The 122,369-nt window shown below is 41.7% G+C and overlaps 2 protein-coding genes and 1 long non-coding RNA gene across 4 annotated transcripts; all 3 read left to right on the forward strand.

The window, feature by feature from the left end:
• Positions 1-26,283: 26,283 nt before the first annotated feature.
• LOC133383296 (uncharacterized) lies at positions 26,284-82,510 on the forward strand. The gene is made up of 3 exons (XR_009762234.1): positions 26,284-26,719; positions 81,629-81,751; positions 82,400-82,510. It is a non-coding gene; the product is annotated as an uncharacterized LOC133383296 (long non-coding RNA).
• Positions 82,511-87,181: 4,671 nt separating this feature from the next.
• PKIB (cAMP-dependent protein kinase inhibitor beta) lies at positions 87,182-92,278 on the forward strand. The gene is made up of 3 exons (XM_061626083.1): positions 87,182-87,185; positions 89,922-90,083; positions 90,481-92,278. Exons 1-3 carry the CDS (start codon positions 87,182-87,184, stop codon positions 90,558-90,560), a joined length of 246 nt encoding a protein of 81 aa, XP_061482067.1. The 3' UTR covers positions 90,561-92,278.
• An 18,915-nt stretch (positions 92,279-111,193) lies between these two features.
• On the forward strand, positions 111,194-116,122 carry FABP7 (fatty acid binding protein 7). 2 transcript variants are annotated; one of them, XM_061626310.1, is made up of 5 exons: positions 111,194-111,229; positions 111,369-111,446; positions 112,943-113,115; positions 114,184-114,285; positions 115,983-116,122. In XM_061626310.1, exons 2-5 carry the CDS (start codon positions 111,374-111,376, stop codon positions 116,031-116,033), a joined length of 399 nt encoding a protein of 132 aa, XP_061482294.1. In that variant the 5' UTR covers positions 111,194-111,229; positions 111,369-111,373; the 3' UTR covers positions 116,034-116,122. The 2 variants fall into 2 exon arrangements, with proteins under 2 accessions (XP_061482294.1, XP_061482293.1); XM_061626309.1 differs by lacking the exon at positions 111,194-111,229 and having other exon boundaries at positions 111,285-111,446.
• The last annotated feature ends 6,247 nt before the right edge of the window (positions 116,123-122,369 follow it).

Raw genomic sequence — 122,369 nt, forward strand, 5'->3', positions numbered from 1 at the left:
CTTCGTCTGCCCACTTTATTCTGTGGAAAGGAACCAATTTATCTTACTTTTTATCCAAGAGTACGCTAACAGCTCTTTAGAGCACTGGACGTCTAAGCTTTTGTCTGGTAATAACAGCTTACATCTGATATCAGTCGCTAAGTTCTTATATATAAGTCAGTGTAAACGCTCAGTACTTGGCCATCATCATTCTCCCTAATTGTTTGTATTAGCTTTTTAATAGTTTTAGTGTATAATTTTAGTAGTTTTACTGTAAATTGATACAAGTGACTAGATTTGTTTGTATCTACTTTATTTTACTCTTCTTTGACGGGTCGTTGACTGTAATAAAGATCTATGGTATGCTTTCACTTTTCAAGGATATATAGCTATCCAGCTCTGTACAGCTGCAGTCTGTGTCCTTGGACTGCCTGCACAGTTTTAACCCATAACTGACCTTTTCTGCCCTCTGTGTTTGTGGAAAACTCTACACACACATCTTTGCAGCCTACATAATGCGCATGTGCTTGAACGTAAGAGCGCGAAAGTTTGAATTTCCTGTGGCTGTAATGGAGTTCCTTGCCAGTGACCACTCTGGAGCAGGGCCGGCGGGGTGTGTGTGTCTCCAGGTGCTTATATGCCAATAATTCCTGTATTTTTGTTTGCTTGTATTTGCAATATTACGCAAAAATGTATGTATGTGTTTTTGCCTTTATGCATAGTAAACATACCAGAGATACACAGCTGGCAATTCTACTTATTTCTCCAGAACTGCGTGTCATGTCTAGGAAGGAAGCGGGCAGCGCTGTGGGTGGATCCCCATCACTTCTGATTGTAAATGCTCCTTCTAGGGATGGGGGAAGAGAGGGGGTGAGGGAGCCACTTGCTGCGATTCAGCCCCCTCGTGCAGCAAATGGCAAAAATGGCAGAAGAGCCTCTCCCCCCTCTCCTCTCTGTCTGAGCAACCCCCCCCCCGGAGCGTTGTTTGGAGGCAGCCGCAGCTGCAGCCAACCAGCAAAGCCAGCTGGTCGGCGGTGAAATTGACAAGATCACGGAGGAGCCTATGGAGGAAAGGGAAGCCTCCATGTGGCAGTATTTGAGGGGCGTGGGGGTGCCGAGGATTATGGGGGAAGCCACCCAAGGCAAGGGGGTGCCAAAGGGGAGCTGCTTGTGAAAGCAGGGTGCTCCAAAGAGCAAAAAAGGCTGCTGAACCCCCCGTTTGCGGCTGTTACCCGCATTGAGTTGGTCCAGGGAGAGACGGAGAAGGGGGGAGGCCCCCTTCCCGAGCCTTCCTGAAGTGACCTGCTGGGGGGGAGCCCTTGGAGAGGTGGCAGGAGAGAAAGGGGAGCCCTGCGGTGCACAAGGAGCAGCCTGTTGCTCCGTCTCCTCAAGCCGCTGGCAGTAGGTCAATTTCAGAAGGTCTGCTAGGGAGGGAGCCCCTTTGCAACAAAGCACAATTACGCCCCTGGGTCATGCTGTATTTGCAATATTTTGCAAAACCGACGGTGTGCTTTTCTACTTTATGCATATTAATGTTTCTGGAGATACACACAGCTGGCAATTCCACTTATTTCTCCAGAAACGCAGGTAACGTGTCATGTCTAGGAGCTTTTCTAGAGCGCAGTGCTCGGCGGCGGCTCCCAGCTCCTCCACATTCTCTCTCTTGCTCTGCCTGCCTCTGTCTCTCCGGTTAGGTGGCAGAGGCTTCTCAGCAGCTTCCCAACCATTTTGGGCAAAACTTGATGCTCCGTTGCCTTCACTCACCTCTCCTTCTCCCTTTCCTTCCTGTGGCCCTTTGCAAAGCGCCAGACTCTCCTTTTGTCCCCTGTGTGTGTGCCTGTGCGTGTCTTTCTGTGTCCGAGTGAGGCGGAAAGAGCAAAGCGAGCTCCCTGCACCAACCAGCCGCACTTGAGTTAGAGCAGCCAGGAAAAGGGGGGCTTTACACACAACCACAATTGCAGATCTCATCCAGAGCAGCCGCCCAGTTTGCAGGCTGGCTAAAAATAAACTGCTTTTGCTGCTTCTGCGCAACTGCAGATTTTTGCATCTGTGCAGTAGAAGTTGCAACACCACACCATTGTTCTGATTGGTTCCGTTTTCCCAGGCTTTCCCCGGACATTCGTGCACATGCGCAAAAGTGGAAGTACGTGATTGGCTGAGAATGAGGGAAGGGGTATGGGGAAACGCCCAAGAACCGCCCATCACACGCCCACAGCTTTTAAGTCTGCAGTATTCCATCCGAGTGCCTGAAGGCACAGTGGATGATTCCCAATCTAAAAAAGGGGGAGATGTTCTTTTCTCAGCTTCCCCTTCTCCCTCCCTGCCCCACATATTTACAAAACGGGGTGTGTGTGTGTGTGTGGTTCCTCCCCCTGCAGCTTTGTTCTGCCCTTTTGGTCTGTTTGGTATAATTATCCCCATTTTGCAGCCTGGAGCTGAGGCTGAAGGAGAGGAAGCCAGCTAAGGCTATCTGCCGAGGCCATGGGACAGCTGCATTTTATTTATTTATTATTTGATTTATATCCCGCTCTTCCTCCCAGCAGAAGCCCAGGGTGGCAAACAAAAGCAGTAAAAACACTTTATAACATCATAAAAAGAGACTTTAAAATACATTAAAACAAAACAACTTTAAAAACGTTTTTAGAAAAGCTTTGAAGACATCTTAAAAAAAAGGTTAAAAACATTTTTTTAAAAAGGTTTAAAAACATGTTAAAAAGCAATTCCAACACAGAAGCAGAAAGGTTATTTTATCCACAGATTTTGGTACCAACCTTATACAATCCATATACATCAGGGGTAGTGAACCTCTAGCCGTGCAGATGTTAGATTCCAACTCCCATCAGCCTCAGCAAACACAGCCAAGGGTCAAGGATGATGGGAGTCCAACAACATCTGCAGAACCACACGTTCTCCATCCCTGCTATAAACAGCTGGGCAGTTCTAGCAGAGAAAAATGTTTGGCATTCCTTTTTACTTTGTGCACAGTGGCTTCAACACCTTTTCTTTGTTACTGTGAATTGAAACTGGAGGGAAACACTTTTTTGTCGGTACTAATTCTGTCTGTCGTTATTAGAAGCTAGGAATACAGGTGACAGTTTCTGTGTATTGGTTTATGCAATAATGGAATCCTGATTCTGCAGCTGTATTTCAGTTTGGAGGCATTTACAACACAATGGCATGCATACCTTTTCAGAAGTAAGTCCCATCAGAAGGAAATCCCATCCCTCTGAACAGGGTTATGTGCATTCGGTGAAGGCTCTAGGTTTAGTCACTGTAGACATTATGGAAGTTGGAGTTAGGATATAAATCAAATAATAAATAAATAGGCTGAGAGAAGGTGACTGGCCTGAGGCCACTCTAGGAGGTTCATGGCTGATTGGAGAGTTGAACCCGGCCTTACTCCAGCACTCTATAACCTTTACACCACACTGGCTCTCTTTAATCACCTTCCTCTCATGTCACCAACAAACCCTGAGGAGCAAAATCATCTTTCTTGTTCTTCCAGCTACATTCTTATCCAACTGTAGTCTTCTCTTAAAGGGTAGTTGCTCTTGCACTTAAACCAGAGCTGAGAGCGTCTGCAGAAATATTGGGGGGTGGATTTGTAGTCATGGGGGGTCCCTAATGTGTATTAAAATATCATATTTGCGCAACAGCAATGATACACAACAGGAATAATGTGATTTCATTATGTTACAGATAATGGACAGTTGTGTGGCCATGGGATTCCCCCAGGTTGTTGGGGTTGTAGATGGATGTCACATTCCGATAATGGCTCACACCTGACAGGGCGAGGAATTCTTAAACCGCAAGGGTTTTTATTCAATATTATTGCAAGGGACTTGTGACCATACTGGGCGTTTCATAAACATTGAGGTTGGTTGGAGTGGGAGAAATCATTACTCCTTTGTCTTTCGGAATTCAGCAATCTATCAAGCAATGGATGCTGGGGTCTTCGTACCTGGGAACCCCACAATAACAATCAGGGGGTTCAGGTGGCTATAATCCTTGCTGATGCGCCTACCCAATGCACAGGTGGCTGATGAAGCCCTATGGTGGACAGCTGGACAACTGCAAGATGGGTTTTAATACAGTGTTTAACCACTGCAGAAATGTGGTGGAAAGAAGTTTTGGACTTTTAAAATCTAGGTGGAGACGTCGAGCTCTTTGCCTTCCTGTTGCTGAGGAAAAACTTTGTTAGTGTGGTAAATTCCTGTGTGGTATTACACAACATTTGTGAGAGCAGAGGACATATTCTGCCGGAAGTATTTGATGTGTCTGAAGAAGCCGAACCGCCAGCATACCAGGAGCAGTTCCGCAGAAATGACAACCGGAGTGCATGCTGAGGGAATGAGGAATGAGGTTAGAGCTGCTATAGCCCAGTTTATAATGGACAACCATTTTTAATTCGGGAAACAGCTCTACAATTAACACCTGTGTAATATGTTCAATGTTATTATATATTTTGTTTTAGCACTATGAGTTCCTTCTTTATAGTTAATTCCAAATTTTTACCCCAAATCCTTTCTTGTATCCCCAGTTTACATCTCTCCCTCTGATAAAAGGACAATTCAAAGGACTTCTATGCCAAGAATCCCTCCACTTATGTTTGCTTGTATTGCTGCTTTTTTGCTAAATCAAATGTATGGGTCTTTAGTGCATATTAAATTTTCTTAGATATACACACAGCTTCAGTGTTGACATCAACTTTCTGGGAACAGTGATATATGCAGGTCCATTAAAATGCTTTGTAGGGAATTAGTGAAACCTTTAGTTGTGGACCCCTCCCATGGGAGGAAAGAGGACAATGACTCCGGTATGCCCTTTTTTTCTGCTTGGAAAAAAAACCCTGAAACACAGAACATCTGGATAAGCAGCGTCCCTCAATCATCCTCACAAAAAAAGGTTTCTCTTTATTTATAAATTGAAGCAACAAACAATTGCAACATTAAGCAGCATGTGTGTAGCGCAGTTGGGAGGACAGAATGGCTTGAAGGACATTCTATGCCTTCTAACCCCTGTGCAGGTCTCCCTGCTTGCAGGGCCAGCCTAAAGTTAACCAGTGCAATAAGTGTCTATATGGTTGCGTGCCCTGCCACAAGTTCAGGCCTGGGCAAGAAGCCTAGTGCAAAGGAGCATTGTTGCCCACCAGCTGCCAGTGTTGCACAAGGAAGCTTGTGATTGTGCAACTGTGGCAAACTGAGCAGGCCCTACACAGCTGCTGCGGACTGTCCTCAGTACAAGGAAATGTCCAACCAATATTGACATTAGGAGTATCTCTGAACGTGCTCCTTTTGGCTTCTTTCATCTCAGTTCAGCCAGACGAGCTGCTGGTGACAGGGTGGCTGTAGGGTTGTGCACTGCCGGGTCTGTGGAGTGTACAAGATTACATGTTAGAGGTATTATTCACAGTGATGGCACGCATTGATCCATGACATAAATCTGAGCATGGATAAATAGTCTTTTATTTCATGAGTAACTATCATTCACAGTTCAAAACATCCCCCCAAAAGACAACTTGCTGAAAGTTCTCCATGGTTCTTCAGCAGCCTCATGTTCAGGTGCACTCAAATGTGGTTGCCAACCTTCTGGAGACATGGTGAGAGAATAAGGAAAATACATTAAACCGGTTTGTAAACCTTGGGCCAATCACTGTCTGAGCCTACCCTACCTTCCAGTGATATTATGAAGATAAAAAGGGGTAACCCACACCTATGTGTGCCTCCGAATCCTCCATGGAGGAAGGATGAGGGGATACAACATTGAACCATGTCAACGTACCATGTTGCACACAGGCCCTGCCATTTCTCATGGTAGTCAGGCTCATTTTTAATTGTTTATAAACAGATCGAAGGACAAGTGAGCAACTTTTCCAACATATATTTACTGCAAAAAGCAGAACACCGGAATGTCTTTTAAAAACATTGGAGTGAAGCTTCCGACATTCCTGCTCCACTACACCACTGACAACAAAACAATGAAATAAGGGTACTATTCAGGGGGATGACATCAGGTGTCAATACCACTAGGAATCTGCCAAGATCCACACCCAAGTAAGGGGCCCACTGCTGCCCCTCCTCCTCCTTGCAGTTGTGCCTTGTTCACCGGATTTCTCAAAGCTTGCAAAGAGTGACAAGCACTTGTCTTGGCATCATCTTGTGGATAGCCATGCAGGCCCCAAACTTAGGGGGGGCTTCTCAGAACAGCTTACATATGTCAGTGATAAGTCCATCCCTTCCCTCCAGCTTGCAGTCTAGAAGATACAGCACAAAAGGAAAGGGGACAGAGAGGGAGGAGGAAAAAAGAAAACCAGGCACTATTCCTTAGTTACAGAGTTCTTAAAAAGACCCACTGGAACTGAGTGCTCACAGTTCGAAAGCAAATGGGCAGTAGTGACAGTGCCAAGGAAGTTGGCCCACCCAAGGAGGAGGGGCCACAAACAAACCCAAGGCACACAAACGCCATATATGGAGCCAACACTGACTATTTGGGTAGATCTTAGGGGGGCCATTACAAGCATTGGTGGTAGGTTTCACTTCCTGAGAAAAAGATACAAGATGTCCAGGGAGCCTGCAGTTCTGAAAAGCAGCCTAGAAGAAATAATTGGACAACACCACAGGGGGTTGTACTTCATGGTGTTATAGGCCACTTCCAACTCTGCTATTGTATGCATCACCCTGGATAGAAGCAATCCAACACTACACATGGAAGGAAACTGTGGGTACTTCCAGGCAGCTGCTATTTTCAAGTGGGATTCAATCGCATACCATCCAATTCAGGTTGTGCTTAAGTTAAAAATGCCTTGGAGGTCTTGCACAGCCTTTTTTATATTTGATTCAAAACAGCATTATAGCACTTGACATTTCAAGTGATATCTCACTGAGTACTCGGCCCCTTGTTCAGCAAAAAGTCCGAGGAGTGGTATCAACAAGCTACTTTCCTAGACTTTAGGTATTCTAAGAGAGGAGTGTGTTGAAAATAAATCTACATTTAATAACAAAAATTATAAGAGTCTGGTTTCCAGACTATGCTTTCTCTGAAGAAGTATTACAAATATTGCTAAGTAGTCTTTCCCAGGAGAGAAAGTGTGGCATAGTGGTTAGAGTGTTTCACTATGACCTGGGAGACCAGGGTTTGAATCCCCACATAGCCATCTGTAGGGATGGCTTCAGCCTGTTCATTGTAAACTGTTTCTCTCCCTGCAAGATAGAAGTCATAACAAAAGTATGTAAAGCAATGCATGACAATAACAAAATGTTCCAAACTAATTTTTCTCAGTGCACTCCAAAGAAAAGATGTAAGTTGCAACATTGTTTAAAGTGGTTATGGCAGTACAGAATGACACTCTGTTACTAATCTCCACAGTTGGGTTGGGAAACGTAGTGTGACACAATAACAAATGAAAAACATGATACATTTTGAAGTTAATCGCTACTTAGGGAGAAGTGGAAAAAACACTTATGGCAATGGTAAACCCCCTCTGAATACCGCTTACCACGAAAACCCTATTCGTAGGGTCGCCATAAGTCCAGATCGACTTGAAGGCATTCCATTTCCATTGCTTTGCCTGTCTGGGATATGTCCCTGAACTGGGATAATGACTCCTGTTTGCCAGGATAGAGCAAGGGAAGAGGTGAGGGTATGTGCGTGCAGAAACCTGCACTGAGCAGTGGGTTCGACTTGTTGGCCTTTTTGGCACCTTCCAACTCTATGATTCCATGGCCTCTGACTGTTGTGTGGCTGGCATATACAAAGCTACGTGTTTCCCCAATTTTCCCTCTCCCCCCACCCCATTTTTGCTTCATCTAATTTTGGCTCTGGTCTCACCCGCCACTGGTGGGTGGCCCCAGAAGGTTCTCTACTAGGGAATAAGGCCCTTTGACAAAAAAAGGATCCCCACCCTTGCTGAAAAAGGCTGCTGCCAGGAAGCGCCTGGATCTAGCACAGACCTCTAAGAAATGGGCTGGGTAAGGTTGGCATTTTCCGATTGAGGAAGAAATGAGGGTAACTCAAAGAGGGGCTGTGCTTGCCCTGGTGCCTCCTTGTCTCCTGTTGCTGGTCAGGCTGGGAGGGAATTCTTAAGAAGTTTACAGGTTGAGTTCTCTCACTCCTTTTGCCCGCAGATCAGGCCAAACATCAAGATTTTGCGAGGGGCCCAATGTAAGGCAACACTACTTGGACCTAAACCTTGTGCCTGTCATATACAAGGCACGCACAACTCCTGCAGCAGGCAGGCAGGTGGGGGCTGGCTGAGGGTAGACTGAGGCAGGTGGGACAGTGCCTCATTTGCCCTAAGGGATCAGCCTTGATTGGTGGCTGTGTGCTGACCCTGTACGTACATACAGAGCTGTAGCAGAGAAGCAGATGGGAAAGCTGAGTCAGGAATGACTCAAGGTCCACAGGCTGCTCTCCCTCTGCCACCTCCTACCGCATCTTTGCTTAGCTTCCCCTAATATCTTTGCTCTGCCCTGCTGGCTGTCATGAGGTCATCTCTGTTTGTTGCAGGCAGAGCAGTGATATCATGGGGCAGGGCTGTTGGCCTACATTGCCAGGCTGAGACACTTTGCAGTTTGTTTGTGGAGCCGAAAGGGAGGCAGAGCCAAGCATTCAGCGCAAATGATGGATTTCACACGCATCTCATCATTCCTCCTCCTCCGAGCCTTCTTTGAAGTTTTGCAGACTTTTGGCATTCAGAGCTAGGAGGAATGCTAGCAAGCGGCCCTGTCCAGGTGCCCGTTGGGCTCTGACTGTCCTTGTGGGGCAGGCTGCTCTCTGGAGCAGTGGGTGCAGCGCCCAGCCAAGGAGTTCCCCAGCACAGAGGGTGCCTCCAGGGCTAGCCTATTGGTGCTCTCCCAAGTCCGCTTACCTTAGGGGGAGCCACACAACACTCCCCGCGGGGATCTAGCCTCCACTATCACCACAGCCTCATGATGATGATGGCGGAAGAGAAACCATTTAATTTTTGCGGACTTCCCACACACACACATTCACGCACATGTGCAGAAATAGAAAGATGCAATTGGCTGGGAATGACAGAGGGACTGCTCATGGACTGCCTACACCAGTAAAATCCGCAGGATTGCATCTGAGCACTAATGAGAATGCTTCCTGCTTTCCTAAAGCAAATCTCATTTTTCCTGTAACTGCAAATGTGGATTTTAGGGAGATAACATCCGTGAAAATGACCAACGTCATATGGACCATGGAAAAATAATGAATACACAAAGCGATCCTTTCGCACATTAAACAGTCATTTGGATGAGCCCTTATTTGTATCTTCCTCAGGTAGTGCAAGGGGCCAGGTTCAGAAATCATTAAAGCAGACCCTTCACCTGCACCACCTTTTCCCAACCCACCATTTCATGGAGAATTGGGGGCTGCTTGAGTTTATCCTCTGTGGAATCTTTTGGGATTTGAACTAGATCCAAGCGCTCCTTGGACTGCTCCGGATCCAGCCCACTCCTTAGTTATGTTCCATATCTGTACAGTTCTGGGGAAGAGAGGTGTTGATTGGTGAGTGAAGAAACAGGCACCCAGATGAACGTGGGGGAGAAAGGGAGGAATAGGAGAGGCTTCTGAACTAGCAACAGACCTGCAGGGTCTATACTTGCAGGCATAGATACTCCGAGGGGAAAGGAACTTGAGTCACAGTGCAAAGCCTGACTATTCAGAAGTAATTCCAATTGCATTCAATTAGCCTGACTCTCTACCAGTGCTCCTGTAACCTCCATGAACTGCTCAGTTTAGCCCTGCAGGGATGAAGTCATTCAGTGGAGGGCCAGAGGGCATTGTATAAGTTTGCCATTTGCAGCTGTTGTCCTGTCAGCTAATGCTATTTACAGAGAAACATCTCTGAACAGTCCAGCACATTGGTGGCTTAAGAGGAATGTGTTTTGACAGACTGACAACAACATTTGCAAGTAAGGTTGCCAGGTTCAGGGCCTGAGACTGATCCTGTATCTTTAGGAGAAGAGAAAGTCAGCCAAGTGCAGGTGTTGTGGCAACACTGTAATGGGAAAAACCACAAGGTGGAGTTCTCCCTTCCCCCTGCACAACTTTTAAAGATACAGAAGGCCTCTTGGAGGCTGGGCCTGGCAGTTGCTTGGAGCATACCACTCAAACAAACAAAAAATTATCTGACTGGAAATTAAGATAGAAATCTTAGCTAAATGAGTCAGTCAGTCAGTCTTTATTGCGGTCATTGACCAAAAATAAATAAATACAAAATATATCCATAAGAACAAAAGATACAGTATTTAAAAGCTTATTGGGCGATATTAATTTTCTGAAGTTTGTAATTTCCTTAGATTAATAGCTATGGCACAATATTTAGCAACCATTTCGGTTATGTGTGGTGACTTGTCCGCAAGCAGGTAATTTACATAGAAAGCTTCGCTTCTCCCCGGTAAGTGGCTGATTAAAGGTGTAATTAACTGATGCCTAGATTCACAATAGTATGAACAATGGAAAAGGACGTGAGTTAGTGTCTCTATCTCACCATCACCACAAGGGCACTTTCTAGCAGAGTAAGGTGTTTTATTGAATCTGCCTTCTAAAATTGCAGATGGTAGACAGTTGAATCTTGCCATTGTAAATGCCTTACGATGTTTCGGTAAGGATAAATTTGTTAAATATGGCATGGCAAGTTGAGGGTTGGCATTGTAGATGTGTTTTTTAACAAGCATCCAATGATGCTGTAAATCTATATCATTAATACATAGTAAAATATGCTCCTTGGCTTTTATATATCCCATTTTCAGAATTTCAGAGATTGAAAGGCCTAGGTGAGTCAGTTTGCTGGTAATCATCTTATTCCATGGGGAGTGAAATTTGTCTTGTAATATCTGGGGTGCTAGGCCAATCGGGTTGAACGTCAATTTAAGCCATGTATTTATCCTGAGTATCCATACACGTGACTCTATAGAGGGGAGACCAGCTTCTAGTCTCAACATGAAGCTGGGAACACAGGTGGGTACTGCTAGAATGGACCTAAGAAAGATATTTTGAACTACTTCTAAAGACGTAAGTTTATCAGTAGTTAATACCTGGGAGCCATACAATAGTTGGGAAATTATTTTTGCTTTGAAATTTTTTATGGCTGCAATAGGGATTTGGCCTCCTTTATTATAATAAAAAGATAATAAAGCCTTCATGGTTCTTTTGGCATTTAAAACTACTTGTTTTACATGAAGAGACCACGAACCTGAGGCTTGGAAGGTCATTCCAAGATATTTATATGCATTTACTTGCTCAGTTTGATGGTCATTTATACGCCAGGTATGTTTTATTCTTTTATTAGTGAAAATCAAAGCCTTTGATTTTTCGTAGTTAATCGATAGGGCTTCTTGTTTGCAAAATAGGGCTACTGAAGACAGCAAACGCCTGAGACCAACCTGGGTTCTTGAAATTAGGACGATGTCGTCAGCATATAACAAAATAGGTCTAGCAGTCTCCATTAAGATGGGCGAATGGGATGGTATTTGCGATAGTCTTTGGACTATTGGATTAATATATATATTAAATAGTAATGGAGCAAGGATACATCCTTGTTTAACCCCTTTATAGGTGGGAATGGGGTTTGTTAGTTGTCCATTATTACTGCATCTGACTCTAAGAGATGTATTTTTATATAAAGCTCGTATAAGGGACAATAAACGAGGGTCGATGTTAGACTTAGCAAGCTTATTCCAAAGCCTCTCTCTAGAGATTGAGTCAAATGCTGTTTTTAGATCTATGAAGGCAGTATACAGCTCTCTCCTAGAATCACTTTTGTATTTATTAACAAAGTGTTGGAGAGTCAGTGCATGATCTATAACTGAGCGGCCTGTCCTAAAACCAGCTTGTTCTGGGGCCAGTATTTCATTTTGCTCCGTCCATAAAATTAGTCTATCATAAAGGTGTGCCGAATATAATTTAGTGATGATGTTTAGAAGGCTGATAGGACAAAAATTTGCTGGTTCATGCCTCGAGCCTTTTTTATGGATTGGCACAATTATTGCAGTGCCCCAATCGCTAGGTATGTTCATTGAATCATCAATTCTCTCCTAGAATCACTTTTGTATTTATTAACAAAGTGTTGGAGAGTCAGTGCATGATCTATAACTGAGCGGCCTGTCCTAAAACCAGCTTGTTCTGGGGCCAGTATTTCATTTTGCTCCGTCCATAAAATTAGTCTATCATAAAGGTGTGCCGAATATAATTTAGTGATGATGTTTAGAAGGCTGATAGGACAAAAATTTGCTGGTTCATGCCTCGAGCCTTTTTTATGGATTGGCACAATTATTGCAGTGCCCCAATCGCTAGGTATGTTCATTGAATCATCAATGTGCGTAAATAGAGCAGCAAGTAAGGGGGTCCACCAATCTAAATTTGATTTGAATAGTTCGGCTGGGGTGTTATCCGAACCAGGGGCTTTGTTTACTTTTAGTTTGTTAATAAGTTCAACTATTTCGTTTACACTAACTGGATCACATTTAGGGATGTCACTTATGGATACGTCGATCTCTCTGCAGTTACTGTCTTGTTTATAGATTTTAGAAAAGTAATTTTCCCATTCCTGTGGAGGAACATAACAACCCATATTGGAGCAAGATCTTGGCCAATTACATGTCACCATTTTCCAGAACAGATTTGAATTTTTTAGTTGGGAAGCATACAGAAGACGTTGCCAGGTTTGGTGAAGTCCTAATTTCTTTTTTTCTTTTATTAAATATTTAAATTGCTTTCGTTCTTCACAATAAACTTGTAGCGCCTCTAGATCTTGATTCTCTTTATACTCCTTATATTTTGAAATCAATAGTGTGTTTTTTGGACACAATCTTTATCAAACCATGTTTTGGAATTTGATATTACATTATTTGCTTTAGATTTAGATTTAGCAATTGTTAATATTAATGTTTTTAAAGAGGTCATTACTTGGTGGAAGGATTTTAGGACTGTTAGAGATTGAGTGGAGTTTTGTATTACATCCTTTAAAGCAAGTAAATCTGGGGCAGTCAGTCTTTCCTTCATCTCACTCGCAATTTTAGGAACCCACTTGATTCTGCTTTTAGAAATCTCATAAGAATCCCTAGAGAATGTTTGAGAATGGATTTGAGTTGGAGAGCAATCGTGATTTATTGTCACCATGATAGGGGAATGGTCGCTTTCAGGTCTATCAATACATTTAAAAATATTTATTAGATGATACAGTTCCTGTGAAACAATTGCTAGATCTATGACTGAAGCCCCTCTGGTTGATAGAAATGTAAATTCCCCTTCTCTATCATCGTTGGTACGGCCATTTAATAAGATTAAATTTAGTTCTGCGATCAATTGGGTGAGACAAAGGCCTGTATAAGATATGCCTTGGTCTTTAGATTGTCTGATAGATATGGTGTTTAAACCATCTAGAGAGGGGGGCACCAGCCGGAATTTAGCAAATAGAGCCTCATCTGATGAGCCTATTCTGGCATTGAAATCTCCTAGTAAGATGAGCTTTGCTTCCGGATATTGTGATGATAAATCTATTAGGTAATTTTTTAACTTAGTAATGTTACTGCCACCCGAATGTTTGTCTTTCACTGGGGGTAAATATATATTGATCAATAACAGATGGTGAGGCTTCAATTTTAAACGAACAGCAAGAGCCAAATCCTCTAGAGGGTCAACAGGAGCCCCAATGATTTACAGCACAATCCTAACTGTGTCCACTCAAAAGTAAGTCCTATTGAATTCTATGGGGTTTGTTCCTGGAATGTGGGATTAACATTGCACCTTTACTGTCAGAAAAGTGACTACAGGATTAAAAGTTTTCAAAACAGACTATGAATTAGACAAAAAAAACCCTGCCCCCTTCAACAGCTAAGGAAAATTTAAACTTGTTTGACTCCTAATAATTAGAAAAGCATAACACATTGTAAGGACATTTAGATCTCCTGCACACAAGAGAAAAAGAAACTTTAACTTGCTCCATTTATGAGATCTTCAAACAAGTAAGAAAAAACAACCATTTTCTGGACTTGCAATGAGCTCTAGCTATTACTTGGAAGTCAACAAATCCCTTGTCAATGACAACCCTGATTTCATTTATTGGCTACAAACCTGAAAGGGTGGGGTTAGAGCAGCCAACCACAAGCTCACTTAACAGAAGTTGAGGGGGGAGTGGCTGCTGTTTTGGTGTATGTCTCTTGAACCAGACCACCTAGGAACTTAATTTTTTTTTTAATGAAAACTGAGAGTCCGGAGATTGAGGTGACTCACCGGGAGACCTGGAGAGGACACCAAAAATCCAGAGTCTCTGGGTGAAAACCAGACACCTGGCAACCCTAAATGACACCCAAAATATACCAGAAAAAAAGGAGGAAGCAGTATCTTGCGAAATCTGGTGACAATGATTTATTAGATTTACATCCCACCCTTCCTCCCAGTAGGACCCCAGGGCAGCAAAACACTCTAAAACATCATAAAAACAGACTTTAAAATATATTAAAACAAAACATCCTTAAAACATATTAAAACAAAACATCTTTAAAAATATCTTGTAAAAACAAGAGCTTTAAAACAGTTTTTAAAAAAGCTTTAAAAAAATATTAAAAAGCAATTCTAACACAGATACAATCTGGGATAAGGTCTCTATTTAAAAGGCTTGTTGAAAGAGGAAGGTCTTCAGTAGGCACCAAAAAGATAACAGACATGGCACCTGTCTAATATTTAAGGGGAGGGAATTCCAAAGGGTAGGTGCCACTACACTAAAGGTCTGCTTCCTATGTTGTGCGGAACGGATCTCCTGATGGTATCTGCAGGAAGCCCTCACCTGCAGAGCGTAGTGAATGACTGGGTATATAAGGGATAAGATGGTCTTTCAGGTATCTTGGTCCCATGCTGTATAGGGCTTTGTACATCAAAACCAGTACTTTGAACTTAGCCTGGTAGCTAATAGGCAGCCAGTGCAATTTATTCAGCAGCAGGGTGACATGTGCTCCAGTGAGCAGTCTCGCCGCTGCATTTTGCACCAGCTGCAGCTTCGGGACCAATCTCAAGGGCATTACTGTAATCCAGCCTGGAGGTTCCCAGTTCGGGGACAACAGTGGTCAAGCTATCCAGGTCCAGAAACAGCCGTGGCTGTCTTACCAGCAGAAGCTGGTAAAAGGCACTCCTAGCCACTGAGGTCACCTGGGCCTCTAGCAACAAAGATGGATCCACGAGCACCCCCAGACTATGGACCTGCTCTTTCAGAGGAAGTATAACCCCATCCAAAGCAAGCAACTGACCAATTATCCGAACTTGGGAACCACCAACCCACAGTGCCTCTGTCTTGCTAGGATTCAGACTCAGTTTATTGGCCCTCATCCAGCCCACCACCGAGTCCAGGCAGCGGTCCAGGGCTTACATGGCCTCTCCCAATTCAGATGTTACAGAGAAATAGCACTGGGTATCATCAGCGTACTGCTGACACCTCACCCCAAATCTCCTGATGACCACTCGCAAGGGCTTCACATAGATGTTAAACAGCATGAGGGACAAGAACATAAGAACATAAGAAGAGCCTGCTGGATCAGGCCAGTGGCCCATCTAGTTCAGCATCCTGTTCTCACAGTGGCCAACCAGGTGCCTGGGGGAAGCCCGCAAGCAGGACCCGAATGCAAGAACACTCTCCCCTCCTGAGGCTTCCAGCAACTGGTTTTCAGAAGCATGCTGCCTCTGACTAGGGTGGCAGAGCACAGCCATCATGGCTAGTAGCCATTGATAGCCCTGTCCGCCATGAATTTGTCTAATCTTCTTTTAAAGCCATCTAAGCTTGTACAAGATGGTACCATGCGGCACCCCATAGCACAACTGCCAGAGGGCCGAAAGACAATCACCTAATGCTATTCTCTGAAAAAAAAACCCTGGAGATAGGATCGGAACCACAGTAAAACAGTGAGTGCTTCTTATACCCATCACATCAAGTTGGCCCAGAAGGATACCATGGTAAATGGTATCAAAAGCTGCCGAGAGATCAAGTAAGAACAACTGGGTCGCACTTCCCTGCCTGTCCTTCTCCCAATATAAATCATCCATCAGGGCTACCAAGGCTAATTCAATCCCCAAACCAGGCCTGAACCCAGACTGAAATTGGTCAAAAAAATCTGTTTCATCCAAGCGTACTTGCAATTGCTGTGCCACAACCCTCTCAATCACCTTCCCGCAATCACCTTCCCACCAGGTGGTAGTTTTCACAAACCAATGGGTCCAGGGTGGGTTTTTTCAGGTGCAGTCAGATCACTGCCTATTTCAGGGCTGCTGGAACTACTCCCTCCTGCAATGACACATTGACCATACCCTGGATCCTCTCAGTCAAACCCCCTCAGCAAGATTTAATAAGCCAAGATGGGCAAGGGTCAAGAGGACTTGTTGCTGGCCACATTGTTGCAAGCACCTTGTTCATGTCATCAAGCTGCATCAACTGAAACTGACCCCAAAAAGTTGCAGCAGACGTTGCACTGGCCACCTCACTGAGTACCACAAGAGATGTAGATGGGGCATCAAGATTGCTATGGAGGCAAGCAACTTTACCCTCAAAGTGCCTTGCAAACAATTCATAGTGGGCTTCCAAAGGGTCTAAAACTCCATTTGCTGGAGTTGATGTCAATAGACCCCTGACAATATGGAAAAGCTGCATTGGACAGCTGCTTGAGGATGCAATGGTGGCAGAGAAGTGGGCCTTCTTCGCTGCCCTCACCACCACATAAGGCACAGTTATGATGTTTTATTCATGTCCAGTCAACCTCACAGCATATCTTTTGCCACTTGCGCTCTAGCCGTCGTCCAGCCTGTTTTATTGCCCTTAGGTCACTGGTGTACCAAAGTGTAAACTGGGCTCCAAATGCTGAAGAGGGTGCTTGGGGGCAACCGTGTCAAGAGCCTGACGTGCCTTGCTGTTCCACAGTGTGACAAGGGCTTCAACAGAGTTACCTGCTCTATCTACTGGGAACTCCCCCAGGGCATTCAGGAATCCTGTGGATTACATTAGTCTCCTGGGGAGGAGCATCTTAATCTCTCCACCATTCCTGCAGGGGAGGATCGGAGCCATAAGTCTAAACTTAACCAGGAAGTGTCTCACCATGACAATGGGGTGACATTCACCCCCCATCTCCAGGCCACCCCCTCCTCCATCTGGAGCAAAAACTGTCAAAGGTGTGTCCTGCTCTATGCTTCAGGCTGGTGACAACTTGAGACAGCCCCATGGTCATCATGGAGGCCATGAAGTCCCAAGGCAGTGTTGTGTAAATTTGTATAAATGTTAGCAGAGTTTGTAAACAGTCTGAGATGCGTGTGTGCCAGTGCTTGCATTGACCTAAGTGGCAGGCTTTCATCCTGCATTAGGATCACTGAGACTGAAGACTTAGAAAAGCTACCTTATTTATAGAAATACATAGTAGGTAGGAAAGGCATACCTAGTTCTAACTACCTAACTAAGTTGGAGGTGCAATGCCCAGACATAGGAGTTGCCGTCACGGCTCAGGAGGGAGAGAGCAGAGACAAAGGTGTCTCCTCTCTCTCGGACAGTTGAAGAAGAGAGGAATGAAAGGGCAGAAGGAGGAGGGGCAGATAAGCTTCCTTAAGATGTATCAGTCTAACGACGGAAGGTAGTCAGTCACATCACAGGTATCACAGGTATCACAGGTAAAGGTAGTCAAGCCTAGCCATCTGGAGGACCCTAACTCTATTTCCCTTCTGGAACATAAACAAAAGAACAAAACAGGAGTTGTTCTTGCCCCACTTCTAACAGCCAGAACACTACAGGCAGCCTCAGCATGGACATTGAAATCACCCAGGACTATCGTTCCGGGCTCCTCCAAATACCACAGCAGAGACAGCCTCTGCCAGCTCAGTCAGAGAAGCTGCCAGGCAGCTGAGTAGATGGTACACCAGCAGCAACCCTAGTTTCCTGTCTCCTTGGCCCAACACCAGGTGCAAGCCCTCATGGCCAGCTCCAAGACAGAGTGGTTTCCTGGTGGCAGAGGTGGATGTTCTGTAGACCACAGCAACTCCTCCCCCCCCGTCCCTGCAGCCTGTGCTGGTATTGCACCAAGTATCCAGGTGGGCAAAGCTGGATCTGATCGACTTCTCCCACCTCACCCACCCAGGTCTTGGTGATGCACTCCAAATCGGCATCTTCATCCATGATCAGATCATGGATTAGGGTGGTCTTATTGTGCACCAATCTGCACAGCACACACAAGCCAGAGGGTACAGAAGACAGGCAACGAGAAACCCATCCATGAGGGAAGTGGGAAAGAGGAACAAGGCATAGATAGCCCATGGCCATACCTCCCTCTACCCATGATCACTGAAACTGGGATGGCATCACCCATGTTTCTCCTTACTAAGACTCCTCTTAGACACCTGATATAGACACAAGAGCCCACCAATAAGACCTACCTGAACCAGTTATCCCAGTAGGCCACTGAGAGAATTGGGAACAGTCAGACCCACTCAATAACTTTCACACAGGGCACATCTACGCCCCCCCTGGTCTCACAGGGAGGGCCAGCCTTCTGCCAGTTGCAGACTCTCACTCTGACGGCATCTGGTGACTTTCTGCGATCGTTCAGTTCACTGCACAGGCTGTCACCCTGCACTGGAACTATACATGTGCCATACACACTCCCTGCTACCAATCTCCTCTAGATTGGTTTTAAAAAAATAAAAGGGGATAGCGCCCTTACTCTCGGGACTCCCTAAAGGGCTCCCCAGGACAGCCAGTCTTTTATGCCCCTTTACCCAGCATAACACTGATCACATCTTGCTTCAAATTCTGATGCAAAAATACTAATAATTCCAGATAAAGTAAAGAAAATGTCACTAAAACTACTTTGGCAACAGTCCTTTCTTGCTATTCTTGTTTCTGTTATTTAGGAAAAATCCTTAGGATTCCAGGCATGCAGCAAAATCTTATGCCTTTTTACTCCTACAATTTATTGTGTCAGTGGAGATTACTCCCTAGGATATGCATGTTTAGGATTGCAGCCTTAACTTTGCTCAAATTGGGCCTGTCACCAGTTCTATATTTGTTTCCATCGTGTACTTTTGAGAATTCTTTGATATGCTCCCCAATCATTAGTTATCAAGCATCAGATCACCACCACTTAGATAAGCAGATATGCTGCTTTCCAGCTGCAGTCTGTACGATTATATGATTATCTTTGGACCAATATATTGATATCTGCAACGCTCAGAGCAGATTGTGCACTTCATTTCCTAAAAGTATGTTGTCAGTATCAGTGAGGAACCTGTTAAATCAATGCAGAGATAGTAAATTGGTTTAAAGGGTCTGAAATAGAAACTGTGATTGTTTATTCATTTGAGACAAGTCTTCAGGAAAGCCTTGGCTGTAGCTAGTTGTGAAAGGGGCATAAAGAAACTTGAAAAGCAAAAATCTGTTCTTGATCTAAAATTGGATATTTTCCTCTCCCTCAGCCCTCAACCTACTTTAGTACATCAGCCCAGGTAAGTTCTTACAGTTGTTTCCCTGGAAATACATTACTCTTAAATAAACCAAGCCCTAGTGGTCTGTAGAACATGTCCTTACAACAGCCTAAATGGCGATTGTTTTCCCAGCTGGTATCTATATTGAATTTGAATTGATTTTATGCATGTATTGTTGCTGGTGTGTGTATGCCATGTGTATGCATTTATTTTAACTGTTTTTATATATGTAATTGTTTTATATATGTTTTTATTATATTGTAAATATTGGGATATCTCAAGGGAAGCAATTCATAAAATAAATAAATAAATATCTGCAGTTAATATTTCCATTGCATTTTCAACATCAGCCACTTACACCCGGTGCCAAAATGGAAGATCACTCAGATTTCAGATTTTCACACTTCTGAAAAGATTAAAATGGAAGGTATGCAGATTGTGGACATTTCACAGTAAATTTCACATTTTGAAGTGACAAATTCAAACTCTGTTCCCATTCTGTACTGACTTGCCACATTCAGATCATCAAATGTAGAATATCCAACTAGTTTGCCTGTGTCTGTTCCAGCGCTTGTTATAGCTCTACAGTTTTCATCATCATACTTTAATTTGCATTTAAAAGGTGGGGATGGAACTTTTGTTTTGCTTTTTCATTCTTGCTAGTTTTATTTTTTGCCTTTTATAATGCTCAGATGTTTCAGCCATGTAATAGTCAGTTGAACAATGGTAACAATTTAGCATATCATGTTGTCTTTTGTCTCACACATACTACCAGATACCCAGGAGATGCATGTCTGGCAGTCGTGCACATTTATTTAATTGACTCTGATTTTTAATAAACTTTTACCTAGTAGATAAGAGGTTCATGAATGTGTTTAAATACATTTACCTCCAACTATTTGATCCCTTTCTTATTATCAAGAAGAATCAAGTAATATGCAGTCATTTTTAACAGTATATCCAACTTGCAGATTACACTTCTGACTAATCCCAGTTGGTTTTACCTTCATCAGAATTCAATAGAATAGAAATAATAAGGGCAACCTCACACACACACCTTATGATATCCTTACTTTGTCGGTATGATTGAGCTGAGCTGATTATTATATTATCAAAGGATCTGTTTGTCTCTTTATCACAGTAATCATTTAAAATGCATGTCTTTATCTCTAATTGTACTTCCAAATGACATTGTAATCTTGTTCGCTGTTGGGAGCATGCTTGCGTGTGGATGCAAGCACTCTGGGGAAATGATTACTACTGCTGCCACATGGCCCCTGATCATCCAATTCAGGGCCATATTCATGCCATACATATTCTCTAATAGCAAAGCCTTGCTCTAGCTAAAATTAAGAATCACTAAGCCCCATTGAAAGTGATAGACGTGTTACAATTGTTTCCATGGGACATGCAGAGTAATCTTTTGCATATTTATTCCAATAGAAATCTTACTGCTTTCATTGTAGCTTACTCCCAGGTAGATGCACATAGAAGTGTAACTTAACTTTAGTTGAAATGGGGCCTGAGATGTTTACGGTGGTAGATGGCACCAATTTTCATGGACTAACTGCTTTCACTTTTGAAAATACAGTTGGTTCCTCTTTCCTATATCTAAAGTGATATAGACCACTGAGCTCTAGCCCTTCCTTCTGCTTTAGGTAGGGTGCAGCTTTTTTCCACTCAAGCTGTGTCTTGCATGTTCATCTGATCAAATATTTGTTCTATCCTTTTTTTTAAAAAAGTATAATGCTTTTTGTACAATCTTTTACTTTTAAAAATGCTCCAAAAAAAGGAGAGGTGGCTTTGTCATTGATTCAATGACCAGCCAATCAGCACTATGCAAATCCACTTTCTGTTGTAAATTAGAGTAAGAGGTTCCCTTAGAGGAAGAGATTACATGTGTACCCCAGACACAGTGTTGCCATGCTTTTATACTGGGATCATCACTAAAATAATGTCCATCTGTATGTACTTCCAAGCATAGAGCAATCAAGTGATACATACATGACTGACCTGTGCCTCTGAATGCAAGTATTCATGTGTCTGGATCATTGCATAAATAATTCCAAGGTCATGCCATTAGAATATTGAGAGGAAGAATAATCACCAGCAGAGAAGGCATGGGATTGTATCTTAGTATTTAAACTATACTCCTAACATTCATACTAGGAATAAGTTCATTGTGCTCAATGAGGCCTACATCAGAGTTTAACCAGTCCCAATGTTAGCATGCAGCTGCTGCTCGGTTCATAGTACCCTGGCAGGCCTACCACTGAAGCCTGCCTTGCCTCTCCCTTTGACCAGAGTTCTGATCTGATGAGGGCTGCACTGCTGGGTCAGGAAGCCCTCATTTAAAATGTCCACAATGCCACCCAGGACATTGTTGAAAACTGCCTCCTCCATCGCAGCATTGGCTAAGCTAGAGTGGGAGGCCCTGGTGTAAGAAAGGACACATCAGAGATCACTTTGCATAGCACCACTCTCAAACCTAGAACTAGCCCTAGGTTTATTACTATGTACAAAAAAATAAAGCACTGAAAAATGTGCTAGATGAGGTGGAAACAAAAATGAAGGCAGGCATACAGCCACGCTCTGAATGGGGAGGCAGGACAGGGGTGACAAGCGTGTTATGATGACTAGTTATTTGCAGCTCGTCAGAACTTTCAAAAACTTTCCTTCCTGTCTTGTCCTTGTTGACATATATTCTGCTTTTTTTAAGCAGCTGGTGATAACACTGCTTCTTTCTGGATAGGGTTCTTCTTATAAAGCTGATTTCTGACTGCTCCTATATTTCTTTGCAAAAACTGCACATCAGACACAAGCTGGGATGAGTGAATTTATGGAAATTAGCTAGTCAAGGAAAATCTTGGCAAGGGCATTAATGAGTCAGAAGAAAGGGGGGAAATCAAGGAGGGGGAAAGATTATCTGCAGTAGCTTGCTGAATTTTTTCTTTTTAAAAAATATCATTTTGCAAATGAATCATTTATTAGAATGAGATAAACCAGGCAAGAGATGAGGTGTTTCAGTAAGTAAAGTGAAGTAGTATAATTTTAGTGATGTTTTAAAGTTTACAATTACTTATTTCAGCCAATTTCAGAATACCAGTATATCCACCTTGTAATGCACAGCTGTATTGTGAATGAAGCTCCATTCTCACTCCCCCCAAAAAGTTGTTTTCCAGCTCAGCTTGATCAGTATTCTCAAGGGCATGTGCAAAAGGGTTTTTTTTATGTTAAAGCCCATACTGCTGGTGAAATGCTAACTGATTACTGTGAACTACATGGCCAGGTCCCACAACCAAGAAACTTTTTGTTTGGTGAGCATCTTCTCTGTTCTGGTCAATGCTTTTGATTGTTTCTTGCAAACACTGTATATAACTGTCCCCCCTCCCCCCTGCCTTCCATCCCGGTCTACAAGCTACTTTGGTTCCCTGGTGTGTTTGGCTGAATTTCTCTGGCCAGGTGCTGCTGCAAACTACAATTCCCGGGGGCATTACAGTAAAGTACATGCCTATGGCACTCTTAATATGCATATGTCAACAATATGAACACGGAAAGAACTCTTGCAAGTTTCCCCAAACATTTACTAAGAAAGCTTGTAATTACTAAACGGATTCAGAAATGAGCCGGGGGGGGGGGTTCACCCGTTCTTTTTTTCCTTTTTTCTTTCGTGTCCTTGTTTCTTTATAGCGTTATAATGCTGGTCTTTTTTGTACTCTGATCCTTCCATAAATATGTACAGAGGCGTGGAAGGAGGAAAGAACTAATTTTGGGATTGTATATTTGAACAGATGCTTGAATAAAAGAAATGTAATCTCTTCCTCTTATAGCTGTCAACTTTGTTTAACTGGCTCTGCTCTTCTCCCTGCTACTGTTAGTCTGACACTCAGAGCCTTAGATCAAAGCAGAACTCCTTACAAGATCCTGGCTTCTTTGCAAATTAAGGCTGTGATCCTCATGCATTCAGTGAGGCTTACTTTTCAAACAGAAAAAGATGAGACTTGGCTGAAGGCGAAGCACTTTAGAGTGCAGGGTCTCTGCCTGGGGATCTGATGCACAGCAGCACGTAATCTGTTTTATAGGAGTGCTTATTAGAGAGCCAGTGTGGTGTAGTGGTTAAGATGTTCGACTACGACCTGGGAGACCAGGGTTTGAATCCCCACACAGCCATTAAGCTCACTGGGTGATCTTGGGCCAGTCACTGCCTCTCAGCCTCAGAGGAAGGCAATGGTAAACCTCCTCTGAGTGCCATGAAAACCCTATACATAGGGCTGCCATAAATCATAATCAACTTGAAGGCAGTACATTTTCATTTTTCTTTTGCCTTCACTTATGCTCTGCTTGCATATCTGTACATAAAGCAAATATTACAAAGACGCTATAGCCTCCAAATCTCTCTCCTCCAAATCATGCTAAGGGTGCAATCTTGTACCCAACTGCTGGGTCTGCCTTCAAGTTGATCCTGACTTACGGCTACCCTATGAATAGGGTTTTCATGGTAAGCGGTATTCAGAGAGGGTTTACCATTGCCTCCCTCTGAGACTAGTCCTTCCCAGCTGGCTAGGGCCTGCTCAGCTTGCCACAGCTGCACAAGCCAGCCCCTTCCTTGTCCGCAACTGCCAGCTGGGGGGCAATTGGTCTCCTTGGGACTATGCAGCTTGCCCACGGCTGCACAGGTGGCAGGGCACATAACCCCCGAGCCACTCACTGTGGGGGTGATTTTTAGCTGGCCCTTGACACCCAGGAGACATGAGCGTGGATTTGAACTCACAGACTCTGGATTTCCAGCCAGGCTCTCCTCCCCACTGTGCTATACCAGCTACCTGGGAATAAACCCTACTGAACTCAATGGCACTTACTTCTAAGAAGATATGTATAGGAGTGCACTGTAAATCCAGTAGTGAAGTTCCTTGGGCATCTTATTGTGAGGAAGTAGGGAGCTCCTAACAATATAATGCTAAAAATCGAGGAAAAACCACCACCACCCACTCTCACAGCATGTGCTTAGTTTCCTAAAAGAGGATCTAGGGTTGCTCAGTGGTGCCTGGAAGTCGCACCTTTTATGTAAGAAGAGACCATGGCTGTGCAGGATTTTTTCCAGGAGCAACCAAGCAAAACACTGAAAGCAGGGAGCAGGCTAGTTTGGTACCAAAAAAATGAGAACTGTGCCTGTACATTTTACGTCTTATCTCTGGTTCTACAAATGCTAGAAAATTACTCTGTTTTAGAAAATGAAAGGTAGAAATCTGGAGATTAGGGTTCATCCCTGCCTTACCCACCCACCCACAGACGCACACAAAAGAGTCCTGCTGGATCAGACCAAAGGCTCATCTAGTCCAGCATTCTGTTCCCAGTGGTCAACCAGATGCCTTTGGGAAGCCCACAAGCAGATCCTGAGTGCCACAGCACTCTCTCCACTTGTGATTCCCAGCGATAGATATTGCCTCTGACAGACAGGCTTATCCATGAATTTGTCTAATCTTATAAAGTCATCAAATTATTATTAAAATTATCATCATCATTATTATTACATAGACTTATTAGTTGCTTGTTACCCGAAGGTGTCCAAGCGACTTACAACATTGTCAAAAACAAAAACATCATAGGATTAAGAAAAGAATAAGAATAACAGTAACACCATCTCCATACAGCCACAGGAAGCTTTGGCAGCATACTAATAACAGACATCATCTCAGTCTATCAAATGCTTGGGGAAAAAAGGTAAGTCTTTATCTGGAGCCAAAAAGGATGTCAATGAAGGCACCAGGCAGACCTCACTGGGGAGCGTATTCTACAAAGTTGGCATCTGACCTCGAATCTGAACCTGAACCTGCCTGCTTCCTATTTGGGCTGGCGTGGTGCGGGAGGTGTTCAGCATTAGTCTCGTGAAAGAAAAGGCTTTTTGTTCCAATGAGTGGTTCTATGATTATTAGGGCTGCAATTTTTAATCAATAAATCAGATAGATGAATCAGTTAAAACACTTTCAGTCAACTAAAAAGGGAAGCCAGTTATTTTTTTTTTAGAAAAATGTAGTTTTAATACAATGTAGTATTTTATTGTGTAGCATTTTTAATACAAGTCCTTGAAGGTGGCAAGTCATATCTTAAAAGAAATGTTCTTCAATCCCACTCATACAAACGGGAATGCTTCATCTAAGATGATGCCTGCTACACATACACAGTGTGGTTTTTTGCCTCATAGCTGTTGTTCTACTTACATGCAAACTTAAACCAGGAGAACAGACCTAACCCTATGCCAGTCAAGACTATGTTGCCATGTGTGTGTAGTCAGATGCAAGTCCTATTGCGTTCAGGTAGACTTACTCCCTGGTATAGGGTTCCAGCCTAATTGATTAGGCCTTCTCAATGGAGTGAAAGGCCTTATGATCAGGACATAGGAAACTGCCTTCTAATGAGTCAGATCACTGATCCATCTAGTTCAGTATTGTTTACACTGACTGGCAGCGGCTTTTCAGGAATTCAGGAAGGGAGTCTCTCCCAGGGCTACCTGGACTTGATGGCCTTATAGACCCTTTCCAACTCTACTATTCTTTGATTCTATGAGATGCTGTGGATTGAACACCAGATTTTCTGCTATAGATGCTCTACCACTGAGCTATGGCCTGCCTCATCACCTTCCCTAGTGTTCCTGCTACTGAGAACAAGTTCCATAGCTGGCTTGACCGATTTTGTCTGACGTGCAGTTGATTCTCTCCCATTATCATAACGCTAATACTTCAAGGTGTGACTGGAGTGCATTTTAAATTTCTTCAGTGAGTCTCCAATCCCGCCTACTAACCAAATAGGATTTACTTATGGGGGGGGGGAGAGCAAATTCGGATCAAAACAGAACGGTTCTACTATACAAATAGTGCAAGGAAACTCTGGGTCTCTCTTCACTTTGCCTAGTCTTTCAGGAGATCCAGATTTCGTAGCATATGGATTTTACAGCGGCTGGGTTTAAACTGGGAACGTCAAGCGAAGGCAGGGCTGTAATCCCTTCCCCTCTGGGGGCCGCCCGGAAGGATTTCATAGGATCTCTTCAAGAAGCCACAGAGAGCCAGCCCGAGTTCCCGCCTCCTGCCCTTCACCATTCATTCCCGTCGCCAGCAGCTGGTACATTTTGAGCGGCTCCTTCCTGGTTCTTAGCTGCAAGATTATCTACTTGGACGAGAAGCTTAGGACTCTTTCAGCTCAGCGAAGAGGGACAAAGGCCGCGGTGTCTTCTCCTGCTGCGAGCGTCCCTCGTTGCTCCTGCGCCACTTAAATAAATAAATTAAAGTGACTGGTAAGTACAAGGCGAGAGGTTGCCAATCTGGGCTGAGGCGAGTCAAAGTTTTCTGCCGCGGCTAGGCGATTTGGATATGGCGGAGGCGAACGAGGGCGCCACGGGGAAAAGTGTATTTTTGTCTCCCCTTTTGTCTCCGGGTTGCGCTTATGCAATATAGCCCATCTCCTCCTGGTAGAATATGCAAGTTCCTTTGAAGAATGCTTCGTGATTCATCGTCCTTTTGGCACCCTGGCGCCTTGCTCGTTGCTCGGGAACTTCTGGCTGAGGCTTTTCTCCGTGCCAGTCCCATTCTTGGGCTTCCCCCGGTTCAATGGGGGCGGTGGCGGGGGACGACGAATCGAGATTTTTTTTCTTCTCAAACGAATGGGAGTTTGGTACAGAAGCAAACCACTCAGGGGGAAAGTGTGCCCCCACTTTCATTTCAAGCAAGACCGGGGGGAGGAGGGGTTAGTGTTCAGTCACGATGCGTCTTTTTCTTTAAACAAGTCTCCTTTGTACAAGTTCTGCGCACGTGTGAATGTTATTGATTCAGGATAGGAAGCGGAAGGGAGTCCAGCTTTGTTTTTTGACCGAATGCACATTATCTCTCGTGGAGATATTATAACTGCAGGCAAATTATCGACAAGCTTTCGTCAGAATATTCCCTATGGGTAAAGGCGGCAGGTAGGTAATTCAAGGCTGCAACCCTCTATACACCCTTACGTGAGAGCAAGTCCCATTCAACTGGCGAGAAGGGATTGCTTTCTGAATTTTGCCATCATGCATTGGATTTTTCTGTCAGCAGATTTCTTCCAGTGAGCTGCTCCTGGATAATTATCTATTGCTGTAGCCCCTTGTAGGGTTTTCAAAAAAGTTGCTTTACAACGTTTCCTCTAACACACCTGTGATGTTGCCTGGACTGAGAGAGTGACTTGCCCAGGACTACCCCATGAGCCTTGTAGTTTCATTTCTAGAATTACAAGCATGCTTTTAATTCTTGTGAATGATTACAGTTACAACCTTTGATCTGGCAACCTGTATCAGCGATGGTTTGTTAGTAGTAAAGGGAAAGGGCCCTGCACACTCTCAGAGACACATTCTTTGATTACTGCACTGAAAATGGATTTCATAGTTGAGCACCAGTTCATAAGGGCTGATGTGTAATAGATTAAGAGGTAAGAATGGTAGTCTGAAATCTCTTTTCTGCCATTAGCTCACTAGGCAAACCACTCCGTCTCTTAGCAATCTCTCGCTTTCTTTCTTCCCCCACCCCACTTATCTACAATATGGGAATAACGATAGAGTTGTTCCTTGCACAGTTGTGGTGAGGTTTCCTGAGTAGGCTACCAGGATGTGGGGCTCTTGGGACCTATGGCAGAATGCTCCTAGGCTGCTTTTTGTATCGGCTGCATGCAGTCAATCCTATCCTGAGTCCTGCTTGGACAGGCTTGTGCTTTGGGGGAGGTACTGGCACCCCTACATCCCAGTTAGAGGGTCAAGGCCCTCCCTGATCCCTGCCTTTTTAAAGGCATGGCCCATCCCGTTTGTGTTGTTTCTAGTTTTCATAGTTGCACTGACAAGGGGAGCTTCCAGGTGGCTTTTCGTATGTGTCAGACAAAATGATGTATTTTCAAGGGATAGTCTTCTGGCTCTCTGTGGAGATGCTATTTCTGGTCCAACAGGCACTGAGATGCTGCTGACACAGCCTACCTTAGCCCAAAAGGTAAGTAGGTAACTAGTAGGAAGAAGTCGGAGAGAACATAATTATTTTGACATGTTGAGTTGTCACCAGATTGTGCAGCTGGGCAGAAAGAAGTGTTACTGTTTAGTATTGCACTTTCTTCTTACTTTGCCATAGTTCACTTGTTTTGTTCCAAGATCTGGCGCTGAAATGCCCTCAGCTAATCATTGTGTTTACTACCAGTGAACCCCAAAGTAACACACTGAGATTTGAGCATGCTTAGTGGCCATGTAATGCTGACTGACCGTTGGGGAGGGAGAGAGGAAAAAAAATCATGTGGGGAGTGGACTGCAGTGTCTTTGATGAAGGCGTAGTTGAGACCCTGAACAGTTAACATTCCACACTGCCACATTTTGTTGCAGGTGCCATTTGTATGTGCAGGTGTTTTTGAGTATGTATTCTTTAGGTAATTCAGGAATGGCAAAATATGAAATTTAATCTGACCATTTCAATCTGGTTTTGCTGTTGTTGATTTAAATTGTGCAAGTCGAAAAACAAATCTACTCTGATGTGTGTGCGTGCACACAGAGAGATAAGCATGCTTCTGCTCACAGGCCTTCCTTGCTGAGTTTGGCAAATACTCCTTTCAAAAGCAATTTGTGACAGAAAGAGCTGTTTGCCCAGCAATAAGTTGATCATAATGAGTGTTTCTCCTGTAAAAGTTGTAACAATATCATAACTAGATGCTTTATCCAGCTGAAATTCATCTAGGTTCTATGTTCAGTAAAGACAAAGGAAGTACATAATCTCCAGTGCTTTGCTTAAATACAGCAATAAAATAACACAGTGGGTTTGATCAAGCACACCGTGGGTGTAGCTTCATTGGGTAGATCTCCACAGGGCATAATAGAACTCTGTTTCCTGCTTTTCTCCACTTGTGGGCACTCATTGTACCAAGCCATTACAGGAAACGGGAGGCTTCAAGGTTGTGTGGCAGGAGGAGGACTGAATGGTGGTATGGGAGGTGTACATAGGCTTCCCATGCCCTCTGGAGACCTGGCACAGTGCCTGTGTACACACTGGGAAGGTAAGGGTGGTGGGAGGATGTGGGGCTCTGTTATTTGCTAAAAGGAACCTTTGCACTTGGAGTATAGTAGGTCAAGTCCAATGTACTCCTCAAAAAAGGATTTTATTGCGGCAATTCAAAACTATTGTGGTTGAGACAGTGGGATTATTGAGTTGAAATCTTCAAAGTACAATATTTTGAAGACCTGAAGCTTATCTCTCTCTTCTGGTTTAATAAGTATCTCCACATAGCAACTATGTTTGACATGTTTTTTTTTTTACTGCCGCATGACCAAGCAGCAATGCAAGAGGTACAGCTTCTCTTGTTTTTAGTTACAGTGATGGGGAAATGATGTGTCTCTTGAATTCCTGCTTGTTGTACAGGTGTGAGATGTATGTTATTTTTTACCAGCTCCTGGTACATTACATTGGCACAAGCTTGCTTCGACTGATTTAGGATTGGCTCACCCCTGAAAAATGTTAATACATTTTTTCTTTGCTTAAGACACTTCAGATTAATGAAAAAGTATTAATTCCTTTTTAACTGTGCTGTAGAAAATGATGTCTTCTGTATAGCAACTTTAATAACGTACACTCAATTTTCCTTTTTCATACGTAGTTATTGATGTTGGTCCTTTACAGAGCAGATTTTAATCCATAGTTTGCACTTCAGTCTCATTACAAAATAAACAGTATTTTGGATTTAGTAATTTCATGACAAATATTTTGAGTATGAAGATTCCATATCAATATGTATGTGTATTCTGGTCCACACAGATGCCTTAGAGATCAAGCTTTCCCTGATTTTGTTTTTGTTTGCGTTGCTAATATTCCTTTTGAAATGTGGCAAAGCAGATCTCTTGAGTATCTGTATATGTTCTGACATTAATGAAAAGCAGGATTGTGACAGATACAAACTCTTTAAAAATGTAAAGAATCTCCCCCCAAAATCTCACCAACCAAACATTTTTCTTAATGCTATATAAAAACAAGCATCTATCTTATGAACTGAAACAAATTATAGATTTTAGTCTTGCGTGTGTTTTGAGATTTCACACCAATTTAATCTTAAAAGCAAACTCCATGCAAAATACACTGTTTTTCTAAAATACAATGTTAAAAATAAACGAGCATTAGAAATTCTGTTTTAGGATATTTGCAGTTGTGATGCTTCTAGCCAGTAGTCCCCAGTCTAGCAAGGAACAGCTGCAGGGATCTATCCACTGCATTAAGCCACTGGCATTGCTTCCCTGTGCCTGAAGTGTGGCATATGTTGCTCAAGCAGTGCTTTCTCTAGGCATCCCCTCTTCTCACCTTGGTGCCTTGGGCAAACTCGGTAAACACACCCTAATTCATAAGAAATAAGAAGAGCCTTGCTAGGTCAGACCAAAGGTCTCTATAGTCCAGCATTTTGTTTTTTTGCAGTGGCCAGCCAGATGCCTTCAGGAAACCCACAAACAGAGCATGAAGGTGATTGCCCTTCCCCATTATGGCTCCCCAGGAACTGGTATTCCATGACATTGATTTATTTAAAACATTTGTATCCCAGCCTTCCTTGAAATGTCCAAGACAGCCAGCTATGTGAACAATAAATGTTATATATATATAATATAATGTTATATATATATATATATAATGTTATATAGATAGATAGATAGATAGATAGATATAGATATAGATATATAGATATATATAACATTACTTAAAAGCCAATATGAGGCAAGTTTTAAAAAATGACAATAATAAAAAGCACCAAGCAAAAACAATAGCCAGACAGAGATGGCATCAAAATTAAACATAATTTATAATCCCACAGCAGTGTAAAAGCTATGAGCAGACCTGTCAGATTTTACGACTGAATTTTTGTATTTTATTGTTTCGTTTTATATTGTAGTTCTTGGGTTTTTATGTAGTTTGTATGTTGTATTTTACTTTATCTTGTACGCCGCCTAGAGTGGCCGCTTGTGCGGCCAGATAGGCGGCCTAGAAATACAATTTATTATTATTATTATTATTTTAAAAAAAGGAAAGGTTTTGCCATATGGTAGAAGACCATCATGTTCATGTGTGGAAATTCCATGTAGCCATCATGGTTATGAAGTTCCCATAAATTATTCCAATACATTGCAGAGCTCTTAGTCATTTTGAACCCTCTGGGGCTCATACTGAGAGAAAGAAACTTATATATTCAGACTCTTACCTTGTCAGGTACAAAAACTGATTTTAGAGCTATTCCTTTCAATGTGTCCTAGCGTGCCCTCACCCTAAAAAATGCCAGAAATTTTGAAGAGAGGACTGGGAAGTTACTGCCTGCTAAAAAGTGCAGAGGCTACACAATTATTACCTACCAAGAAGTGCAGAGGTTGTGGTTGACTCATTGTCCATGCACTTTCTTCCAAACTGCCGTGCAGGCTATGTGAACTATTTAATATAACACTGTTGTTTTTAAAATGAAAAGCACTGGAGCCTCACACGTTCTGATTTGAGCATTAGCTACAGAATAAAAATAAGACTTGAGTATCTTCCTATCTGCTGCTAGGTTGCCAATCCCTAGAGCTTCCTGAAAAACCAAAAGTAGTCTGGATTACTAGTGAAATGTACATTCTACACCTGAAGAAAATGTCACTACAGCCATTGTTTCAAGACTTTTAGTGACAGTTTGGCTGTTTTATATGAAAATCATAACCTCTGTCTTGACAAAATATTATAATGATGTTTTGATAGTCTTCCAAGGTTCACCTATAGCGAATCACTGAAACACAATCTCTTCTGTTCTCTAGAATCCTCACACTGAGGTCTGACTGAAACATGATGCAGTTGCATCAAAAGCGTTTACCTGTCTAGGCATTCCATGCCTCTGCTGTCTCACTTACTGGGCCATTCGCATGCAGCAGCACTGTAATTATTAGATTTCTTTCCTGAGCCTCATATTATTGGTATGATAATTTGTTATAAAAATGGCCCCAGTACATGCTGCAAGTATCTGTTAAATGAGATTACTGTTAAATGAGATTTCTGCATGAAACACCTTAATGTGCAAGTGGTTTTTGCATGGCCTTGTTGCATTTAAATTTGGCCCTAGTTCACCACTGTGATACAGTTAAATGCATTGCAGCTCTTGAACTCCTTACTTGTGATACTCCCTTTTGGGGTGTGGATTAATACTTTTGCCACATGTTTACATTTTGGTTTTCATTTATTGGTAGGAAAAAATATTGAACCTGATTACCAATGATCAGGTGCATATCGTGTTAAAAGTAGTATTATCTGTAAATAATATATAAAACTCTTCATAATATACAAGGAACACAAAATAAGATGGTTTAAAGAAAGGGTCTTGCAAAGATACAGTATCTTTAAGCCTAGAATTATCAATCAGCCCTTGTAACGTGTTGGTATTTGACGCAATTACATAACTAGCTATACAGTACATGTATCTCTTTAATTATTATCTGTCTTCTTAAAAACCTAAGGAATGCAATTTTAACCAATCTTGGTCAACTTGCCCACCAGGAAGCTTACAGTTTGAAACATTTTGAGTTGTTGTTGAACATAACTTCCTTGCAATTTAAACCAAGTACAGAATGATTAAATTATCAAACACAATTGGCTGTGTTTAGCTAGGGCCTGACCGCTAGGCAAAGGAATATGGTGATAGTATCCTTCCTGCACCCTAATGATTCCTTTGCACTCCTGAAACTTCCATAAGCAAGTTCACCTTGCTTTCTTCCTGGGAATTGGAAACAATGGCCTTTTACCCTCCATAAGATGGTCTTCTTAGGCTACCATTACCCGTCCTTTAGTTTGTGTTTCAGCAGGGAATAGGGTTGCCAGGTCCATGGCCTGAGACTGATCCTGTATCTTTAGGAGAAGAGAAACTCAGCCAAGTGCAGGTGTTCTTGCAACTCTGTAATGAGAAAAACCACAAGGTGGAATTCTCCCTTCCCCCTGCGCAACTTTTAAAGATACAGAAGACCTCTGGAGGCCTGGCCTGGCAACCAGTCTCAGGCCAAGAACCTGGCAACCCTAGCAGGGAATGTACTCGGAACCACACACCCTAGGCCTAGGAGATCAGCAAAGTATTACAGGGATTTGTTATAGGGATTTATTGACCCCCAAAGAGCTGGGCACCCAATTTGTCTTTGCTTGATGCCCCATAAAAGAAGGTTTATGTGACAACTTTAAACCTGTTTTTAAACCTGATTTACTGTCATGGTCTCAACCAAGACATTTTGAGATTTTCAGATTTATGAGGGGTGGGGGAACTCAAAAGTTCCCTCAGATCTTTCTGAGTAGTTTCAAAGCTGAAATTCTCAGAGTTCTTTGGGGGACATCTGTTATGCTCCATTCAAAATGATGTCATAAAAAAACAGAAATACCTTACGGAAACCCTACTACAATAATATATGAGAAGAGTTTTATTTTGGAAGATGTGAGAAGGTGGGGTAGTGGAAGAACATAAAAATTAAGAAAAAGAGTTGTAAGGGAAAAATGCATTGAAATTCCTACCTCAAAATGACACATAATGTTTCATTTCATATAAAGGGTAGTGATATATCAGTTTACAGAGATTCAAGTTAACGATTCAGAATTCCCAATTGCCTGCTCGCTATAGAAGTGCATCATCCCCTTGTTCTTACCAGAGCTGGCTGTCATGGTGTGTCTCCCGAATACTGAGGGAAACTCCTCTAACTAGAAAACTTTATTAACACTACAGATAAATATGGAAATGATATCAGCAATTTTTCCTAATCTCTCTCTAGGAATTTTAATTGTAGTAGTTACATGTAGGATTGCTTTCAGGAATTTATGAATGCCAGAGAGCCATGGCACTCAAGTAGTAAGTTTGCCTCAGCTTGATAATTTCATAAAAGAATGCTTTCAAATGGCCAATGAGTCTAAAGTACATTGTATTGCCTTTTGAACTTCCACTTTTCTAATTTCAGTATTTATGTCAGGGAATGTATTTTTCCTAGTGGTAAAACTCTAAAGCTTTTAATTCTGAAAGCTGTATCTCTTATGACAACATCCTGCCTCCTGTAAATTCAATGTTATTTGCAAATTTCCTGTTTTTGTCCTACTTCGGGAATGAATAAAGACAGGAGTCTTTATTCAACCTTGAGAGTGATCACGGCCCTTTGTTTATGGCACATTGCCCATGTGACAGCAGTTGTAGCCAAGCTGATTAGAACTGGCTTTGGAGAATGGCTTTTATAAGGCATTGAATCAAAAGCTTAACTGAAAATATAATACAACTACCATGTCCCCAGTTTCTACTGATTTGATTTTCTTGGGGGAAATGTGTCAGATTTGTTAGGGCGAAACTATCTTATGTCAGTCCATATTGCTTATCTCTGATGGTTTTGAAATCTCCTGGAGATTTGGTGATATTTCTTCCTTTGTGCTGGTGGAGGAGTGTTAGGATGTCAGGGTTGTCAAGGGCTGCTTTTTTTGTCTTCTGTTTTCTATAAACCTGTTACAATGATGCTCTTACCTAGTTTTGTTGTAAGTTGCTGACACGCCATCCCCAGTCTCTCTCTCAGTTGCAGTCGAGGGGCGAAATAAGACACAGAGACGTCAGCTTGGGTTGAACAAGGGCCACTTTATTTAAATTATAGCAAACAAAAACCCAATTTAAAGTGACCTGCAGAGGGAAACCTAGGTGCAGGAACTATCTATAAGCAAGTAGCTTGCCACACAGCTCTTGGGCGACCAGCCCCTGCTGGGGCAAGGGCAAGTCCATCTGCTTACCCTTTACCCCGGCCACACCTTGTAGGTGAGTAGGGGGGCCTTCCCACATCATCCCCACCCGGGGCCATATAACCCCTGGGTAGATGAGATAAGTTGGCCCCAGAAGCAGCCCATATTCTGCCCTCGAGCCGTAAAGCCCTGACAGACAGGCCTCTGGAACCGCCAATCACCTCCAAAGGTGCCTAAGGGGGCCACCTAGCTGTCCTTACCTATTTCCCTTCCCGCACCAGTGCAAGATGCATAGCCCGGTAGGTCATTGACCTGTCAATACATTCAAGTTAGCCAAATAAGCCAAAACCACCTATTAATCACAACGCCCCCTAACCCGATTCCGTCCCACTCCCATGGTGTGGAGCAGGCAAAAAACCTGCCTGCCAACGAGGGTGGGCAGGGTAAAAAATTCCTACTCGGCTCCGAAGCAACCCCTAGGCACACCATAAAAGAGGGCGGGCGAGGTGGGCGTCGCGCTGGCAAAGAGGAAGGTAGGAGGGGTGGCTGGACTTAAATAAGGCCAGAAGCCCCGCCCTTCTATGCTGCACGTCGCATGCACACAATAGGTGTGACTCACGACGTTCCCCCAAACAAAGATGGAGGCGGCAGCTTTGCCCCCATCTGCAACTAGGCCCCACTCGTCAGCTGCGCGTCGAGTGGGGCATCATTTCTCCTCTAGGCAAGCCAGACATTTTGGTGGTGGCTATCTCTCCCACACACACACACACACACACTAGTTACACAGTTCTTGTAAGAACAATGGGTTGGAATGGAAAGAGTTTAAGGAGGAGCCCAAAGTTGTTGGACTCTCAGCTGAGCCACTGGACAGTCCCATTTCTCCCTCTGTTATAGCCTGACAGAGTAGCTGTTTATTTTATTTATTTATAAATATATTTGTATACCACTATTTCGTTAAAAACATCAAAGAGGTTTACAAGTAGTTAAAACAAATAACCATCTAATAAAAAAACATTTAAAAATACACTACTACTGGGAGGAAGGGCATATATAAATCTAATAAATAAATAATAAAAACAAAGGGAAGCTGTTGCAAAAAGGCATTTTAATTGCCTGCATAAGCCTGGCAGAACAGGAAGGTTTTCAGCAGGCATTTAAAAGTTAATTCAGTCACCTCATTCCAGCTAGTTTTAATAAGCCAGGATGGACAAGGATCTAATGGGTAGGTGGTTGGGCACATCACTGCAAGCATCTTGTCCACATCATCAGGCTACATTAGCTGGAACTGATCCCACAACATTAGGTTCGACGTTGCATTGGATACCTCGGTTGGAAGTGCTGCAGTAGCAATGCCTAAATCACTATGGAACCGAGCAACTTTGTCCTCACAGTGTTTAGCCAGCTGGTTACAGCTGGACACAGGGTTGATATATGACAATTGAGGGGAGGAGCCTTATAGAGCTGATCCATCTGTTGAGCCAACAGAGAGCCCTGCAATCCCATCTTAACATCTACTTACTTCCTTTTTCACTAAAATAACACAGTGCTTACTGATCTTTGTGACCTGATTTTCCTCCTACTGAGGATCCAGCTGGGAAGCAGACCTGCATTGGAGAGCAGGGGTGGACAGAAGGTAAATCAGGATCAACTAGTAGGTCTCTGAGTGGTTTGCACGTGGTTTGCAGTAAATCGATGAGTTTCTGACTCCTAGGTGTTTAAAAAGGTGGACTTCCTCAGTTTAGATTAGCTGAATTTAAGAAAGCTAACCAGAGTGAACACGGTGTGAAAAGGCTGTGAAGTCATTTCAGTTATGGTACTAAAGCAAATATCTAGGCTAGGAGGCACCTTTGTTCTTGAATTCTAACAGTAGGTCTTTTGCCTCTAGTTCAGACAGGCAGATCTTGGGATTTTACTAAAAATACCAAGTAGATCTGACAAGCCTGAAGTCTGCCCACCCCTATTATACAGCACAGGATGCTAATGATGAAACAGGTTTAAAGGGGCTCTGACATCTCCCACAGCTATCTCTCCCTCCTATCTTCCCACAGTTACTTTTTTTTGTCCTGGCTGGATTTTGAGAGCAAGAGCATTCCTACCCACCCCAACAATGGAAGAAAAGCAGTTCAGGGTAGTTTTGGGGTGTGTGTGTAAATGTGGGCCATGAAAGGATTCTGCTTCTTCTGCTTCTTATCTGCTTCTTATCTGCTTCTTATCTGCTTCTTATCTTTAAATAGTTTCAGTCCCTTGCATTACAATGCTTAGCCCCACTCACAGGGTTTATTATTACATTACATTTGTTGCCCACATTTCCTCCAAGGAGCTCAAAGTATGTACATGGTTCTCCCCCCTCTCCATTTTATCCTCCCAACAACCCTGTGGAGTAGGTTAGGCTGAGAGGCTGTGACTGGCCCAAGGTCACCCAGCAAGCTTCATGGCTGAATCAAGATTTGAACTCTGGTCTCCCAGATCCTACTGTGACACTCTAACCACTTCACCACACTGGGGTGGGTTGTGCCACTAGCATGTCTCATTAGACTCTACTTTTATACTAGTCTAAGGGAAGAAAACAGTGCAAGGCTATTTCTCCCCCTGAAATGCCCCATGAATGGACCAGTAGCAGCTTGTTGTCCAAACTGGTAACTTTCACCATTATTTTTGACTTGTATGCATTGGTTCCAGTTATCCTAAACATGAAAGGAGAGAGAGCAAGGTTTATTCTAACATGCAGCTAGACATATTTTATGCAATGTCAAAAAATCTGTGCAGTATGAAGTAAGTTTTTAGGCAGTTGAGCATATGGGATTGAATAAGGAACAAGGTAGTTTCTGAAAAAGAAATAGATGAGAAAAGATAAAAAGAAACAGAGAATGAATAATATTGGTTCCTTTCAAATCTTCATAACCTTATACTACTAGTCAGTGCTTTTTTGGCAAAAATAAATAAGGTGCCAGTACTTATAGCTTGATAAAAGTACTGTGGGTGCCAGTGCAAAATGGGTGGCATGGATATAAAAAAAGGGGTGTTGGCTGGTACTCCATACTAGTGAGTACTGTCCCCCCAAAAAGACCTGCTAAAAGTATATTATGGGACTTATTACTTGGAATAGTTTAGGGGGCAAGCAGTATGCCGTCTGCTTGTTCAGTAGGAAAAAAGTTTAGAATAAACCTGGGGGGGGCACAGAAATAATCACCTGCAAAAACTACTCTCAGCCTTTCAGGTGCCGAGTGGAGGAAATCATTTGATGGAAATTGTTTGTTGACTTGATGATCTCAATCAGCAGGTAGATTTTGGGAGAGGCTGTGCTATAAGGACACAGTCTGAATTCAGTACAGTCGTTAGACTGTGTTGTAAATGGGAAAGTACACTTGCAAAGCTGGGGACATGGGCTGAGGTTTCACCAGTATGCTGATGGCACCAAGCTCTGTCTCACATTTTTATCAAATCCAGGAGAGCCAATGGGTGTTCTGAATCAGTGCTTGGAAAACATAATGGACTGGATGAGGGACAATAAACTGAGATTCAGTCCAGACAAGATGGGAGATACTGTTGTTGGATGATTCATTGGTGCAGTCAAGATGCTGCACATCCCTAAATCTCCTAGAGGTTTTTGTTGATTAAGTGGGTATATTAATCTTTTCAAATACATAAAGGATTATGTTGATCAATTAGGGATATTAATTGATCCAAACTTGTCACTGGAAGCACGGGTGGCCTCTGTCTCTTGGAGTGCCTTTTACCAGCTTAGGTTGATGAATCAACTGTGACCCTATCTGGACAGAAATATCTAAGGTATATTATCCATGCTCTGGTAACCTCCTATTGAGATTACAGCAATGGGTTGTAAGTGGGACTACCTCTGAAAACCGTCTTGAAACTCAGCCCATAAGAACAGCCCACTGGATCAGGCCAGTGGCTCATCTAGTCCAACATCCTGTTCTCACAGTGACCAGCCAGATGCCCATGGGAAGCCTGCAAGCAGGACATGAGTTCAGGAGCACTGTTTCCTCCTGTCATTTCCAGCAACTAGTATTCAGAAGCATACTGCCTCTGACTATGGAGGAAGAGCATAGCCATCATGGCTAGTAGCTACTGATAGCCTTAGCCTCCATGAATTTATCTAATCCACTTTTAAATAGGGTTGCCATATTGCCCGGTTAGCCGGGTTTTGCCTGGATTCTATGCATGCCACCTGGCACCCGGCTAGCCCCTTAGGTGGCCCGGATTCTCAGCTTTAATTAAAAAAAAAAAAAGTTTCTAGGTCCGGTTCTCGAGATACTCATAAAAACGTCAGCCGCCCCCCCCGACTGTTAAATCTTTCTTTAAACAGTACTGTATGCACTTCCTAGCTTTAACCCCGCCCGTTCAGGATTGCAGCCAATCAGGGATTGTGTTTCAGTTTCATTGATCTGAGGCAGTGTCTAGAAAACAAAATGGTGGTTTCAAGCCCTGTTTATCTGAAAATCTCATAAATTGGGTAAGTATATACATTTCAGTTTTTTTTCCTCTTGTGTGCAGGAGTCAGATCTTGGGCAGTGTTTTGAAAACCTTCCCAGTGCTTGCTTTTTGTAAGAGCAATGCTAATCCCATATGCCCAGAGTAAATCCCATTGAATTCAATGGGACTTACTTTTGAGTAGACATGGTTATGAATGTGCTCAAAATCAATGGGACTTTGGAGTGAATGTAAAAAAGAATTGTGTTTGTGTTCTAACTCTTTCTGCCCCCTTCTCCAGTCCTATTTTAAAGCAAGTAGGCAGGGCCTACTTAGGTATTACAGTTTTTATTCTGTAGGAAACTAATACTGATTTTTCTGCAATGACCAACTGGTTTGACAATAAACTATTATATGGGCTGTATGTATTTATACATCTGCAGTGTGTGCGTGTGTGTGTATGGAGTCTTTCCAACACCCCTGTGAGGTAGGGTTGGAAACCAAGGCAGCTCACAACAAGAAATAAAGCCATTTAAAATCCAATAACCATAAAAACAAGTATAAACAGTTGCAAAACAGCGTAAAGTGGCATGATTCAGAATTTTGGGTTGTGTGAATGAAGTTGCTTATCACTTGAGGTTGCATTTCTGTCCCTGTTTGAGTAAGCCCCACTGAATACACTGGGACTTGCTTCTGAATAAATAAACCTAGGATTGCACTATAAATATCTTTACAGTTTGTGTAAATAATAAATATATTTGATAGTCATGCTTATATAAATACTTCTTCATTTATCATATTTTTGGTTTTTGGTTAGGAATCCTGACTGGTTGTGAGATGCTTAGTTTTTTGCCTTACTCATAGGAATCTTGTTGTGGTTGGTATGGCATTACATTTAGGAAAGTGTTACTGCCTTCTGTGTTTTTTTTTCCTGTTTGCATTTCACTTATCTTTAACCTCACTCCGTTACAGCCATAGAAGCAACAGCAGCATATGCAAGATAATTAACTCCCATTAGTGATAAGAACAAGAATTTATAATTATTATTTCAATTAAAACAAGAGGCTTCTCAATACTTTGAAGAGGACCAGATATTTATTTTGTTTCTGAGCCCAGGGCTGGGTCTTTCATGATGCCCAGGGGGGGGGGAGCAGGAGAGTAGTCGATAAGACAGACATCCTGGCATTGATAATCGAATTAGCAAGGTATGTGTGGGGTTGTTGCACACTTCCAGGCCCAGTTTCATTTTGAGTATGGAGGTGGAACCTGTGTAGATGTGGTTGATCAAAGGGAGAAGAAATTTTGAGTTAAGCAAAGCTCTGCTTTTATAAAACCTAAGAAACATACAGATACTTTGAATGTCTGAGTGCCTGCACCAGTGGAATACTGGAGGAACTTGTAAAACTTGCTGCAACAGTATTTAGAACTGAGCATGTGGTGTGAAAGACTCCTTTTCCTAACATTTTGGCTTCTTGTTTTTCTCCACCCACCGCATCTTTAAAATATATTGTATATGGTTAACCGTACTGCTGCCCTGACTTACTTTATGTTTGTTGCTATTTTGTGTTTTTATTATGTTTTTATATTGATTGTGTATTTTTATTGTTTTTATTATATTTGTAAGCTGTGCTGAGCTCTGTTTTTAATAGCAAAAGGGCAGAATATAAATTCTCTTAATCAATCAATAAATACTCCCTAGTGTTAGAAACTAGAGTCTAGGCATTTAAGGCTGAAAATGTTGCTTTTTAAAAAAAGATTTCTCACATCTTTCCCCAGCTTTTGGTGGTAATTCCTAGGCACAAAAACAAAACAACTGGACAATCCAAATATTAATATGCAGATATTTTGCATAATATGCAAATAATATGCAGATATTTGCATAATATGCAAATACTTTACATAATATGCAAATTAACCTGCCCGGATTTGTGGAACTGGAATATGGCAACCCTACTTTTAAAGCCATCCAAATTGGTGGCCATCACTGCCTCTTGTGGGAGCAAATTCCATAGTTACTATGTGCTGTGTGAACAAGTACTTTCTTATGCCTGTCCTGAATCTTCCAGCATTCAGCTTCATTCATTCAAGTTAGTTCAGGCACAAGGATCTGCCCTATAACTTCCACTGTGAAGGCAGATGCAAAGATAGATGCAGCTTCTCTGCAATCTCCTTATCCTGCTTTAACACACCTTTGACTCCCTTGTCATCCAAGGGTCCAACCACCTCGCTAGATGGTCTCCTGCTCTGAATGTATTTAAATACTTTTTTGTTGTGGGCCATTATGTTTTTAGCAGTGTGCTCCTGAAATTTTTTTAGCATCCTTTATTGTCTGCTTGCATTTCTTTTGACAAAATGTGTGTTCTTGTCCTCATTCAGACAAGACTTCAATTGTTTTGAAGGAAGACTTCTTGCCTCTAACAGCATCTTTGTCTCTGCTTATTTACCATGCTGACATCCCCTTGGCCCTGGTGGTACCTTTCCTGATCTGTGGTATACACTCCAGTTGAGCTTCTGTTACTGTGTTTTAAAACAACTCCAAAGCATTTTTGAGTTATTTGACCCTCTTGACTTTGCCTTTCAACGTCAGCGTTCAAAACACTGTGATTGTGAAGCGGTGATTCAATCCTATTATGCCAATATTTTCTCATGTGCCCTGGCTTCCCGTCAGTTTATGGGCCCAACTCAAAGTGCTGGTTTTAACCTTTAAAACCCTAAGTAACTTAGGGCCTGGTTAGTTGAGGATCGTTTCCTCCTGCATATTCCTTCTTAGCTGTTATCTTCAGAGACCTCCTTTGCATGCTCCTGAGAAGCAAAGTGTGTTGGGTGAGTATGAGGGAAAGGCCCTCTTGGTGATAGCACTGTGGTTATGGAATGCCCTTCATATAGTTCACCTGCTGTCCACTCTTGTGTTCTTCTCCATGACATGAAAAGATTGTCACCATTGCTGTTGTCGCCATTTCAGTGTTTTGTGGGCTTTTAAAGTTCTTAAGATCTGCTGTTTATGAATTTCTGCTGTTGTTCATTTTATTGACTTATTCTCTGTTGCTTGACTTTATGCTATTTTTGTTTTTAACATTTTTATTATACGTCACCCAGAGAACTCTGGCATGTAAATGTCATTAATAAATTTGTTAAAAATCATATACCTCCAAAATGTTGATTTCAGGAAATGACTCTGAAATACTCCTTCCTTGGCTTCCTCTGTTCCCGATTAACACTTATTAAGGCTCATTTTTAAACCCCTGTGAGCCTCCTAAGAGCCTGTACCAGGTGCAGAAAATGGCTGGTAATAGAACTGGTATAACCAGTTTGGCTAATGGAGCAAAAGTCACAAATATAGCCTAAGCTAGCCACTCTTTCACATGGATTAACCTGGGCAAGAAACACTAATATCCTTAAGAGGCTAGTTAGCAAATCAGTGAAAGATAAGAACCTACCAGTACTGTTCTTTGTGCATTTGTTAATCCCCACCAAAGTGCTTTCTAGTGTTTAAGCCATTAAGCAATTAAAGCTATGAAGTCTTGAATTTTGTAGGCTTAAGAGTTTGTGAACTTGAAGCAATTCAAATCATTGTATGAGACGCTGAGTTGTTAACAATGTTCACTGCTCGGACCCAGTTTGCAATTTTTTTTATTATGCTTCGTGAAACAGGAAACTTTAAGAGAAACTTGCAACAAAGTTTCAGTGGTCTAATGAGTGGAATTAATAATAATAAATTAATAATAATGTTGAAATGGTTTGGATTTCCCCTTCAACCTTTTCTTTTAAATTTTTATCAGTTTTTTATGATGACATATAGTGTAATTATGTTGCTTGCTGTTGTACCTTGATGGTTTTTACATGATTTGTTTTTGTGGTTCTTAGTTGTTTTTCTTATGTACATTGTTCAGAGACCTAATTAGAGATGTCTAATTATGTTATTTAAAATGTGGAATTAATAGTAATAGTAGTAGTGGTTGGTTTTGTATTATATTTTTTACAGTGATTCCTTTTGTTGGGGTATGTAAACCACTTAGAGATTTCTGTTGAAATATAAGTGGTATATAAATTAAATAAATAGGAAAATGAGGCTAGAATTTGACATGGGAGAGGGAATAGAAATTTTAACAACATTGACCTTTCTCTCTTGTATATGGGAAAGGGCCATAGCTCAGCGGTAGAGAATCTGCTTTGCATGCAGAAAATCCCAGATTCAATCCTCAGCATCTCCAGATAGGCCTGGGAGACCCCCATCTGAAATCCCGGTGAGCTGCTGCCAGTCAGTGTAGACAGTACTGAGCTAGATGTACCAATGGTCTGACTACCACAAGTCAGCTTCCTGTGTTCCATATTCTTACCCCAAGTCCTTGAAAATAAAAACTGCAAGTGAAGGCCATAATCTAGAGCAGCGTTACCCAGACTTTTTTGACCCAACGCCCCTTTGCAAAATCTTTTTGTGCCCAATGCCCCCCTCAGATTAAGTATATGCCAATGCTTCCTATTATACTTAATATACTTAACAACAAACTTATTCAGTTTACCTGCATTGTTTCATTAAACAAGTTCATTTAAACATCACAGAAACAACGGGTAGCGAGTGTGTCCCATTCCTGAAGAAAACCACCGAATAACTGACTGTCTGCGTCACCCGTTTGCACACGGCACTCATCCGTTGGAAGAATGCGCCCTCCACCGATACACCCAGCTTATCAAACACTCTCTCGTGATTGGTTCCAACATCCCTCAAGACAGCATCAGAACATTATCTAGTGCCGGGGCGTGGCTAATATCCCCATTCCTTGATATGACACTGGCCGCTATTCAGAATTTCTTTACTAAAGAGCACACACTATTTAAAGTGTTATTTCCATGAATTGAGACTATTAAATACATTCTAACTGGGGACAAAACAGTATAAAATTAATGATTTGTGTATTAAATAAAATTAAACTTAAATGCTTCAACTGTCGCATCAGACAGCCAAATGTCAACGCCCCCCTAATGAACCCAAACGCCCCCCTAAAGTTTGTAGTCATGCCAACACCCCCCTGAAAGGCTGTAATGCCCCCCAGGGGGGCGCTACCACCCACATTGGGAATCGCTGATCTAGAGAGTTCCTTTAGATGCTCCTAAAGGCTTGGGTAGACTTCAGTTTTTTCACAGTCTTGGAATTCTGCCCTGTGGTACATACAAGGGATTGCTCCTGTACGTGTTTACTTAGGAGTAAATTCCTCTGGATTGAACTATGTAGGACTGAAACATAAGAGAGCAAACTTGGAGTAAACATTAAGTTCCTCTGTGTGCAATGCATATGCAGACTTACAGGGAGTAAGCCCCATTGAACCAGTTTGTATATACACACTTACCTAGAGTAAGACTTATCGGACACAATGGGCCTTCCTTTTTAAATGTTTCTTTTTATTTATTTAACTAAAAACATAATTCAGTAACTTACAAAAATAAGAAAATAAAGGGGGAAAGTACAAAATTAAAATTAAACATACACATAAACAAAGTTACATATATAGGTCATTGCATTCACAATCCCTGGGAAGAATAATATTTAATATTTGGGAGTAGTAAAAAAAGATTTGTTGTATTTGTAAGTATCAGGATGTTGACCTTGGAGTCCTAAGGCTCCAATCCAGATATCTGGCAGATTGACTCCGAAATCCTATACAGAATTTACTGTAGAGTAAACTTGTATAGGATTTTGCAGTTGGTCTTGCAGTTCTTTGGATTGGACCTTAATTCAAATCTGGAATTTAATTCATACAGAGGGAGCATTTATAGCTAAGATTACCAGACAGAGGTCCTGTGTGCAGTGCATACTGTACAACATATGAACCTGGCTTCCCAAATCTGTTCTGATGCCATCTGTACCTTTTGTATATGATTTTCAATTATTCTGCTCTTTGACGCTTGTGTGTTAAAACCCAAGTTGCTTTAATTAAAAGTCTTGCCTTTTCTTTGTCTCTCCCCCTGCCCCCCATGTGACAAATGAGGAAATTACATGAGATTCATGAGCTGAAAGATCTAATTTAGCACTGTGGGCTATCATGAGTCATAATTAGGAAGATCGCAAGCAATTTGAACACACTTTATGCATACTTTATTGTCATCAGTTGAAACTTTTTCCATAGAAATGTACTTAACTACACAAAATAGTGATTTGTTCTCTGTGTGTTTCATAATTGGTTTTCCTTTTTATGTTTGCACAGCAGAGTTTGTCCTTCTAGTTTAAGTGATATTTGTTCAAAGTTGAGAATCAGTGGCTTCCATGTAATTACTTCCATGTTTTAAACTGTGTCAAAGTACACTCCCACCTGTTACGTCCCCTCCAGGATGGGAGAACGCAGAGTTCTAGTTTTATGATCAATGTTTGAAATTAATGGATCAGCCTCTTAAGTCATGAGCTGAGTTAGAAATAATGAGATTTATAATATGTTTGGGATATCCGCCTTTCGGTTCCTGAGCTTTCTGGAAAATTATATTCTCATTTTTATAATAATGAGGGAAAGTTTTTAAAATATATATATATTTGAAATAAATAGAAGCTGTGATTGTCAAGGTTCTAGCCTAACTTGTCTTCTTGTCCCTGGCTTTTGCAATCCTATTGTCTAAAGTTTATCTGTCAGACTGGGAAGGGGCAATGGGGAAGGTCAGTAACTATATGGTAGAGCACGCAGAAGTGCCCAGGTTCGCGGACTTCCGGGAAGGGTGACCGCTTGTGCCTGCTTTTGGGACGGTCTCCCGCCTCAAAAGAAGCTTATTCAGATATAAATCAGTCAGAACATTTTTTTTTTGACTGATGAAATTTCTCCCGGGCAGGGAGAAATGTAGAGATCAACCTCAAAAGCCTGTTTTTGTTGGGAGGACTGGATTTCATTAATTTATGAGATAAGGTCCAGCCAACAATGCCGGACGGACTTCCTAACAAGCTCTATCTTTTAAGCGATACGTTTATCTTTTCTTTAAAGAGAGAACGGACTAACAGGCAAGCACCCTTCTTTCTATTATTTTTTTTACTTGGTTTAAATTGTTGCAGCAAAAGGAGATTTGTCAGATTGATCGGCTTTGGACAACTTCTGGGTGAGCTATAACTCTTCTCTGTTATTCACGAAATTAACAGCTTATCTCTGTTTCTGTCGCAAAAAGCTGTCCTGGAAGTGCATTCTAAAGATAATAAACAGAAGAGGGATTTCTATTCCTGATTTCTATTCCGAGGAATATTATATTGTCTGGGACTATTCTCTTTTTGGTCTATTTTATTTTGACGAATCTGCTTCTTCACGACGCCACTAACTGTTTTGATGCTGGGAACTAAATTTGTTTTGCATTCTTGAACATAGAGAGATAAGGCAGGTTGCTCTGTTTATACTGTGATGTCATCAAGCCTGGAATATTAACCCAATTGTTGCTGAAATAAGAAGTGGTTCTTCTTTATTTTTGTTTTGTTTTGTTTTCGTGGTTTTAAAAATGGCAATCAAGAAAGTGGCTGAGAATCTGGAAGTAATTATGTTTCAGAAAATAATGGATGAGATTGAGATAACGAAACAAACCCTGCGACAGGGCAGTAAGGAGCTGAAAATTGAACTGAGCAAAATGACGCAGGAGCTTAAAGAAATAGGGGATCCTGTGAGAGAGGAGAATGAGATCAGAGATGAGAAAAGAAAAAATAAAGGGAAGATACAAGCCCTGGAGATTGGAACAAATGTGGAATTGGAAAAAGATCTGGAGTTTATGGATTTTAGAAATAAAATCTACTGTTTGGAATTTAACGTTATCTCTGAAGAAATTAATGAAGATATTAGAGATAAAGTTATCAATGACTTGGATAATCTTCTGGACTGGAATGATGTGATGGAGCTTGATATAGAGAAAATCTATGGAATTAACTGCAGCCATGTGACAATGGAAAAACTCTCAAGAGATGAGCCAGTGCATTTTGTAAAAAAGAAGAACACAGATATGACTTTACAACAGTATTTCAGCAACTTATTCAGAATGGATGGCAAGAAAATATTTGGGATAGAGGAAATTCCCATCAGACTCTTATTATATGACTATGGCTACAACAGCAAGATTATTATGGAATACTGATAATGGAAGATTGGACACTGAAATTACTGGACTTAACAGGACTATTGAAGATGGAAGATGGAACTAATAGGGATAATGGAATAATGGCTATTGAAATTATTGGACCTAACAGATTCTGATGAGATGGATTAATCGAAATGTTTATTTGGACTATGGTTATGACAATAAGATTATTATAATTATTAACGAGATGGATTAATTGACATGTTTATTTGGAGAAAAATTGATAGATATATTTCTTAAAGAATTGAAACCTCTCTTTGACTTTTTGTGGAAAGAATAAAGTAATGTTTATGAGATTTGATGATTAATTAAGATAACTACTGGAGGAAAGTGATTTTATAATATGATTTAAGAGACAGGATTGTTATATATTGTAGACCTATAACTGATTTGATATGTGACAAATGGGAAGTCAACATTTTATTTTTTTTGTTTAATCATTTTTGTTTTGTTTTGTTTTTTGTCTTTGAATGTTTTATGATTTTGTTTTCTATGTTTTATGAAAATTTGAATAAAAATTATTGTAAAAAAAAAAGAAGAAGTGCCCAGGTTCAAACCCTGGTATTTCCAGGTAGGCTTGGGAGAGAAACCCCAGAGAACTGCTGCCAGTCAGTGTAGACAATACTGAGCTATGACTCTGTATAAGGCAGCTTCCTATGTTCCTAGCGTTCCTCAAAAGTAAAACCCAGTATGCAAAGGGTTTGTTTCCTCTGTAGTTGCTTGCTTCTGTGTAGGCACAGTCAACCATTTGTCCTTTGATTCAGAGAAAACCAAAACAAACCTGAATTGGCTTTGAATAATATAACTCATAAGGTTTAATGGCATCTTATTTGTATATTCTGAATAGCCGTGTCTTTTCTGAGATTAGGGCTTCTTTAAAATATCAGCCAGCTGTTTTTGTACTCTGAGAAGAGCAAATATAAAAAATTCAGCAGCACTAGCATTCTTGTTCTTTGCTGTCAACATACAGTCTTTTAAATGGCTTCTCTGGAGTGGGAGAAATTCAGTGAAAGCTCATTCTTACAAGTCTCCAGAGGAGATGGGTGTTGTTTGCTAATCCGCTGTTAGGATTTATTTAAGGCTGCCTGAAAGATAGATTGTGTCTCTTCCTGACCTGGCCACACTTATGTAAATAGGTGGAAAGCTCTGTTCTTTAAACTGTATCAAGGAATATTTGCATATGTTGTGGCTGTGGATAGGATGTCTTTAAGGAGAAACTGATGGCCTCTTTTTACTCTCTTTTTTTTAAAGTTACATTCACATCTAATCCTGGAATAATGGACTGATCCAAATTCTATTTTCAGTGTAGATTAATGGTTTTCTGAATTCTTGCGACAAAAGGCATAAGCAATCATTCTGAATATGACACATTGGGAGACTGGGCAATTTTAGAGTGACCAGAAGAATGTTGGGATATAGCGTCAAGAATTACAGCATAATATGTATATTTTTGAATGGTGTTAATTTTTTTCTGCACTAAAGATTAGCCATTTGAGTTAAGGTATATAAAAAAGGATGACTGAGATTGTTCTACAAAGCGGACGGGTGGGGTGAGAGATGTGCAACTCCTTCATACTTCCTCTACCTCTCTCTTTTCATATCCAAAGGACCTATGAAACCTACTGGCCAGAACAGCAGAATATGAGGTGTGTGTGGTATAGTCTATAAATAGCTGAAGTGAAGAAATATTGCTCCCATCACTTAGCTACATCATTATTTATATTTAGTGAAATGGAGGTGTTGATATGCAGGTACGCCAGGATCATAAATGTGGTATAAGAAAGGATAGGAGAGTGGTGGGACCCTGCTGTTGGTGGAAACTATCCTACATGCCTCAAATTCCAAAAACACCTGTAGAAAAACCTACAGCATGTGAGCTTTCCTCAAGCGATGGTGACTCCTGCTAGCTGAGAGCCATGAGCAGTTGTTGAGCTGTGAGGGAGATTGACATCTAAAGGGAGCAAGTGGCCTATAGGCAAATACAAGGCCTTGCAGTTCAGTCCAAGGGCTGCCAGGGCTTTAGCTGAGCTGGTGAACAGAAGTCTGTGCATCCTCTGACTGACACAAAACCATCCACCCTCCCTTGCTCTCTCCCTATAACTGCTACATTCCTTCTCAGTAGCTTGGCAGCCTGATCTCATCCCTTGCTATATTCTTCGGGGATGGGCTCTTCCAAAGTTTACAGTAGCGGTTCAGTTTGAACTCCCACTCCTCATCTCAGCAACTTGAAGAGACACCAAGAAAAAAAGTATACTGAGCTGGCAGGTGGCTGTGCACATCTGCTGCAGGCCCTCCCATCAACTGAAAAGCACTGAGCACACTTTGAGGTGACTTTGCTAATAATGTATGCAGTGGGAAATAATCATTATTTGCCAATGTTGGCAGAGGAGTGGGAGGGTCCTCATTCTTACAACCAGCTGTTCAAAAGGTACCCGATTATTGGACTGCCCAGTCCTGTAATATAAATTCATTGCTTTCTGTTGGCATACTAGGTGAGAGATTTCCTTTATATCTGATTTGTATTCTGAGGCTCCATCTGCACGATACATTGAAAGCAATATGATATCCCTTTTACTGTAATGGCTTCATCCAAATAATCCTGAGAGCTGTAGTTTCTTATGGGTAATGAGAGTTGTTAGGGAATCCCTATTCTGCTCCGAGAACTACAGTTCTTAGAGTTCTCTGGGAAGAGGGATTGACTGTTAAACTACTGTGAGAATTGTAGCTCTGTGAGAGGGGAACAGGGGTCTCCTAAGAACTCTCAGCACCCTTCAACTCCAGTTCCTAGGAGTCTTTGGCATGCTACTGCTTTAAATGTACAGTGCAGTTGACACCTTACTCCATCCATTGAATCTATGCTGAAGATATTTGGAGGCCTGGTTCAATGTCCATTGTTGTTGACACAGGCTTATTGCAGTGGCTCTTGGGTCAGTTCCATTAATGAAGAGCAAAAAGAATAGCAAAGAGACCTTCAGGACTTTAACTCCCTTTAGTCTCTGACTCTGGACATGATCCAGACAAAGTTAAGCACAGTTACACCTAATTAATTTTAATGGGAGAGATAAATGGGTGTTAAACTTTTTCCATTGAAATGGATGGGTGTTAAATGATAATTCACTTGAATTGACTGTACTGTGTGGAATATTTTGCACAGTTTCTTATCTTATGATTTTACTTCCTTGCTCTGATTGCAGTTTTAGGCAGAAGTACAGGTTCTCTTTGAAACTTGTTCTGAGCTGCTCTTTTTCTCATTTTCTTTGTCTTTTTCCCCGACATAGTTGTCTCTAGTAGAAAGATTTATATAGAATGATACATTTAGGAATTGAGTGACAGCATCCATCTTTCTTAAATCACAGTAGAAATAGTAAGATAGTTGTGGGATGGATGATAAATCTGTCAATTACGTATCTAGATCATGGTTGATTGATGGTTGTTTGAGACCTTTCCCATTAAGTAGTTTAATAGTAAAAAGCTAAAGAAAAATATGTATAGTGAAGACTTTAATGCTGTGACAGGAGAATCACCTTTCTAGCCATATACCTGAGTGGCTGACTCTTCATGTACAAGTCTTTTTTTTTTAACAGTGGGTATAAAAATCAAGCATCCTTACAAATTAGGCTTCAAAATCATGAGCTTTAGATAAGACATAATAAACACTTGAACAAAAACATCTCCCAAGGAGAGAAGCTGGATCTCAGGTTTTCAAGAACTATTGTAATAAGTGGAGAGCCTGTCAACAACAGTAAGCAGGTCAAGAACTTTATGGCAAGTTAATGAATAAATCTCTGTCTTTCTGTTGTACACCAAAGTCTGTACCATCACATTTTCCATTTCTTTCGTTGTCTGGATTATAAATAGTTTTATCTTTTGTTAAAAAAAAACTTGTACACCATGTTAGGTGTTTATAATTTTCTTTTAAAAAGTCTTCGTTGAAATGCAGATATTACCTGGGTCAGTTCTTATGATTCCTAAGCTTGATTAACTAAACTTGAATTTAATGTCAGTATCTGAAACCTATTTTAATAAAGAGGTTCTGCTGTGGGGAAGACAAAGGCCACCAATGTCCATTTATGAAATAGAAATAATTCAATAAACCTAATCTAAAAAGATTTGGCACTACATTAGGGAGGTGAGCCCACCCAAAAGAATCGGAGGTAGGTGGCTGGCAGTGCTAACTCGCCTACTCGGTGACTCTGCAGACAGTTTTTGTGTGTTTGTTGTTTGCAGGCACATACTGCAAAATATCAGTGATGCAATAATAGTGTCTTAGTGGTGGATTTATACTGGGTCATTCTGTTTTATTAGTTGTTCTGGGATGCTTCTCCAAAGTTGTTGCATTATTGCTGTCTGGAGGGGACTCTCGAACCACAGCGCAACAAAAGCAGGACAAAAAATAAACTGGAACATTTGTGGTATAAAAAAAATTACAGAATTTCAGCAGGAAGTTACAGGACATGTGCTGATTGCAAATGAAGCAGTATGACTGCACCAAAACTTTTGCAGGTGCAAACAGTATTGAAAGTGGGACCGAGTATACCATCATGAGCACAAAACATCATGAATACACAATAAAAAGGATATCTGGAGGGACCCTCTGTTTGGGAGCAGGGGCATTGGAGAAGCCTGAATGGAGCTGCGTCATGTAAATATTGGACAAGGCTTAAGCTCTGTTTTTAAATTTTAACCTTCAGTAGAGCAGCCTTGGGAAACAAAATGCTTCCAGATATAGCGGATTGCCCCACTCTGGCAGTCAACAGAAACATTGGGTGTATATGCTGTTCTTTATTGCATATATTAAGTTGATAGCTATCCCAGTCTGTGTTTGTGTCAGAATTGCTTAATATGTTTTTAAAATGTTTTTAACCCTTTTTAAAAAAGTTTTAAAAATGTTTTTAACGCTGTTTTGTCTTAATGTATTTTAAGATTTGTTTTTATGATGTTTTAAAGTGTTTTTAGTGCCTTGTTTGCCTCCCTGGGCTCCTGCTGGAAGGGCGGGATACAAATTAAATAAACAAACAAACAAACAAACAAACAAATAAATAAATAAATAAATAAATAACAATAATAATAATAATAATATATTTGGATGGGTTCTCATTTCTTGGCCTAACCATGGCAGAAACAGGAGATCTGAGCCGGCAGGTCAAAATCTCTGATTGCAGCAGACTATGGGCTGGTTCACGTGGTCATTGAACATGAGATGGGTTCTACTTGCATGCCCATTTAATTCGCAGTGATCACATGACTTAGGAGGCAAAAGGAAATCATCCTGGTGCTTTCAGCTTTTAATCTGCAGCAAATAAATCCAAGTTTAATCCGAAAAGGGAAGGAAAAACTGTGTGACTTCATATCTCGAGTCTAGGGGCTTGTAGACACTTAGCTCCGATGCTGTTGTCAGTCCACGCCCACTCCCTCCTCCTCCCTTTGTTGTGTGCTATATTCCCAATGAAAATATCTCTTGCGCACAACCCTGCTATTTTCCCCAATGGGCAAAATATCCAGGCAGGTACCCACATGTTTTTTTCACTCATAGGACCAATCTCTCTGCATGGAGGGGGCAGTTTTTGATTGACGAAAACAGTGCAGGGAAAGGCTTCACCTCCTTCATCAGTGCTGCAGTCTCAGTTGATTTCTCTCCTCCCTGCAGCTGTTTAAACAACTATACATATACATAGAGACCATATATTGCAAGCGTGAATAGAACAGGTCCTGTCTCTCGCAGAAGGAGCCGGGCAGGTGTTTGTCAGGTGAAGCCTTTCCTCGCCCCAGGCAGAATTGCTCTCCGGATGAACGCCCTGGCTAATACCAATGGAAATGCTGACCCTTTTAGAAGAAGGTTCCCTTAGACCGACATGGAAGGTCCTTTGAAGGTTCCTTTGTGTGTTACTGGGAAAAGCCAAAAGGATATATATTACAGAACTGCAGGAGGCGGGTGTGGTGGCGGCAGTGGCAGCAGGAGACTCGCTTCTCTGGACACTGCCGAAAGCCATGTACAGGAGCAGCTGCACAACACACCGATGCTGCGCTGCAGCATCGAGGCCGACAAGGAGCTCTCATACTGGCAGCAGGCAGCCAACCTTATCCAGGACATGGGCCAGCGTCTCACCGTCTTTTGTAATGGCCACCGCCATTACTACTACCATGGGCTTGGAGGCATGCGGGTCCAGCCTTTGAGCGCTGACTTTCCAGGACGCGGAGGAGGCCAAGTTGCTGGGTGCTGACACCCAGGGCTCTGAGTCCGAGGTCCGAGTTCGAGTTTACCGACTTCACCCTGCCCAGCTAGACTCAGATGCCACCCAAAGCGGGGGGCGATGTGAGTGACAGCGGCATCAGCAAAGGAGGAGGAGAAAGTTCCATGCAAGGCACCCGTGGAGGCACCCCTGGAGTCCCTGGAGGGGCAGTGGGGTTGCCCTCTGTTGCTTCGCCGAGGCAGCTGGATGCCCAAGAAAATCAGGACATTCCCCTCCCAACAACAAGCATATGAAACTATAGACCTGGTTGCAAATGCAATTCAGCTGGCTTTGAAGAGACTGGAATTTAACACAGAAAATGCAGTTACTTGTACCACGGATAAAGACACCATTAAAAGCTATTATGTGTATTGTTATTTAATTTTTGCAGATTGTATTTTGTATTTTTTTATTGATGCATTTTTATATTGTATTTTATATTTGTGTTTTTTGTAAGCCGCCTTGAGGGCCTTTGGCCAAAAGGCGGGGTATAAATAAACAACAACAAAACAACAACAAAACAACAACGCAACAACAACGCAACAATGCAACAACGCAACAACACTACTGCAACAGCAACAACAACACTACTGCAACAGCAACAACAACACTACTACAACAACAACAACAACACAACAACAACAACAATATAACAAATGTCCTGGTGGCATATCTACTTGTGCCCTCAGCCTAATCGCTCATCAGACAGGAATGCGTCTTTATTTAGCTGCACCTCCTACTAAATAGAGCACACAGCTTCTTCTGTCCTTATATTAGGGGTAGCAAGAGTGGTGTCCTCCAGATGTTGTTGGACTACAGCTCCCATCACCCCTGACCACTGGCCATGCTGGCTGGGCCTGATGAGGGTTGGAGTCCAGGAACATCTGGAGGGCACTGTTTTGGATATCCTTACATCCCAGTTCATGTTGGACTCTCATGCTTTGGTGTGTGAAAAAAGCCCAAGGCCAGTAGAACACTACTCATTAGGTGGCAAGTGTCAACAGAAGTAGAGCAAAAATGGAGCCACCAAGAAACAAGATGGAATTATTGATGTGCTCAGGAGCCCTGAAGTCTGCAGAAGTAAAAATAAATGCTTAAGATACAAGGTGCAACCCATCAAAAAACAGCCCAGTGAAGACTGCACATGCTCAGTACCGACAGAATGTTAAGTGCTAGTTGGAAAAGAAAAAGGGAAATGGGAGGGTAAATGGAAAGTTCTGCGTCAGCCCCTTATAGTTTACGGTATCCTGGGGAAAGCAGGCTGGCTGCCATCTTGAATATGAGTGTTCCTGTTACAGGTGGTGATACACTGCAGCATTTTGTTGCAAATCCCAGTTGTTGAACTGCTATGTTGCTATGTTGTTGAACAGTGGCAAACCAAAGGTGGTTTGAAGCACAGCTTGGGAAACACTGAAGACTATTATGAAATGGGCAGCCAATAAGGCATAGTTTAAAAATCAAAGGTTCTGGTGAGTTGAATGTAGGTGGATGGGTTTACTTCCACCCAACCATTTTCTTGGGATGTTTTGTGCAGGTGAGAGGTAGTGAGCCAGAGCAGAAGGTGACCTTGTAATTCAGGTGAATTAAGCACTCTTACAATTGACTGCTTGCAAATGGAAACTGCAGAGACCCTGCTACAAGGATAAATATAGCTTTCTTAATTTTGCATCAAGTGGAAGACTGTCACTCTACAGGCAGCCCATACTTATAGACGGACTTTTAAAATCAAGAACTTTAAACAAAACGCATCACAGTGCGTTACGTGAAGTGTGGCTGGTAAGAAACTATGCTTCAAGGGGGAAAAGTGTTAATTGCAGCAAGCAGAGACAATTATTCAGCAGTAAACAAGGTCCTCATTTATTATATAATCTGGGAGCAAAACAAATGAGCAAATAAAATACATTATCACTACTTGAAACACTCCCCCAAAAATATTGGCTTAACAAAGTCAGTAATATTATGAATAAGTATCATATTCATAATTACAGTCTTGCCACAGTAATAGCACCCAGACTGAATTACTGTAATGTACTACAGAAAGGGGATGGAATAACTCTTATGAGGAAAAGTTACAATATTTGGGAATTTTTAGTTTAAAGAAAAGCCAAGTAAGAGACAGCATGATAGAGGTGTATAAAATTATGCATGGTGTGGAGAAAGTGGATGGAGAGAAGTTTTTCTCCCTCTCACATAACACTAGAACTCATGGACATCCAATGACGCCGAATGTTTGAAGATTTAGGATGGATACAAGAAAGTACTTCACATAGCACGTAGTTAAACTATAAAATTCATTTCCACAAGATGGAGTGATAGCCATCAACTTGGATGGCTTTACAAGAGGATTAGACAGATTCATGGAGGATAAAGTTATCAGTGGTACTAGCTATAATGGCTATATTCTACCTCCAGTGTTGGAGGCAGTATGCCTTTGAGTGAAACAGCAGCAACACTCTGGCCGGCAACAGAGATGTGAAGGCCCAGAAAAAAACCCAGAAAAATTGGGGGAAATCCAGTTTTCTCCCATTTTTCTGAAACTTTTTTGATTTTGTCTTTTTTTTTCAAAACTGGGGAAAAAATGGAAAAAATATTAAGTAGTTGCCACAAGTCTAGTTCAAAAAGGTTTTCATAAGATAAAAATGTTTCTGCTGTGGTGTCTTTGGCTGAGGAAAATGGTTTGACAATAGGCTGCTTATATAATAGAAAAGACATGAAGCAAAAGGTCATGCTAATGGAGACTCTGAAAGCGTTCTGTGATAGGCACTCTGTAGACTTGACTTGTCAGGACGCCACTACAGGTGCTGTTGTGGTAAAATCCTACAAATGCAACTCGTAAGCAGAAATAATGAAGAGAAATCTGGAGCTAATTTTAGCTCCCAGTGGTGCATGCACACAGGGCTGGTTTTCACATCACTGTAAGCCTGGAATGGGGAGCCTGTGGCCCTCCAGATGTTGCTGGGCTACAACTCTGATCAGCCTCAACCTATACGGCCATTGGTCTGATATGATGGGAGTTGTGGTCTGATCCAGTGACATCTGTAGGGCCACAGATTCCCCACCCCTGCTGTAAGCAATAAGTCATGGCTTACTGTTAGCAGCATGCACTAGCACACTCTTGTTCAGTAGCTCCTGCTTCACCCCATTTTGTCTGGAGCCAGGAAAAAGCAAGCCCTGAACAAACCTTGCTTTCCACTTATGGTTTTTTTTTGAAAGAAACCAACCAACCAGGCAGGCAGGGAGACAAACAAATCAGTTCTAGGTAGGGCAGAGCAAAGTGGGAGCAATTGAGCAGCATGTAGTAGCACACTGATCGTTCACAGTAAGCTACAAACCCTGTGTTGTTGTGATCTGTGAACCAGCACATTGTGTTAACAACTCTGCTCCCCCACATTTTGTATTTTACTTGCTAATTAAAATGAGAAGTTGCACTGAATCTTCCTGGGTTTTTTTTTTGGGGGGGGAGGGAAGGCACACATCCACTGCAAGTGTGTATGTGTGTGCATATTTCATAATATACTGTGATCCTCCTACAGAGTACTTCATATACTTATGCCTTGCAAGTGGCAGTGTGGCTGTAGCACACATGCACTTCCTGCTTTGTGCATTATTGCACGTTAGTGTGTAGTGTTGATGAATGTATGTAAACACATGAGTGAATCACAGGAACCGTATGAATAAGCAGCCATTTATGTGGCATAATGTATTCATAGTGTCAGGCTTTTGAAATACTCTCCAAGCCTCATTACCAACTCATTTGCCTCTCTCCCACACTTCTCTAACAAGGCTGAAGAACTAGTTTTGTGTGATTCTTCACACCAACAACCCCCAAGTCATTCCAGAGTTCTCTATTTAGTGAGATCATGTTCTTAAATAACAGTGGAATGATTACATGTCTGTGGGTTTATATACGGATTAAGTAGATTTGTATTGAATAATACCATAATCTGGGAATTAGTACTATCACTGTCTGTTAGCCAGTTTAAGTGCTGACATGGATGATTTGTACTAACGCTTGCAAAGTTGATCTGGAACTATGGTAGAGCCATTGCATGTCTTATTTGCTTTGACAAACAGCAAACCAAGCTCAATAAAGTGGTAGCAATGTTCCCATCACTCATATGTGTTAACCATATGGCAGAATTTGTATCTTACGTCTGGAACATATTTACTCTTGACAATCCATGCAATCCTCTACCTGGATTCTAAAGTGGTAACACTCCAAAAGAATTGTTATCATGTGCCTCCCCCCCCCCAATGTAGTGATGGTCTCTCTTTGATCCAAGAGATCTCTACACAGAGCTCAATTTACTGAATTACCCCCAAATAGGTATTTTCATGCTGCCGACTGAAGACTGTTCTACAAGGAAATGCCACATGTAAAAACAAGCCATGGTTTTGTTTTGTTTGGTCAGTTATAGCAGAAACAGAAGTGGGAACAGCAGCAAAATGATATCTTCCAGGGGCTATTCCCCCATCCTCTTAACCAGCCTGGACAACGAGCCTTGGAAAGCTATTGAGGAGGGGGCGGGCAGGGGGTTTCAGAAGGGAAAATGGGAAAAGGAGTGAGTTTGGGTCAGGCCTCCCCCCTGTTATGCTTTATGTGTCTCTTGAGGACTCAGGTTAGGACCCCAGACCTGAATATTGTATTGCTATTTAGCATGGGTGGTAGTGGTGATAGAAAACGGAGGTTCTTGAGAGAGGGAAAGAGAAAATGTGTCCTTTTTATCTTCCCTGCATCCTTTAAGCCTTCCTATATATCTTCTACGAATCTGATTGTTAGTTAGGGCTTGATTTGAGGAAGCCTGCATCCTCTTATTTTCCTTCATTGCCCCATGGATCCTGTTACTTTTTATGTGTGGACTGCCCTGAACTATAGACTTAAAATGATACTTAGGCTACTTCCAGGTGGGTGTTTATTGTGGGATCAGGTCTCCTCATGCATGCAAATTTTTTGCAGCATCCAGGCAACATTGTTGGAATCAAAATACCAGCCCAGATTTTTCTCCATTTAATCCAGATTTACCCTTTTCAGGGAAAATCTGTTAAGTAAAAAAAAACCCTGTTGCCAGCTACCCACTGCAGAATCTCAACAGTTTGCAAATTAAGGCCCTGTCCGGAAGACTGTCTTCTAATTTCTTTGCCTCTCCCTGCCTTCAAGTGGGAGCTACCCATAGAAAACAATGAAGAAATCCAGGATTTTAGCACAGTTACAATTGGGAAACACAGGTTCTTTCTCCCACTCCCATCTCCAGACACCAAAGTGAGTTATTGTATTCCTATCTGTCTAGGTGCAACCACCATCAAAGTCCTGGAAGCTCACTGGTCCTTGTTGAGCCATTTTTGGGGAGATCTTAAATGTGTGAACTTAGATGCTTTGTATATCTAGGAACCCCTAAGTGTGTAGAAGCCTCTTCTTTAGAAACCACTGTTACTTATTCTGTGTGCATGCATGCTGTTTTGCTTCCAAGCTGGAAAAGGACGATTGATTCTAGTTTGATAAAGAGTGCTTTGCCATTCTTTGTACAACAAAGGTGATTTATATGCAGTAGATTTAAATTCAATGTCCTTTGTTCAAATATGGAATACATTTTTAGGGAAAGGGACGTATTGCCAGTTTTCAGGGTATATCATGATGCTTCAACAGCTCAGCTAGATATGTCTTCCGCTGCAGCCACACTGCGTACCTTTAAATGGGATGAATGCAGGCCCTTAGTAATGTCCCTTAGTTGGAGGCAGGGCAGGGTCCGGGAGGTAGTTAAGTGAGAGAGATTATGCTTGCTGGCTGAGGGGGGGAGGGAGGTTGCACTTGGTTTGATGTGCAAAGATCTGAGTAGTGGCCTCCGCCTCCCTCCCCACCTCACTTAGCAGAGGAGAGACCACCATGGCTATCTTATGGATAAAAAGAATTATTCTACTACCTCTGGATGTGTTTGTTTATTTTTAATGTTGTTTTAGGCTACTTAGATGTGCAGCAGCCAAGGCCAGCACCTTGTAGGTGTTTTTTTAAAAAGCAACTGAAATGTAATTGTAGTGATTACTTCTGAGAAAAAGTAATCAGTTACTTTCAGAGCAATTGCAATTGTAGCGGTAATTCCTACTTTTTGGGGCCATGTAATTGTAACTGTAATTTATTACTTTTTAAAAGTAATCTTCCAAGCTCTGCTCTCCACCCTGGAAGACATGCATCCTGTCTTCAACCAAATTTGCCTAGGGCCTGTTTCACCTGATCAGTTGTAGTAACCTTTGCTTGCTACTAGTCCCAGCAAAGAGTATTGCTTGACAGGCTTGTTTCTGTTGATAGGTAGTAAGTCTACGTAATAAGAACATTCCTCAAATATGATAGCTGTTTCTAAAAATCAAATAATTGTATAATTGTTGCAATTATCGAAGCATAGCATATTTCTCTCCCATAACTTGATTTATAATTTTTGATTATTCCCCATGTCAGTAGAATTATACGTTAAAAAAGTAAAATAAATGTAAAATGTTCTGAATATCACATTAAATAATATGATCAGCTGATCCTTACTATAAATTTCGCAATTGGTACATTTTAAAATGACACACATTAGTAGTTCATAAATGATCCCCTCTATTTAATACATGAAAAATGGAATAGACTGCCTTCCAGTCGATCCCAACTTATGGCGACCCTATGAATAGGGTTTTCATGGTAAGCGGTATTCAGAGGTGGTTTTACCATTGCCTTCCTCTGAGGCTGAGAGGCAGTGACTGGCCCAAGGTCACCCAACGAGCTTCATGGTTGTGTGGGGATTCGAACCCTGGTCTCCCAGGTCGTAGTCCAACACTCTAACCACTACACCACACTGTCTGTCCTATTTAATACAACAACAGTATAATCTTATACATGTCTTCTCAGAAATAAGTCTTATTGAATGCAGTAGGACTTTACTCCCAGGAATGATACCAGCCGGGCAGAGCAATCCTCCGCAGGATCCTTCTCCCTCTTAGGACCTGCCAGCCCAGCTGAACGCGGGCTCCATTGGGAACTGCACGCATGAGCTGGCTGGGAAGCACTGGCTCCAGCAAACAGGCCTCCAGGGAATAAGCGTTCCCTGTAGGTCACAATTTGGCCCCATAGGCCAAATTTTAAGAATTTTTTTTTTACTGTGCTGGCCTTTTGGCCAGTGGACTTTGCAGGGGGATTAGGACCCAGGGGAGGGGTCTGGAGATGAAGAGGATCTCGTGTAAGTCCCCCACAGCATCTCTGCCCCCACAGCTATGCCCTCCCACCCCTCCAAACCCCATGTTTCGGGGCTTTTGCCTGCGTCCATTGGGCTGGCTGTCCCCAGCAGACCCCCAGCAGAGCCGGCAGGCTCCTAGCGGAGCCACACCTCTGCCACAGTGGAGGGCTGCTGCTGGCACAGCACAGGGCTCCACAGTATCCAACCCCAGCCTGGCAGAAAGGTGAGTTGGATTGTGCCCTAAATTAATTTCAGTGAATCAAGTTATTGACCAGGGCATGTGTAACTATTGATGAACAATGCATCTTTGGACTTTCATCAGTAGATGAAAATGAGCTCAACTTTGTCCTCTGATTTCTTGCAAATGACCCTACATTGCGATTATATATCAACTGTATAAAGCATTTGAGATAAGACATAACACAGGGCCTTTTCACTATAGTTGTGGAATGCCCCAGTACTATTCGTCTGTTGGTGAGCCATGAAGACAGGGTTCTTTGAGTAGGTGAAAATTGATTATCGTATAGTTCTAGCTAATATTTTTTGTGCCATTTTTACTTATGTTTTGCTGCTGTGATTTCATTCTCTTTTGGCTGGGATTTTTAAAAATTGTTTTATGATGTTTTATAATTGCTCTTATTAACTGCTTTGAGAGATATTTCCAATGGAATGGTGGGGTGTAAATATTTTAAATGAAATCTGTCTCATTTGAAAAGAACAATACTGATTTGCATGGAATTATTTGTAAACTTAGTTTTCTACCACTGCAAATGGTGAAGAAAGTCTTAATTAGGTTTCCTGAGATTTATGCTTGCAAAGCATTGATGATTAAAGAAGGTATCAACTTTTTAGCTTTTCAGAAATATGACTTCTTTGATTCAAGAGGTTGTGAGATACTGCTTTGTCCATTCATCTCAGCTTGATTTCTGCAGCAGATAATACAGATGACATATAAGTTGTCAATTATATTCAGTAGAATAGTAGTAGATACTAGCTCTGTACAAGCAAAACCACTCACACAATTGTCTGTGCATAGTGTTGAATGTCAGCAAGATTCCTGTGGATGCATGCGTAGATACAAGGGGATGCGACTAGTTAATAGGAATTATAAGTGGTTTCAGGCATTGATAGGATGTGTGAATGGTTTCATCTACATACGTCTTATCTGGTTGATTAGCTGGTTAAGATATGTTGGTAGTAATCAGTGGTTTGTGCAATCAGATTGTACCAGAGTCATCTGCAGCCTGGCCCATTCAAATCACGCTATTTTTAACATAGGAACCAGAGATTTGAGGATAGTATGTTGAATGACAGACTGAAACAAATAGTGGCTTGTTAGCGTCAGCATAGTGCAGCGGCTGGTGTTAGATTTACCAGTGAGACTCTAGTTCAAAATTGCCACCCTCATTAAGCTAGTTTTTAGCCTAATCTATTACACAGGATTGCTGTGAAGGTAAAGGAGAAGCCTATGTATGCTATTCTGAGCTTCTTGGGGAAAGAGGTGGGTATAATTAACTGCTAAGCTTCCAATAACGGCTTGCATTCCTACAAGCTAAAGGAAATTCTATTCCTTCTTTTGCATGAGAGGATACATAACACAAATGCCAAGTTCACACACATAGACAGTGCTGAACTGTGGTGGATACTGAAGATAAGTTTTCATTTATTTTGTTTTCAGTGATAGTGACGCGTGCCTGGATAATTTCTATAGAGTTGACCTTGTGCATTTCTATAGAATAAATGGATATGCTGATGTGAAGCAGGTGGTGTTTGTTTATATTCAGGATGGACTTGATACAGGGATTCATAAGTTTAATTGCATCACCATTGGAATAGTACATTAGCCTAGGCATTGGGATTGGAAATGATTTATTACCTTTTGATTCACAGGGGACTAGAAATACTAAATGTGGTGGTTCACGCATGGAACAGGATGCTGAGCAAGTAACTCTGCAGGTGTGGTTATTTGCAGAAGAGTTCATTTTGAGACAGAGGCTCCCACAAAGGGAGAGCATATTTGTGGGGTTTGAGCTTCTAAAGGAGGCAGAATCTCCCCATTGCTTCTGAGTTTGCTGACACATTATCTGGTTGTGTCATAATGTTCTGAACTATCAGCATCCTGAAGTGGCACGAAAGGAGAACGGGGAATTGTTACTTTAATGTTTGTTCAAGTTAACAAAGAGGCTTGAAGACCTTGGATCTATAAGCCTGAAATAAGAATGTGTTGGCACTCGCATCCGACAGCAACTTTAATAAATATTTTTTACCAATGGAAACTACAGGCCAAAACATGATAGGCATGACATTTTATCATCGGGAAACACCATATTGAAAAATATAGGGTGGAATTCAGTGTAGTGCCAAGTCTCTCATTCTATCAGTGCAAGGGTTTTTCCTTGTGCAATGGTACATTCTCCCCCCCCCAATGTGTGCCACCTAAATCTGTTCTAGTGTTTCCCTCAAGCCTCTGGAGCAGATTTGGGGAAGGCACAGGTTACATACGGGGAAAGGGTCCTGTTGCGTAAACACCAATCCTTACACTGACTTGGATGTGGTAGTTTAATATTGTCCATAGTTTATTTTCAGACAAAACTTTATGAGCAGCAAAGATGGGACTTCCTCCTTTTTCTAACTCCTCTTATTTCTCATGGCTAAAATGTAACATTTATTTTCAGTGGTAATTATTCACTTAAAAGCACAGCACCTCTGCATGCAAGTCATAGAGTCCAAGGCTTCTGCATGCAAGTCAGCATGGGATTTGGATAGGTGGAGAATCTGAGGAGTTTCACCTTTGTTGCAGCCTGAGGGATGTTCCACCAGTTTTTAAATTTAATATATCCAGGTAAAAATGAGGCATTCCATCTTGTATCCTTGCAGCCCCTTTCCAGTTTGTTTGTTTCAGAGGTTTGGCACTTTAGGGTCTCGGTAGAAAGCAGAAGGGGGGGGGAGGATGGAGGGAAGAGAGAAAAAGGAGATTTAAACTGTAAGAAACAAAAGGTGAATAAAGAAACTGTGCTTGTATTTAAGCTCTGTCTCTTGAGACCTTTTTATAAGGAACAAATATATGCTATTTTTATTTTGGAGTCCTTGGACCTTACACAAGATTTTCCGGTTTGCAGCAAATGTGTGTTTGTGCCCTCTCGCTCTCCCCCACCCCCACCCCTTAAGACGCTTTAAGTCTTAAGTGGTATCAGGTGTAGAATGCAAGGTGATTTAAGAGTTGCTATGGCAACTTCTCTTTTAAATGGGCTGACGAAGTAAATCTGTACTAGAAAAGCATCAAAACCAGTGCACAAGATAATAACCAGCAAGCAAACAAATTCTCCATTTCCCCTCCTCCCACTCTTAAGAAATTACATTCTCTCTCTTTAAAAGCTTGTATAACATCTGTGACTCCAGTGTCTGAATAAGATTGCAGGAGAAACCCGTCGCCCTTTGCTGTTTTTAATGAAGAATTTGTTCCATATTGATACTTGACACCTGTTTATCTGAGGGCAGAAACCAGCTCACCGCTGCTGTATACTCTCAAAACCAAGGGTATAGTTGTTTAGGGTCTCGTCAGAGCCTTTACTTTTTTGGGAGCAGGGTCCCAGCAGGGTTCCTATGTCTCCAGCATCCTGTGAGCCAATCAGCATGAAAGGGGAATATCTTAACCACTGAGAAGAATCTTCTAATGTGCTTCTTTGATCTTTCCTGCTGATTGGAGCCAATCAGAGTGAAAGGAGATGAGTCAACCACTGAGAAGAGTCTTCTCAGGAGCTAACACTCTCCCCTTTTGTGCTTATTGCCTCCTAGGGATGACTGTCGTGGAAGAAGGCATTCACAAGGATCTCATTCTCAACCCTGCAGCAAAAAAGGGGGTGTGGCTATGACTCACATTAACAGACCCTGCACTTTGAATTTGCTCACTAACTGCTCAAAACACTCAGGCTGACCTCAGGGTTAGTGGAAGGAGATGCCTTGCAGAACAGAGGCGAAGGTGGGAGGCTGAGTGGGACTGTTGCCTTCCTACTCTTATGAGTAAAGCCAAGTCTTTGGCTAATACAGGAAAGCTGCCTTATACCAAGTCTGGCCATGGTCCATCTAGCCCAGTACTGTCTGCACCAGTGGTTGGAAAACTCAGGCCCAAGGGCCTAATTAGGCCTTTCCATTTGACCCATGGCATGGTTTGACCCAAACCCTACCCACCTGTCCATCACCTGATGTCTTAGGATGTCCAGCATGTGGCTGATAAATCTAAAGGGTCAAATTGAAAAGGAAGAATCGGGAGCATGCTGTTCTAAAGGTCTTTCGCTATTTTTGTCTGGTGCTTGGCTGCTTTGGTGTTACTGCTTTTTCTAAACTGTTTTTAATAATAGGATTTAACTTTTAGGTTTTACATTTGATACATTGTTTTTTGTATTGTGACTTGTTAATACATTGTTTTTTGTATTGTGACTTGTTAATTGCCTTGAGTTTCTTGGAATATAGGCCAGATATATATTTTAAAAATAATAAATAGTATATCTCTTACCACAAAAACCCTATGAACAGAGTATCCAAAATGCAACACGAGATGGTGCTGGAAGATGAGTCCTCCAGGTCAGACGGCACTCACCGAGCTACTGGGGAAGAACAAAGGACAAGTACGAGTAGCACTGTGACTAATGACGCAGCTGGGTCAAAGCCGAAAGGAAGCCCAGAGACTGATGCGCACAGATGCGAAAGGAGAGTCCGGAGTTGTACGACGCACACAATAGGAACATGGAACGTGAGAAGCATGAACCAGGGAAAGTTACAAATTGTCAAGCAAGAAATGGAACACATCAACATTACAACTTTCTCCGTAAAATTCTGTTGGTGACTCTTTCTACTTTATCTTCCAACTAGATGTCCTTAATGTCTTAAACAAAGAGAGTGCTAAGATTAAGTTGCATGGAATGTTATTGGAACATCACAGAATCGGCAATTCTGTCGAAGACCTATTGGTTGCTTAAAACTGCCAGGTGAACAGCAGGCACTGGGGCCCAAGAAGAGGGAGAAAAATAAAAGCAACTGCTGCATCCTTAGCAAGACACCTATATTTGGCTAGCATCTGTTACAGTTAGGGAAGAGATTAGAAAGAACATCACCTTTCCCAGATCAGGTTCAAAGATTCTCCAGCATATACCTGGGTTTATTCCTGGGATCTTTTATGTGTATGTCACCTACCTCACTGATTCCCTGTGACAATATATGCACAGGAAATGTAAGAACTGGAAACAGTGTTTTTAAGAAGAAAAAGGAAACTCTTTTGGCAGTGAGCATGAAACCAGCAAAGAGTTGCCAAAGTCAGTAAAATCAGGATTGCAGCTTGCAATTGATTTTGGCCTTCTTTTGTATATAATTAGGGAATCTATTAAGATCACACATTTTGGTGAAACTGACTCCAGCTTCTCTGTCTGTGGCAAAGACAGAGACTCAAGATAAATTATTAAAATGTAAAGATGCCCTCGGTGAGTCACAGTTGTAGAAGCTGCAGTAATAGGTGAAGAAATCTTTCCTTCAGCTGAATGTTAATGGAAACCACACAAGTGTAAGAATTTTGCATAATATATTTTTGAGAGCAAGCAGATTCTGTGTGTGACCTGAAACATCAGCACTGAGGCTTTTCGTAATGCATCCTATCCTCTTTAACTTTGGTTTTCAGCCTTTCTTAAACTTTCATTCTAAACAGGTACATAACTTCTTCTATTGTACTTGTGGCAATGGAACCTCCAACAGTGGCTAAGCTGGTGGGAACAATCCAGTGCACAGGTATACCAGACAGCTCAGGAAACAATGCTGCCAATGTTTTCAGAGGAGACAGGGAACTGAGGCAAGAACAGGCTGCGAAGAAATCTCCTAGCACTTAAGGCCCAGGGAAGCCTTAAGTGGAGCAAAACAGACGTTCAGTGGAGTGTGGCTTAGCAGCAGGCAATAGGATCCAGGGCCACCTGGAGGACCAGGTCCAGTGTAGGCGGACCAGGATCACAAGGACCAAAGGCAGAGAGGGTGTTGCTTGGGAGGGTGGAGCTCCTGGGGCAGCATTGGGCTGGTGCAGGTCATGGAATGGAAGCTCCACCCTCTCAGCCCCAGCCATGGGGGCCCGTCTCAGCCGCAGGGTCCCTTGGCCAGTACTCAACCTGCCCGCCCACTGGCACCAGGCCTGAAGGGTATACTTGACCCATAGAGCTTGGTCCGTGGGATGATGGTCAAGGATAATGGGAATTGTGCTCCAATGACATCTGGAGGGCTACACTTTCCCCACTCTAATCGGAACTGTGACAGGACAGCTATTCCTTTAAGAATTGCATTGAAAAAGACATTTTCCTAATGATGGCTTCTGTTAGCACTGCAGTGTTGTCTCGTGATAAGGCCCTACTTAGAGCCAAGCAGCAGGGAGGTGGTGGGGATGAGAGCTGAACTCCACATACTAATTGGATTCATCAGCCAATTCCTTGTCTGCAGGGCTTCTTATTACTGCAAAGATTATATAGACATGATCTGTCTCTTCCCTCTCCTTTTTTCTCCATCAAAAGTTGGTTTTCTTTGTTTTTTCTGCATTTCGTATTTTTAACTATACATGAAAAATAAGTGAGGACTGTCTCATAGAATCATAGATTAGTAGAGTTGGAAGGGGCCTATAAGGCTTTTGACTCCAACCCCCTCCTCAATGCAGGGATCCAGCTTAAAGCATACCCAACAGGTGGCTGTCCAGCTGCCTCTTGAATGCCTCCTGTGTTGGAGAGCCACCACCTGCCTAGGTCATTGGTTCCATTGTTGTACCGCTCTAACAGTAAGGATGTTTTTTCTGATGTTCAGCTGAAATCTGGCTTCCTGCAACTTGAGCCCATTGTTCCCTGTCTTGCACTCTGGAACGATCGAGAAGAGATCCCGGCCCTCCCCTGTGTGGCAACCTTTCATGTACTTGAAGAGTGCTATCATATCTCCCCTCAGTCTTCTCTCTTCCAGACTAAACATGCCCAGTTCTTTCAGTCTCTCTTCACAGGGCTTTGTTTCCAGTCCCCTGATCATCCTTTTTGCCCTCCTCTGAACCTGTTCTAGTTTGTCTGCATCCTTCTTAAAGTGTGGTCTTCAGGACTGGATGCAGTACTCAAGATGAGGCCTAACCAGTGCTGAGTAGAGGGAAACTAGTACTTCATGTGATTTGGAAATGATACTTCTATTAATGCAGCCTAAAATAATCTCCCAGCTGCATCTAAGGATAGCTACTAATGCAGCAAAAACTGCTCAAGAATATGCTAATTTGTGAGAATAAATGAAGTTGCTTTTCAAATGGGCTGTAAGACATCACTTCATTAAAGAAGTTACAAATGTTGAGTTTTAGAGGCAGATAAATCAATAGCCTGAGCCATCAGTATATTTATTTTAGCATTTATTAACGTTGTTGACCTCCCTCTTCGATCTTTGGAAGACAAGCAAAAACTTATTTACCTGTACGCTAAGGTTGCCACTGTGTCTTGGCATGACATGGGACAGGCCGTAGCTCAGTGGCAAAGCATCTACACTGCATGCAGAAGGTCCCTGTTTCAATCCTTGATATCTCCAGGTGGGGCTGGGAGAGAACCCTCCTAAAATTCTGGAGAGCCACTCAGTCAGTATCAACAATACTGAGCTAGATAGACCAATGGTCTAAGGCAGTGGTTCCCAACCTTTATGAGTATGGGACCCCCTTTATAAGCTTAAAATGTTTTGTGACCCCCTCCCCCCAGGGAGGCAGGCTTGCTGCCAGGAAGGAAGGGGGAAAGCAGCCTTTCCTTGCAGCCTTGCTTCTTTTTGCTTCACAAAAAGCTCTCTCCTCTCATTCTAAGTAAGGGCGTTGTCAGCAGCAGCTGTGGGAGGAAACGGGAATCAGTGGTAGTAATCCCCTCTTCTTCCTGGTAGCTCCACTCTCAGCCTTCTTTGGCATCTGCCATGTATTTTATAGGCAGATGTCTGCCCTTGGTGCATCTGAAAGATGCTCTGGCGCTTCAGCAAAAGGCCTCCCCTCTCATTTGAAGCAAGGGGGAGGTGTCTTCTGCAGCAGCAGTGGAAAGCAGACAGTGTCCAGGGAATGAAGACTTTAAAAAATATTAATAATTCATTTCTTTACTGTTCATGGCCCCCTCTGGATTACTTTGTGGCCCCCCTGGGGTCCCAGCCCCCAGGTTGGGAACCACTGGTCTAAGGCACCTTTCTGTGTTGCCATGTTTTAATTCTTACCTAGCTTTTATTATTATTATGGTTTTATTATCTTTATGGTTTCTATATTGTTTCAGTGTGGACTGGTTTTCAGAGTACTGATCTTCAAGGCTTTATACAGATGTGAAAAATAAATAAATTCTTCCAAGTTGCTCATATTGGTTATCCCATGTTTCTCCTTCACAAACAACCTTATGAGCAAGATTCCAATTTACTGGTCGAAGGTCATCCACTGAATTTTACAATTGAACAAGAATTTGAACCTTGGTCTCGATAACCCTGGTCTCCATAGTCAAAGGCCAGTGCTCAAACCACTATAGCACACTAGCCCTCAGGAACCATGCTTGAGCAGAAATCATGTGACTTTTGATAGCTGCATTATTAAAAGGGAAAATGTCTACAGACACAGCCTGGTATTTAGTTTTAGCTACCATTCTGCTTGAAAGTACACTCCAAATGTGGCTCATAACAGACATTTTTTCCCATCAGTATTGCAGGATGAGAAGTCTGTCCTGAAATGTTCCTTTTTATGCATATGTTTGAGGGCCCAAGTCATGTTCAGAACATTGTAAATCTATCTGGCACTTAGTGGGGATTAAAATAAAATTTGGCTGAGAGAGACTGATATTTTATTCTCAGACATTGATAAGTTGTACTACCTAGTTTTTTTTAAAATGGTATATGCCCCATGCCAATGATTCCAGGTTTATTAGTTTTACCTTTTTGTCTGGTCTTTCTCCTCTTTTTCTATTAAACGTGATAAATGGCATTTCAATTTGATCCGCCTTATGCAAAGTCGTGAACTAGTGGGCTGCAACTCCTAAGGTGAAGGCCAGAAGTCCAAAGAAGCAATTGGGATGGTAGTCTTCATGATTCAAAATTGATCTTGGGTGCAATTATGCTTTTATAGAAATCAATAGGAATCTTGTCCTTTATTTTAATGGTGCAGGATTGAAGCTGTTCTGCCATTGTAGAGTGTAGAAATCTATGGAAAATAGATTACTTCACCAGGAATCCTGTTCTCCCTAGCATCACAAAACATGTGCATCTGAAAGAAATAGAAAGTTCTATTGATGAACTGATGAGAGATCTTTTGAGGAGGAATAGGAGCAACATAAAACATACTTTTATTTACATTCTCTGGATTTTAGTCTGGAGAATGATACAAAGGATGCCAGTGCATTTTTTCTTCAAAGTATTTACTTTGTTTTTAAAGTAAAAAGTGAGAAAGGTAAACATGATTTGAAGTGGTTTCTGTTATCTTTTCTGATTTTTTTAAAATGGGTTTTCAACAGAGGCAAGCAAGGGAACTGTGAAACCCACATCCTTTTCCTAGCTTAGATAATATTTTGTGGAAAGTAGAAAATAGCATAGAAACTGTTCTCAATTTCTCTCCCAAATCTTTACCCACCTTCTGTGTGGTCTTCCCTGTTACTGAATATCCACACTGGTTAGATCTGACTCTTTTTATTATGTAAAGAGATTTCTAAAAGCTAAGTGCCCTACACCTTTGAGGAGATTGATGGGTTAGTTGAGGATTGAGGAGATTGATGGGATTGAACACCAAAGCATGGCTTGCACCATTTATAGTTTAAACTCAAGCCCATGATTTATGTTGCAGACATCAGGCAAGTTATGGTTTGTGCAGTTTCATTCTTTCCCTGCCTTCTCTGAGAATTTCTGAATGCTGTTCTGAACAGTGTCCTCTGTGCATGTTGCAGCATTCCAAACCATGGTTTTGTGAGTTCAGGTGTGATACCACACCTGTGTTTAGTATGCTGAAATGGTGGTTTCATGAATGATGTTGGTTCAAAAATAATGACTATTACTTGGTGGCATGGTTTTGTCTGAAATCCCTCTACTTATTCTCCAATAGCATACTGTAGTAACCCTTTTCAGGGAGCACAAGAGTCTGCAGAAAGAATGGGGAATTTGTGGGAGTTCTCCCTTGTGATGTTCCTGCTTATATTGTAAATATGGTAAGTGCTGTTTATATAGAAGACATATGGTAAGTGGAGTGAAAGAGGAGGGGGGAGTACATGAGCAGTAGAATGCTGGATGATTGGCTGAGTGTTTGAATGGCTGGGAGTATAAATGGAAGAATGACAGTTGAATTGGAGAGGTGGTGAATTGAGGGGTGGAGAGAGAGGTTGAGGTGGTGTTTGGAAGTGGTGTTGTTGAGAGTGAGTCGGAGTTCTGAGGCAATTAGTAAGAAGTCAAGTACCTAACAGAATATAGATGAAACCATACGCTTGTGAAACATTCCTTCAGTAATCTTGTTATTTCTAATATTAAATAAATACTTATTTGGTTTACCAAAGGCCTGATCCTTGGCTGGGGGAATATACAGACCAGAAGGGAGGGCAAGGTAATTACCAAGGCTGAACAGAAACTGTATCTAATGGTGGCAGCGGTGAAGGGAGAGATTGTAACAAGTCAAGTATCCAGAGCAACCCAGAGTTGTATGCTTTAAATATAAAGATACAAGGGGGTTGGGAACAGCATAGGCACACAGTCACAAAGTAACAAGCTATAGAGAGACTTAGGCAAAGTCTCTGGGAGTTTGGGTTACAGAAAGTGACTGGTGGTGCTGCCTAGCAGTGGGATCTAGTGAGATCTGTGCTAGAGCTGTAAGGGTAAGAAGAAAACCTGACGTTCCTGTCTGCTGGTAGCCACAAGTGAGAGCTTCATTGGTGGTGCTGGGGAAGGACGTCACATCCCTCCCGCCTTTAACTAGTGGGAGTGTCACATGAGCAGAATGCTAGTCAGAGGATGCTCTTGCCAGCAGGAGCAAAGTCGGAATCCTATCCATAGTCTGCAAAAGTTACTAATCCATAATAATTTAGCTGGCCAGGCCACACACAGTTATATAAGTAACTTGTAGCACACTGAAATCCTGCGGTCCAGAGGTGGGGAAGGATTGACTTTCAGTATAAAGAAGTTTCCCAGCTGGGTTGCTTGAACATTATTCTTCCCTGCAGCAGGTGATTAGGCAAGTATCTATTTCCAAGCCTCCGTTAACAAGCATCTCAGTATATGCAAAGCTATAATTATATTTCTATACCTTTTCGGAGGGGAGGTCTAAAAAGAGGAAATATTTTTGTTCTTGGCAAAAAGAGTGCAGGTTTTTGTGTAACTCATCTTTCTCAGCAGATGTCCTTCAAAATGCATACTCCGTGGCTCCACTCTATATATCAAAGCAGGAGTGTTGGATTGCAGAAAGATTTACTGATTATGCAGATCTCTCTCCTCACTTTTCCTTCCTGTAGTTTTTTAAATAAAGTAAAATGCAATGCAACGTAGTACAACTCATCAAAGCAGAGCTGCACATTAGTAATATGAGAAATCAATCTGTAGCACTATGAAATGGACCTGACAGAAAAGATGTTAAACAGTCACAGGAATATTAGGTGGGAAAAGCAACCGCTTATTATCCAGACAGTGATCAGTTACGAGGCCATTTGTTAGCACAAGTAGAGTTGGTTAATAATACTGCACGACGCTCAGAAAATCCTAGTTTTTTAAGGGGTGAGTGGACGGGCTACTGTGAACTTACTTCCAAGTGTGTGTGTTGGTATCTTCATTATGGCCCCAAGTCCTCTTAAAAATGAGGACTTATGAGATTCACAATGCTTCCTGTGTATTCCGTAGCAGCTTTGCAATATCTGAATTTACTCTCTCTCTTAAAAGGTCAAGATAGGCACCATAGACAGACAGACACCTGTCTTTGCATGGCTGCAACTTCCATACAGCAGCACTAGGCACAGAGCCAAAGATCTGACTGATTAGTTCAATCAGTCTGAGCAATTAAATTCTTTCCTACTCCCTTCAGTTGAAGAAACTGCATGCACCTCTTCCCATATGCAACACTATCCCTAACATTGACATGACTAGAGAAACTTCTTTGTGCACATTAAAGTATATGTACTCTTTTGCAAAGCTTCTTATAAATTACTTTTCATGCCCAGCTAGTGGGCAAATTCTGTCTCCCTGTTCCAGCAAATAAATCAGTGAGACACGTGCCACACCAGAACAATGCTATAAAATCTGAAGCTAGATCTCCATCATCCAAATGCTTAGGATCAGAGTGCAAATATTTGTTGTTTTGAAATGTACTTTTAAATTGTTTCCAAAAATATTAATTTAGGTGTAAAAGCTTCAAAGAATCAATGGCAGTTTAAAATAATAGAAAATTCTGCCGTTATTCCAGGGTAAAAAATAGCAAAACCCTTAAAGATGGAAACACTAAATATAATTTTTCAAGGAGAAGGGTAACAGTTACATTTTTGTTTTGTTTTGTTTTCCTTTTAAGCTTTAATAGTCTGACTCGAAGTCAGGTAATTTCTCCAAATGATGGTTTGGATGATCATGACTGACCTGTGACTTCCTCCTTACCTCTCCCCTCATGCATAGCTTCCTTCCCTGTTTTATGTGAACCCTGTTCAGGCATTTAAGAAATTCAACATGCAGAAATTAAGCACGTCTACATTGCCACCATCCCCATCCCCAGCCTTCCTGTGTTGAGTGTGGGTGGATGTTAGGGATGGTGTGGGGACCCCCGTTCCTCTTCCACATGTTCAATTTCATAATGCCTAAAAAAGGCTCTGGTGCCTTTATTGGCAAACTATGGTTTGCACTTGCCCCTCAAACCAGAATCAAAATCCAAGTATTTGAAGTAGTTCCACATTCCAGCTTAGAGGGCAGCCTGGCTATCCATAGTTTGCTTGAGACATAGTTTGCTTGAGAAATTTGACTGAATGTTGTATGTGTAAACCACCTAGTTTTTTTTATTAAGTGTTTTTTTTAATAAATTGGGAAACTATGGTTAGCACTCAATGAGAAGCAGAGAGGCAAGCAGCACATGAGAACTGGAAATAACCCTTTTAATTTTAATTTTAGAATTTTTTAAACAACTCCAAAATGCTTATCTCAAGTGTGCTAGTGCCAGTTATTTTTCTCATTCTGAATCGTTCCAAGTGCATGCTGCATAGGTTCCAGAACAGCCTGTGTTGGATGCAGATTTCCCATGCATGGATATTTCCATTAGAGGAAGGGGGGAGGCAGAAAGGTGGTTTTTGCCAATTCTCCCTATAGCCCCTGTCCCATCTGAAAAGCTGCTGGTTGGAAGATCCTCAAAAAGTAGGAGAGATGGCATGAGGGGCTGTAGGGGAAAAGGGGGACAGAAAGCCTCCACTGAATCTCAGTCCTCCCTTCTAATGGAAGTCTGAATCCATAAAAAGATTATGGCTTGGTTTTCTTGCAACCACAGTTTATTTTTGTTTAACATGCACAAGTGCTTTACTTCTCTTCCATGTTGCTCCTAACTGTGCCATGTGGGAGAGGGGGAACCACAAACCACAGTTTAGCTTGTCATGATAGCAAATCTGGGATTATGGTTTGTTTTCTCCCAGGAAGCTTTGGCTTCTATTTCTGGTCTCTGGAGGAAACAAACCTTAAGCCTGAGGTTGCATGTCATGACATACCAAGGTCTGGTTTGTTTCCTCCCCATTGTGGCCCTTCAGGAACAGGAGTAAGTCAACTGCTTGTGCACAGTAAACCAGAGCTGAAAATAAACCATAACACTGTGTGTGAACTAGGGCATTGTTTTATCAGTAAGCTGTACAGCAGGCGTTTTTGGAGAGGAAGATATAAATAGGCTGGCAAGGAGACCCATAAGGATAATTAAGAGGGCTCTTATCTGAATGATAGAAAATGAAGTTATGGGAAAGGAAAACAACATTGACAAGTTCATTTGAAAGAAATATAGGGACAATGTATGTGTGGCGATGGAGGTGCAATTCTCTGCAAATGCTGGGATGTGATCTGAAGAGGGCCCAGGGATGAAATAAAGGTTGGGAATGGAGGTGGAAGGCAGTGCTATCAAATTAGAGGCAGGAAAAGAGAGAAACATTACAAAAGTCAAAAGAAGTCTAATAGACAAAATGGAAAGGTTACATTACTTTAATGACAGGAAGAGTAGAAAGACATTATAATTGAAATAGGTATAAAAATTGCATGCCATATTTATGTAATAAATAGCTGAACAAGCACCTGAAAAAGTAAATACGAGATTCTGCAGGGGAAAGATACAAGAGAGGGTTGGATCTGCCTTGGGGGATAAATAAAGAAATTAATATGTATGTTCAGTCTAACCTGTTTGAGTAGGAAGAGAGAAGGAATGCTTGATAATACGTTGCAGAGAGATAAGAAAATACTGGAACAGAAAGAGCTTGGGGTGGGGGTAGGAGAATGAACAAGTTGCTTGTCCAAAGTGTGTGGACCCTTAACACCTCCAAGATAGGGAAAAGGGTAGTCATGCTCAATGAATGCAGTATTGGGTCCTTATGATACTGCAAAGGAACTGGCCCGGATTGTCCATATATGGTTCTATATGTCTGCAAACAAGTGCATCTATCTGTGTGTTCACTGTGCATTCTCCTCCTTGATCACTTCACCAGCACGGGCAAGAGATGTACTGACTAAAAGAGACAGAGGTGGGAAGGAATACAGCCCTCCAAATTGCAATATCCTCCTAGGGCAGGGCTGCGGAACCTGTCGCCCTCCAGATGTGGTTGGACTCCAATTCCCATCAACACCAGCCACCTTGCCCTATGGTCTAGAATTATGAGAGCTGTAACCCATCAACTTTGTGGACCACAGATTCTCCCATCCCTGTCTGAGGAACAGCAATAAGGAAAAGGCCCTCTCAATGCCGAGTTAAGGATCATTGTGAAAGCAGCAGCTAGTAGACAATCTTTCCTACCTTTTTCATGTTTGAAAATTCCAAGCTCCACCTGAAAAACTGAAATGCTAAGATTTGATAAATTGCCACCATTTGAGAATAGTCCCAGTTGGAAATCAACCCGCAAAGCTGCTACTTGTAGTGAAAGGTAAGGCACCACTGGCACCAGTGGTTTTCTAGTGTGGAGAAAAACTGGAAAGCAACACCTCTTATATAGCAAAGCATTCCCAACTGCCTGCAAATTGGAGGAATACTTGCTGGATGAATCAGGATCATCCTGATGTCTGTTTTCACATCCTGCACACAATATTCCTAGAGGCAGTGGCGGGACAGGGCAGCGTAATGGCTGCAATATGCATTGCAATTATTCCTACAGGTTGCAGCCCAGTAGGGGATAACTGACTAGAGGGGAGTACCTTTTTGCCAGCATACCCATGGCAACTGTCCAGGGTGCTCCTGCTCTGAGATTCCCCTCCAGATGCTAGATTCAAGGGGAGACAAGATATCTAGCCTGTTTCAAGGAATCTTGCTTATGATTATAGAGATCTCTTTTTATGGATCCAGCAAAAATCTGATGGCGCAGTAATATAATCTGCGTTGCAGGTAATGTGACTGGCTATGCAACATTGATTTTGTTGGAAACATTTTAATCACAATAAACGAGAGTTTTCTCCGACAGCTGCTGACCCCACTGGGGCTGTGCAGTGCAGTTGAAACAAGTTCATATTTCCATCCTTGCGTTACTAATTCAAGGCAGGAGAAGACCTAATCCTCTGTGTGCAGGAGGAGTCTGCTGCAACAGTTGGTTTTTGTTTTGTTTTTTGGTAGTAGGAAGTAGATAGGATTGCGATTGGCCCTTTGTCCCCCAGCTAAATTTTTGACACAAATCTTGCACCAGCTTTAAGCCCCTTTTAGAGGTAAGTGGCTGTCTAGATCTGCCCTGTCTCTTGCACACTGCACTGCAACAGTTTTCACAGACTACCCAAAACTATCCAGATGCCCAACAAAAATTATATATTGGGAAACAGAAGCTATCTGGAGATGTTTAACTCCAATTACCAGGTTCTGGATAGACACAGTGGGGATTGAGCTTATTTTGAATAGGGAATGCATTTCAAATCAAATTTTATGCTGAGTCACCCTACTGTGAGTCAGATCTTCTGTTTATAATTTAATTTAAATCATTAAAGCAGGAAAACATTATGGAGATGACGCTGAAGATTTGTATTAGAAGAGCGCATAAAGAGTTAAGATGATATGTGATGAGTACTTGTACTATACCTGGGGGGGAAAACAAATGGTAAAATGTAGCAGAAGGCTATGAAGAGTGGCAACAGAATCCAAGAGGGGGAAAGGGCCCACTGAATGCATCTTGCCCCAGGACCTCCAAAGCTTGCACTGGCTTCAGTCTGTTTGTTTTTCAGATCTTCATAGCTGACATGGCTCAAATAAGATTTTTATTCCAGGACTAATAAGGAATCTGTGCATACTATAGTGCAAATCAGTGAAATGGCTGTCGTCTTAGAATAATTTCTCTCTGTGTTCTTATTGAGTACATAGAGAGAAATCTGTTGATCTCCTAGCGCAGGGATGGGAAACCTCAGGCTTGAGGGCAAATACAGCCCTCCAGGCAGCCCTATCTGGCCTTTGGGACTGTTCCCTAGGCCACAAGCCCTGTTTTTGCTTGGCTGGAGTGTGTCCCTGTGTTCTGAGAATACTTCTTGCTTGCCTGGATGGAACACAGATTGCGGAGTGTAATGGAACTAATCCACTGTACTCTGCCCACTTTTACCTCTGGCCCCACCCATCACTGGCATGTGGCCCCCAGAAGGGAATGCGATCCTCATGCTGAAAAATGTTCCCCATCCCTATCTGAGTAGTTATCACTAAGTTTATTTATTTATTACATTTATATACCGCCCCATAGCCGAAGCTCTGGTTGTAGTATCTAATAATGTAGTATCTAATTTTGTTGCTATGGAGGAAACTGCTGATGTTTAGTCATTTGTTAATCTTGAGCAGGTGTGGGGAGCCTTTGGCCTTCTAGATGTGGCTGAACTACAACTCCCATCATCCCCGGTCATTGGCTGTGCTACCTCTGAAGTAGAGAAAGCAGGATGATGCCTTGCTCCTTTCGACTGCAGTGCTATTCACACTCACCTGGAAGTAAATCTCCTTGAACTCAGTGGAACGTACTTCTAAGTAAACATGTGTAGAATATTCCAGTTAAACCATCAGTAGACTTTTGTGTGTTTAAGTGAGTGATTTTGGGAATGAGATATTGTCAGGCTTCTGTGTTTGGATTTGACTAAACACATAACAATTTGCAAATCTGTCATGCGTTTCTGTGAGTCACATTGCCCTTTGATGTTTAGGAATCACTGAGGGATTGTACATTTATCTTTGCACAAGACATTTCAGACGTTCCTAAATAGTGCCTTGACATGGCAAAGCTTCCTTGGCATAGATGTATCCTAGGGATAGGCCTTAGCCCCATTAGAAAGGAGAAGCAGAGTGTGAATTTATTGTTTTCTACTCTACTGGTACAGTTAAGAACATAAGAACATAAGAAGAGCCTGCTGGATCAGGCCAGTGGCCCATCTAGTCCAGCATCCTGTTCTCACAGTGGCCAACCAGGTGCCTGGGGGAAGCCTGCAAGCAGGACCCGAGTGCAAGAACACTCTCCCCTCCTGAGGCTTCCAGCAACTGGTTTTCAGAAGCATGCTGCCTCTGACTAGGGTGGCAGAGCAGAGCCATCATGGCTAGTAGCCATTGATAGCCCTGTCCTCCATGAATTTGTCTAATCTTCTTTTAAAGCCATCCAAGCTGGTGGCCATTACTGCATCTTGTGGGAGCAAATTCCATAGTTTAACTATGCGCTGAGTAAAGAAGTACTTCCTTTTGTCTGTCCTGAATCTTCCAACATTCAGCTTCTTTGAATGTCCACGAGTTCTAGTATTATGAGAGAGGGAGAAGAACTTTTCTCTATCCACTTTCTCAATGCCATGCATAATTTTATACACTTCTATCATGTCTCCTCTGACCTGCCTTTTCTCTAAACTAAAAAGCCCCAAATGCTGCAACCTTTCCTCGTAAGGGAGTCGCTCCATCCCCTTGATCATTCTGGTTGCCCTCTTCTGAACCTTTTCCAACTCTATAATATCCTTTTTGAGATGAGGCGACCAGAACTGTGCACAGTATTCCAAATGGGGCCGCACCATAGATTTATACAACGGCATTATGATATCGGCTGTTTTATTTTCAATACCTTTCCTAATTATTGCTAGCATGGAATTTGCCTTTTTCACAGCTGCCGCACACTGGGTCGACATTTTCATCGTGCTGTCCACTACAACCCCGAGGTCTCTCTCCTGGTCGGTCACCGCCAGTTCAGACCCCATGAGCGTATATGTGAAATTCAGATTTTTTGCTCCACTATGCATAATTTTACACTTGTTTATATTGAATTGCATTTGCCATTTTTCCGCCCATTCACTCAGTTTGGAGAGGTCTTTTTCGAGCTCTTCGCAATCCCTTTTTGTTTTAACAACCCTGAACAATTTAGTGTCGTCAGCAAACTTGGCCACTTCACTGCTCACTCCTAATTCTAGGTCATTAATGAACAAGTTGAAAAGTACAGGTCCCAATACCGATCCTTGAGGGACTCCACTTTCTACAGCCCTCCATTGGGAGAACTGTCCGTTTATTCCTACTCTCTGCTTTCTGCTTCTTAACCAATTCCTTATCCACAAGAGGACCTCTCCTCTTATTCCATGACTGCTAAGCTTCCTCAGAAGCCTTTGGTGAGGTACCTTGTCAAACGCTTTCTGAAAGTCTAAGTACACTATGTCCACTGGATCACCTCTATCTATATGCTTGTTGACACTCTCAAAGAATTCTAATAGGTTACTGAGACAGGACTTTCCCTTGCAGAAGCCATGCTGGCTCTGCTTCAGCAAGGCTTGTTCTTCTATGTGCTTAGTTAATCTAGCTTTAATAATACTTTCTACCAGTTTTCCAGGGACAGAAGTTAAGCTAACTGGCCTGTAATTTCCGGGATCCCCTCTGGATCCCTTTTTGAAGATTGGCGTTACATTTGCCACTTTCCAGTCCTCAGGCACGGAGGAGGACCCGAGGGACAAGTTACATATTTTAGTTAGCAGATCAGCAATTTCACCTTTGAGTTCTTTGAGAACTCTCGGGTGGATGCCATCCGGGCCCGGTGATTTGTCAGTTTTTATATTGTCCATTAAGCTTAGAACTTCCTCTCTCGTTACCACTATTTGTCTCAGTTCCTCAGAATCCCTTCCTGCAAATGTTAGTTCAGGTTCAGGGATCTGCCCTATATCTTCCACTGTGAAGACAGATGCAAAGAATTCATTTAGCTTCTCTGCAATCTCCTTATCGTTCTTTAGTACACCTTTGACTCCCTTATCATCCAAGGGTCCAATTGTCTCCCTAGATGGTCTCCTGCTTTGAATGTATTTATAGAATTTTTTGTTGTTGGTTTTTATGTTCTTAGCAATGTGCTCCTCAAAATCTTTTTTAGCATCCCTTATTGTCTTCTTGTATTTCTTTTGCCAGAGTTTGTGTTCTTTTTTATTTTCTTCATTCGGACAAGACTTCCATTTTCTGAAGGAAGACTTTTTGCCTCTAAGAGCTTCCTTGACTTTGCTCGTTCACCATGCTGGCATCTTCTTGGCCCTGGCGGTACCTTTTCTGATCTGCGGTATGCACTCCAGTTGAGCTTCTAATATAGTGTTTTGAAACAACTTCCAAGCATTTTCGAGTGATGTGACCCTCTGGACTTTTTTTCAGCTTTCTTTTTACCAATCCCCTCATTTTTGTGAAGTTTCCTCTTTTGAAGTCAAATGTGACCGTGTTGGATTTTCTTGGCAATTGGCCAGTTACATGTATGTTTAATTTAATAGCACTGTGGTCACTGCTCCCAATCGGTTCAACAACACTTACATCTTGCACCAGGTCCCGGTCCCCACTGAGGATTAAGTCCAGGGTTGCCGTCCCTCTGGTCGGTTCCATGACCAACTGATCTAGGGAATAGTCATTTAAAATATCTAGAAACTTTGCTTCTTTGTCATGACTGGAACACATATGCAGCCAGTCTATGTCCGGGTAGTTGAAGTCACCCATTACTACCACATTTCCTAGTTTGGATGCTTCCTCAATTTCATATCTCATCTCAAGGTCTCCCTGAGCATTTTGATCAGGGGGACGATAGATCGTTCCCAGTATTAAGTCCCTCCTGGGGCTTGGTATCACCACCCACAACGATTCTGTGGAGGAGTCTGCCTCTTTTGGGGTTTCGAGCTATATGTTGTCTTTGAAAGGTTTATTTGGTGCAAGAGGAAAAAGAGAAGTTCCCTAGCATTCACTTGAGGCAATTGGCTCTGGCTTTTACTCTGCAATATCCAATTTACTGTGGGTCATTATACATGTATGTTAGCAGCTTGTCCCAGAACCAGGACTGCCAAATTACAAATAGTGCTGCTGGTATGGTCTGTATAAGTACACTCAGAGACTCGGCTGAAATAAAGAGGTGTTAATTTATCTCTTGGGCTAATTTAGGTGCAACACCAAATTTAGATGCTCTAAGCCAGCCTCTGCCATCCTGAAATCCTCCAGATGTTTTGGACTACAACTCCTATCAAGCCTCAACCAGCATGCCCCTAAACCACGGAGAGCTCTAAGGTAAAGCTCCATGTAGCTGTTATAACGATCAAAAGAGGTTTTTTTACACACATCTCTCTCTCTCTCTGTGTGTGTGCATGCGTGAGTGTGTGCGCCCCACCCCCATATATAATGCCTGGATTGTACATCACCCAGGAAATAATTATAATTGTTTTAAAAGTCACAGCAGCTATAGAGTGTTGCCACTGTGTACAGCTCTTTTGTGATGCACCACTAAGGTAAATTGTCCCAATTTTACCAGGTATGCCTGTCCAAAAGCACAACCCCCTTTAAGAAAAAAAGTAGGAGTAGGTGACTAGCCTATACTGGTTTCATTGCTATGGTTATCATGACTGGGGGAGGGGGAATGATCATAACAGATGTTTTTATAATACAATTTAATTTTGAATATATGAAATAATATATTCAATTATTAGTATGTATACAAGAGCAAGCCTTAAAACTATGCTGAGAATTTTTCCCTCCTACCCTCCACCCCAAAGGAATCTGAAATGATGCCCTAGCCCTTTTGCCTCAGCCCAGGCCTTGGCACATGCCTTCTCTTTAAGGGAGCGGAAACTAAGTCATCTTTACAACCAAGTGAGAATGTTTCAGAAGGGACGGGAACAATCTAAAAACAGCAAGTTGTGATGTTTTAAATCTTTTCAGCATCCTGTGTTGAGTGGAAGCAATTGAGCTCCGTGACAGTTCCCGAGGAACTGTTTCCCAGGTGAAGTGTTGGTGTGTGTCTGCATAAATCTCTGTCCCCAGCAGTTCTATGCACTTGTGAGTATGAGCCTTGCATTCAGAGCAGAATAGTGGAGGAGAGGGAAACAAATGAAAATATATGTCAAAACGTCATCATAATGGAGGGGGGGTGAATCATAGAATAGTGGAGTTGGAAGGGGTCTATAAGGACATCAAGTCCAACCCCCTGCTCAATGCAGGAATCCAAATCAAAGCATTCCCGACAGATGGCTGTCCAGCTGCCTCTTGAATGCCTCCAGTGTCGGAGAGCCCCCTACCTCTCTAGGTAATTGATTCCATTGTCGTATGGCTCTAACAGTTAGGAAGTTTTTCCTGATGTCCAGTCGAAATCTGGCTTCCTGCAACTTGAGCCCATTATTCCGTGTCCTGCACTCTGGGACGATCAAGTAGAGATCCCGGCCCTCCTCTGTGTGACAACCTTTCATGTACTGAAGAGTGCTATCATATCTCCCCTTAGTCTTCTCTTGTCCAGGCTAAACATGCCCAGTTCTTTCAGTCTCTCCTCATAGGGCTTTGTTTCCAGTCCCCTGATCATCCTTGTTGCCCTGTTCCAGTTTGTCTGCATCCTTCCTGAAGTGCAGAGACCAGAACTGGATGTAGTATTCAAGATGAGGCCTAACCAGTGCTGAACAGAGAGGAATGAGTACTTCACGCGATTTGGAAACTATACTTCTGTTAATGCACCCTAAAATAGCATTTGCCTTTTTTGCAGCCACATCACACTGTTGGCTCATATTCAGCTTGTGATCAACGACAATTGCAAGATCCTTCTCACATGTTGTTCTGCTGAGCCAAGTATCCCCCATCTTATAACTGTGCATTTGGTTTCTTTTTCCTAAGTGTAGAACTTTGCATTTATCCCTGTTGAATTGCATTCTCTTTTCAGCCCAATGCTCCAGCTTATCAAGGTCCCTTTGAATTTTGTTTCTGTCTTCCATGGTATTAGCTATGCCCCCAATTTTGTATCATCTGCAAATTTGATAAGCGTGCTGTCTACCTCCTCATCCAAGCCGTTAATAAAAATGTTGAAGAGCACTGGGCCCAGGACCTAGCCCTGTGGTACCCCACTCGTTACTTCTGCCAAGTTTGAGAAGGAACCATTGATAAACACTCTTTCAGTACAATTCTGGAGCCAAATGTGAATCCACCTGATAGTTGTTCCATCCAGCCCACATTTAGCTAGTTTGCTAATCAGAATATCATGGGGCACTTTGTCAAAAGCTTTGCTGAAGTCAAGGTATATTATGTCCACAGCATTCCCACAGTCTACAAGGGAGGTTACCTGATCAAAAACTGATATAAGATTAGTTTGGCAGGATTTGTTTTTCATAAATCCATGTTGGCTCCTAGTAATCACAGCATTGTTTTCAAGGTGCTTACAGACTGACTGCTTTATAATCTGCTCCAGAGTTTTTCCAGGGATTGATGTTAGGCTGACTGGTCTGTAGTTCCCCGGTTCCTCCTTTTTGCCTTTTTTGAAGATAGGGACAATATTAGCTCTCCTTCAGTCATCTGGCACTTCACCATTCCTCCATGTTTTTGCAAAGATAATAGACAGTGATTCTGAGAGTTCTTCAGCCAGTTCCTTCAATACTCTAGGATGCAGTTTATCGGGCCCTGCCAATTTGAACTCGTTCAAAGTGATTAGTTATTCCTTGACCATTCGTCTATCAATCTCAAGCTCCAATCCTGCCCTTTCTACTTCATGTTTCCTGGGAGAGTCACAGATCCTTTTTTGGGGGAAGACTGAGCCAAAGTAGGAATTGAGGACTTCTGCCTTTTCTTTGTCATCTTTTATCATTTTGCCTTCCTCATTGAGTAGCTGTGCCACCATTTCATTTCTCTATCTTTTACTATGGACATACCTGAAGAAGGCTTTTTTGTTGCTTTTAGCATCCCTCGCTAACCTCAGCTCATTCTCAGCTTTAGCCTTCCTGACACCATCCCTGCAATTCCATGATACCGTCCTGTACTGTTCCTTTGTGGCCTGGCCTTCTTTCCACTTCCTGTATGTGTCATTTTTTGTTTTCAGGTCATCTCCAAGCTTTTTGTTGTTTCCCCCCTTTTTTCCTTTTTGGAATTGGTTGCCATTGCGCTTTTAGAATTTCATTTTTTAGACATTCCCACCCATCTTGGACTCCTTTTCTCGTTAGGGTCGCTTGCCATGGAACCATACTTACAATCGTTCTGAGTTTATTAAAATCAGCTTTCCTGAAGTCCAGGGTATGAGTATAGCTACTCTCAGCTTTTGCTTCTGTTAAAATCAAGAATTCAAGTATGGTGTGGTCACTTTCTCCCAGAGTTCCCGTAACTGCCACTTCATCCACCAAATAATCTCTATTGGTTAGAATCAAGTCCAGGATAGCTGATCCTCTGGTTGCTTTCTCCACTTTCTGTAGGAGGAAGTTATCTCCAACACAAGTCAGAAATTTCTTGGAGGGGCCGTGCTTGGCAGAATTTGTCTCCCAACAGATATTGGTATAATTGAAATCCCCCATTACTACTACATTACTACTACTATATGTGAGATGAGCACATACTTTCAAAACTTCATGGGCAAACTCTTTACTCCCATCCACTATGAACAGTGTTCCATCCCAAGATGGACCAAAGCAATGATGCTCAAGAGATTTTTGTTACTTGCTTGAAATGAATTCGGTGACTCATTTTACCCAATTAAGCCAGCAATGAGGATAAGCTGCTGACATGGTGCAAATAAAGAATAAGCAATCTCACTCCCATTATTGTAATCCTGCCAAAAATTTTGAGCCACAGCTGGGTGAGCTTGTACTAGGTTTAATTGTTTTGTTAATGCCAGTCTCATATGAATCATCAGTGGGGGTTCAGGCAAATAATATTTACAAGCTTATCATGCTCCGATTTCATAAGTTTTATTTTAAATCTTACCCAATAGGGTAAACACTTTTCCCAGATACGCAATGCTTGATAATTTTAAAGCTCCTCTTGGGCCTGATACTCTGCAAAAAGAGAAATGACTTTGTGACAAAGACTCCTGAAAGATGGATAATTTTTTCAACTGAAGGTGAACCTACATTTTTATGGCTCAGAACTTGGCAGTGAAGATCTTAGTTCTAGGTTTTTTTGAAGACGTTCTTTGTTCTGATGTGTACCAAAGGTCTGATATCCCAAAGACAAATACAAAGTACTCTGTATTTGTGACTTAAGTGGCTGAAGGCTTTAAAAGATATATTACAGCACAATCCTATGCATGTCTACTCAGAAGGAAGTCCCACTGAGTTCAGCGGGGCTTACTCCCAGGTAAGTGGGTACAGGATTTCAGCCTCAGTAACCTTAACTGACATATGATTTTGAAGATTGTCTGATTATGCTCAGCATAATCTTTTTGTAATTGTGAGAAACCAAAAAATCTCTAAGAATAACACTGAATATTTATAAGTTTGTCTGAGCCAAATAAAATCAGACCAAAGATCCATTAAGTCCAGCATCCTGTTCTCACAGGGACCAAATAGATGCCTATGGGAACTCTGTAAGCAGGACATGAATACAACCCAGCAACTTGTATACAGAGACAAAACTAGCAAGAATGAAACAAGAACTTCCCCACTGCAGTCAAACAGAATAAAATGTGACCACAAGTTGACCGATACAATCCAGAAAGGAAACACATACTACTGTGACATCAGTGGCCAAATGTTAACAGCTGTATAGCAAAGAAAGATCCTGAGTAGAATCTTGTGACTTCCTGATTCTATTTACAGCCTCTCTGTTCCTTTCTCCCGTGAGAATGTTGAGCACTAATAATAATAGTAGCAGCAGCAGCAGCAGTAGTAGTAGTAGTAGTAGTAGTAGTAGTAGTAGTAACTGCAACATTTACAGGTTCCTTCTTTAGTTTGGCTTTGACTTGTCCAATTCCCAAACCACCATTATTCCACACAAATTATCAATTCTTTTAAAAATGGTTTCCTTATTAGTTAATTTTTAACTGTGACTGATTAGGCCAATTTAAAGTCTTTTGTCGCCATGATCTGCATCTTGATTGTCTCTGCTGGAACTGGGTTGGTGCCATCAGCTCTGGCTGCACCAATCACCTGTTGAGAGGTGGGGATATAAATACAGTTCTGTCTTTTCCCTAACTTTGCTTTCAGCTGGGCAGCTAGATTCAGAATTGACTTTTATCGGGACAGTGACCATATGACCCTGTTGGTTCTCCTTGACCTCTCAATAGCTTTTAACACTGTTGACCCTTCAGTCCTGGAGTGACTGAAGAGGATGGGAGTTGGAGGTACTGTATTGCAGTGGTTGTGCTCCTACCTGTAGGGCCACTACCAGAAAGTAGTACTAAGAGGTTATTGCTGAGTTCCATGGCTTTGGGGCTGTGAGGTCCCAAAAGGGTCCATTCTGGCTCCTTTTTCTATATGAAACCATGGGGAGTTGTCATCCGGGGATTTGATAAACTGTCAAAAATGAGAAGGTTCCACAAAACAAATGAAAAAAAGGAGTATCCGGGGGATTTGGAGCACGGTGGAGCACCATTTGGAGAATGGTGTCATCAGTATGCTGATGACATGCAGCTCTCACTTCTCCAGTCCATCTGAATCAGAAAAGGCTGTGAAGGTGTTGCACCTGGTGTTTGGAGGCATTGATGGGCTGGATGAGGCCAATAAACGGAGGCTGAATCCTGATAAGACAGAAGTGCTATGGATGGGTGAGTCTTGTGTCTGGGACTTAGGTGTACAGCCCATTCTGGGAGGGGTTGTGCTCTCCTGAGGAACAGGAATGCAGTCTGGAAATTCAGGGTGTTAGTCCTAGCATATAAGACCTTAAATGGTTTGGGATCCAAGGATATAAAAGAGTGCCTTCCTTAGTATCAACCATCTTGGATCCTACAATTGGTAAGCAAGGCCTTATTGGTGGTCCTGTTACAGAAGATGGTGTTGCCTGGTTGGCACTGGTCCATGACAAGGCCTTTTCAGAGGATGCTCCTCTTTTGTGGAATGCCCTTACCAGTGAGGTGCGTCTGTCTCCATCACTGTTGACTTTCAGGAGAATTTGGAAGCATTCTTGTTTACCCAGGAGCTTGATGACTGAAGGGGACTATTCCTGGCAACCCAAAGCTTTTAATGTTTCAACTGTAACTGTGTTTTAGCATGGTTTCTACTGTTTTAGAATGCTTTTGTTTTTCTTGTTGAATTGTTCAGAAGTAAGTCCCAGAGTGTTCATGAGGCTTACTTCCAGGTAGGATGGGGAGAAATTTGATTCAGTTCATATTTAGGCCAAATCACACTTCCTGAAACATTATGAGAACACAGCCATCCTTCGAAATTGACACTTATCAAAACTTTGTGATGCAATTCTCCAACCAAGCAATATTTACAAAATGCAGAGATTAGGGAAAAGTGTGCATAAAAATGAATATATTCATGAAAATAACATAAAAATGCATAATATTAGGGAAAAGTGCTTGCAAAAATGTGTACATTTTTAAAAACCGCATGCAAAAATGTGTTAGAAAAAATGTGCACTAACATACTGAAGAATTTTAATTTTTTTTTTAAAAAAATGCAAATTGCTGTAGAAATATGGAGAGCTGAATTTAAGATTGGAAAAATTAGAAACTAAGATAATCAGAATTGATAGGTCCTTCCATCCCTAGCCCCAGGCAAGTGGGTATAGAATTCAATCCTAAAAGAATCTTAGGAATCAATCCTAAAGGATTATGTTTGTCAAGGCCTGGGCTGGTTCAAGTTACAGGAAGTCAGATTTCAGCTGAACATCAGGAAAACTTCCTAACTGTTAGAGCAGTACAACAGTGGAACCAGTTTCCTAGGGAGGTGGTGGACTCTGAAACACTGGAGGCATTCAAGAGGCAGCTGGACAGCCACCTGTCAAGTATGCTTTAACTTGGATTCCTGCATTGATCAGGGGGTTGGACTCAATGGTCTTATAGGCCCCTTCCAACTATACACATTTACCTAGGAGTAAACCCAGTGAAACACAGTGGGGCTTGCTTCTGAATAAGTGTGCATCAGATTGCAACATAAGAGTTTACATAAGCCAGAATTTGCAACCAAATCCTTTGCTGGCTCATAGCTTGTTTTCAGCTACACAAAGTATTTGTTGATATTATTTTGAGTGCATAAACTCCATTTCCTTATTAAGGTCAAATGATAAAAATATGTTCATGTAGTTATGGAATTCTTCCTGTGACTAGAGCAGTCCTGTGAAACTTAGCTGAATGATCAGATATTGTGCGAAGAAGCTTATACGTGTGCTACTTACTTCTCCACCTTAAAATCTAGGTGATGCTATATACAGCTGGGTCTTGTCATATATCCAGAGAGAGAGCTGAATCAGTCTGTACAATTATTTTTCATTTTAAATGAACTCTAAAAGCTGGGTTTTCAGTACAACTTTCTTATCTATCAGGGAATCGGTCCTAAGGGATTATACTTGTCACGGCTAGGGCTGATCCAGAAAGACCCATCAAATGGGCACCCTGGAGAGAAATTTAGATTAGAGCTGTATTGCCTAAATCCATGCTATCTCACGTATTCTTTCTGATGATAACTCCCCTTATAGATCCATGTGCCCAGTCTTAGCATCCAATCTCCTTTCTAAGGCTGCATTCTTCCCAATTAATGGAATCAAATCTGCACAAGTGTGCTTCAGCGCTTGAGCAACCACATTGCTAGCTCTGTTATGGGGAATAGCAACCATGGGACAGGCTCTAGAAATGATTGGGCATTCCTGCCATAGTTCAGGGGTGGTGAACGTCTGGGGCCCATCATCCCTGACTGCTAGCAAATCTGGCTGGGGCTGATGGAAGTTGGAGTCCACCAACATCTGGAGGGACACAAGTTCCCTGCCACTTGATAAGAGAAGTTACCATAACCATACTGTGAATGTCTTATTCATATAACATAACATTTGTATCTATTTTCTTCTGTCACATACAGCTAGCAGTCTCTGTGACATACATTTGAAATAGAGCTTTCTGTTTTGCAGATCTTTCAAAATTTGGGGGAGGTTTTCTTTCCAACTTAAACAGTGCACAAACTACCCACAAAATATATGAAACGAAATAGTCCATTCAAAGATATGAAAATCTGTGGATGCTTCTCTTTGTAATATTCACGAATGCATAGAGTTTTCTATTATGCTTGGTCAGTATTGGTGACTGAAGAATAAATGGAGAGTGAAGGAGGATAACATGAAATAGATTCTTGGGATAAAATTGCAGCATCAGTGTGTTGAAACCTCTGATATTTACTGAGGAACAACTGGTTCAGTGCTCCTTTCAACCAGTTGATATTTTGGTTTTCAAAAGACAAGCTACCTTCTTCTGTTAAATAACAGGATTACTTTGTGTTCAGATTCTAGATTATAGAAGCTGAGGATCTACTTTTTACTCTCTGTATTTTTCAGTAGATATTGCTATGAGGAAAGAAGTCAGAGATGACTGATGTGGAGCCTGTGGTTACAGATTTTGCAGCATCTGGAAGGGCTGGCCGCCGAAATGCCTTGCCAGACATTTTGGGTTCTTCAGCTGGAGCTGGAACATCAGACCTACCACACAAATTAGCTGAGCTCTCAATGTCTGAAGGTAATGTATACAAATTATTGAGAAGTTACATTTACTTGATTAAGGGTTTTATTATTTCCCTAAGTAGTGACTCTACCAATTTTATGTGATACCAGAAGGACTCAATAGCTATTCCAGTTTATAACTCCACAACAACAAAAGCAGTAGCATGCTACCTTTCACGCATTGCATAATATATACATGGTTTTTTCTGCACGATCAAATTAACATACTGTCTCCATTATCCAAAGCTTTACAGTAGGACCTCATAAATTCTCTGAATTCTGTGTAGTCCAATATTAACTTATCCATTTGTAACTCAAAATTGTTTTCACTGAACCTCCTAATGAACTGAACCTTTTGACCAAACTGTTCAGGTGCTTCTAATATGTTGTTTCTCATCTACACATCTCTTTAGATGGAGCTGAAGGTGGAGAAACATCCTCCGATACCACAATGGAAAATCAAGAAACAGAAGGAAAGAGCATGGATTCCTAATATTTATAATATAGTTGGTTTCTGGTGATTACCAACAGATTTCACTCCCAGCGTGTGCAAGACTCTGAAATACACAATACCTATAGCTGGCTGACATGAATAAGAAGCTGTTGCAGGGGTTCAGTGGTGTTACGTAATCCATCAAACAACAAATTATTTAGGCGCAGTAGTCAACAGCCAATATCTTCAGAATGCATGTAAAGTTTTAGAATCATTCTCAGTCCTGTACTAAAATCAGCTCCAGCATAACCTGTTGGGACAGTGTAAATAATCCAATTTAGCAACCAAGAATACCCACTGCTGTTAGGTTGCTCTCTTGGGGCCTTTTCAGATGATAAATATATAAAACCTTTGTGTTTATTTTTAACACAAAAATGTCTAGCCCTGATTGAAAGCCCATTGCACAGTGGACTAATGAAACATATGTAGGGTTCACCTTGCTGCAGCGACGTAGCTTGGTCGAGGCTTTAAAAAAAAACTTTAAAAGGAATCCTGAGAGATGTGAGCTCCAGGGTGGGAAAGGAGAGCACAAAGCCCAGAATTAACTATAAATTTCTAAAAGTATAAAAAGGCAGGACACTGATGCAGGGGGTGTGGGAGATGGCTTTGTTGATGTTAAGAGATCCATGAGATCTTTCCTCGCAGCACTTCAGGAGTCCAACAAGCAGGAGCACTACACTCTAAAAGTGTAACAAATATGTAACATAGAAAGCTGCCTTACACCAGGTCAGACTCTTTGTCCATCTAGCTCAGTTATTATCTACTTGGATGGGTAGCGACTTTTCCAGGATCTCAGGCAGAGATCTGTAGAAAATTAATTGTACAACATGTTCACACCATATTTTAGAGATGGGGACACTTGGAAGGGCATTGTGGGAACAAATTTGGTAGATGTCCAGTGACTCTCATGCAACCATATTTCACACAGCAGTCGCAATGGCAATAGGCTGATGGGAAACATGTTCCAGAAAGCAATTGCAATGGGCTGGTGGGAGTATCCTAGCAAGATAATATTGTGCACTGACTGTTAGGAACATAGGGTGGGGGGACTATTCCTGAAACAGAGGAAAGGTTTCTGTTTCAGTTGTATGTGTATTGTGCTACTGTCTTGAAAAACCCTCCTTTCTTGATTGCTAAAGTAACCTTTTCTCTCCCCCTCCCACACATCAAAGTTTAATTTAATACAGAATCTGAGGCTGTATTAATGCTAGTTTATTTTTGACATAGTAGGATGTTTGGAGGAAATAGAATGTCATCTGTCTGTAACCCCATGAAGCCCTTTTGAAGCTTGAACTCTACCTAGAATGAAAATTGTTCTTTCCTCACGCCTTCAAAATGTCATGATACATCGAGATCACTTAGGATTTTAAAATCCTTTTGAGTGCATTCTGTGCTCCCCTTTCTCAAGTATAACTTCTGCAGTGATTTCAACGTTCTGCACGTCCATAGGTTTCTAAAGTAAACTAGTGGCATTTGTAATTGATTTTAACTTCTGTTTTATTTGAACATGAAAAATGAAATTGGTTATCTCGGGTTTGTTTTTTTGTCTATGTTTTCCTTGTGTCTTCATAAGACCCAAGGACACAAACTTTTCATTTGAGTTAGGATGTGGATTTATTGGCTCATAATTGATGCTGTGAAAATCATTGTTTAAAGCATTTTCTTCCTGATAATATATTTTGCCTGTACCAAAGGATTGATTCATGTTTTATAATAAAGGTTGTATTATTTAAAATATACTGCATGTATTATTTATACAGCGATTTTGAATGCCCAACTGTATGGATTCTTGCACCAATAACAATATATATTTTTGATGGGGTAATATTCAACTCTACTTTTGCAAAGTGTAATGGGTTGGTGCAATTGTGCCAGGAATTGCTATTGTTTCCACATGTAGTATATCAGCATCATACAAAATTATCATAGAAATTAGAAACAGGTAAGATATGCCCCATCCTTCTCTGCTAAGTGTCATCTTAAGGGAAAGTTTGGCCATTAGCTAGAATGAATACACTTAATACATAGCAATTGCTTGTTATAACAGGCTTTTCAACTGGCATTCTGCAAAGCAGAATTTTCTCACTTGTTAGGAGGTCTATGGCATCATAGACCTGCACCCAGGCAGGGCTCTGCTAACCACTCTCCTGATATGCAGATTGCATTGTTTCATGCAGCTCCAGTATTCCTTTGTATTTGCTGCCAGACAACATTGTGATAAGGACAGGTTCCTCCTTCCTCTTTCATCCCATGGATGATGTATTCATCCCTCAGCATGCACTGAAACAATTTGTACCATATGATGCAGCCTACCTCTGTGTCCTCCATTTGTTGATTTGCTTTAAAAAGGGGGGGATTGATAGTGATAGCTAATGTGTCTCTTCCTGTTCTGATAATACTTCCCTAAAATTCATTCCGAAAGGTTATATTTCCTCACATCTTCAGACTAATGCAATGTAATTTAATCAGATACCCTGGATATCAGCTATTGTTTCTACATCTATTTTCCAAGGTTAAATGCCATAAACTGGAATGTACAAATACGGTGCCTTATATTGTAAAATACAGACATCATCCTGCAAGGTCTTTACTTTATTGTTTCCACAGTTAATGCCTCACTGAGCCAAGATAAGAGGAAGTGCTCCACAGAACAGATGGTATGTTGGTATTGCTTGCTGCAAGCACAAGGTGGCGCTCTGCACCCATTTGAAATAAATAATGCTACTGTTTAGTGTCCTGCAGACTGGTCTCTTCTACGCCTTCAACTGAAATTAATAGGGCTTACACTACCTGGCCTTTTACGGAATAGAACCTGTCTTGGACATAGGTCTGTCAATATACCATAAGTGCTACTTTTCCTCTCTGCACAGTGCTTCATGCCACACAGAAGCTCATATGCCTAGTGCATTATCACTTACAATCATAGGAAGCTGCTTCAGACCATTGGTCCATCTAGCTCAGAATCATTACACTGACTGGTAGCAACTGTCCAGAATTTCAGATGGGGTCCTTCCAGCCCTACCTGGAGATGCCAGGGATTGAACCTGGGACCTTCTGCATGCAAAACAAATGTTCTACCACTGAGCTACGGCCCTTCCACTTGATAGTAAACATACAAACTAGTAACACACTTAACACCCTGGAGTTGTAGAGAATGCTACACAGCTAAGAGATTTTTATACAGCCTCCCACGTTGGTCCCAAGGAGGTGTACAAAGGTTTTAAAATAACATATTAAAATCATAATTCCATTTAAAATGCAGGTAATGATTTAGGTAGGTAGAGAGAGAGAAATTGCAACAATGCACAGAAATTAAATACTTGAGAACACAAATATGTTTTTAGGAGACACTGAAACATTGTTGATGCCTGCCTTTGTTGGGAGGGGAGATCATTAGAGAATTTGGGCCAACACAGAAAAACCCTTTCCACTGGTTGCTGCCAACCAAACCACCATAGGTTCCATAGATATACCAAGTATGCCATGTTCAAAAACAAACATGCACACGCAGAGCTCCTTTGAGGTGCTTTTTACACCTAGACAAATAACTAGGAACAACTGAAGTTGAACTCTCAGCAATGTGGCAAATAGGAAAAGGGTAAAAATTTACCTTTAGGCTAGTATTCTAAAATACACAGAGAAATATATATAATATGAATAATGTCAACCCCACAGGTCAATCAAGATGCATCAATTTGTTTGGGGTATCTTGAGATTATCACATTACTCTCTCCTGGGATCTGTTTTAGTTGTGCCTTCGGTTTCTGTAAAAAGCAAGCATTTCTTTGAATTCATCTATCTTTCCAGAAAGCATGTGAAAAGATAATGCAGTAAATTGTAATGAGAGAGCCAGTGTGGTGTAGTGGTTAAGATGTTGGACTATGAGCTGGGAGAGCAGGGCTCGAATCCCCATGCAGCTATGAAGCTCACTAGGTGACCTTGGGCCCATCACTGCCTCTCAGCCTCAGAGGGAGGCAATGGTAAACCCCCTCTGAATACTGCTTACCATGAAAACCCTATTCATAGGGCTGCCATTGTCATGGCCTCGAGCCCCCAAGAGCCACGGGATACATGCTTCAGACCCAATTCCCTCACCTTGGGCAATTGATCTGGAACCCAATCACCAAATTCCCCTTGCCAAGGCTGTGCAAACCAACACCAACCCTGCAAGGTAGAAGATAGGCTGCCACCACCCCTTCATTGGTTCAGCTCTGAGCTAGGGGAACTCAGAGCCCAGAAATAGGTAAACCAAGGTTCAACAAAGACAAGAGCCAAACAAACACTCCTTGTCCAGAAACCTCTGGTAAAACCAAAGTACATTCCCTGCTTTTACTCTTGGTAGTTTGTGGTCAGTGGTCAAGGTGCTGGATTCAGAAACACCCTTCACTCAATGAATACACCAGATTAACAAGAAGTAGCTTTATTAAAAATATAAGTGCACAATTAATATACACATAGCAGCGAAACAAAACCACACCCAACCAGGGGTTTAGGTATAATATAAGAGAGTTCAACACACAACAGAAAATAATAAACTAACTAGCCTGTTCTACTTACTGAAGAGGTAGTTGTTGGTAAATCTCATCTCTCCTCAGAGAGCATAGCATCAGGTTGGTAAGAAGCAGTGGAACCCCATATAGGTATCCCAAGAACACCCCAGGGGAATGTCCAGTAGAATGTCCAGAGGGGAACATAAACTATGGGTCACAACCCCTATACTTAAGAAAAAAGGCACACAATGGTTCAGGATGAATTAACCAATCAGGAGCTTTCTGATGCAATCCTATTCCCGAAGTTTCTTCACTTTTTCGCGCCTTGCAGACCACCCTTCCATCTTTGATCTCAACCTTCTCAGGCCTGCATGGCCTTGAGTACCAGGCTCCCAACAGATTAGCAGAGATGTTTCAGGTGTTTCTGTTCAGGCCTCCCAACTGCTTGCAGCTGGAAATGAAACCTAAAATTTTCCTCTCATAGAGGCCTGTCTCCTTCCAAGATGTAACTCCCACAATTCCCTGTATCTGACCCATGTTACAGAAAAACCAGGTTAACAAATTTACAGGTTCATGACAGCCATAAGTCGTAATTGACTTGAAGGCAGTCTGTTTCCTTTCTTTTTTCCGAAACGTAATGAAACGCACATGATGGTTTTCAAGAATCAGAGCACACCTTCCTGACCAGGCCTTTTCATGAAATGGTTTTGTAGATTCTGTCTGCCTGTCTTCCTTTCACTGAAATCCTCCATTGGAAATGTTGACTGACTTACTGCTGGTAGGCAGATGTTTAGTCAAGGGATGGGAAACTTCTCGCCTCCCTATTTGGTCCACCAGACCATTGTGGCAAAACTGCGTCCATCTGCCCTATACCTCATGTCATATAAGTTATCAGGTGTGAGGCAGGTAAAGTTACAGCTGGGCCAAAAAGGGATTTGCAGGCACTGTTGGTCAGTTGATCAGCAGCTGCAAGGCCATTTGCAAGGTGCTTTGAAGCCCCAACTATCAGCTGTTTGTTGGGGCTTCAAAGCACAGTGCAGAGCTCTCTGGGTTAGTAGTGAGTCATGGTCCCATCAGCACAAAGATTTCCACTTGCAAAAGGGACTTCCTCCCCTCTACTCCCCCTGCATGCCCCTTAAATCTGTTCTAGGGGTTCTCCCAACCATCTAGAGCAGATTTAGGGAGGGTGCGGGGTGTGTGCGGGGGGAGGAGAGAAGTCCCATTGCACAAGCAGAAATCCTTGCACTGACAGGACATATTAGTTGAATACCATCTTCTATTTAAACACTGCCAGTCAGCTGATTGTTCATACTTGAAGAGAGCCCTGTACAGTCAAAGCCCCAACAATCTGCTGGGATCAGCTGCACTATGGAGTTTTAATTTTAGTTTGGGAGCTCCCTAGTGCCACGAAGGGGGCTGGAGGAAACAGCTCGCATTCAAAGCACTAGAGGAAGTGCTTTGAATTCAAACCACTTTCTCTGCAGAAAGGAAATGCTCAGTTTTAAGGATCATTTTCTTTTCACAGAAATTTCAAACGGGTTCCTTGTAATTCACAGTCAGCTGATGGGAGTTACAGGGACCCTCTCTGAAGGGACACTCCCAGTGCCAATCAGCTGTTTAGTGCTGAAAGCACCTCTTCAAAGGAGTTTATGTCTTCAAATGAGATTGGTTTGGAGGAGGGATGATGAAGTAAAGCATCACCTTGTCCTTGGTCTGTTATGTGATCTTTGCAAGTTCTGTTAGTGGTGGTTGCTTAGAAAACGCCCTGGTCTCCTACTGGGAGGCAGGGCGGGATATAAATCGAATGAATAAATAAAATAAACAAAAATAGAAAATGCTGGTCATTCAAGCCCTTCTGCATCTGTCACATGCCCACACATCCATTCCTATCAAATCATTTTCTTTGACTGTTGTTGCCAATTGAGCAGAACACAAGCCTGAAGCCTGAGCAGATTAGCATGCCATGGAACTCTCCACAATTGGAGAGAGGGCCCCATAGTTAGAAGTCTTGTTATGGTGGTGGAAACCCCCACTGCCATTGCTTCACCACTGTCAAGGCTTTGGTGGCTGTAGAAACTGCAAAAGGCTATGTTGGGGGCAGATCAGAGGACACCTTGGATCTGCAGGATCCAAACCTATCCTGTCCCCCAAACATGCCCCCAAATTGGCAATAAACCACACCAGCCCTGGAGCTGGCATACTCAATTTCAACCCCATTCCCCTCATTATTGTCAATAGAAGGAAAATGAGTTGAGGAAACCTGTCCGTACTGGCAGGGGAAAAAAAAAAGCAGCTTTTCACTTTTTGCCCTGGCCAGCGTGAGCCAGCATTTTCTTCACCAAGAAACTGCTCCTAACCTCTATATGATTGCTCTTTTAGCTTTCAAAGCAGATTGCTGTATAGCTTGGAGGACTCATGTGTATTAGGAAAATCCAAGCCCCTTAGTTTCACACAATTTCACAGTGTGTTAGATTCTGGCCCAAATGTTTTCCAGCTGCCTTCCACTATCTAGACATTTTTTGTCCTGCATTCTTTTCCTCGGACCATCATAGCCCCCTTTTCATACATTCAGAAGGCATCAGAAATACCCTGCATTTGTGAAGCATACTTCAATATAATTCAGCTGTACTCTATCATGTCCTCCTAGCTAGCAGTGGGCTGCTCACAAGATGTGAGGCCAGTTTATGGCATAATTGGGGGAAGGAGCTTGATTGCAGGCCAATTCCTCTGCTCCCTCCCCACAAACAGCACTGATCTGAACAGGAATGTTTACAGCCCTTAGTGTAATTATGATAGACTACCACAAAGTTCAGCATGAGATTACTGTTTTGATGTATGTTTACTTTTTGCATGCTTCCAGGAACAGGCCAGTCCTTGGAGCTCTTGTACCAGTAGATAAGTAGTTAGGGTGTGGGGTCGTAATAAAGAGAATACAGTAGTGCTGGTGTAGCAGCAATATTGCAATGAAATTGAGAGCAGATATAGACTGAAGTGCTACTCAGCAACATAGCCCCATAGATACAGTATTTTCTTAGAGGTTGAAAAATGAACCCAGTTTGGGGGATAGAAAAAATACAGTGCCTTGCAAAAGTACTCAGACCCCTGACCAATGCTCTCATATTACTGAATTACAAACGGTACATTGTAATTTCATTCTGTATGATATTTTATTTTGAAACACTGAAACTCAAAATCAATTATTGTAAGATGACATTGATTTTATGTTGGGAAATGTTTGTAAGAAACACAAAAAAACAAACATGTTGCTTGTATAAATATTCAGCCCCTATGCTGTGGAAGCTCCCAGCTTACACAGATGAAAGAAATTGCCCTATTGAGGACACAGTTACCTTACCATTGGCCTCCACCTGTGAACCATTAAAGTTACTGTCACATCGTCAGGATAGAAACCCCTCTGTCGAAGGATCATTAGTCAGGCTGTGGATCTGAAAGAAAATGAAGACCAAAGAGCATTCTACAGAAGTGAGAGAGAATGTAATACAAATGCATAGATTAGAACAAGGGTACAAAATAATATCCAAGTGTTTGGATATCCCAGTGAGCACAGCTGGATAAATAATCAGGAAGTGGAAGCTGCATCACACCACCCAGGCACTGCCAAGAAAAGGCCGTCCCTCAAAACTCAGCACTCAGACAAGAAGGAGACTTGTGAGAGAAGCCACAGAGAGGCTGTGAAGGAGCTACAAAGTATAGTGGCTGGGAGTGGAGTAGTGGTGCACCAGTCAACCATATCAGGAGCTGTGCATAACACTGGCCTGTATGGGAGGGTGGCAAGAAAGAAGCCATTATCCAAGAAGTATTATCTGAAAGCCCGTCTGGAGTTTGCCAGAAAGCATGAGAGTGCCCCACCTACGATGTGGGAAAAGGTTTTGTGGTCAGATGAGACCAAGATAGAGCTTTTTGGCCAAAACTCAATGTGTGGCACAAACCTAACACTGCCCATGTCTCAAGACGCACCATCCCTACAGTGAAGTATGGTGGTGGCAGCATCATGCTGTGGGGATGCTTCTTATCAGCAGGGACTGAGCATCTTGTTAAAATGGAAGAAAGAATAGATGGAGCAAAATACAGGGAAATACTGCAAGAGAACCTGTTTTAGTCCACTAAAAAACTGAAGCTTGGGAGGAAATTCACTTTTCAGCAGGACAGTGATCCCAAGCACAAGGACAAAGCAACACTGGAGTGGCTCAAGAACAAAAAGGTGAATGGCCTACAGTGGCCCAGTCAAAGTCCTCATCTCAATCCCATTGAGAATCTGTGACACTCTTTGAAAATTGCAGTCCACAAGCAACGTCCAACCAACCTGAACGACCTGGAGCGAATTTGCCAAGAAGCAGAGCTTGGAAGATTACTTTTAAAAAGTAATAAATTACTGTTACAATTACTTGGCCAAAAAAGTAGTAATTACAGTTACAATTACAATTGCTCTGAAAGTAACTGATTACTTTACTTTTTCTCAAAAGTAATCACTACAATTACATTTCAGTTACTTTTAAAAAATGCCTACAGGGTGCTGGCCTTGGCTGCTTCCCATCTAAGTAGCCTAAAACAATATTAAAACTAAACAGACACACAGGGGGTAGTAGAAGGGTTCGAATCCCCACATAGCCATGAAGCTCACTGGGTGACCTTGGGCCAGTCACTGCCTCTCATGAAAACCCTATTCATAGGGTCACCATAAGTCGGAATCAGCTTGAAGGCAGTACATTTATTTTTTATTTTGAAGATGATGATTATGATAACGCAGCATTTCAAATTAATTCTGTATGACAAGCATTCCATGCCAAGCTTGGAAAACCAAGGAGGAGGTATAAAATGTAGACAAAAATACTTTTGACAAAATGCCGTTTATCCTTTATATCTATATCTATAATTAACAATACAGCTGAATGATGTATGTAAAGTATTTTTTCTCTTTCCCTTTTTTATTAGTATTTTAGTACTACCGCTAAAGTTCTGATGAAAAAATAAAGCATTCATTAGCCAAATTCAAATGATTAGAACACATCACATAAATTCCACAGAAGTTGGAGTTTTTGCCATAGAAAAGGCAAAAAATACATACCCTATGATAGCCCAATAGACAATCAGAACTAAAATAATAAATAATAATAAATTTAATTTTTGTGTCGCCTATCTGGCCGAAACCACTCTAGGCGACATACAACATTAAAGTTCAAATACAATATAAATACATAATAAAATACAGTGCAGTCAACAATAATCATTTTAAAAGCAGCAGTACAGAGCAGTTTAGGGCCATCAATAGACAGTTTTAAAACAATATAAAGAAATTAGCCCACCCCGGGGATCCCAAAGGCCTGTCCAAAGAGCCATGTTTTCAAGGCTCGGCGAAATGTATCTAGGGAAGGGGCATGGTGAAGATCGAACGGGAGGGAGTTCCAGAGAGTGGGGGCCGCTAAAATCCTATTGCTTCTCATTTGCAAATGTTGCAAGATCTAAGGTAACTCTAGATCATGTGAGTTCAGGTGATGCATGTTATGTAAATTTGTATAGATATTAGCAGAGATTGTCAACAGTCTGAGATGTGTGTGTGCCAATGTGTGCGTTTACCTAAGTGGCAGGCTTTTACCCTACACTAAGATCACTGAGACTTAAGACTTAGTAAAATAAGAAAAGCTATTTTATTTATAGAAATACATAGTAGATAGGAAAGGCATACCTAGTTCTAACTAACTTGGAGGCGCAACACTCAGGTTTGGGAGTTGCCCTCATGGCTCAGGAGGGAGAGAGCAGAGACAAAGGTGTCTCCTCCCTCTTGGATTACTTTATTGCTTAACTGCATTCTGTGTTTGCCTCTGTAATTCTCACTTTTTTTTACCCACTGTTTGAATGTCTTTTGGGAATGCCTACTGATTATTTGTTATCATTTTGGGCTGATTACCTTCAGCTATTATCTCACCAAAGTTGCATACACACTACAGATTTAAAGCACATTTCCACCACCACCTGAAAAAAGGATCCTGGGAACTGTAGTTTGTTATGGGTGCTGGGAATTGTAGCTCTGTGAGGAGTAAACTACAGTCCCCAAGATTCTTGGGGAAAAGCCATGTGCTTACATGTATGGTGTCTACTGGGAGACTCTTACGGATTGATTCTATGCTCCCAGAAGTATTTACTGCTATGGGAATTACTTCCAAGTAAGTATGCTTGCAATTGCAGCTTTTAGGTCATGCTTAAAAGCCACCTTGTATCAAATTAAACAGTTTCCAATCAGATTTAAATACTAACCACTTAAACCGGTCAGAGTGTCATTCCCTCTATTTCTGAAGCTCAGGCTGGAAGTGTTGTTGCTTATGTAGCCATGGTATCACCATCCATACCACACATAATAAGGAGTATTAGTGGGCAAGAGGGAACCCCAAGTGTTGCAGAATACAAAAAGTGAGAGAGAAAACAGAAAGGGGATGACTCCCAAAACAGCCCAAATGAGTACTGAGCATGCTCTGTTATGGAATGCTCAGTGGCTGTGTGAGTGAGTGAGTGAGTGAGTGAGTGAGTGTGTGTGTGTGTGTGTGAGAGAGAGAGAGAGAGAGATGTCTCAGCTAACAGCAAATTATAGAACAGTAGAGTTGGAAGGAACCTTTAAGGTCATCGAGTCCATACCCCTGCTCAATGCAGGAATCCAAGTTAAAGCACACCTGACAGGTGGCTGTCCAGCTGCCTCTTGAATACTTCCAATGTTGGAGAGACCACCACTTCCCTAGGTAATTGGTTCCATTGTCATACTGCTCTAATGACTGACAGTCCTTTTTTGAGTGTTGAAAGGTGTTTCAAATAAAATTCTAACTTTTATTATAGTCCAGATGTTTTTAATGTCCATATGATTGATGGGCAGGCTGGAAAGAAAAATGACTCACTAAGGCTACATCCACACCAGACATTTATTCCACTTTAAACAGTCATGATCTCAGAATCCTGGGAAGTGTAATTTGTGAAGGGTCCTGAGAGTTGTTAGGAGACCCCAATTCCCCCCACAGAACTCCAGTCACAGAATTGTCTGAGAAGAGGGGCTGACTGTTAAACCACTCTGGACACTGGAGCTCTGTCGGGAGAATAGGAGTCTCCTAATAACACTCAGCACCCGTCACAAACTACACTTGCCAGGATTCTTTGGGGGAAGTCATGACTGTTTAAAGTGGCATAAATGTCTGGCGTGGGTGTGGCCAGAAGGTCATCCAGCGAGTTCATGGCTGTGGTAAGATATGAACTCAGAACGTCCCAGCTGCACCCAGCATGGAACTACACTTTCAGCAGCAAATACCAGAAAACCAACTAAATCTGTGCTGTCAATGTGCAAAGCTTTTGCTGGGGTGCATTTGGGTAGGTGAAGCAGAAGATAGATGGAAGGGGCTGTTTTCCATGCCTGCCACTTTACCAGTGCAATGCCCCATATTTTTCCTTATTGACCTCCATCAGCTAGGGGAAAGTGGCCAGGGAAGGGGTTGCAGATAAAAAGTTTCAGCAGCAAATTACCCCCTCTCATCACTTCTCCCTAACAAAATGCCCCCCACATCAGTAGCAGACACCAGCAGGGAAGTTCTTTTTGAGTTGTAATTCAGCTCTCATTCTGTTAATTCCCAAACTACACCAGTTGTCATTTTGACCTACATGCATAGGGAGAAAGACAGTGTAAAGGGTGTGCACAAGGGGGAGGGGATGACAAAGGATTTAGGACTTAAAGATTTAATATTCCATGAGTAGAAAAAAATACCCTATGCAAATGTCTATATTATTGCAGAAAAGTTCAGTTCTACATATGTTTGCCATCTTTTCCTCAAGCACAACTGTTTTTGAGATAACAGTCTTATTCTCTCTTGCCCTTCACCAAAAAGCCATGTTAGTTGTCCAGTATGTGAAATGACTGCAAGCAGGTGCAGCCCAAGACATTTTGCTACTTGAAGCAGAAGAGCAAATGGTGCCCTGCCCCCAAGTCAAGGTCATAGTACCATAGCTTGAAAAGTTATGTTGGCATTTGAGGCAGAAAATCTCACAAGTACCTCTTCCTGACAGTAAATATACAACAACCAAAAATTAAAATAGCTAATAATTTGTTGCATGGTGCCCCAAATTAGTTGCTTGGGGTAGTCATCTCTTGCTGCCTAGTGAGAGTCGCTCTATGAGAGGCACATAACTGAAGCAAAACACACAAACAGAAGTATGAGACTGCACCTACCTCCTAGTCTCTTGCCAGTTCCCAATTTTCACCCTCTCTGGAGGGGTGCAAGGACAAGCGGAGGGGATGCAAAGAGGGTGCAAGGACAAGCAGAGGGGATGCAAAGAGGGTGCAAGGACAAGCGGAGGGGATGCAAAGAGGGTGCAAGGACAAGCGGAGGGGATGCAAAGAGGGTGCAAGGACAAGCGGAGGGGATGCAAAGAGGGTGAAAGGACAAGCGGAGGGGATGCAAAGAGGGTGCAAGGACAAGCGGAGGAGATGCAAAGAGGGTGCAAGGACAAGCGGAGGGGATGCAAAGAGGGTGCAAGGACAAGCGGAGGGGATGCAAAGAGGGTGCAAGGACAAGCGGAGGGGATGCAAAGAGGGTGCAAGGACAAGCGGAGGGGGTGCAAAGAGGGTGCAAGGACAAGCAGAGGGGATGCAAAGAGGGTGCAAGGACAAGCGGAGGGGGTGCAAGGACAAGCATAGGATATGCGAGGACAAGCAGGGGGTGCCAGGAAGAGCAGAGGGGGCGGGCAAGCAGGCTGAGGGAGGCAGGATGAGCGGGGGGGCAGGGAGAGTAGGTTGGAAAGGGTAACACATACACTCACCTCCACAACTCTTCACTTCCATTCTGCTGCTTCTGCCTTCTACTCCCCCTTGCCCTCCAGCGCTGTCTGACTCTCCACTTCCTCCCTCGTGCCTCCATAGAGCACGAGGGAAGAGCTAAACAGCGCAGAAGCCCAGTTTGAGGCACATATCTTTCCTCCACCATTCCACCAATCACAGCAGCAGATGATTTCCCCTGCTTTCCCCCCCCAGTAACGTCCAAATGTAACACAATAAAGTTACATTTGCAGCTCAAAAGTAATGAAATTACCACTTGTTCTGTTACATACAAAATGTAACAAAGTTACCCACTCGTTATGCAAAATAGTAACAAATTACAAGTGACTCGTTATTTCTAACGAGTTACTTCCAAGCTTTGCCAAGAAGAATGGGCCAAAATCCCTCTGACACTGTGTGCAGTGCTGGTACATACCTACCCCAAAAGACTTCGAGCTATTATTGCAGCGAAAGGTGGCTCTACCAAATATTAACGTGGGGAGGGGTTGAACACTTAATACAAGCAACATGTTTTAGTTTTTTATGCTTCTTACAAACATTTCCCAACATAAAACCAATGTCACCTTACAATAACTGATTTTGAGTTTCAGTGTTCCAAAATAAAATATTATACAGAACGAAATTATAATGTACCAGAACATTGCTCAGGGATCTGATTACATTGTGCTGAACACCATGATAAAACTTTCCATTAGAGCAGTATTACAATGGAACCAATTACCTATGGAGGTGATGGGCTCTCCAGCACTGGAGGCTTTCAAGAGGCATCTGGATAGCCCTTTCAGGTATGCTTTAAGTTGGAATTCTGCATTGAGCAGTGGGTTGGACTTCCATACTGGTTCAAATGTGATGCTTTTCACTCAAATCTGATGGCACTTTCATCTGCCATTAGTTGATGAGAAGCAACGCATGTTTGTGTGCACAAGTCATTCCTCAGAATTCAACAGACAGAAAAGGTTGCCTCTGCTAAGCACCGGCTTATACCAGACAAGGTAGCCAACCTAAAACCAACATTGTTTTTTCCAGAGCTGTGCCCACAAGACCTGTGCCCTTCTTTGAGGTTTCCTGGCCTGTCAACCGTTGTCATCACTTATAGAAATTGCTTCCTTTAATCAGAGTTCTTGACTTTAATATTAGTGAGTTCCAACTAGTACCAATGCATGCCTGATCTTGCTGCAGCAATCTGAAAAATTTGTTAATTGCAGCCATGTAGGAAATGCAGATTCTTTATCATCTGTGGCCTTCCAGCTTAAAATCTGGGCTATTAGATCTGCCTTTTGAGAAGTATTTGCAAATTTGACAGTAGAATTTATGAAACTCTGAGGTCCTACCTTGGTTCCAGGCTAGGCATGTCTGATTAAAAAGGGATCTCAGGTAGCAGAGCTAGGATTATGGGAATCTACTCTTAGTCAAAAATTAGTGGTGGTGTACTGGGCGGATAATTGATCTGACTCAGTATAATGCACCTCTTTATATTTAATGTCTGATTCCCATGTAAAAAAATTCAACCTTTGATTTCCACAAACACAATAGCTTTACCAGTGGGAGCACTAGCCAGTTGTGAAGTTAAGCAGCACATAATTCAGACTCGCAAATATTTTCCTTCTTTTGTTGAAATGTAGGTTGGTTAATAGCAGCCCATCTATAAACCGAATATCATTGTTTTCCATGACCTTTAGGCGTCAGTTTATCTTTATGGACCGGATTAGCTGTTCTCTTAAGTAATGGGAGGTCTGAGATCATTTAGGATACTGACATGTTTCTACATGGCTCTCAGAAGATTCTCAGGGCTTTCCCCCCCCACATCCATTTCGAGTCTTGAAAGTATCATAGTCCCAAATGTAATTCTGCCCTGTAATGGTTGTATGGCTAGCTCATTTAGTATGACACTTTGACATAGTGGTTAGAGTTTCAGACGGGCAAATCCCCACTCACCCACGAATCTCACTGGATGACTTTGGGCCAGTCACAGTCTCTCAGCCTAACCTACCTCGCAGGTTTGTTGTGAGGATAAAATGGAGAAGGTGGGATAGAAAAGTAAAAATAAAAATAAAAAATAAAAATATATGAATCTCCCTGTGGTAAATAGTAGTCTCAGAGAGCACTATGAGAAGGTAGAAATGTAAATTGCATTCAGGGTAACTGGTTCAGATCTGTTGTCTTGGAAGAAAGAGGAAAGGCTGTATCTCTCATTCCATGGCAGGAATGACTGAAGCAAAAGTACCATCCTCACACTGCTGCCTTTGCTCTTATACTCAAACCAAATTACAACCTTTGTGCACATTTAACTGAGATAATCCACATGTGAAAATATTTTCCTGCATTTTCAGGATCAGAGCAGCAAGATTCTTTGTGTGCTCTAATATTATCTACTGAAGCTTTTATCTGGCTTACCCCCACTGATGAGGTCCAGCAGACAGATATAAGAAAGAGGGCCTTTTCATTGTTGACCTCCTCGTTATGGAATGCAATCCACAGAGGCCTATGTTATTGTCTTTGGAGCACAAGGCAACCCCGCCCTCCTGGCGTTTAAATCTTAAATATTTTTAGTACTTTTTAGATCTCTTTTATGTGTATTTGCTGCTGATGGTTATATTTTGTTGCTGGCTTTATCTGGATTTTATTTTCATGCTGTATTTTAGTGGTTTAATTTTTACTTGAAAACGGACCAGAGAACTTTTGTGGGTTTTTTTTGGAGTGGTAGATAAATACTGAAAGTAAATAAGAAATACTTTAAAGAGAGAACATAATCCCACCACTACCTCCCAGTAGCTCAGGGGCAACAGCAGCTGAGCCTGATACTGTCACTGGTCTGGCCTTTTGAGTCCTTGGAATTTCACAGGGTCCATGGAATTTCACCAAGTCAGGTAGTTAAGCAAACAAGATTTGCGGTGGGCCATTTCTAAACCGTTTTTGGGAACTTAACACAGTGGCAAGATTAAGGCAGAATTCTGCAACTATTTCTCTCTTTTTAGAAATGTTCAATAACAACAGGCAGCGGCAATCAGTTCACTGAGATGGGGGAAGAATGGCTGGATGGGATGAAAGTTATTGGGCAAATTGAGAAGGCATCCTAGAAGATATATGCAAGAGACAGTTATCCAAGCAAGGCTATTGGCCTACGGCTCAGTGTACATATTATCAGCTTAAAACGTAGCTAGGTTGCTTTTTTTCTCAGGTTGGATCAAAGCTAGTTTGGGGGAAAAATAATCAGAACCCAGTGTTCATGAGAAACAAGAGGACAGATATGGATAGTGAAAATGAAGGCTGGCCCATTGGGGCGAACAGGGCACCCTGCCAAGGTCACTCTGCCTTTAGTCAGTCCCCACGTGCCCGCCTGCCTAGTTACAACCAGTCCAAGAGGGTTGAATGCCTTCAGCTTCCTCCTTCTGTGTCAGCATTGTCCTTGTAGAATTCAACAGGAGGATGGGTGGACCCTGTCCGACTGTTGGCCTTCCAGCCTTCCATCCCACCGATTACAGTGGTCGACAGCTGCCACAGGGTAGTGTCTAATGTCTCGTGGGAGCATACTAGATGCAGAGTAAATGGGAGTGTGTACACAGTTTAAGTTACTATCTCAATATTTGTTTTTAATGTTTTTAATTGCTGTGAACCGTCCAGACAGCTTCGGCTATGGGGCGGTATATAAATGTAATAAATAAATGAATGAATGAATAAATAGCTCTTTCTCCGGTATATGTGTTCCTAGAACCAGCACCAGCCCGCCGTGGGCTCTTGGGCACTAACCTGCTGCGGGCCCCGCCACCCTCTCTGTGTGTCCACATGTGTGCATGCCTGCAAGCACAGGCACTTAAATATATCCAGTTGCTTCACCTCTCACATCAGCACATGTGCCTGCCATCACCCAAGATGGCGGCAGGGGAGTCAATACGCTGTGTGTACGTGCTACAGTGATGTTGGCTGGGAGAGTAGAGCTCCTGCTCTGCAATTTGCACCGCTGTCTGGTTGCAGCCCACAACCCAATGCTGACGGGAATAGTGGAGTGGAAGCTCCACCCTCCCAGCCGCAGGGGCCCTTGGCTAGTGGCAGGGGCCCTTGGCCTGCTGCAGAACCATTGGCCAGTGCCTGAACTGGCCATGTGCTGGCACTGGTCCTGTGTGCTCCCACATGGATTGATTGATTTTTATCCTGTGTTGGTGCTGTTCCACTGGGCTCCAGTTCCTCTACTTGGTCATAATAAAGAGATTCCCGGGTGTGATAAATGGGCCTTGAAAATTGAGGCAGGGAGAGGAAGGAGTGATGGGCTTAGGCCCCTGGAACATTACAAGTTCCCATTAACCTTTCTTCTGGCTGTGTGGCTAGAACTCTCTGAATCATGAAGCCTAGTTTCTTGTTCTGAGCCTCCCCTTTTCTGTTTAAAATCACTGCTGTCTTCAGGAGCCCTCCAAAGGTAGGCCTTGCCTTGTAGTGAGCAAATCTACTTCTATCAGAGAGGTAGGAATCAAATCCACTTCTTTTTCTCATTCCCTTGCTCTTTCTCATCATATTATTAGGAAGCTCACGGGATTGCTTTCAGTGAGATTGCTCGTGTAGCGTGCATTCTTCTGTGTGCACACGACTGACTTGCCTCTCCCTCCCAAAATGCTTGCTTCTCTCACCTAGACAGCCTGCTGCTGTCTGTATTGTTGTTCTGAACATGCCCATGTCAAATCCTTGGCCCCATAGCAGGACTTATCTCCTTCACTAGGGAGGCCTCCTACCAAATAGAATATGCTGGTTAGCTTGATGGGAATGATGTTCCCCCTGGTTCTATCAACTGGGTTACTTTCAAATGGAGGTGTTTGGACTGTAAAGAGAAACAGAGTGGTGCCTTAAATTTGGTTTTTGACCATTGATCACTTAGGTGGAGGAGAAATGAAACCGTCCTGAAAGATCTGAGGTGGCGGTGGGGAACCTATCTGAAATTTTGGGAGGGGTTGCCACTTACTTCACCTTGTAAGGTGGCAAAGGCTTTTCTTGGGAGAGACGGTTGTTATTTTTTAAAAAGGTTTTAAAAAAACTCTGTGCCTTTACAGAATATTTTCAGGTGTGTGTCTATATGTGTGAGTGATTTTGTCCTTTTGTTAGAATTTCACCCCCTATCCCGCTGTGAGGCCTAGAGCTTGTGGGTGCCAATGTGAGTTGGCCACCTAGCTATAATGCCACAGGAGATTTTGAACGAGGTGTAGTGCTGTGGGCTGTCCCTGGGATTGTGCATGCACAGGGTGTGCGTGTGGAGGTGTAGACTGGGTCTGTATTTTATAATACTTTCGTATTGTCTGCCATTAAAAAAAAATCTCAAGCCTATTCACAGTAAAACATTAAAAATACAATAAAAACAATGAACACAGCAGCAACAGAGTCCCAATAAACTCAGCACGCTGGTATTAATGGTTGGCAAAGGCCTGGAAGAAGTATGTTTTTAGCAAGCAGCAAAACCCACGAATGGTGGGCCCTTGCCTTATCTCAGAGGAGAAGAGTTCTGTGATGTCATCACCATGTCCTTGCCATTACTATGCTCTGATGGATGCCTTCTTTGCATGAGTAGTAGGAAAGTTACTAGAGAGACACTGAAGGAGCGGGTTTGGATGTTGGTGTGTTATCTCTTGCTTCTACTGGTTTAGTTTTGCTTTCTACTTTGCCCTGGGAATGCATAGTTGCCCTATGACCTTACATCAGCAAAATGCTGATATAGCTAGTTGTGACATAGCAGCTGCCAGTATGGCAGAACCATAGAACTGGCCTGCCCATCACAGAAGGATCTTCTTTCCAAAGGGGTCATTCATGGTGATTTTCCATTTAGCTGGCCTGGCTTTCAGTGGCTAGGATAAAGCTGGTATGGAGTTAAGGGTGGAGGGAACAGTTCAGTATTGTGAATTAGGAACTGGAGAATAAAAACCAAAAGAATAAGAGCATGCAAATGTTTCTTAAAGTAAGCAATAGCACAGGTGCAAGAGATCATCCTACCCACACTATGAGATCAACTACCTACCTTAAAATGCTGTATATAACTATGGGGCAGCTGCTACTGCATTGTAAGAGTGCCCCAGTTCTCTTGCTTTTCTATGGCTATTGGCAGAGCTTGGAAAAGTTACTCTTTTGAACTACAACTCCCATCAGCCCAATCCAGTGGCCATGCTGGCTGGGGCTGATGGGAGCTGTAGTTCAAAAAAGTAACTTTTCCAAGCTCTGGATTGGTAGAAAAGGCTACTAGATTTATTATCGGTGAATACTTGCATCTATAGGATATAATGGCAGGGGGGGCATCTAACATATAATACCACTACCTAGGAACTTAGGAAGCTCCCTTATACCGAGTCATACCATTGATCCATCTAGCTCAGTACACTGACTGGGAGCAGCTCTCCAACTTTAGAATGGGGACATTCTCAGCCCTACCTGGAGATGCCAGGACTTTCTGCATGCAAAGGAGGTGCTCTACCACTGAACTATGGTCCTTCCCCAAAATTATGGTTAGGAACATAGGACGCTGCCTTAGACCAAGTTACACAATTGGTCCATCTAGCTTACAATTGTCAACACTGACTGGCAGTGGCTCTCTGGGGTTTCAGACAGGAGCCTCTCCTAACCCTACCTGGAGATACCAGGGATGGAACCTGGGGCTTTTGCCATGCAAATCAGATGCTCTACCACTGGGCTACAGATTTATTGCCTGTCTTCTTGGAGACTAGTCCCTCTGTACGGAAAAGGCAATGTTAAGAAGCCACAGATCAGAAGAAAAAATATTTTGTATGCACTGCAATAAGTGGCACTGCTGTAACTATATTTTATTTAATAAAATATATTTCTTCTTAAACACTCTGCATTTTCCTTGGAGAAACAGTGTCTCTGTAGTATATAATTGTATGCATTGATATATCTCCTTTGTAGGAGTTAGGGGAAAGGTGAGGTGGGCAGATTTGTGAATGCCAATTTAATCTATTATACTTTACTGTTTTTAGGAAATAAGGAATTAATCCTTGGTTGTCTTTACAAGGCAAATGAGGATCCACTGTCTTTTTTAAACTGTCGCCACCATGAGTTTCAGTAGAAACTAATCTGAAAGTCTTATTGTGCGGGTCTCTGCGAGTCTCCTTTTGAGGCTGCAATGTCCCTTTGCCAAGTTTTCACAAAGAACTTAAAAGACCCCCACCCATTTTTACATTCCCCTCACTCACAGAAGAGCCTGTTCTTCTCCCTCCCCTAATTCCCAGGCTGAATAGGGTGGCTAGTCCAACCAGCTCTGTTGACCCAGTGGCCTGATCCAATCATCAAACAGACTGAAAATCTTCCTGCCCCCAACTCCCCCTCCCTCCTCAAAGGAGAAATGTGAAGGCCTGGGTGGAGTCAACAATGTAAGTTATTTTCGAGTTTGCATGTCGCTTCTCTCAGTAAAGTGGTTGAGGTAGAGCGAATGTGCAGGTTTCTAACATTGGAATACTAACAACTGCTCTTGCACCAGTCTCAGTCAAGCTGCTCTTTCTCATTCAACAGCTAAGATGGTTGAAGCATTCTGTGCTACCTGGAAGCTGATTGACAGCCAGAACTTTGATGAGTACATGAAGGCACTGGGTATGTAGAAAGGAACTGCTAAAGTCATCCTGTCCGTGGTGGAATTGTAATTGTTGACAATTTTTTCCTTAGCGCACTCGGTTTTGGGATTTTGCAAAGGATTAACTAATTAGAGACAATCTAATAATACTGGCTAACATTTTTTTAAATATTTTAAATAAGTATGCATTGCTGTAGACAAAATGAAATATGTCCTCTAATGTGGCTCTATATAAACTAATTCACAGGTTAAATTGCTTCGATTTAAGTAGATGCAGTTTGTGAGCCTAAATATGCTTGTGAAGAAGTTTCATTCAAACTGAGGTGACTTACTTAGAAGTGAGAACCTAAGGATGTGTGCTTGGATTGGAAGTGTATTTTATTTATTAAATTTACTTGTTTTAAAGTAAATATAGTTAGGATTTGGGTGTGGGTATAAATATACATAGAGCCAGATTGCTAGTATCATTTAAATGGATGGTACATCCAAGTAAATATTCTTAGGAATCATAGCCTAATAATATGAGCATACTTATTTAAAAGTTCTACAAAACTTTCCATTGACAATGAATGGACTACAGTGCTCATCAAATTAAGTATCTGAGCATAACTGAATTGGAAACCAAGTTCTCTTTTAGTATAGCTCTCATGGGAACTGCTATGTGTGTGAGTTCATAAAGTGGCTGAGGGACAATCAGAGTGCTTTGCTCAGTTCTATAAAGGACTGCTAGTGCTGTGTATAGCTGTATTATTTATGGGAAATAAATGACATCTGTTGCAGTAACAGAGGCAGATACAAATCTGGTGCTGATTAGAGAAAAATACCATCTATGTGAGCAAAATATGGTAGTCACTCAGTAGACAAAGTAATAACATGCATCACTGATGGCTGTATATCCTCATTACTGCATGGTGAGTTATCTGAAGCAAGTACTGGAAGAAGGAGAATCTCTATGTGCATAGAAAAGTATACAATTAATTGAAATGTGGATGACTGAACAGAAAAATAAATTTCATGAGATCTTATCCTTTGCACGTTTACTCTCAAGTAAGTCCCATTAGTTTAGTGGGGATGTCTCCTATGTAACTGTACACAGGATCGCAGACTTAATGTTCCTATCTTTACTACAATCACTTTATCTTGGTTTGGTGTGATCTCTTCCATAGTCCTGATTTTGTTAGCAGTCTTGAAGATATCAGTGGAAAGGTGGGATATAACTACAATAAATAAGCAGGAGGAGGAGGTACATATACTTCACTGGAGATATTTAAGCTGAGGCTGCATGGCTGTATGTCAGAGGTACCATAGTTGCTTCCTGCATTGACTAGATGATCTTCAAAGTACCTTTGAACTATAACATTTATGTGTTTCTATGAAACGAGTGTTTCTAGGTAAAATATGATTATTTGAATAAGCAAAACAACAACAACAAAAACAACTCCTCCCCTAAACTTCAGAATCCAATATATGAAATAATCCAGTTTCATTATTTTTATTTTTTTAAAAAAAATCTTAGGAGTTGGCTTTGCTACTCGTCAAGTCGGGAATGTTACTAAACCAACTGTGATCATCTGCCAGGAAGGAGGCAAAGTGGTGATCAGGACCCAGAGCACCTTCAAGAACACAGAAATCAGCTTCAACCTGGGAGAAGTATTTGATGAAATTACCGCAGATGACAGGAACTGCAAAGTAAGGAAGAAACAGCTTCTTTCTGCAGCAGTTATTTTAAAATGATCTTTTCAGAATTGACAGTAAATAAAGTGTCTGTGTCATTGAAAGGAGCACAGAATAGGTCTTAAGGAAGCAGGAAAGAAAAAAAGAAAAGTTTCGACTTTCACATATTATGCATATTCAAACAATAAAGACAGAGGATTTTATTTTATTTATCTTACAATTTCAGTTATGATGCAAAGCATACCTACTTGGAATATGTATTCAAACCAACGGGAATTGGTTTTCAATAAATGCATGTAGTATAGGGGTGTGATCATATTCTTGCCCATCTTCTTGAAGGCCTCTGGGAGTGGTGACATCACACCCCCTCGGTGGAGGCCTCTGGGCATGGAAGGTGGGCACAGTGTGTTCAAAGAACATTCTTGACCCCATTATGCCTTGCTTCATTGCTGCGTCTCAGAATCTGTTGGGTAATAGTGGGTCCTTGTTCTGTTCCAGACATGCTTCTGCTCTGATCAGAACCTGTGTTCCTGGCTTCAGAACAAACTCCACCTGACTTTTAGGGTGAAGAATTTACAGTAAACAGGGAATTCATTTACTGGGTGATGCTGCTCATTCTTAGAGGAGACCTATTGAAATCAATGGACTTAAATGTAAGCCCACTGATTTCAGTGAGTCCACTTGCAGTATGACTTAGTTGGATAGCACCCACTACAATTCACTGAAATGTGTGAATGGCCCCTACATCAGGTTAAATATGAAATCTGGCTCAACTTTATATAAGACAAAATAAACTTTTGCTTGAACCAACTACCCATATAAGAATCAAATTATCTTTTATATATAGTATGTATTTCATAGTTGAGCTTTTTTATTTTTGTTAATAAGTTCATTGGTTTGAAATAAGTGGTCCAAACTAATAATTCAGAGATGCAAAGATGTTCTTAATTTTCCTATCAGTAATCAAGAGATTTTGAAAGTGCTTGACTGTGGTTGGATTGTCGTCAGAATTATTTGTGTAATCTTAATGAGATTTGTACCATTTTAAATGAAATATCTGGTATGTGTGTTTTATACTCACAGTCAGTGGTGACCATGGATGGAGATAAATTAGTTCATGTACAGAAATGGGATGACAAAGAGACAACCTTTGTTAGAGAAATTAAAGATGGTAAAATGGTCATGGTAAGTAAGTAAAGGTTTCTTGATGTTACATATGCTGATGTTGGATAAAACAATGAAGTATTTATTATGTCTCAAACATTTTGACAAGTTTTTTTTTCTGATCATTTCTAAAGAGCATGTTTGCAACAGTAATGTCTGCAATTCCAATGATAAAAATATGATGATAATGAATTTTTTTACCATGTCTACCCAGAAGTCCTATTGAATTAAATGTGAGTAGGGTGAGGATTGCAGCCTCAACTGGGAATACTTGGCTGGGAATGTTTTCACATAACTTTATTCTCCTTCTGGCCATCACATAATGGAAGAAAATCTTATACCCACAGGGGAAAAAAAACCCTACTTTCTTCTTTGGACATCCAGTGAGATTTCCCAACATGTCCCTTGACAAATCTGTGAAGTGGCTTCCTCTCCTGTCTCTCTCCATTCCTTGCTTTTCCTTGAAACTTGCATTTTGTTCCATATTTTATTTCAAAACCTAAATCTTCAGTGGCTCATTGTAATTTCAACATCTTTGCCCTTGATAAATGTCTCTTTACTAGAACCTCATGGAATAAACTGATGAAATATAACATAATGCAGTATACTAATAATGTAATATACTATGTAGGAGGTCTTTCCTTCCTGGTTTGCACCATCTTTTTTTAAAAAATATGCTGATGTTCTACTAGTGAACAATGTGAAATTTTTCCTATCACTTGTCATTCTGCCTGTGTTACAATCCACAATTCAATTGTTGCAGGAAATGCAAAATGTCACAGATTATACTGTATCCCTTAGTTGACTATTTTGTTATGATAATCTGTTACATTCAATACTAAAAATTATGATGATTTTGGATGAGAAGCCAACACTAGAAATAAACAAGCACGGTGTGTGCTTTTGAGCTTCATGGATAGTAAAGTCAAAGTATGCAACCAGAAAGTCATAAAAAATTATAATTTGTTGAATATTTTATGCAAATTGTGGATATCTAAATAAAGAGAGATTTAAACAGCAGCTCACTGCATTCAATACAAATGCATCTATTTCTGTCCTGGAGCAAGCTCTGAAAAAGCAATTCTGCTGGGTTTCACTGTGGTTTGAAGTGGGGAAATGCTGACTGTGGAAGCTGCCTATTGCCAAACACTTGTAATATTAACAACACATCTCTTCCAAATGCTTTTAAAATGTTTCCAGTTTTTGTGAGGTGATAAACTATAGGTTTAAGAATGTAAATATGCCACTTTAAAATACTTTTTAAAACATGAGGAAAGGGGCAAAGTTGGTAGTTGTTTCAGAGTTCAATTTGCTAGCATGAATGTATATAAGACAAGCTGCAGATTCAGAATCACATTGCAGGTGAAAAGCCTGTTGCTACTACTGTGAAATTGTTGCATCTGACTTCACCCTTATTATTGAGTCATGATTTAGTCATGCTAGGTATGAAAATCCCAACAGTACAATGAAAGTTGAAAACTGGAGAGTACACCAAAGCAGGCTAGATATTAGTCACTGTGTCAGCTGATCATGCCTACTACGTTGGCAATTTTAGCTCCTGACTTGATATTGCAGAAACGTTGTGGCAAGTGCCAAATTTCTCAATAAATTCTAACTTCTGCAATAATGGCTTGCTGAAGAATCACAAGATCCACAGGGTCCATTGTGTTATGTCCAATGGCACATAGTTATTGTTCCATTTCTCCTTGAATTTGTAGACCCTCACCTTTGGCGATATAGTTGCTGTTCGCCAGTATGAAAAAGCATAGAATTGTCAAGCTCTTAACTGGGTTTGTATGAAGAGCTGTCCTCAGATGATCATCTCTGAAATGAACATTGCTGACATGGAAGGAAAACCAAGTGCTAGTTTGTTTTTTAACTGTATATCATTAAATTGGCAAGCTCCTGCTTTGTAAATTGCCAAAAGGAAAACTTTGCAATAAATCTCTCTGAAACTCTTGCTTGTCTACTTAAGTATGCCAATAATATTTGACATTTTATAAAATTCAGACCAAACTGAGATTATTTAGGCTTTGTATTAACGGTGTCGTTCAGTGAAAATAATTTTGGTAGGATAGTCCTTTTACTCAATATTTGATCACAGTGAGGGACAAACTACATGTTACTCATGTTGTTCATCCCTCTCCAGCTACCTCTCACATATATACCTGTTCTCCGTGGACACCTACATGATTTGTTACCCATACACATTGCCTTTATCATTCATACATGCATATATGAATATATCCTCCTAGTCTCCCTTATCCCTCCCTATTCCTCACTGTAAATCTGCCTCTTCTCTATTTCACTCTGCCTCCCTCTCTCCACCATCTTTACTGGTTGGTGGCAGCAGACATGTGGATGGCAGCTGCAACAATATCTATGGTCCCTCCAGAGTCTTCTTGTTTGATATGTGCAATGAGACATCAAGTGGAAAGAACCATGATGGAAAGCGAAAAAGAAAAAGTGGGAAGACATGGGGAAGCTTTGTCACATTGCATAAGCTCTCCAGACATAGTGAGAGTTTCTCCAGAGTCCTGCCAGACAATTCCAGGGAAGCAATGTGAGAGATGGACTGGGTATGCCAGTGCCAAAATGTCCTTAGGTGATGGACACTGAAGCAGTCCCAATCCTGAGGAGAGCAACAAGGTTTGTATCTTGACTGAGGAGAAGCTTCTTATCCAAGATAACAGCCTCTCCTAGTGGACCCAGGGCTAAAATCTGCTACTGCTGCTCCTTGTAGCATGAAGGAACAGTACATGTAAGGAAGGGTACATGGCCAGCTCTTACCTATAGTAATTTTGGGGAAACTTAGAGAGGTTATGTTGACCCCTTGCTAATTTTTTGTTTTTTTCAATAGTTAGTATTCTCTACTTTTTGTGTAGACTTTTTCCTAGCCTTCCCAAGCCCTCACTTTCCCATTCTCAGAGCCCCCATGTGGAGACATCCATTTAGAAATAATTATTTCTTGGTGAATGCCCTGTTTAAAAAACTCACATTTACATAACCAGTTATAGGGTTTGCCATATTTTCAAATCCCATATGTGACATCATTACTTCTTATTAGACCCTCAGATACTGAATATTCATAAAACATTCATATTCATTATGACTGGACAAAAAACCTAACACAAAAGGAATGAATTCCTTGTATTAAAACCATACTATATTTTACATGGTAAAGATAATTTGTATTCAAAAAATTAATATAATGAGCATAGCCTATTGCACAATATTTGGATATACCAGAGGCTGCTCTAGAGAACCTGTTTATTCAGCATTCATCCTAATTTGCTTGGCAAAGCTTATGTCAGGAGCTGTTAACCTGTGGCTCTCCACATGTTGCTGGACTACAGCTCCAATCATCCCTTACCACTGGCCATGCTGGCTGGGGTTGATGGGAGTTGGAGTCCAACATCTGGAAGGCTACAGGGCCCCTACACTGGTTTAGTTGATGGTTCCTTCCACACATAATAAAAAGCTGGTTTCTAGAGTACACACAACTTCCTCTAACTGCCAGTAGGGTGAGGAATTCTCAAATGCTACAGGGAAACATCTTTTTGATTGGATGGAGAATTATATTCACAAAACCAACCTTGAGAAGAAATGACCCCGAAGACAGCACAACCAATTCACACTGGTATTGTTCCCATCCAGATAGAATTAAAAATAACTTTGGAGGCAGCTGGACTAAACTCCCTGTGGGGAATTAGAAGGTGTTGAAGCATGGCCTTTTCCTTGTCATAGGTTTTAAAAATACCCCTGCATACATTGAGGAATCTGGGTGGACATGGGTAATGTGCTTGCACTTGGACTGGATTGGACCCTTACTAATTAACTACTAAAATTTAAATGTATATATTTATCTAATTTAACAAGCAAAAGTTATTACAGTGTTGATAGTGTCCATGTTATATTTTCCATTAAACTGAAATTTATTTATTTATTTATTGTACTTATATACCACCCCATAGCTGAAGCTGTCTGGGCGGTTTACAGTAACTAAAAACATTAAAACAAATATACAAATTTAAAAACACCTATTTGAAAAACAATTTAAAACACAATTTAAAATTTTAAAACAATTTTAAAAACACGCTAAAATGCCTGGTAGAAGATATATATATATAAATATATATATGTAAATGTACTGCCTTCAAGTCGATTCCGACTTATGGCAACCTTATGAATAGGGTTTTCATGAGGCTGAGAGGCAGTGACTGGCCCAAGGTCACCCAGTGAGCTTCATGGCGATGTGGGGATTCAAACCCTGGTCTCCCAGGTCATAGTCCAACACCTTAACCACTACGTCACACTGGCTCTTTTATATATCTAAACACATGAGAACCAAAATGGCTTCAGCCAAGCACTGTCAGCAACCTCTAGTGCTTATTGTTAAAGAGTGTCATCCTGAAAAGCAAAAAAGGTTAAGTTTGGAAATGTTTAAGCTTCTTTTTCATCAGTCTTGACAAAAGGAGGAAGAACCCAGTGCATCTATGAGGCTTACAGCATTTGAGACCCTTAAAAAATCCTGAGGTCCAAACCAGACATGCATTTAACATACAACAGATTTTACGGGGGCAGGGATCTCAATTCTCACTGTGAACTCAGTGCATGAGAAGGGGAAACGTATCACTTCACCCATCCACCAAATCAGAATGGAAATCTGAGGCCGGACACCCCATATATGGAGGACAAGGCTGGGAATTCAGAGTGGAAGAAGGAATTGCCCTCAGGGCCAACTCCAGATGCCTATACTAACATAGAAGCATTTGGACAAAAGGAGTCCAGCCTGAGGAGGTTGCATTGGCCTCCTTTGACTCTGAAAACTCTAGCTCTAGCAGAGCTGGGGAACCTTTAGCCCTCCAGATGCTGCTGGACTGCAACTCCCATCATCCCTAACCATTGGCTGGGACTAATGGGAGTTGGAGTCAAACAACATCTGGAGGGTCAAAGGTTCCCTAGCCTTGCCTTAGAGCAGCCTTTCCCAACCGGTGTGCCTCCAGATGTTGGACCACAACTCCCATCAGCCTCAGCCAGCATTGCTAATGGCTGAGGCTGATGGGAGTTGTGGTCCAACAACATCTGAAGGCACACCGGTTGGGAAAGGCTGCCTTAGAGTGGAATGAGGCCCCTTTAAGAAGAGTCTCCTCTTGCAGAAGGTGGAGCTAGCTACTCATAAAGGGCTGCAGTTAAGGCCCAGCTTGGCTGCAGATGAAACATTTGAGCTCTGCTCTTATGGAGGCTCCAGTGTGAGCTGTCCAGGGTGCCTGAACCTCAGCGTAGACCCTGCCCCATTTTTCCTTGCCTTGTTCTGTTTGCCCCAACCTAAACTCTTACCTAAGATTAGAAACATTGTACTGTTGAGGCTATTGCTCAAAACAGAACAATAAGAGGTTTAGAAAAGAAGTCCCCATTGGAATAAATTGGGCTCCTAAGAATATGGGAGAACCAATCTTCCTTTTGATCTTGGTGGAATGAAGCCTCCTCTTCCTGTGCATTGCCTTCATACTGAGAAGTGGACTGCCTTACTTCTGTAATTAGACAAGGAAAACCAAAATTGCTGCCCTGGGCTCCTGCTGGGAGAAAAGGTGGGATATAAATCAAATAATAAATAAATAAATCAATAAAATAAAAAGTACATAGATGCTTGCAGTGCCTAGTTTAGCCCTGAGGCTCTTTTTGTTCTGAGTCTGTTTGGTATGCTGAATTATAACTTGCAATTAAAGCTTTAGGTTGCAGTTCTATACTGCTGCCTAAGAAGCTATAGGATTTAGGAAGCTCTGCCATCTTGGTGGAATGTGAGTTACGTCCCTGTCACGACAGAGACACCAGTGGAATGTTCCATATGTGCCAGCAGAACACTGCTGGTAATTTGTTCCATCAGCAAAGATATGCTGATGGAGCAGCTAATACAGGGCAGGATGGGGAGGGGCGACACTTATGCCTCCAGACCATGACCTCATCCCCTTCAATGGCACATTTTCTCATCAATCCTTTCGCCCAACAAATTTATTTCTGACTGAAAAAAAAAAAGCCTGGGTCCTCTACAAGGCCCTAGACCCCTGGAGGTCACTAGGTCAATTACTCAACTTCTTTGGTGAGTCCAGCCTTCCCTTAATCATCCTCACAATACCTACTGCTACTGCCTACTGAGCTGTAGAGAGCAGTAGGATCCTCCCTCTATATTCTTATTTGAGTATGTCCACGCAAGACACATGGGGTGAGATATGCTAACATATGGGGGTAAAATATACTAACCCACTCACAGAAGAACACAGATAAACAATTAACATGGATTTATTTATAGAAAATAAAAACCAGAATGAGTAGTCATTTTACACAGAATACTGAAATAAGTAACTTAACATAACCAACTCTCCTCCTTAAATGCCATCCTAACTTTTTGCTTTCATCCTCTCTCCCATCTCATTCCCTCATATTCTGTTTTTTGCAGCAACTCTTCAACTGTCACTCACTCTAACTCCATCCAGCATTCTATCACACTCCCCTGCTGTCCCAACATTCTTTCACTCACTGTTCTGTTTTACCTACCCCATCTCAATGACTGTATAACTCTCATCATCACAACATAGCACAGGATGTGCTGAAACTCATCCTGTTTCCTCACATATTAACTGCAAGCTTGTGTAGTCACTGCAAACATAATGCACATCCTAGCAACTCTCCTTCTATACTGGGGGGGGGGGGGGGAACAAGCATGAAATGTTACTGCAGGAGCAGGAGACCCACAACAGCAGTCAAGGGGTTTCTCCAAGGCCTTGATTTCACTTTGAGATAAAACATGTAGCTAGTTACAGTATATACTTGTTTTGGTTTGTTTTTAACTAGAATGCTAATATATCTAAAGATTATTTCCCTTTGATTCACAGATGAAAATACTAACGAGAGAGAGAGAGTGATGTTTCTAGAATACCACTTTGAGCAACTCATGAGAAATGAATGTAAAATAGGGGGGAAATTGTAGTCCAACTGTCCCAACTCATTGATAGTTGAGGAAAGCAATTTTTAACATAAAAAAATGCTTGCATGGTGTGCAAAAGTAATTTTTTGTTGCAAGAATGGATATGCATGTGTGAATCAATTGTACTGACAGCTTATATTTTTAAATGCTTACAATGCTGACAACTCATTCCATGATTTAATTTCATCATATACTAGAACTCGGGGTCATCCAATGAAGCTGAATGCTGGAAGACCAAAGAAAGTACTTCTTCACATGGCACATAGTTAAAATGTGTAGTTCACCATATTTCACCACCAACTTTGATGGCTTTAAAGGAGAATTAGGGAAATTCATGGAAGATTATTAGTGGCTATTAGCCTCAATGGCTATGTTCTGCCTCCAGTATTGGAGGCAATATATCTCCAAGTACTAGTTGCTGGGAATCACGTGGGGAGAGCACTGTTGTGCTCAGGTCCTGCTTGCAGGCTTATCCTAGGCATCTGGATGGCCCCTGTAAGAACAAGATGCTGGACCAGATGGGCCTTTGGCCTGATCCAGCAGGGCTCTTCTTGTATCCTTATAATAATGTTTGGAAGTACTGTACCTTACTAAATTTTAGTATGATCTTTAATTTATTTTAATTATGCTATTTATTTGAAAATATTTTGTAGTTATAATTTATTAATTTATTAAATAAATAAATAATAATAAATCCTTCCCTTCCACCCAGAAGGAGCCCAGCGCTATTAACTGTGCTGTATTGAAATTGTACTGAAAATACCATTGACATTATTGTGTGTTTTAACTGTAATGAAGCATGCACACTTAAGAAGCTGAAACAATGTTTGCATGTGCTTTTTTATTTAAAACTCGTTACGGTCTCAGACCATTAGTACTATAGTTGGATTACAGTGATTCTTTATCATCAGTAGGAAGGAAAAGGTCTTTTCTGGATTTTACTTAACACAAAACACTTTAGCACATCATGGTATGCAACAGGAAATACAGCTCACATTTAAATCAGATACGGTTTCCAAAACATTGCTGTTAGTTACAAAGGTTAACATATTCATCTTTCAGAATGTTTACCAGAGAGATAGTAGCATTTGGCACTATTTGTTTCAAAGAACAGAGTAAG

Source organism: Rhineura floridana, chromosome 4 (assembly GCF_030035675.1).
Source record: "Rhineura floridana isolate rRhiFlo1 chromosome 4, rRhiFlo1.hap2, whole genome shotgun sequence".
Taxonomy (NCBI): domain Eukaryota; kingdom Metazoa; phylum Chordata; class Lepidosauria; order Squamata; family Rhineuridae; genus Rhineura; species Rhineura floridana.

What these genes read in the sequence shown, in the direction of transcription:
- PKIB (XM_061626083.1), top strand. An exon ending in TGAGCTCTCAATGTCTGAAG is followed by an intron (nt 90,084 to 90,480) that starts GTAATGTATACA and finishes ACATCTCTTTAG; the next exon opens with ATGGAGCTGAAGGTGGAGAA.
- FABP7 (XM_061626310.1), top strand. Translation starts at nt 111,374, where the DNA reads ATGGTTGAAGCATTCTGTGCTACCTGGAAGCTGATTGACAGCCAGAAC. An exon ending in TGAGTACATGAAGGCACTGG is followed by an intron (nt 111,447 to 112,942) that starts GTATGTAGAAAG and finishes AAAAAATCTTAG; the next exon opens with GAGTTGGCTTTGCTACTCGT. An exon ending in CAGATGACAGGAACTGCAAA is followed by an intron (nt 113,116 to 114,183) that starts GTAAGGAAGAAA and finishes TTATACTCACAG; the next exon opens with TCAGTGGTGACCATGGATGG.